This window comes from Lithobates pipiens, unplaced genomic scaffold, assembly GCF_037356315.1.
Source record: "Lithobates pipiens isolate NorthernLeopardFrog02 unplaced genomic scaffold, aLitPip1_a1.2 Scaffold_8, whole genome shotgun sequence".
In the NCBI taxonomy this organism is placed as follows: Eukaryota; Metazoa; Chordata; class Amphibia; order Anura; family Ranidae; genus Lithobates; species Lithobates pipiens.
In genome coordinates this window covers 251,270,489-251,414,667 of record NW_027507903.1, presented here as the reverse complement: position 1 = coordinate 251,414,667, position 144,179 = coordinate 251,270,489, and the positions used below count along the sequence as shown (strand labels likewise).

Sequence of the window (144,179 nt, the reverse complement as noted above, 5' to 3'; positions counted from 1 at the left end):
TCATTTTGTGAGTAGCGAACTGGCTGTGTGTTTTTATAAGATTAAATGTTATTTCTTTTATATACTACACTTAGTTTGGCGCACTTCTTGTCTTTTCTACATTACCTTCCCCAAAGCACCCACCCCCCCATGTTGAGGGCATGCGGCCTGGTACGGCTCGGGGGGGGGGGGCGTTCGCTCGTCCCCACCCCCATTTCCTGACTGACCTGGTATGGACTTTGGGGGGACCCCCACACCGTTTTTTTGGCGTAGGGGTTCTCCTTTAAATCCATACCAGGCAACGGGGCTCGTGAGGTATCAATCTCGCCGATGGAGGCGGCAACATTGACTTCCTTCGCTAGTCCCGTCTACGTAGAGTCACGTTCAAAATGAACGAACTTTACTCCGTGTGTGGGCAAGTCCGTTCATTTGAAAAGTCTGGCGGACTAGCACACAGACGGGCAGATTGTCCGCTGGACTGCCGAGTCCGGCAGACAATTTTAAGTCAAGACTTCTTTCTAAGTCCACTGGACTAAGTCCACTGGATAGTCCGATTGTGTGTACGCGCATTACACTCACTTTGCAAATTCAACAAAAACCGTAAACATAAAATGAGGTTGGGTTGTTGTGAACCCGCCTCAGCCTGTGACTGGATAGTGAAAGGAGAAGCAGCACAGTGACGAGCACATCTTTCTGGGACTCTGCTTTCTCCTCCTATCAGCAAGCTTCTTGTCACCACGAGACATTATCTGCTTCTTCCTTACATTCCAGCTCTGTTGTACAGGGATTACAAAAGGCTGGTACCAGGTCAAAATCAAGTGCATATAAAAAATTGGATTTTTATATACAGGTTACCTGTAAAATCCTTTTCTTGAGAGTACATCACGGGACACAGGAGCTTCATTACCTAGTGGGTTATATAGGCACCTCTGGTGATTGGACACTGGTTAACCCCAATTAAGGAGAATTCCTCCCCTATATAACCCCTCCCATATGGGAGGTACCTCAGTTTTGTAGCAAAGTAATAAGAAACCACGTAAAACCCAAGAGGGGCGGGAGCCCTGTGTCCCGTGATGTACTCTCAAGAAAAGGATTTTACAGGTAAGCTGTATATAAAAATCCAATTTTCTTGATCATACGTCACGGGACACAGAAGCTTCATTACATAGTGGGATGCCCCAAAGCAATGTTCAGATTGAGGGGAGGGAGACACAGATCATAATTATAGACCGCCAGGGACCGGAGGACCTAAACTGCAGCCTGCAGTACACTGCGCCCAAAGGCGATATCCTCTTGCCCTCTGACATCCACCTGATAGAATCTGGTGAATGTGTGGACTGATGACCAAGTTGCAGCCTTACAGATCTGAGCCAGGGAGGCCTGGTGATGCACTGCCCAAGAAGCACTTACAGCCCTAGTAGAGTGCGATTTCACTGGAAAAGGAGGGATTTTCCCTTTAACACTATAGGCCTGAGAAAAATCTGTCTAATCCACCTTGAGAGAGTGGATTTTGACGCCGCCTGGCCCTTCCTAGGGCCTTCCGGCAAAATAAACAAGCAATCAGTTTTCCTTATCCGAACAGTTGCTTGAAAATATATACTGATTGCCCTAACCACATCCAAAGTGTGCAAAGATTCTTCTTCTGCGGACTGTGGGTCCAGAAAAAAGGATGGTAGGATTACATCTTGATTCAAATGGAATCCCGAAACCACCTTAGGTAGAAAGGACCTGTTGGTACGCATGACCACCCGGTCCTTATGAATAATTAGATACGGCTCTTTGCTGGAAAGAGCTGCTAGCTCTGATACTCTTCTAGCCGTGGATATGGCTACCAAGAAAACCAATTATTTAGTCAGGAGAACTAATGAAGCCAGATGCAAAGGTTCAAATGGTTGCCCCTGCAAAGCCGAGAGACCCAAATTCAGATCCCATGGGCATACCGGAGGTTTGACTGGCGGTCTTATCCGCATGGCCCCCTGGATGAAAGCCCGCACCAGGGAATGCGATGCAAGTGGCTTCTGAAAAAACACTGACAGGGACGAAATCTGCACCTTGATAGTGCTTATGGCCAAATTCATTTCTAGGCCTGACTGGAGAAAGGCCAAGATCCTGCTAATGACATACTTTCTAGAATGCCATTTCCTGAGTTCACACCAGGAAACATATGCCCTCCAGATTTTGTAATAAATAAGCCTGGAGGCCGGCTTTCTGGCATTGACCAGAGTAGAAAGGACTGGCCCCGAAAGGCCACGGTCTCTCAGAATGTGGGTCTCAGCAGCCAAACCGTCAAATTCAGACTGTGTAAAGCAGGATGGTAAATTGGACCCTGTGAGAGCAGATCTGGCCGGAGAGGGAGGATCCATGGCCTGCCTACTGCCAACTTCATGATCTCTGCGTACCACGGTCGCCTGGCCCAAGCCGGGGCCACTAAAAGGACCGATTTTGTCTCCCTCTTGACTCTTCCCAGGAACCGAGACAGAAGCGGGCTCGGGGGGAAGGCATAGATCAGATTGTACTGATCCCAGGGAACTGTCAGAGCATCTGACCCGTGAGCAAGTGCATCACTTGTCCTTGACACAAAATTGTCCAGTTTCCTATAGAACCTGGATGCAAACAGATCTACGTCTGGAGTACCCCACCTGTGACATATGTTCCGAAACACGTCGGGGTGCAGAGCCCATTCTCCTGGGCACAACTGCTGGTGGCTCAGATAATCCGCCTGCCAATTTTCCACTCCTGGAATGAAGACTGCAGAAAGACACGGAACATGCTTTTCTGCCCAGACAAGTATGCGATTCACCTCTTTTTGCGCAACCAGACTCCTGGTACTGCCCTGGAGATTGATATAGGCCACTGCTGTGGCATTGTCGGACTGAACCCGAACAGGGAGACCTCGTAGTCTGTAAGACCACTTTATGAGAGCCATATAAACTGCCCGGATCTCCAAGACATTTATGGGCAATAGCCTCTCGATCGCAGACCATTTGCCCTGCGAGCACGTCTCCTCCAACACTGCTCCCCAGCCTGTCAGGCTGGCATTTGTCGTGATAATCTTCCATGGAAGAGGAAGAAAAGTTTTGCCCTTCAGCAAATTCTTGGTTTGTAACCACCAGACGAGACTCTTGCGTGTCCATGGGGATAGACGCATAGGAAGATCCAAGGATTGGGGCTTCCTGTTCCAAGCCGCAAGGATGAATCTTTGCAGAGGCATTGAGTGGAACTGGGCAAATGGGACGGCCTCGAAGGAGGCGACCATTTTCCCTAACAGTCTCATGCACAATCGAATGGGGGATGATCTCTTGCCCAGAATTAGGCGCACCAGATCCCCAATGGCCAAGGCTTTTGGCCTTGGAAGAAACACCTTGCCCTGAGCGGTGTCGATGATCATACTTAGGTATTCCAACCTGGTGGCAGGCTGTAGGGACGACTTTTCTAGGTTTATAATCCAACCTAGGCGTTCCAGGTGTTCTAGCGTTCTGGTAACGCTGTGGTTCAGGAAAGCTACTGTTTTCTCCATGAGAAGTAAATCGTCTAGATAAGCCATGATGGCTATACCCTGAGCTCTTAGGTTTACCAAGAGAGGGTCCAGAATCTTTGTGAAGACTTGAGGGGCCGTAGCAAGCCCGAACGGCAAGGCCACAAATTGAAAATGGCGCCGCTCTATCGCGAACCTTAGAAATTTTTGGTGTGCAGGAAAAATTGGCACATGGAGATATGCATCTTTGATGTCAATTGATGCCATAAACTCTCCCCCTTGCAGGGAGGAGACCACAGCGTGGATTGACTGCATTCGGAAGGACCAGATGCGTAAAAAACGGTTCAGATCCTTCAGATCTAGGATAGGTCTGACACTTCCATTTGGTTTCGGAACGGTGAAGAGATTTGAGTAAAACCCTTAACACTGTTCTTTTGGGTCCACTTCTACTATCACCCCCTGGGATAGTAAGTGATCTAAGACCAGAAATAGCGGTTTTTGCTTTACTGGATCCCTGGAGATCCTTGACCTTAGGAAACGAGAAGGTGGAATCTCCTGAAACTCTAGCCTGTAGCCCAGAGATACCGAAGAGATCACCCACTTGTCCCGGATCTCTTCCCACCAGGCTCCTGCAAACTGCAGGAGCCTTCCCCCCACTCGGCCGAGCGGGGGCGCCCCTTCACAAAGAAGCTTTTGGGCTCTGCTTGGCAGGCTTCCGCCCCCAAGTCTTTTTCTGCCCCTGGGCTCGGCCCTGAGCCTTTCCTGTAGAGGAGGGTTGAGAAGGCCGTCACCACTGCTTACAGCTTGATGCTCCGGGCAAGAGAGCACGCCTAAATGATGGACATTTGCTCCTTTTGACTGGAAGGAGAGTAGATTTACCTCCTGAAATTTTTTGGACGAATTTGTCTAATTCTTCCCCAAACAAATGTTCCCCTTTAAATGGGAACCCAATCAAATGCTTCTTGCATGACAGCTCAGCTGCCCAATTCTTTAGCCATAGGGCCCTTCGCATGTGTACCAACATGAGAGACAAACGTGATGCTTGTTGGACAGAATCCAAAATCGCATCAATCATGAAACACAGAATATGAGGTAATTCTGCATAATTTTCTACTTCCTCACTGGGAAGGAGCCCAAGCATCTGCTTAACTTGTTCCTTGAGGAACTGACACAACCCCACGGCTGCGACTGTAGGTTGCACTACAGCGCTAGTCATGGAAAAGGAGGCTTTTAATAAGGTTTCTAGCTTCTTATCAGTTGGATCTTTAAATACCTGCGCATTATCCAAGGGACAAATCAGGTTTTTATTCACGCAAGAAACAGCCGCATCAACAGATGGGACCCCCCACTTCTTGGTGAAACTTTCCTCCAGAGGATAATGCATAGAAAACCTTTTAGGAGGAGCAAACAGTTTATCGGGATGTCCCCAATCCTCATACAACAATTCATCCATTAAGGGATGAATTGGGAAGGAATAGGCAGTCTGTGGGGCTTTCCTGACTCCCAGGGAAGAAACAGAGGACGTAGCGACTTCAGCAGCAGGCATCCTGAATGTGGTACGCACCAATTCAGTATAATACTGCACCTGTTTTCTGAGCGCCTGGGAGGAGGGGACTCTCTCCTCCTCCTCTGCTTCATCTGACTGCTCATGATCCCTGTCCCAAGATAGGGATCTCTCCTCATTGTCAGAAGAATCATCTGAGAGAGGAATTTCAGCAGAGGGAGGGGATCTACTCCTTTTCCTGTTATCTTTCAGGGAAGCATTAATAAAATTCATTATTCTCCCTTCAAAACCCTCCAATGTAGCCCTAAGGGAGTCCTCAGTGACATAAACTGGGGCTGGGACATTAGGAGAGGCTGCAAAACCTGACAACCTGACAAGGGCACTGACTCGTCTTGAGAGGCTGGCTCCAGTCTTGCAGGGGGGGTGGTAACTTACAGGCACTTTTAGAACCCCTGGACCTAGGCAGTGATTTACCAGTGCTCTTGTTACCTCCCCCTGAGTCCTAAGCTACAAAGCAGAGGTACTAGTACAAAGTGCAGTCACTGTTGTGCTTAAAGTCTCACAATAAATATATATGCTTAAACTGCACAACCTGATGCTGAGTAGGTGTCTAAGGTTTGCCTGGATCCAATCCCCTCGGATGCTTACTGCCCACAGCACCTGTGTCTCCACTTACAGCCCCCTGATGCTCTGGGCTTTTTAAAACTGCCGCCTGGCGCCTGCGCAGTACAGCGCCGTGCACACTGACGTGCACACTGACGTGCCTCGTGAACGCGCCCGGCGCGCGTGCACGAGGACCGCGAAATCCAGGGGGGGGAAAGGAAAACTCCATCGGAGCTGCGTGGGACCCCCAGACTACGTGGGACCCCTGCATTACCTCTATTGTGGCAGGGACTGCAGTGGAGACGTGAGACAGCTGGAGAACCAGGCTTCACTGAGCGTGTGTACTGAAAGGCATGTAAATATGCATCAGGCTGCTCTTACTCCCTCTAGTGGTGGAAACCAGGTAAGACAACATACAACTACTCAAAATGAAGAAATCCATCATATAATTATATATATAGGATTAACTTCCCTTACCTGTCCCCACCGCAGGAATTGCTGAAACAGACAAATTCCAGCCTTCACCCATCACGGCGGGCAGTGTTAGCCAACCTTCAGGTTTATCTGGGGCTCTTTCTCGGAAGAGCCTCCTACCTGGACCATGTAAAAGACTCTGCCAGAAACTTTTGTGCGCTCTGTGTAAACAGTACACCAAGTCTGGTTTTCCCAGAGCCCAGTCTTCCAATAGGAGAGGACTTACAGGCCAAACCTCGTTTCTTCGGCTGACGAGGCCCGGGTACCATAGCATCTTGGGAGTCAAATATCGGCCCGAGATATGGATCCGGTTTGTTATAGTCCTTAGGCCCCCGCAGGGACCTGCACAGAGCTAAAGTTTTACGTGACCAACCACCATAGACACTGGCGAAAAAACTGAGGTGCCTCCCATATGGGAGGGGTTATATAGGGGAGGAATTCTCCTTAATTGGGGTTAACCAGTGTCCAATCACCAGAGGTGCCTATATAACCCACTATGTAATGAAGCTCCTGTGTCCCGTGATGTATGATCAAGAAATACATTTAATGATGTATTAATAATTACAGAGCTTTCTTAATGTGTTTCTTTTATGTCTGGCTAAAGTTCGTCTGTAATTTACTCGCATATAATAATTTCATTGTGTTATTGCTAAGAGGAAGGACAGTTTTTACTCTGCATATTCATGTGTCCATCAAGAATTTAATATTTAACTGCAAAATGTCCAAAGTTCAGTTATTAGCCTCCATATAATTCCACATAGTTTCTTTTACAGTTTAACAAGATGCTTTTCCAGCGATGTGTGGTTAAACTGATGTCTGCCAGGCTAATGTATTTTGCTTTTCTGCAGTGTCAGAAACAATCAGACTCAATATGGGACAGTTCAAGTTTAGTTGTGCCAAAACCAGATCTTCCAAATCAAAACAGATAGCACCATCTGTAATACTCCGCCTGAGGCCATCCAGCTTCTCAGAACATTAGTTCCATAAGAAATAAAGAGACAGAATTTAGAGTTAAAAAAGATCAAATCTTGATGCAATCCTCAATTAGATATTTGAATCATAAGCCAAGTGCCTTCAGCACTTCAGAAACAAAAAGCTTTTAACAGCAAAGGGTTGAGGAACATATGCACCTCTTACTTCTAGGGCAAAATAGGTTGTTTTTTTAAATATTTCAAAAGGAGACTTTACTTGTAGAAACCAGTCATGTTCATACTTTTATAATTTGTCATCTGCAGTTACAGTAGAAATAAAGACCTTATTTTTTAATTTTAAAAAAGAAGAAGGGAGGGTTATAGCCCCTGTCCATTTTGCTTGCCATTAGTGTCTTTTTTGGGGATATTCCCCTTCATTTCCTGACCCTTAGCCACAACAGGAAGTGAGAAGAAATCCCTTCAGTCAGAAATCAGGGTTACCAGAACTAGTGTCCCCATTAGAAGATTTGCCCTCTATTTCAGTTCTGTTAGAAACCCCAAATTTTGTATTTTGTTCTACTTTCATTTTTGTTGATAATGGTCTTCAGGACGAATAGAGGGTGATTCTGGACACAGACTGCAATAAAAACCTGACATGTGTGCTTATCTCTCTCCGGTCTATCCAAAACTGAAAAAAGTTTTGCCTCTAGTTATATTTTGACAACACCTACACTTTTTCTTTTCAAATCCCAACAATACATTCCCAGATTGTATATTTTAATCTTAACTTCCCCCCTTTTCAGATATACTTTTATGGTCTCGTTCTCGTGTGTTGGTTCTGAGGAATGAAGCAATGTTCATTAACGTGCCTATAAAATTTTTAACATGTTTTTGAAGCGTTAAAAAAGCATCAAGAAAGTTTGTCAAATGCCTGTAGCACCTTGATGTTTAGGCAGGGTTGCTCCTAAATTTACCTGCCAGGTATAGTTGCCTTGGCCAATTGTTAGGGATCAATTGATTTTACCCTATGTCCGCAATTGCTGCACTTCTTTCTTCTGTTGCTGTGTGGTCTGGTGACATTAGATAAGATAAGGGAGATGCAAGGACAGATTAGGAGTATATTGGGTGCCTCAGCCAATGGGCAGGAGTTTTCTTGGCCCCTTAGCCTGCTGGGAGAACCTATATATTTGGGTGGAGTCAGGTAACCACTGTCTGTGAAACCTTGACAGCTGTCTGGGTGGACATGTGTTGAGCTGTTCGGGCTGCTAGGCTGGAGTTTGGGCCTATGCCAGGTATATCTGACTGCTAGGCTATGCAAGGGCCTACCCAGAAGCAAAAGAGCAGCACAGGGTTGGGATTGTGGCTTACATTCCAACCAGAAGTGATGGTTTTGCTGGCCAGAGAACCTGTCGTGATCGGCGGTAGAGGAGAAGCTGTCACTAAGGAACCAACGACCTTATTACCAGGGACCACAGTGAGTAGCTCAAGCAAGCACCAGGGCAGTGCTCTCACCAACCAGAGATGGTGAAGAATTGGGAACCTTCAGAAGGTGCCAAGCCAGGGACCAAGCCAGTGGGGTGACACTTGAGGAGTATCTGGAGTGCCAAGCCAGGGACACAGCAAGGAAGCCGGGGTGATGCTTGAGGAAGATACTAAGTTGATGATTGGAAGAGCTCAAGGTGTTCAGGGGCAGTGAACTAGCAAGTCTAGTGAGAGAGACTGGGAGCTCAGTGGGCTGAGAATTTACAAGAAGTGATTGTAGGGGAAGTAAAGGAGTTTGTTACAACTTGTGTTAGGAACTGTTATAAGACTGTTGCCATAGGAGACAGCGATCCTACATATGCAAATGTGGTGTCTTGCTGGATGCCTTTCCCTGCATGGCTGTCTACCTGTAGAAGTCTCGGTGTCTGCCAATTAACATTGCAATTACCTAAGGGTGTCCTGGCCCTAACCCTCACTTCCATAGTTCTGTTCAAGAGAAAATAAATCTCTTTGTATTCAAGAAGTGTCTGAAAGTTTCTGGCACCTATGAATCCATCTTGCACTACACCCACCATGACTGTTTATAGAAGGATGTCAGCGGTCCCTGGCTCTGGAGGTTTTCATTAGACTAAAAGAGGCCCGGGACCTTGCTACATGCCTATGAAAGTGTCGTTTTTCCCATGGGAAGTGTTTAAAGAGGAAGACATGTAGAAGAAATTATCTGTTTTGAGGCGTATTTAGATTGTGGTGTGATAGTAGGCCTTTTTTTAATTTCTCTGCCAACGAGTGCCTGGAGCTGCTCTGTCCAAGTTCTCTGTTATTTCCCAATGCCTTCTGGGATACAGGAACCTCCACTGCCTCTCCCCCAGCACCCAGCTAACACTTTATAAATGCTTCGTTAATGCGCCAGTAAATGTTATAGGTGTGGTTATGGTGCACTGCAATTGAAAATAATGGAAGAGGCTGACAAGCAGCAATGTCTCCAGAAAGCCGCATACTGCCTAATTTTTATCACAATGCTACCGCATTTGTGTGTATTGCACTGTATGGTGCCCATTGTAATATTCATGGCAGGCATTGAATGGCGATTAAGAGTCTTTGAAAACACTGCCTAAACTCGGCTTAAACACAGAGTGAATGAGCCCTATAGGTCTTTTTCTTCATTTTGCTGTAGTGTCTAATATATGCAAACAGTAATGAGTTTTTTAATTGGTGTCCCTTGAAGCTGTGGTTCTCAACCCTGTCCTCAAGTACCACCAACAGGCCATGTTTTGGGAATTTCGCTTAGATGAAATAGCTGTTCAAAGTACCAAGCCGTTGACTCTGATTTAAAGCACCTGTAAAAGGAAAACCTGCAAAAATGGCCTGTTCAGGGTACTTGAGGACAGGGTTGAGAACCACTGCCTTAAAGGATAAGTTCACCTTTTAGAAAAAAAATAATAAATGCACATTTTTTTGCAGGTAAAAAAAAGGGGAAATTTCGTATTTTTTTCTTCTGATCGCTGCTGCCATGCAGATCTCCTTCAGATCTGTCAGTATATCTGTGTACCGTACATCTCGTACAGTCAGGCAGATTCACTGACAGGAAGACATCAATGAACTACAAGCCGACAGCTGCTAAGGATGTTGGAGTTGTAGTTCATTTACACAGCTGTGTGAATGAATGACGTGGCTGTGTGGGCGGGGGCCCACACGGCTGCGCTGATTTTAAAAAGTGACAGCTAGTGCAGGAAACTTCTTCCCATACTGCTGCCACGGAGGGGGGGGGGGAATCACAGCGCCGGAGCAGCGAGACTCGGAAGTCACTCCGGGATCCATGGCAGCGGCGGACATGAAGACGGAGAACCGCTTTGGGGGCTTCGTTCTCAGGTAAGTTATTCATAATGAGCTAGTATGCTATGCATACTAGCTCATTATGCCTTTGCCTTGCAGGTTCCTTTTTTTATTTTATTTTTTCAACTGCCTTTACTTCCTCTTTAACAAGAAGTCATTGGGCCATACAGGTACCATGACACCAGGATGTTTCAAGTGGTATCTGTGATCCGTCTGAATTCAGCTGTGTACTCAGCAACAGAGCGTTTGCCCTGCCCCAAACTATCCAACTTGTAGCAGGATACTGGGTGTAAGGCTGGAGCAAGATAAATGGCAACAGAGTCTAGGAGCAGTACAAACAATGTACAAAGCAGGAGCAGCTAAAATACTGCACATGTGTGCTAATGGGAGCAGCATTATATGTACTGCTAGCAGCTGAGACCTTAGGACTGATTATTGGGGCCTATTGTCCTCTGGGAGACACCTGCTGGTGGACTCTGGAACTGCAGCAATCAGCACAGAACACCACAGTGCCACCGGCGCTAACACTGGGACTGATCTGAGATGGGAAGGTGTAGGAATTGGGGTGATGTGTGGTGTGAAGGTGAAGAACTGGGCTGACCTGAGGTCTGATGGTGCAGAATTTGGTACTGATCAGAGGAAGGAAGGTGTAGGAATGAATGTGATCTGTGGTGTAAAGGTGCAGGAATTGGGCTTTTTTGAGATTTTAGGGTGCACAAATTGGGTCTAATCTGAGCTGTGATGGTACAGGAATTGAGGTTGCTTTAAAGTGAGAGTGTGCTGGTCTGCCAGAGATGGAGCTGATCAGAGGTGTGATGGTGCAGGAATTGGAGCTGAATTAAGGTTTGAAGAGGCAGGAATTGGTGATGATTTGCGGTGTGAATGTGCAGGAATTGAGCTTCGTTGAGTTTTTAAAGTGCAGAAATTGGGTCCAATATGAGCTGTGATGGTATCGGAACTGAGGCTGATTTGAGGTGTGAAGTTGCTGGTGTTCGGGTTGATCTGAGTTGGGATGGTATAAGAATTGGGGCTGATCTGAGGTTTAAAGGAGCGGGAATTGAGCTGACAGGAGAACCAAAGCTGCAGAAATTGAGTCTGATCTGGGATGCGAAGGTGCAGGAACTGGGCCGATATGAGCTGTGAGGGTGCAGGAATGAGGGCTAGTCTGGTGTAGGAATTGGGGTGATCTGAGGTAAGATTGCGCATTAACTGGGTGTCAGGGCTGGCTTAGCCCTTCTTTCTCTGGGCTGGCTGCTCAGCTGTCGGCTAATTGCCAGCTCTCATCTCTCTCCACAGTCACCCAGCTGTTCCTGATCCTACTCGTCTGACCTGCCTACTTAAAGCTGTCCTGCTCACTTCATCTCTGCCTTCGCCTTGGTCACATCACAAGAAACCATCTCCTGCGGTTCTGTTTAAAGACTGGCTTGCTGTCATCCCTTCTGGCTCCTTACCCTGCTTGCTGTTGCTTCACTTGGATCCCTGACTTCTGGCCTGGCTGATTACCCGATCTGGTTATTGAACTCTGGAATGGCTGACTACTCGATCCAGTTACTGGACTCTGGCTATGCTTTGACCACGCTTACTCTATTTACCTTTTTTATTAATAAACAAGTGTGATTTAATTGTACTTCTGTCTCGGTCTGGTTCATGGTTTCTGACAGTAGGCGAAGGCCATGAATTCAGGAGATACGGTCAATCCACTTGTCGGTAATATTTTTTCCAGATTGGATGAGCAAGATCACTGCATGGATCCATTTGCCATTTTGTTACAAACGCTCCTGAGTCGCACGGCTCACCTGGAATCCCCCACTGTGGCTGCTCCGGTACAACCTGAGTTGCAGGCCGTCCCTGCTGCTGTGCCAATCTCTGTGCAGGCGCTCCCCTCCAGTATTACCTCTATAATAGGTATGTCTGGTTACACTCCGCTCCGCTTCCCCAGCAATTTGGGGGCGATCCAGTTCAATGCAGAGGGTTTCTCAATCAGGTTGAGATTTACTTTGAAATGCTGCCTCAGGCGTTTCCCATGGATAGAAGCAAAGTAGGTTTCATGATATCTTTGCTTTCTGAGAGGGCCTTGGCCTGGGCAAACCCTCTATGGGAGACGCAAAGTTACCCTGACTTTGTGGCCTCCTTTAAAAGGGTATTTGACGTTCCCGCACCCTCCGCTTCTGCTGCCAAGTGCCTCATGTCCATCAAACAGAGTACGAGAACTGTTGCCGACTACGTCATTGAATTCCATATTATGGCAGCAGAGGTTGCTTGGAACAATGAGGTCCTCGTAGCTGCTTTTTCTCATGGTCTCTCGGATTCCATCAAGGATGAGATAGCAGCCCGAGATATACCCACTGAGCTGGAGAGTTTGATCTCGTTTGCCATCCTGTGCCTCCCTTACCTTTCATGCCTCCTGGTACCGAGTAGGTCAGTGAAGATGAACCCATGCACGTGGGCTTCATGCGTCTCACTGCGGATTAGAGAGCCTTTAGGAGGAGGGAGAGATTGTGCCTTTATTGTGGCCAGGCAGGTCACTTTTTGAAGTCTTGTCCTACCCCTCCAGGGAACACTCGAACCTTGAGGTCCTGTCCTGGACAGACCTTAGGTGGCGTTGTTTCGTCCCCAGTTATCCAGAAGGATAAGCCCCTGGTTTCGGTCATCCTTTCTTGGGCTGAGTCATCCATCGAGATACAGGCTCTAATTGATTCTGGGGCTGCAGGCCTGTTCATTGATGCTGCATTTGTTTCACAGCACTCGATTCCGCTGCAGCTGCATGACACTCCACTTGCCATTGAGGCTCTTGACAGGAGACCTTTACAGCCTGCCCATTTGACTCATGAGATGGTTCCGTTGTCCATGGCCGTAGGGGCTCTTCACCATGAGATAATCCAATTCCAAGTTATTTCCTCACCAAGGTTTCCGCTGGTTATTAGACATGGGCGCCGTCAATAAATTTGTTTTGTTCTGTTCCGTTTCGATTCGTATTAAAATTAATTCGTACTTCGTATTTCGTGTCCGAAATTCCGTTTAGTTTCGTATGAAATACGAATTGTCATTAGGTTCGTTAACGTGTACGAACGTTCTTTACGATGAATTTAAAGGCAAAAATATACCTCAATATGACAGTCGATGCTGATGGAAGTTTGGTTTTTATCCGAAATACGAAATTGCGTTGAAGAATTTCCTATCCGAAATACGAAGTTTCATTAGATGAGAAAGAGAGAAGCGTATTGTCTGCCATGCACCGCTGGTCCAGTTTGCGCCTGCTCCTCCTGGGTCTGCTTATTATGAGGGGCTTCCACCATCCCTGTGCTGTGCTGACTTCCTCCTGGGGCTGTACCTCTGCTGTGCATATTATGAGGGGTTCCCACCATCCCTGTGCTATCCTGACTTCCTGCTGGGGCTGCTTATTATGAGGGGCTCCCACCATCCCTGTGCTGTGCTGACTTCCTCCTGGGGCTGCTTATTATGAGGGGCTCCCACCATCCCTGTGCTATGCTGACTTCCTCCTGGGGCTGCTTATTATGAGGGGCTCCCACCATCCCTGTGCTGTGCTGACTTCCTCCTGGGGCTGCTTATTATGAGGGGCTCCCACCATCCTTGTGCTGTGCTGACTTCCTCCTGGGGCTATACCTCTGCTGTGCATATTATGAGGGGCTCCCAACATCCCTGTGCTATGCTGACTTCCTGCTGGGGCTGCTTATTATGAGGGGCTCCCACCATCCCTGTGCTGACTTCCTCCTGGGGCTGCTTATTATGAGGGGCTCCCACCATCCCTGTGCTGTGCTGACTTCCTCCTGGGGCTGCTTATTATGAGGGGCTCCCACCATCCCTGTGCTGTGCTGACTTCCTCCTGGGGCTGTACCTCTGCTGTGCATATTATGAGGGGCTCCCACCATCCCTGTGCTATGCTGACTTCCTGCTGGGGCTGCTTATTATGAGGGGCTCCCACCATCCCTGTGCTGTGCTGACTTCCTCCTGGGGCTGCTTATTATGAGGGGCTCCCACCATCCCTGTGCTATGCTGACTTCCTCCTGGGGCTGTACCTCTGCTGTGCTCAGTATGTCAGTACAGCACAGGAATGGTGGAAACCCCTCATAATGAGCACAGCAGAGGTACAGCACCCGGAAGAAATCAGCACAGCACAGGGATGGCGGGAGCCCTTCATAATAAGCAGCCCCAGGAGGAAGTCAGCATAGCACAGGGATGGTGGGAGCCCCTCATAATAAGCAGCCCCAGGAGGAAGTCAGCACAGCACAGGGATGGTGGGAGCCCCTCATAATAAGCAGCCCCAGCAGGAAGTCAGCATAGCACAGGGATGGTGGGAGCCCCTCATAATATGCACAGCAGAGGTACAGCCCCAGGAGGAAGTCAGCACAGCACAGGGATGATGGGAGCCCCTCATAATAAGCAGCCCCAGCAGGAAGTCAGCATAGCACAGGGATGGTGGGAGCCCCTCATAATATGCACAGCAGAGGTACAGCCCCAGGAGAAAGTCAGCACAGCACAGGGATGGTGGGAGCCCCTCATAATAAGCAGCCCCAGGAGGAAGTCAGCACAGCACAGGGATGGTGGGCACCCCTCATAATAAGCATAATGACTGAGTTGTCGTCAATGCGACGACAACTGATCCGAAATCCGAAATTCGTAAACAAAAATTCGTATTGTGTACAGAATTCAGATGCACGGCAATTCGTATATCGGATCCTCCCGAATGTACGAATTTTGGGAAATTCGTACGAATTTGAGATTCGTACGAAACGAATTGCACATGTCTACTGGTCATTGGTTATCCTTGGTTACAGAGGCACAACCCCTCTTTTGATTGGCTCCGTGCTGAGGTTCTCTCCTGGTCATCACAATGCAGTGAGACATGCTTCCTGAAGGTATCCAAGGTCTTCACTCTCCTCCCTGCCGGAGGAGTACCGCGATTTCAGCGATGTCTTTGACAAAGGTCAAGCCGGTCACCAGTCTTATGATTGCGCAATTGACCTTCAGCCTGGTGCCATACCTCCTCATGGCCAGGTTTACCCTTTGTCGGTCTTGGAAGATAAGGCCATGGAGGAGTATGTTACAGACGCACTTTCTCAAGGTTTCATCCACAAATCCTCGTCTCCTGCTGGTGCTGGTTTTTTCTTTGTGACGAAGAAGAGCGGTGAACTGAGACCTTGTATAGATTATAGGGGTCTCAATCGTGTCACGATTAAGAATGCCTACCCGATTCAGTTGATTACAGAGTTATTTGACCGCCTCAAGGGAGTAACGGTTTTCACAAAGCTTGACTTGAGAGGTGCATGCAATCTCGTGCGCATTAAGGAGGGTGATGAGTGGAAAACTGCGTTTAATACCAGAACAGGCCATTATGAGTACCTGGTAATGACTTTTGGCCTTTGCAACACCCCGGCAGTTTTGTAGGAATTTATTAACAATGTCCTCCGAGATTTGTTGCAGTTATGTGTGGTGGTTTATCTCGATAAGATCCTCATATTTTCCAAGTCCCTGCAGAGCCACCACACAGATGTCTGTCGTGTGCTTCAGAAACTATGAGAGAACAATCTCTATTGTAAACTGGAGAAGTACGAGTTCCATCATGAACAGGTTACATTCCTGGGCATGTAATTTCCCCTGCTGGTTTTTCGATGGACCCAGAGAAATTTTCGTCAGTCCTACAGTGGCCTCGACCCATAGGTTTACGTCCTCTGCAGCATTTCCTGGGCTTTGCCAACTACTATAGGAAGTTTATTCGTAACTTCTCATCTCTGGTCAAGCCCCTTACTGATATGACCAGAAAGGACGGTAACCCACAGAGTTGGTCTCCGGAGTCCATTAAGGCCTTTGAGACTCTCAAGGCTGCTTTTGTTTCTGCTCCTGTGTTGGCACATCCTGATCCTATGTTGCCTTTTATCCTAGAAGTTGATGCTTCTGAGACTGGAGTTGGTTCTTATTCTTACTGACCATAAGAATCTTACATTCTTGTCTGAGGCTAAGCACCTCTCTGCCAGAAGGGCATGATGGGCTCTTTTCTTGTCGAGTTTTAATTACATTGTCTCATTCTTACCTGGTACTAAGAATGTAAGGGCTGATGCCTTGTCACAACAAATTTCCTCAACTTCCAAGTCAGAATCGGTACCGGTTCCTGTGATTCCTCCTGATTGTATCTTGGCTACGGTTCGTACCAGTCTTAATTCTCCTTTGGGTGACAAAATTCTTGCTGCTCAGGTCCATGCTCCTCCTGAGAAACCTTGTCACTGCTGCTTTGTCCCAGAGAGTCTCTGTACTGCTGTGCTCTAGACTTACCATTCTCCAAAGGCAGCTGGCCATCCTGGGAAGTATCAACTCATTTGGGCCATTTCCCAACAGTTCTGGTGGCCTAGTCTACGGGCCTCCTACAACCCATACCCAATGGAGAGAGGTCCTGGACCCACCTGTCAATGGATTTCATTGTGGAGTTGCCCAACTCCCAAGGCAACACTGTTATCCATATGGTGGTTGACCGGTTCTCAAAGATGTGTCATTGTATTCCACTTAAGAAGCTGCCTACTTCTAGGAAACTGGCTTCCATTTTTGCTCGGGAGATCTTTTGCTTACATGGGCTGCCCATGGTGATTGTCTCAGACAGGGGCAGTCAGTTTGTCTCCCGGATCTGGCGAGCCTTTTGTGCACAGTTGAGAATCCAGCTTGCTTTCTCTTCTGCGTATCATCCGCAATCTAATGGGGCCCCAGAGCGAGCCAATCAGTCCTTGGAGCAATTCCTACGTTGCTATATTTCTGACCACCATAACAACTGGTCAGACCTATTACCATGGGCAGAGTTTGCTCACAACAGTGCCTTGAATTCTGCCTCCTGATTGTCTCCATTTATGGCGAATTATGCTTTCCAACCTTCCATGTTGCCTGACTCATTTGTTCCACAGAGTATTCCTGCATTAGAGGAGCATCTCCGTGGTCTTCGTTCCACTTGGGTACAAGTCCAGGAGGCTTTGCGTCATGCTAATGATAGGTACAGACTCCACAATGACCGCAGACGTCTGCCTGCGCCTTCCTACCAGGTTGGGGACAGGGTCTGGCTGTCATCTCGCAACCTCCGACTTCGTGTTCCCTCACTGAAATTTGCACCTTGGTTTATTGGGCCTTTCTGTATCCTTCACAGGATTAACCCAGTGGCTTACGCGTTGGACCTTCCTCCTAGTATGCGCATCTCTAATGTGTTTCATGTCTCCTTATTGTAACCATTGGTCTGCAACTGATTTACCACCTAGTTACCATGTCCTCACCCTATTCAGGTTGAGAACCAGGAGGAGTATGAGGTACAATCCATTGTTGACTCCCGTAGGTTCCATGGGCGCATACAGTAACTGGTGCATTGGAAGGGGTACGGTCCGGAGGAACACTCCTGGGTTTCATCCCTGCATATACATGCCCCTGTTCTCCTCTGCGAGTTCCATAGACGTTTTCCCCTTAAGCCCGGTGACCCTCCAAGGGAGAGGGGTCATTGAGGAGGGGGTACTGCCAGGGCTGGCTTAGCCCTTCCTTCTCTGGGCTGGCTGCTCAGCTGCCGGCTAATTACCAGCTCTCATCTCTCTCCACAGTCACTCACCTGTTCTTGATCCTACTCGTCTGACCTGCCTACTTAAAGCTGTCCAGCTCACTTCATCTCTGCATTTGCTTTGGTCACATCACAAGAAACCATCTCCTGCGGTTCTATTTAAAGACTGGCTTGCTGTCATCCCTTCTGGCTCCTTACCCTGCTTGCTGTTGCTCCACTGGGATCCCTGACTTCTGGCCTGGCTGGTTAACCGATCTGGTTATCGAACTCTGGACTGGCTGACTACTCGATCAAGTTACTGGACTCTGGCTATGCTTTGACTATGCTTACTCTATTTACCTTTTTATTTTTTATTAATAAACAAGTGTGATTTAATTGTACTTCTGTCTCGGTCTGGTTCATGGTTTCTGACACTGGGGTGATTTGAGGTGAGATGGTGCAGGAATTGGGGTTGATCTGAGGTGTAAAGGTGCAGGAATTGGAGTGATCTGAAATCTATTGAGCAGGAATTAGGCTGATTTGAGGTGTGAAGGTGCAGGAATTGGTCTGATCTGAGGTATGAAGGTGCAAAGTTCTAAATTAATTTCTTACTGTTATTCAAGTCATTTACAGCATTTAGTTTATAGAAATTCCTTTTCGTGATTGAGTGTGTAAAGTTGTCCTTTTTTATGTAGCTGGCACTCTCAATTTTTTTGAAAACGTTTTTCAGCATGCTATACGCAAAAGTTGCCTTACAGCATTCTGAGACCAACCTACAGGCATCTGCAAAAGGTAACTACAGTATATGTCACACTTAACCCTAGGGCAGCTGGTCAGGCTCTATAGCTAGCTTTTGTGTTCTTCATTTATAACAGCCCCTTTTCCATAAGGCAAGCAGACCTACCAGTATTTGGTTGCCCCCAGGATTATACACAATGATGCTATAGTGCCTGGCAACAAAACCGCATCAGACAAACTGAGCAAAGCAAACAGGTACTTGCAGTATAAGACAGGCAGAGTGGGTCAATGACAGTCCAGGTACATGGCAGGAAAGGTTCAGAATTGTCAGAGTCAAGTCATAGTTGAAAAGGCAGGTAGAGTTCAGAGAATAGGCTCCATTCCATTAAAAGAGGAATCCAAACAACAGAGCAGGGCAGAAAAACAGGGAGCTTGGAGCACATGTTATAGATGCAATCTGAGACTGCAGGCTTGGCTGGCTTAAATCAGGTTTGGTCTCCACCCAGAGACCAGCTACATCAAACACCTTGCAGGTGGACAATCAAAGCTGCATTCCTTACATGCCACTTTACTGCCCCTGAATTGATAGGTGTATTCTTCTGCAAAAATCCCTTTCAAGATTCCTTTAGCTAGAGTGGCAGGTCATTAGAACTTCTGTTTTTTTTTGGGGGGGGGGTTTGTCCCCATTGTCTGTGTCCCCATTACAAACCTTTCCCCTCTCTTCCTGTCCTGGAGATAGGGGTTGAATGATAGGAAATGATGGCAAATCTCTCCAATGGCAAAAAACAAAGCAACAAAGCTTTCCTTAGTAAGATGGGGAAAAATATGACCTCTGTGGGATTCTTATTGCTGTTTGTCTGTTCCTACCCCTGTGATAGCATTGTCCCTAATACTTTTCCTAGTGTTACAGGGATAAAAAAAGGGTAAGTCTATATCACGGAAAGCAATGAAAGACAGATAGTAGTTCTAATTGAACTCATGCTCTTTTTATATCCAGAACTAATCACATAAGGGATTTTTCCCAAACAGTGTTAAAAAAAACTTGAAGACGCACCTACCCTTTCACTCTGTAAAATACAAAAACATTTAAACAGAAAATGTGTAATCTTTCCAAAGAGAGATAGCAGTAAAATATCAGTTGAGGTTCTAACCCTTCCACAACCCTAATCTTCCAAATTCATATCAAGCCTTATATCTCTGGACAGGTAGTGATGAGGGAATGTTAAAATATAATTTTTTGTGTTTTAAAAGTGATAGGTCTTGATATTTGGTTATATATGTATATATATGTATATATATATATATATATATATATATATATATATATATATAAAATAGTGACTGCACGTTACTCATTTGCTGCTGGCTTTCCCTGTTCAGTGAAGAATTATTTTGTCTTGAAAAATACAAATAAAGCGACACCTAGTGGAAACTTGCAGCATATGATACTATTATTAACAATAAAACTAATTTATGTTAATCCAAGGATAAATTTACCTACAAAATAAATATTTATGATCAGGCAGGCTTCTTAAGGCAGAAAAGACACTGGGGTCTGTTTATATAAAAAAATTTATTGCATTGTGAATGTCTCAACATTCCTGCAAGGTAATGTTTGCAGTATGTATGTAATAGTTTCCTTGTTGCTTTTCACTGTGTGAATGTGAAATTCCCTATCATTTGATTCTAAGACAAAAATATCTATAAATACATTCAACCAACAGAGTTAATAGTTAGCAGAGAAAATAGCCTAATGCCTCGTACACATTGTCAGATTTTCTGACGGAAAATGATCAATGGGTGCCTTTTGTCTGAAAAGAAATGTGTAGGCTCCATCGGACAGTTTCCATCGGAATTTCCGTCGCACAAAATTTGAGATCTGGTTCTCAAATTTTCCGACAACAAAATCCGTTCGCTTTAAATTCCGATCGTGTGTATACAATTCCAACGCACAAAGTGCCACGCATGCTCAGAATAAACTACAAGATGGAAGCGCTCAGTCTGGTAAAACTAGCGTTCATAATGGAGATAGCACATTCCTCACACTGTCATTTTTTAAATAGTTTAATGTAGCGCATTCTCTTCTTCTTTAGAATGCTAGAAGAATGAAGTTGTTTTGCTGCTCATATTCACACAGAGTTCTCACAAACTGATTTCTTTATTATTTCTTGTGATCTCATGAATAATATTAATTTTGTTTTTCGTCACATCTCCATAATAATTTTTTTTTTTTTTTTTTTTTTTTTTATCAAGATCTACATTTTCTTTTTTCCTAGTGCTCTCCATAATATTATTTCTCGTTTTGTGTGTCAAGTACCACAACACCATTATTATCTTGCATTTTTTAACCTCAAGGAGGTTGTTTGGTGTCCCTTGTTAATTTGAACTTGTATTTTTGAAATGTACCTGCCTACTCACAAACAAACTGTCCTTTTTGAACTAAAACACATAGCCAAGTATTTGTGAAAAAGAAATAGCCATTTATTGTAGGTCACAACAAAATAAAGAGGAAGGCAACGCTGGAGAAACTGGTGAAATTTGCGAAGCCTTTGTAGCCCAGGGAACACATCAATTATTTTACAGTCAAAATTGGGGGCCTGAGGAGTCCTTATAATAGTGAGCACAATCTGGTCCTGGACTACAAGAGATTAGGAACAGCAGCAGATGACATCTATGTCCCCAAGCTGTGGTCATACAACAGCCTGCATCTTTTGCCAGACCAGACTGAACTCAGGCCATCACTTTCTTGTCTTCCTTACACGCTTCCTTGTGGCAGGAGGTGGAGGAGGACCATGGTTCAACTCACAAACGTGGCTTTGGCTTGTGAGTTCACCCCTCGACCCCTTATTTAGGGCTTGTAACATAACTTCCTCACATAAGAGGCATTGGCCCTCCTCCATTTCCAGCACTTTGCAGGCTGTCATGTAGACACAGTCCTCTTGAACACGGGGGGTTTCTGAGGGCCACAGTAGCATTCAGAAATATGCCAATTGCTGCCTGCTTCAGCTTACTCCTCTTCCTGGCACTTTTTTGTGTAAGGCCAAGGGGAGGGACCTGGGATTCGGGCAGGCTACTAGGCACAGCCACCTCCTGGCTGCCACTTTCCATGGCCAGGCTGAGGCTTTCCTGTGTCTGAAAAAGGGACATAGTTTTAGTTTTTGGTTCATCAATCTCACACAATTTTCAGCTCATGACTGTTGCAAACTGAATGCTATTAAATATAAAGGACTATCATTCTGACCCTAGCATTGTTCATTCTTTTCCCAATCATTTGTGGCCACTACTGTCTATTGATATGTAAAACACTTTGACCCCTTTCACACCGGGGCGTTTTTCAGGCGCTTTAGCGTTAAAAAAAGCGCCTGTAAATCGCTTGAAAGAAGCCTCATCTGCAGTCCCAATGTGAAAGCCCAAGTGCTTTAAGAATCCTTTCACAATGTCAGCGCCCGAAAAACGCTCGTAAAGCGCTGCTTAAACTAGCAGCGCTTTACCAGCGTTTTTTGAGCGTTATTGGGGCGCTTTTAACCCCTGCTAGTGGCCAAATAAAGGGTTAAAAGCGCCCACAAAACGCTGCTGCCAATAGCGTTTTTCAGGCGTTTTTCTGCCGTTTTACAGGCGCTTCCCATTGATTTCAATGGGAAGGGGCACTTTAGGAGCGTTGTATTCACCGCTCCAAAAGCACTGCAAAGAAGCTGCTTGCAGGACTTTTTTTGACGCCCTGCCAGCGCAGCGCCTTGGTGTGAAAGCACTCGGGCTTTTACATTGGGATTGCAGTTGCAGCTTCTTTCAGGCGCTTTTTTTAACGCTGAAGCGTCTGAAAAACGCCCCAGTATGAAAGGGATCTTGGTGTGAAAGCACTCGGGCTTTTACATTGGGATTGCAGTTGCGGCTTCTTTCAGGCGTATTTTTTAACGCTAAAGCGCATGAAAAACGCCTGAAAAATGCCCCAGTGTGAAAGGGGTCTTTGTGAAATCAGAAATTAGTTATCCAAACTAACATATATTTAACATCATTAATTTGACAAACAGAAATATTTTGAAGAATGCTATAATTGACTCAAGCTGGGCTCCTCCACATGTTGCTGCCTGGAAGGCCCAGGTTGGTCGTCAGAAGCCTCAGCTGGGGAGAATGGAGCCTTGAAGGAAGACTGGAGAGTGCTGGCCTAGGTTCAGTGTGGCCTGGCAGAAAATGCAGTCTGTCATAGTACCACAGCCTGGGTACATAAATGTAATCTGCTGCAGCTCCTGGTCTCTGGGAATCCTGTACCTTCTTGCGCTCCCTATTATAAGTGTTCCTCATGCCACCAATTAGGGCCTTCAAATAGGGGATGTCTGCTGTGGGGATCACCAGCTTCACAAATTCCAGCAATTGATCCAGTGCTGCCTTCCTCTTTGGTTTATTGTTATAAAAGGGGTGGTTTACCTGCCACAGACAGGGCAGCTCCCTGTACATATCAATGAATATAGGGATAAAGTCTTCATCATTGAATAGATCCATTTTCTCTGCAAGGCACAACACAAGACAAACCCTAATGTCAGGCAAAACTCTCCTAATCTTGACCCAATATAGGCCTCAATCTATAAGCAGTATAGGCCACTGATGCACCAACTTAAAATTGTACTTTCATTATTACGATCATCGCTTCCATTACTTAGTCCTCCGCTCACAGATCGTACGCATGACGCACGCGTGTTACGCTTTATATACACTGTGAATGCGTGAAACTCCGCCAGCCCATGATCTTCTTTCTAGTCTATTCCCTGCCCCTTGTCTTTAGGCGCAGTGGGAGGGCACAATGCGGAGAGACAACAAGTGCAAAGACAAAAGGCTGGAGTCCCGAACCTCCCGATCCCAGAGGAGATTGAATGCCTCAATTATGGCCTTTATAGAGATGGTGGAGAAGGTGGACATCTTCAAGAGGGCCGACTATGATGGGAAATATGGACCGTACCGAACCCAAATGTGAGAAAGACCAAGATCATGCCTAAAGTTGTGAAGAGTCTGCACTGGAATTTTGGGGTATGCCGATCCAAGGATCAACTGAGGAAACAATGGTCAGACCTCAAATTGAGGGAGCACAATCAGTAAAGAAGAATCAAGAGAGTGCTGCAAAAAAGTAAGTATTTTGTCATGTGTTCCTATTCTTCTTCTTAATGTTCATGCTGCTCCATGTGCTTTTCTTTACTGTTGTACATTTTAAAGTTACTCTACGTTGCTTAAGTCTGGTATCGCTAGTCAAATCTAATTCTCTATCTACAATCGTATTAAAATCTCCACACCAGATGACATCTCCCTTACAAACGGCATCTACTTTTTTTTTTTTTTCTTCAGACAGCTGTTTCGTGTTGGGAAGATATACGTTCACTACAGTAAATGTTTTACCCTCTAGTTCACATATAAGTATTAAGTACCTACCCAAGACATCCACACATGAATGTATATATTTAAATTGGACCGTGTCTTTAATTGCAATTGCCACCCCTCGCTTTTTAGAGGGGCCATTCGCCATGAAAACATGTGGAAAATTATGATGGTGAAAATTCGGTGGATAATGTGAAGCAAAGTGCGTTTCCTGTAAGCAAATGACGTCACTTCTAAGCCTGAGTGCCTCCTTCCACGCCATCCATCTTTTAAAAGGAGTATTGAGTCCCTTAACATTAAAGGAGGTAATTTGAAAAGGCATGGTTGAGCGTTTAGTGTCCTCCTGGATGGGATAAACTGGTGATATACAGTCAATAGATTTAAGGAGAGTAGCTGAAAAAACAGCGACTAGTAAACTCCGCGCCACTAAAAATAAAAATAAAAAATTAACCAATACTCAGTGGATCAAATATACTAAATAAAACACTGATAGCTGCTCCCTACAAAAACAGGAAAAACAACTTGTCGTGCTAAAAATATACTGATGGTAGGGGCGCTTAAGCAAATATAAGTATCAATCACAAAATGTGAAAGTTTGATAATCATATAGCATCTAAAGTGATAAACACCATATCACAAAAATACAATAAACAAAAAATTACAACCAAAATATATAATGAGAACAATAATAAATAAAGTCCCAATTGGGTAGTGACACCAAAAAGAAAAAAACTTATATAGATATAAATTCAAAGTCTAAAGCAGTGATTTTTTCAGTGAAAAACTCCTTCTGAATCCATAAATCAGAAAAAAACTGGAATCTTCTATAACGTAGTGACACGTCCCTTCACCAAAAACTTATGGACATAGAAAAAAACATCAAACTTGTGAAGATAAAGATGTCTTCTTACCAGATGCTGTTGACTACTTTATTTAAAAAGATAGTCAAATAGGCTTATGCAGGTTGATTCCCTGCTCACATGGAATAAGGTGGACCTCGTATGGACAGAAGCTTCTCCTCATAGACTCAGATAGGTCATACAAAAAAAAGCCAAACAAAAATCCATAGCGTAACACCGTTTAATAATAAAAGTTAATTAAAAAAACATAAGGCCAAATGGCTGCTTACATATGCCGATGCCCGACCTGGCACTGGGGCTGCTTGCTTAAAACAAACGTTTCGTAATGGATACGTAGTTCCTCGTGGTGTAGGGCGTGCGTTCCCCCAAGGAGCAGCCGATGACCAAAGACGACCGGAACTGTGCGTGTACGAACGTGACTGGATACCGCCTCGACGTACGTTTCGTTTGACACGTCATCAGGAAGCGTACCCAGTCACAGAGTCAGCGTTCTTTATGGTGTCTCGATCAATCCATAGACCAATCGAGAGACCCTTAATTTAATGCGCAGCCTCAGTCCCACTTAAGGCTAACAACAATACATGGTTCATTAAAACATAACTGGCAAATGAACATTAAAACATAATTATCCCAAAAACGAAGGGATGAATTCTACATACCAGAATTTTTATAGTAAAACTGGTTAGTTATAGTTTTCTTATATAAGAAAATATATATATAATCCTTTTAATATATTAATGCCATTACCAGAAAAAGTCCAGCATTTATCTCTGGCTCAAGATGTGAGGAAAAACAACAAAAAACAAAACCCCACCTCATAGGCCAGAAAAAAACGCCGAATAAATTCGAAAATAGAGGAATGGCCGAAAAATGCCTAAATCAAGAAACACGGGGAACTTTTCAATCGTTGGACAAGAAACAATTTAAATCGAGCTCTATGTTCATTCCTAGAGGCTGCATAGTTTTTAAATTATATATCCACTTCGTTTCATTCTTTGATATTTCCCTTTTCATGTGGGTTCCTCTCCAATGTTTTGAGATCTTATCGATCCCATAAAATTTACAGAGTGAAGGATCGCTATCGTGATGTGCTTTGAAATGTCTTGACACGCTATGATTGGGAAAACCTTTCCTAATATTTGTAAGATGTTCATTAATTCTAATTCTTAGCTGTCTAGTAGTTCGACCTACATACTGCATGGAGCAAGGGCATTCCAGCACATAGGTTACATGATCTGAATTACACGTAATTAGTGGTTTGATTTTATACTCCAGCTTAGTGACTTGAGATTGAAACTGAGTAATCTTCCTTGATGAACCGGGTCCTCTGGTGGTCTTGCAGGCTTTGCATCTCGTGCAATAATGGAAGCCGGAAACCATCAAGGAAGGTTACAAGTTTTTTTGGGGGGTCGGGGACATTGCGGGCTAGTTGATTTCTCAGACCCGGTGCCCTTCTGTAGATAAATTTGGGATTCTGTGGAATGATAGAGGCCAAATCTTTATCTTGTTGTAAGATAGGCCAATATTTTTTAAAGATGGTTTCTATTTGTCTATACTGCCTATTGAACCCTGTCACAAAGGCTATGGCTCCTTGGTGTTCTGGTTTGGCTTTTGATACCAGTAAAGTTTGTCTGTCCATCTGTGACACCTGTGTTACAACTTTCTCTAGAGTTTTTTGTGAATAGCCTTTTTCTAAGAACCTACTGGTTAAAACCTTAGCTTGTGAATGGAAGTCAGACTCTTCCTCACAGTTCCGTTTTAATCGCATATATTGTCCTTTCGGAACAGCTCCTATCCACTGTGGGTGATGGCAACTATGTGTGGGCACGTACCCATTTCTGTCTGTGACTTTAAAATAGGTTTTAGTAACAAACTTGTTATGCTTTTTCATAATAGTAAGGTCCAAGTAATTCACTTCCACCTTACTCAGTTCAGCTGTGAACTTCAAGCAATATTGGTTAGCATTCATATTGCTCAAGAAGTCTTTGAAACTCTCTAACGTACCTTTCCAAAAAAGAATTACATCATCTATATATCTTTTATAGAAAATAAGAGATTTGTGCATGTTTTTATAGATGGTTTCTGATTCCCATCTATTAAGAACAATATTGGCTACACTGGGAGCATAACGTGCTCCCATGGCCACTCCTGCTATTTGGTTGTAGTACTCATTATTGGCCCAAAAAAAGTTATTACTCATAGCAAGATCCAGGCCTCTAATCAAATAATTTATCTGAGCCTTCTTCAGTTTGGATTCTTTTGTTAGTGCCCACTTTATTGCTGTAAGTGCGTCCTTATGTTGGATGTTCGTATAGAGTGACTCAATGTCTACCGTAATCATGATGATATCTTCTGATGCCACCAAAACCTGTAAAAGTACTAGCAGATCTCTGCTGTCTTTTAAGTACGAGGGACTGTTTATCACTAGTGGTTTAAAAAAACCATCTAGATATTCTCCCAACCTTGCAAACAAGGACTCCATCCCGCTTATTATAGGTCGGCCTGGTGGTCTCTCGTTATTTTTGTGTATTTTTGGTAAAATGTACATAACTGGAATTTTAGGAGCGTGTGGTATAAGGTAATCAGCTTCCTTTTGATTTAAAATGTCTTTGTGTAGGCCCTCTGTTACCCAATCTATAAGTAATGTTTTTATTTTTAACGTCGGATCACTATTTAATTTTTTATAAGTATTGGTGTCATTTAGCAATCGTCCCATCTCATGGTAGTAGTAGTCTCGGGATAATATCACGAGACCTCCCCCCTTATCTGCCGCTCGTATCACTATCTGTTTGTTTTCCTCTCTCATTTTTATACCTTCCCATATAGTTTTATTTTTAGCCTGTCTTTTGATTTCTAAATTCCTCACATCATGTTGTACCATATTTTTAAAAACTTCTATGTGATGATGCGTCCCTTTATTGGGATTGAACACAGAATTGTTTTTTAACCCACTATGTCTATATAATGACTCAGTAGTAGGAATACTGGTTTTTATATTGGGGTTAGCAAAATATTTTTTAATATTAAGTTTCCTCACATATTTCTCGATGTCAACAAATAATTCAAACTTGTCCACATCTTTATTAGGTGCAAATTTTAAACCCTGATTTAATACTTCTAATTCTTTCTCAGAAAGCTTGACACCTGCTAAGTTAAAAATACCCTCATTTACTTGTCTCTCTTTCTTTTTCTTTCTCCTGCCTCCTCTCTTTCCTCGTTTTCTATAGATTCTTGTGGGGGGTAGGGGATAGGAGGGATACGATAAGGCCCTTTCCATCCTCTCCCTTCCCCCCCCTGGTGATGGTTTTGGTGAGGCCCTGGTCTCCCTCTAAAATTACCTCTAAAGGCACCTCTAGGAGTTCTCGGTGGAAAATGATTTCTTGGTGGTTCATAATAATTATAATCAGGATATCTATTGTCCAAAGGGCAATAGATTACCTTCCTGGTGCAGAGTAAGGCCGCGTACACACGGGCGGACTGTTCGCCCAACTTAGTTCGTCAAACAATCCGACAAACAGTCCGCTCAAAATTTGCATGAATGGACTTGACCACACACGATGAACGAACAGTCCGCTGAAAGCGTGCGCGATGACGTGAACGGCACGTACGACGGGACGAGAAATTCGACGTCCAATACACTGCAATGCAACCTTCGCCGTGTAAATCCTTTCTGAGCATGCGCAAAACTTAGTTTGTCGAACAAGCCTACACACGAGCGGACTGTCCGCTGAAACCAAGTTTCAGCGGACTGTCTTACGGAAATTCCGAAAAACTTTGTTCGTCAGACTGTCCGCTGAAACTTTCCGCTGAAGCCCACACACGAGCGGACTGTCCGCTGAAACACTGTTCAGCGGACTAAGTTGGGCGAACAGTCCGCCCGTGTGTACGCGGCCTAAGTCACGACTGTCCGTCCAGGCTACCGGAGTTTGGTTTGCAACCCTGTATTCACGGTGATAGCTTAAATGAGTTCCTTGGAGAGCTTAAAACAGATAAAGAGGAACAAAGTGAACAAAACACTGATAATTAGCGATTCTTAACAGAATCTGTGCGGTATAACTACCGATCGGAACAAGGAGGTGAGATAAAGTCTGTGGCATTCTCCTGAGATCCCCAGGGGAAAATGGGATATACTGCGTAGCTGTGAAAGAGCTTAGCCTGTCTCAGTATCAGATCCAAGTGCAGCGGGTACTGGGGAGCCGCTGATGCTGCCCTCACTATGGCTGGGGTCACGAATAAGCTGCCACTCCCGCAGTAACTGAAGACCGTTGTTTAAGTTGGCAATGAGGTGTGTGTTTCCATCTTTAGTGATTAATAGTTTTGCCGGGTACAGCCACCTATAGGTTATTTTGTTGTTATTCAGCGATTTGGTGATAGTAGCTAGCTGTCGCCTTTGTTGCATCGTAAATGCTGACATATCTGGGAAAAAGGATAGATTCTGCAGGTCAGGGGGCAAAGAATCCCGGTACCTAGTGGCCATCATGAATCTATCCTTTATGTGGAAGAAATGGATCCTTACAATGGTATCTCTCGGAAGATGAGAGGGGACATGCTTAGGCCTGGGCAGCCTATGGATGCGGTCAATAATCAAGTCACTTTCAGTAACATCCGGGAGTGCCAATTTCATAACATCAATAAAGTATGCTTTTAATTCAACAGGTTTAAACGTTTCTGGTATACCCTGGATTTTAATGTTGTTTCTTCTTGATCTGTCCTCCAAATTTGCCTGTTTGGATTTTAATTGAAACATCTCATCCTCCCTGTCATTATGTGCATCCACTAATTCATTAAAGGTAGAGGCAAACTTCCCCATTTTAACTTCCACATGGGAGACTCTTTTGCTAACAGCTGAAATGTCTGCTTTAAACTGTTGTGTTAATGACAGAATATCTATGTGCAGAGTAGAGCGCAAGGACACTAACATGTCTTTCAAAGTGGTATCCATCACAGGCATATTTGTAGTAGAGAAGTCTGTGAGGTAGTCTTGCAGCTCTCTAGTGTCATCCTGTAAAGCATTCAGGCTTACCTCCATAGCCTCTGTCAGGTCACCATCCAGCTTCTGTCTGCTCTTCGCTGGGCTTGAGGTTGCTGATGGCAAGGAAGAAGAAGATCTCCCCTCTGTCGCTCGTCCAGGGTAGCCCTGCGATCCACCCCACATTCCTCCATGTTGAAGAGGCTCCTCACACATGCGCCATCCCTGCTCACCTCCGCCGCCGCCATCTTGCTTCTCCGGCCGGCGGTGCTGCAAGAAGTACGCTGGCAGTTTACCCGACTGCTTTTGTTCCTTCCTTCTCCGGGAAGGCATTGTTCCCCTCCCGCTATATTCTCCCACCGCAAGCCGCTATAGTTCAGGCACTACAAGCGCTGTATTATCCCTGGAGGATCTCAGCAGATGGGAGCAGATCCACTATGCGGCCATCCGCTCTTCCGGCTAGCCACGCCCCCACTGTTGTACATTTTAAAATGGCAACTTCTTGTTCATGGGCACAGTAATCGGTTATAGGCAACATTGTTTGTTCGCCCATTTATAAGATGTTTTTGGCAGATACAGGTTAACTACATTTGTTCATGCCTATTTGTATTAAAATAAGTTTGTTGTCTAGATGGGTTTGTAACTAGAATGAAATGCAAACTTGAATCAGTGTAAGGAGAGGAAACTCAGCAGCTGTTTACACATCTGGACACAGGAGCACTAGTGTGAGACACCAGAACAAACTTTTTAGGGTGTCCCACACAGGTGCTCCAGTGGATACTATAGGGGTGTCAACATGTGTGATACTTTAACAAAAAAGGGAAGTATTCCAGCTTTAGAAAGGAAATAAAATGTTCTTCAGCTTGGAACTCTACAAAAAATAGACAGTTGTATGACATTTCCAAGCAATGTTTCATATTCTTATTTCTGCCCTCCAATATGTGTGTGCTAAGTATAACTATTTTTTATTCACATAGGGGAGAAAAGACTTGGGACATCTGAGGACAGAAATTGTCACCACAACAGGTGAGTGTCTGAGACCACAGCTCCAAGTAAGAGATCGGTTCCTGCATATTTATAATACATGGTTTGTTTTTTTATTTTAGGTGATGTGGATGTTGTGGAATAAGAATCTCATTTCACCAGTGAAAGTGCCCAGATCCTCACCGTGAAGAGATGCAATCGTGATTTAGAAAATATAAAGGAAAACATCATTGATGTTCAAAAAAAAAATTCTCGTGGATTTTTTAATTAAATTTTTTTTAAAAGTATTTTACAAGCCAAATTTGATCCCCATCTGATGAAGGCAATATCAACACAGTTTGGACATACTAATGTCCGATATTGCCTTCACTTTATCAAAGTTGAACTTTTTAAGTTCCTGAGTTGTGTATGTTATGCTTTGAAACGTGCCTGTTTAACCAAAAAAGGGATTTTTACAATATGTGAAAAAAATATATACACCGAAGATGTTGGTTTGTTCAAAAACCCTTTTCTAACGCACATGTGAAGAGATTGTCACCTCATGTATCAAATAAATTACATTTGCACTATTGAAGAAAATGTCCAAAAAGAAAAGCCCATTGGAGAACCTAGGAGACAGCTAAAAGATACCCAGGGAGTAAATCAAAGGAAATCTTATTTCAGTTTAAGTTAAAAAAAATTGGATAAAATATTTCTTAAACAGTTTCTGGCATATCAATGCCCCCCCCCCACCCGCAAAGTACTCAACATACTTCTGTCTTACTTTGCTGGCGCTTTGGGGGGGGGGGGGCAAGCCAGGACGGCCAGCTTCAAGCTCTGTCAGGGTGTGTTGTTGAAGTCCGGCCTCAGGCCCAACTGAAGCCACATAGTTCATTGAATTTCTCCTTAAATAGTTGTGTAGAATGCAGCATGCAAGGATTATATGGTTAGGTTTATATTCCGCCATGTTGATTGGCGTAAGGAATAGGCGGAACTGGCTGGCCATTATCCCAAAAGCATTCTCCACCACTCTTCTGACTCTGGTCAGACGTTAGTTATAAACGCCCTGGTCCGGGGTGAGGATACTCATGGCTTCAAAACGGTCGGAGCTGAAAATCAGATAAGAGCGGACAAGAACGCACTGAAAATCAAATACGTAATAGAAATACAAACCCACAAGCACAAACTGAACAAACTGAAGAGCAGTAATGATTGGAAGAGCAGGAAGCTGAAAAGTGCGAATCGTCTGTCACCAAACTTATACTAACACGAGATTAGCGGAAGGAGCCCAAAGGGTGGCACACTTGGTATTGAACTTCTTTCTAGTGCCGTCATACATGTTGTATGTCACTGCGTTCTTGACGTTCGCAAATTCTGACCAACTTTGTGTGTATGCAAGACAAATTTGAACCAACATCCGTCGGAAAAAAAACATGTATTTAGTTGGCGGAATGTGCAATTGTGGGTACGAGGCATAACACTATGGCTCTACTCATGCCTGAGCATATCGATTCACTGGCATTTTTGGGGCTTTTTAGCTTTTTTTGCTGCTTTTTATAAGCTTTTTTTTTTAAAAGCGTTTTAGAAGTGTATTACAGCTTCAGGCATTTTTGTTTAGCAAAAGAAAGCAATAGGGAGATGAGAGGGAGAGGAAATGAGAGATGGAGAGTTGCTATTTGAGCAATTTTATGAGCGTTTTTCTGCTCAAGTAAGGCCTTTCTATTGAAGTCTGTGGCACCAAAAAACACTTGTAATCTGCAAAAAAGAAGCTCATGTACTTTTTGGAGCTCTATGTGTTTTGCTTCAGGGGGCAAAATACTCAGATGTGAACAGGGTGCAGGCAAATTAATGGGGTTTTGCTTGTTGGAACTTTTGGAGCTTCGGAGCTCATAGTTTTCAAGCTGAAAAATGTTTAGGGCCTATAGGTTAAGAACAAGCAAAAGTGTAGTTAGTAAACAGGTCAAAATTCAGTAACAAATGGCCGCAGGTTGGGATTAAGCAGAGTCGTAGTCGAGAAATAAGCCAAAAGTTGGTAACGAGTAATAGTGAAAAAAGGGATGGCAGTATGCGTGACAAGGGCAAGATATTGACTGCAGAGAGCACAATAATCTGGCAAACAGGAAGTACAAAGGCATGGCTAAGAAAGTTCATGGGATGTGCAAATAGTTCTAGGTTTACGAGCAGCAAGATATAAGGCAAGGTTGTCTAACCAATCAGACAGGGAGCTGTCCAGAATTTCATGTGGCTCAGCAAGAAGAATTACTTCCAGACACAGCAGAGGTCCTAGGTGAGAGTCCAGGTTCTGACACAGTGTTACAAAATAATACTACACACATTTCTTCATCTTCGATGTGAAGGGCTTAAGGAGCTTCTATACTGTTCGCAAGTGCATCTCCTAGAGGTTGATTCTTCTGATGCCGCGTACACACGATCAGAATTCCGGCCAGAAAAAGACCGATGAGAGCTTTTCATCGGAAAATGCGACCGTGTGTACGCTCCATCGGAATTTAGCTGTCCGAATTTCCGCCAGCCAAAAATTGATAGCATGTTCTCAATTTTCCCGGCGGAAAAACTTTATATCGGTAATTCCGATCGTGTGTATGCAATTCCGACACGCCAAAAATCACGAATGCTCAGATTCAACTACGAGACAGAAGCTATTGGCTACTGGCTATTGAACTTCATTTTACTAGTCACGTCGTACGTGTTGTACGTCACCACGTTATAAATGATCGGAATTTGATGTGATGTGTGTAGGCAAGATAGCTTGAGCCGAATTTCGTCGGAATTCCGTTGGGAAAACCATCAGAGCTTTTTCCAATGAGAATTCCGATCGTGTGTACGTGGCATTAGAGGTTTAGATTCAGAGAGTTAGAACTCTACACTGCTGTCCTGTCTGTGTGCTCTATCTCAACTATAAAACAGGTAAGAAAGTATACCCCTTTATGAAGGACAGACAGCAGGACTTTTTTGCCTGAGTATCATCAATACAGCAAATGTATCCTTTTATCCACGATCCATAGAGAAACAGATAGATAAAGCTCAAACTGACATCTGTCAGACTACCACACCATACAAATTATGTTTTTATATATATATAATGCTGAATGTGTAAATACCATATAGTATAGTGAAATATTCACAATATATATATATAAAATATATCACAGGCTCCTGACGAGCAGGCGCTATTGTTTTTGAAAAGTTAAGTTGCCCCAGTTGGGCTTCGGGATTATTCCTCTAAATTTCTGGTTTCAGTACCAGTCCAGCTGGGTTGCACTGGGTTCTCCTTGACCACAGGTGTCGCTGTCACCACCGGCAAGAGTAAAAACGCAGTCTAGTTGGACGCATTGAATGTCACTTATCTCTCAGAACCAGCCTAGTGGGAGTGTTTTCCTGCTTTGCATTCTGGGGGGTGGTATTTAAGGTACCAATGCCAAGTTGGCGGGGAGTACTTTCTGCCTGTTTGGTTCAGGTGGTCCTCCTGACCCAGCCCCATGGCCCTCCTGGACTGGGGTGCGGAACTATGTATCTGGTGTCTCGGGGCTGGCTGGCCCGAGGCGACGCAACTAAAGGGATAGGCCTGAGCGAATTTCGGGGCCTACTGATCCAGGGATGGTCCAGTGCAATCTCATCTGAAGGGAGAGGCCCAGCAACTGAAGAACCCCAGGGGAGGACTCTTTCAGGAGGAGACTGTGCGCAAGGCTGGTTTCTCTGAAGGAGCCTGGAGGCTTAGTTGAAGGACACAACCTGGATCAACACTCATATGGTATCGCCGGATCGGCTGAGAGAAACTGGTACCGTATGTCAGTTCTTTAAATTTATCCACATCCCTCAGTAACGCTCAAGTGTATCTCACAAGTCTGTGGCAGAAACTTTTTCGAGCATCCCACCGGTGGCTAGGCCTAGTGAAAGAGGTCTATCCAGGGGCTGTTGAATCCAGTTGTGAAACAGTTTTATTCTCTGGATTCTTTCAATATTTTCACCTTGCAATTTAAGTGCCTGAACTCACTCCTAGCCCTCTACCCTCCATTAAGAGACTTTGTTTTTCTAAATGAATAACCCAAAAGAGGATTCAGTGTCAGTGTCAACATTCTTTGGGCCATTTACCACGGGATCCCCAAGACGGAGATATATATATATATATATATACACACACACGTACACACACACACACACACACACACACACACACACACACACACACACACACACACACACACACACACACACACACACACACACACACACACACACACACACACACACACACACACACACTATACTACCAAAAGTATTGGGACACCAGCCTTTACACATGAACTTTAAGGGAATCCCAGTCTTAGTCTGTAGGGCCCACCCTATGCAGCTAGAACCACTTCAACTGAACCAGACCAATTTCATGCAGTGTGCAGCATATGGTCTGAGCACTGATGGGCTGACCTCCGCACCCCTTCAACCTCTGCAGCAATGCTGGCAGCACTCATAAGTCTTTTTCCCAAAGACAACCTCTGAATATAGCGCTCAACTTCTTTGGTTGACCATGGTGAGGCCTTTTCTGAGTGTAACCTGTCCTGCTGAATCACTGTATGGTCTTGGCCACCGTGTTGCAGGTCAGTTTCAGGGTCATGGCAATCTTCATATAGCCTAGGCCATCTTTATGTAGAGCAACAATTCTTTGCCATGAGGTGCCATGTTGAACTTCCAGTGACCAGTATGAGAGAGTGATAACACCACATTTAACACACCTGCTCCACATTCACACCTGAGACCTTGTAACACTAACGAGTCACATGACACCGGGGAGGGAAAATGGCTAATTGGGTCCAATTTGGACATTTTCACTCAGGGGTGTACTCACTTTTGTTGCCAGCGGTTTAGACATTAATGGCTGTGTGTTGAGTTATTTTGAGGGGACAGCAAATTTACACTGTTATACAAGGTGTACACTCACTACTGTACATTGTAGCAAAGTGCCATTTCTTCAGTGTTTTCACATGAAAAGATATAATACAATATTTACAAAAATGTGAGGGATGTACTCACTTTTGTGAGATACTGTATATACAGTCAGGTCCATAAATATTGGGACATTGACACAATTCTAACCTTTTTGGCTCTATACACAACCACAATGGATTTGAAATGAAACGAACAAGATGTGCTTTAACTGCAGACTTTCAGCTATAATTTGAGGGTATTTACATCCAAATCGGGTGAACGGTGTAGGAATTGCAAAAGTTTGTATATGCGCCTCCCACTTTTTAAGGTACCAAAAGTAATGGAACAGATTAACAATCATCCATCAAACTTTCACTTTTTATTACTTGGTTGCAAATCCTTTGCAGTCAATTACAGCCTGAAGTCTGGAACGCATAGACATCACCAGATGCTGGGTTTCATCCCTGATGATGCTCTGCCAGGCCTCTACTGCAACTGTCTTCAGTTCCTGCTTGTTCTTGGGGCATTTTCCCTTCAGTTTTGTCTTCAGCAAATAAAATGCATGCTCAATCAAATTCAGGTCAGTTGATTGACTTGGCCATTGCATAACATTCCACACCTGGCCATGTAACAGCTGAGCAGCCAATTGTCCCATTACTGTTCGTCCCTTAAAAAGTGGGAGACACATATACAAACTGTTGTAATTCCTTCAATGTTCGCCTGATTTGTTTAATTTTAAATCCTTTGATGGTGGTGTATATAGCCAAAAAGATTAGAATTGTGTCAATGTCACAATATTTATGGACCTGATTATATATATATATATATATATATATATATATATATATATATATATATATATATATATATATATATTTACTGCCTCACAGATTTTCATCATGCCTTGTGCAGTGTGCAACCTTGGTGATGCCAAATTGGCATGTCTGTACCGTGCCTTGCTCCTATCTATTGCACCATATCATTTGTTTCTATGGTGCAGGGGGTGGACCAGGACACACCACATCATTCACTGCTTTAGTGCTGGTAGGCAGGGACCATTTAAATGGATGATGTTGATCCAGGGTCTGTTCCAGAGAGGATGGAATCCTGCTTCCATCTAGACCTTCTCTGTGTCCTTCCCCTGCCATGATGCTTCAGCTGTGGTAAAGATTTGATGGTAGAACTCTATTTGTGAAGGAAGATGACTCTGATGTGATGGGGGAATCTGATGTGAATGGGGTTTCTGTTGTGAGGGGACGCTGATGTGATGTGTTATTTGATGGGGTATTCTGATGCATTGGGAGCTTTTTGACATGGAAGGTGAACTCTAATGTGAGGGAGGGGGCTCTAATGTGATTGGGGTGACTCTGGTGCAATGGGGCAGATTCAGATGTGATGGGGGCTGACTATGATATGATGGGGAACTCTGATGTGATAGGGGCTAACTGTGATGTGATGGGACCTGATTCTGGTGAAATGGGGGGACTCTAATGTGGGGGAGGGACTCTCATGTGAAGGGGTCTCTAATGTGAGGAGGAGACTCCGATGTGATCAGGGGACTCTGGTGTGATGGGGCTGACTATGAGGTGATGGAGGACCATGGTGTTACAGAGGCTGACTCTGGTGTGATGGGGCCTGACTCTGATGTGATTGGGGCTGGATGTGATGTGGCTGACTCTGGTGTGCTGGGGGCAGCTTTAGTGTGATGGGGGGGCTCTAATGTGAGGAGGAGACTCTGATGTGATATGATGGGGACATTCTGATGATCTGGGGGGTATTTGACATGGAAGGGGAACTCTAATGTAAAGGTGGGAGGGGGGCTTTGATTTGATGGGGGCTGACTCTGATGCGATGAGTAGACTTTGATGTAAAGGGAGGGGCTCTGATGTAATGGGAGGACTCTGATGTGATGGGGGGGGGCTTTAATGTTAAGGGAGGACTCTAGTATGAAATGTGGACACTGATGTAATGGGGAAACTGTAATGTGAAGGGAGGAATGCTGATGTGAAGGAAGAGGATGTGATGGGCAAGGCTCTAATGTAAAGGAAAAGCCCTGATATAATGGACAGACTCTGATTTGATGGGGGGGGGGGGACTCTGGTATAATGAAGGGAACTATAAATCAATAGATTTATCAACTATAAATCAATGGGGAGACTTTTATGTAAAGGGTGCTGACTCTGATGTAATGGGGGGGGGCTATAATGCGAAAATGGGAGACTCTAATTTGAAACAGGGGACTATATTGTAATGAGGGGACTGTGATGTGAAGGTACTGACTCTAATGTGATGATGGAACTCTGATGTAAAGGGGGACTCTAATGTAAAAGAGGGACTCGTTGTAATGGGGGACTATAATGCAATAAAGGGATTCTGATGTGATGGAGAGACTAATGGAACCAAGGACACTGGTGTGAAAGGAGGAGTCTGATGTAATAGAGCGACTCTGATGTGAAGGGCGCTGATTATGATATAATGGGGGGATTCTGATGTAATGAAGGGACTGTTATGTGAAGGGGGCTGAAAGGGGGACTGTAAAAGGGGGTGTGATTGGGAGACTCTACTACTGTAATAGAGGAGCTCTAATGTGAGGAATGAAGGGGGCACTGATGTAGGGGGCTCTGATTTAATGGAAGGACTCTATTATGAAGATGAGGTATAGGGGGGACTCTAACATGAAATGGAGACTCTGGCCTTTTCTACATTATAAATCCTGCCTGTTTGCCTCTTTAAGTGTATCAAACAGTTCCTTTTTTTTGTGTGTGTTAACTTGTGTCAGTGAACCCTTAATTCATGCCACAGCACAGCAGTATGGCGCCTTGCGTTTGCTGTGCGGCGACCTGCAGGGGTATCCAGTCAGGTGCAATATTATGCAAACATGCGTAATATCACACAGAAACACAGCAGTCTGGTGTGAACATGATATACAGCAAAATGTTTTCTGTGTGTCATTGCAGTTACCTGTATTTATCCATGAGGAAAAAACGCAGGTGACTGCACATGGTGGAATTGGGCCCTTTAACCACTTACCAACCACGCTATAGCCGAATGACAGCTACAGCGCTGTCCAATCACAGCAGATCACGTTGTAAACACAAGCCAGTTATCGGCAGGAGAGGAGAGCTGATACCCAGCTTGTGTAAAAGGAACATCGACACTGATAATCAGGGCACTGATTATCAGTGTAGTCCCAACAGAGCTGCCAATCAGTGCACGCCAATGCTGCCAATCAGTGCCTCCTTATCAATGTCCCCTATCAGTGCTGCCTAACAGTGCCACCTATCAGTGCTCTCCAGTGTTGCCTATCAGTGCCCATCAGTGTCTCCTATCAGTGCATCCTCACCTGTGCAGCCTATCAGTACCCATCAGTGCAGACAATTAAAGTGCAGCCTATTAGTACCCATCAGTGGGGCCTCATCAGTGAAGCCTATCAGTACCTATCAGTGCAGCCTATCAGTGCTCATCAATACCCATCAGTGGGGCCTCATCAGTGCAGCCCATCAGTACCCATCAGTGCAGCCTATCAGTGCCCATCAGTGCAGCCTATCAGTACCCATCAGTGGGGCCTCATCAGTGCAGCCTATCAGTGCCCAACAGTGCAGCCTATCAGTGCAGCCTATCAGTACCCATCAGTGAGGCCTCATCAGTGCAGCCTATCAGTGCCCAAAAGTGCAGCCTATCAGTGCCCAACAGTGCAGCCTCATCAGCACACATCAGTGGAGAAAAATTGCAAAATTTGAAACTATGAAAAACATTTAGGTTTTTTTTCTCAAACTTTTTTAGTCTTTTTTGGTTTATTTAGCAAAAAATAAAAAATAAAATCCAGTGGTGATTAAATACCGCCAAAAGAAAACTCTATATGTGTAAAAAAAATTATAAAAATTGCATTTGGGTACAGTGCTGCATGACCGCGCAATTGTCATTCAAAGTGTGACAGCGCTAAAAGCTGAAAATAAGCCTGGGCAGGAAGGCAGTAAAAATGCAAAGTAGGCAAGTGGTTAAAATAAAATAAAAAAATGGCCTTTGATCACTTTCATGTTGTTCAAGTGGATCTCCACCACCTCTCAAATGATCTGATCTATGGTTATGTGCGATGTATGTGCCTGGTATTCTATTGAACTAGATGTATTATACCAAAATGGCCAGCAGAGGGTTCTAGTTCCGACATTTACGCTTACCTGCACTTCATACCTCCTATCACAAGAGGGAGCAGTTCTCCTTCTCCCTATTCCGCCCGACCATCTCGTCTTCCCTCCTCTCTGCTCTTCCTCTCGCAGCCATTTCCTGTTCTCTCCGGCGGTGTGTTCGAGCGGCATTCCGCGGGGAAATTTTTTCTGGTTTGTAGGTGAGCGCGTGGATTCAGCGTCGGCATGGTGAGTAGTGGGGAGCCGTACACGTGGTTGGTGGGGCGGTGTGGGAGCCCGTAGGCACCTGTGATTGGGTATGGAGCATGAGACCCTCCATTCTCTGCACAGTAACAAAGCACATGGCTGATCTCATCCATCTCTCACACACCTACTTTGCGACAGGCGGCTTACACCGAATCTGTACCAGAATGAAGGCTTAGCAGAGTTCCCTTTCTATATGCAGTATGCTTTACAGTGATATCACACTATGAGCGGGCTTTGTCCCCTTTGGGAAAGTTATCCTGTCTTCCTGTCCTGTACACAACACAGGAAGTAAGAGGAGATATTTCCTAAATAAGGCTAATCTCCAGGAACAAGTGTCCCCGTTAGAACATCACCCCTTCTTCTTTTGTCTGGTGACAACCTTGTATTTTCCATCACTTCCTGTCTTATACACACATCAGGAAGTAAGAGATCTTTCCTAAATCAGGATATCTCTAGCAACAGGTGTCCCCGTTAGAAGATTTCTGGTGACCGCTCAAAAACCGCAGCAGAAATTGGTCACTAAGACAAATAGTGATGTAAAGAAAGGCAACGATTTTTTTTTTTTTTTTTGATAGAATCATGTGGGCTTAGGATCTATGTGAGGCTTTTATGCTGTCTGTATCTCTAATTGTCACCAGGAATGGAAGTGATGATTTGTCCAAAAGTGGTCACAGGACCAAGAATAGAAGGAAAATCTTCCATTAAGGACAGTTGTTCCTGTGACATCTATGGATTTCCCATACATCAGAAAGATATCCTCTTGTTTCCAATGAAGTCCACAGGACTAGATGTTATGTCATATATTTTTTTTTTTTTTTTTTTAGCCCTCCCCTATAGGGCTGAGCTCCAGCGTGTTTGCACACTCCACGTGCAGAGCCCGCCAGGAAGTCGACGCTGCACTAATCACAGGCAGTGAGACATTTCCCGATGTGCGGCTGCAGAGATTGGAAAATGTCTCATTGCCTGTGATCAGCGCAGTGCCGACTTCCTGGCAGGCTGTGCGAACACGCCGGAGCTCATCCCTACTCCCCTATAGTTGAATCTTCATGGTGGGGGCACAGACAGGATTCAAAGCCTGACGGGGGAACATTTTAGGGCCTGTTTACGCCAGAATGCAGTGCAGGTCCATGTGTGTTTCCTGCACCACGCTGAAAATCCACTGCCTTTGTGATCTGCTAGTGCCAATGTAATGTTAACGGGACACCAAAGAGCTTGGTGCTGCACCCTTTGTAAAAGTAGTGCACTACTTTCTCCACATTCCAGGGCTGCAAAATTGCACCACCCAGGAATTGCACAAGAACCAGCCCTTAAAGCGGTAGTAAAGTCTGCTTGTTTGCCTCTCCCCCGCCTCCTCTTTAACAATTGGCACTTATTTTTGAAGAGGGAAGCGGGTACCTGGTTTTGACAGGTACCCGCTCCCACTTCTGCCTGGATCACCTAGGCTATCTGAGCGCACATTCACCCTTGTCTCCTTCCTCTGCAGCCTTTTGGGACACATTACAGGTCCCACGACACTGTGGGATCATTCACACAGTACAGAACGGCTCATGCATGCGGCTTCACAGCCAGTTTCCCTTAGTAAGGTGGCTTAGTGGTAAAGCACTGCTCATTTTAGCGGTTCTTTGCTGCCGTTTAAGCGTTGCTTTTGCGCTGCTTTTCGCCACTAGCGGGGAGCTTTTAACCCCAAACAAGGGGTTAAAAACTCCCATGTTGCAGTGCTTCTGGAGCGTTGCCCATTCATTGCCATGGGCAGGGGTGTTTTGGGAGCGCTGTATACAGTGTTCCCAAACCACCCCAAAGATGCTGCTTGCAGGACTTTCTAACCTCCCACAAGCACACCGCCCGGGTGTGAAAGCACCCATTGCAGAGAATGGGAGGCAGTTTTTCAGGCACTATTTCTAGCGCTAAATCGCCTGAAAACTGCCTCAGTGTGAAAGGGGTTGTAAAGTCAGAAGGTTTTTTTATCTTAATGCATTTTTTGTATTAAGATAAATGTTCAGTGTGCAGCAGTTGCCCCAGCACCCCCTAATTGCTTACCTGAGCCTCATCTCCTTCCAGCAATGTCCACGAGGACCTCAGCTGTCTGGGACTCTCCTCCTGATTATCTGAGACACAGCAGCAGAGCCATTAGCTCCCACTGCTTTCAATCAGTCAGCCAAATTACGGCTCCGTGTCTGAATGGACTGTGACTCAGCTCGGGTGCCCCCATAGCAAGCTATTTGCTGTGGGGACACTCGACAGGAGGGAGGAGCCAGAGTGGGACCTGAGAAGAAGAGGATCTGGGCTGCCCTGTGCAAAACCATTACACAGAGCAGGAGAGAGAAAAAAAACAAGACTTTACAATCACTTTAAGATGCCATTGAAAAATTGGCTCAGATGAGAACAGCGCTGGATCCCTAGACAAGTAAGTGCCCTTATATTAAAGGTCAGCACCTACAGAATTTATAGCTGCTGACTTTAAATTTTTTTTTGGGGGGTGGAGACTGAAGCTAACAAAGTATAAAAATGTGCCCCTCTGCAGGTTTTAAGTCATAATGTACCTGCATGCAGTGCAAACTAGTACACTATGGGAGACTTGCCTACAACTGAAGCCCCCCAGAGCTGGGCTGTTATTGGTCCCCCTTGTCCCAGACGCTCCGATCTTAATCTGGTCTTCCTTCCTGGTTCTGGATCTTTGGCCATTTGAATGGCAAGGCTGTGATAATGTTGCAAGTGCAGCTCTGGTTGCATTACAGCTGACAGACAGGGGGGACATTTATGACAGAGGTGACCTGTCATTCTTGAGTATACTACCACTTTAAAGGATAAGTTCAGAAAAAATGAAAAGGTAAATTAACTTTTAACATAGCAGCCTTAATGCCCTGTGTAGCTGTCTGTACACAGCCCCAGAGTGAGTATTCATCATAATGCTCACAATGACAAGTACTCATGGTAAGCAGAGCCATGTGACTGTTTTGGCAAATGAGAATCGGAGCCGTACTGATTTCAGATGTGACCGCTTATTACAGGGGGTGGGGTGTTAGAATAATATATAAATACAAGTTTAATACAAAATACATTTAATAAAGTACCTTCTTATATATGCATTAACCGTATGCAGTTATTGGAATTTTTTTTGTAATAGCTGTCCTTTTTTAAAGTTGTATTAAACCTAAAAAACAAGAACGTAATAAACAAGTACATGAGTACTTTCTATAGAGAGAAAGGAAGAAAAAGGAACATTTTGGTTTTGTCCACTGATTCTGTGATTTAGGTTATATGGTCTGCAGACAGTAGTACTCTGGAAATCACAGATGGTTACAGAATATCGGGTCCAGTTCTCAAAGTTGCATAGTGCTGCACCTAGTCAGCTCAAAGGAAGTCCCTTGTAAGCAAAGCGCCCTAATTTTTAATTACTGCAAGTTGTAAGGAAGACTTTGGCGTTTCTTTTTAATCATAAAAGGTTGGGGGTCAGTATATTTTAGGTAGGGTTAACCAAAAACAAACATTTTTAAAATATTATCAGCATCAATATTTTTTACGTATGATTTAAAAAAAAAAAGCAAAATACGCGCCATTGCTTCTGGGCCTTACTACAGGTGTAAACAACAAATAAATACTTATGTGGTATCGCTGCTATTTTGGAGCTTTTTTTTTTTTGTTTTTTTTTTTTTGTCAGTTAATACGTTTTTTCTTTAACAAATTTTGTAGGTTTTAACAAAAAAAATATAAAGATGGTACATTAAAGAGACTGCAGCATACGCTCCTGCTCAATCTATTCATGAGTAATATACACAGCTATAATGGCAGTACAATATTATAGAAATACATTCACTTCCAAGATAATACTACAGTTAGATAATACAGTTAGATAAGGTAATTCAGATAATTACTACATGTTAGACTAGCAGTCCTAATAGTATACAAAACGCCACTCACTCCCCATTATATTCAGGGGATGCCAAGTACACCAATATCTAGTTGTGTATATTTGGTGATGAACAAAAATCAGGATATATCCTTCACCATTTAACACCAAATGAAAGCCCAACTTGCCCTGAAAAAAACACAATGTATAATCTCCCCTCTGCTGCCACATTTGGCACCTTTTTGGAGGGGAGCGGGTACCTGTTTTTGACAGGTACCCATCCCCACTTCCAGGGGAACTCCCCGCGGCAAAGGCCTCCTCCCCCCTGTTGCTGGGCCATTTACAAAGTGCAGCGCGCTTCATGCATGGGCATTAGGGAACTGGCTGTGAAGCCGCAAGGCTTAACTGCTAGCTTCCCTTAGATGGAATGGCGGCAGCAGCACCCACCGAGAGCTGATTTAAAAATAAAATCAGCTGGGGTGCCGACATTGTGGGATCCCTGGACTGGTAAGTGTCCCATTTGTAGCTGCTGACTTTTAAAATATTTGTTGGGGGCTGGAGCGCCGCTTTAAGTAGTTGCAATGATATGTACCATTTTTACTAAAAATCAAAGTTGTGTTCAGGTATTAAACGTTTTTACCCTGCATCATGAAAGGGTTAATGATTAGAATGTGTTTTCAGCATAGGATAGCATAAGCCAAATGTTGTAGCTATTTGTAGAGACTTTATTAATGTGATGATGTTCTTCTTACAAGTTATTTTTGGCTTTCTAGAGTTTGCCACTCAACCCAAAACCGTTCCTTAATGGCCTTACTGGTAAGCCAGTAATGGTGAAACTGAAGTGGGGTATGGAGTACAAGGGATACCTGGTCTCTGTGGATGGCTACATGAACATGCAGGTAATACATTTTCTGTCAAACACTATACTCTAAACGCATATGGGACTTAGCAGTCTCTAAGTTTGAAATACACCCCCCCCTCAATGATTACGTCCCACTATGGTACAATAGGGCACTACAGAACTTCTTCAGGTTCCAGGATGCACAACTTTGGCTCAACAGGGTATATTTTACATGCATCATCTAATTACTAATGGAACGATTAAAACATATGACACACTCAAGGCGGAGTTTGCACTACACCACCGAATGTTCTTTAGGTACATCCAACTGAGACGCGTAACTCAGACTCAGTTCCTACACTCTTACCCCTAACCCCATCATTGCAATTATCAAAGGCACAGATCCCAAAAAGCTGATATTGTGTTTCTATAAAATGCTCGGCACGTCACTCTGATCCAAGATAGCCTAAACCCAGATGGGAGGGAGACCTGGGCCCACTGGAGGATGAGGAGTGGGAAGAGGCTATGGAAACCTGTAAAGAAGTGTCCCCCAAACTTTCAGATAGGTTGACACAAATATATATATTGCATCATGCATATCTCAACCCACTCAGAGTGGCCAAGTACAAAAGAGATCAACCTAATACCTGCCCTATGTGTAACCTAGAAATGGGCACTTTCTTCCACCTTATCTGGGCCTGCTCAAAATCACAAGGATTCTGGGAACAAGCTGAGATTCCTGCATGACAATAGGAGTTTCCCCCTGGCGCTTGAACAAAAGCAATGTCTACTGGGGATATTCCCGGTCCTATGCTAAAATATTCCTCCAAGAGACCCTCTTTTTGGGCAGGAAGGTCATGGCTAGAAAGTGAATGAGAACAATGCCCCCTGATATCTCAGAGTGGAAGGCGGACATAAACGCCAGCCTCCCATACAAAAAAAAATTCTCTATTTATAGAGGTTGCCCAGATAAATACTATAAGATATGGGACCGTTGGCTTCAAGAATCTGAAACGTTGTCCTAACTAATCCGAACACTCAGCAAAGAAAGGTCTCTACCCTTTGAGCGTGTCATGTGTTCATTTATACATCTAATGAATACAAAGTTTGCGCACTAATGTATAAATACCAACCACTCTCTAGCACTCACTGTATACTTACCCTATTTTGTAAAGATAACACGTATACACATATTGTTGTAAATATTCATGCCCGTGCTCAATAAAAACGTTTTTTGAGTGAAACACTATACTCTGTGAAATAGATTTTATACTGGTGATTGCAGAGCTGTAGTGCTTTCATATCGCATTGGGGGGGGGGGGGGGGTGTAAATGATGGAAATTCTAACATTCTAGGCATTCCTCTGGTAAATATTTTCACAGTTGTCAGTTTGCTTTTAAATAATCTCAACTGCAGAATTGGAAAATTGGATTATAATTGGCAGTTGGTATAGAGCCCCATACAATGGTTAAAAGAGCTCTGTATTTGTGTGCATGGTGTCTGAATGCTCTTCAGCACTTAGAGCAGCCTGTTGGGCTGTCTTTCCGTGTTTTACCATGCTGTTCTCCTAGTTGAGGTCTTTTCCTTTCAGATCTGACTGAGCCTTATTTCAGGGTGTTCAGACCTTTTCAATGCATGGGTTTCCTTACAAGTTCATAAACGACATTAGTTCTTTTATCTGTTTACACAGCAATGCTACATGAGTACAGTAACATTTAGTTGGACTTTACCTTGCAGCCTGTGTATTACACAAACCTAATATTGTATAAGGGTACACATTGAGGAAAGGGCATAGAGCTGTGGCATAGATCGTATAGCTTATCAGTGTTTCCCAGTTGTTGCTTTTATTCATCAAGTAAAATAAATGCGATTCCTCTGGTACCTGCTGCCAGAAGCTGTTGCATGTGCCTATTCTTTCACAAGGACCCTAAATTGTAAACGTTGCCAGGTACCAAGCATAGCGAGTACAAGTACCATCATCTTGCACCTGTTTCTATGGTTATTATTTTTTTAACAGTTAACACTTATTTCTGTTGCAGCTCGCCAATACAGAAGAGTATATTGATGGGGCATTGTCCGGACATCTTGGAGAAGTTCTAATAAGGCAAGTATCCTATTTTATCGCTGCTCTGACGAAATGTAAATACAAATGGCACATTATTTTGTATTAAAGTCCAACTCCAGTTAAAATATTAGCATTTCGGATTTGTTAAATGTAGCCTTCATTATTTAAGGTACCTGCACACCGGGCAGTTAGTCCTGGGACATGGGGCTCTGGTGTTTTAGCTGTGGATGGAGGGCACAGGTGCACCATCTAACCCCACTGCAGACAGCCTGTCGGACTCTGAGAGGCTGACAACTGCTGTGGTTGGACTCTGCATCTTGGGCTACTTCTGTTTTAGTCAGTATGTGCCCAGAGATTAACTCCCAGAACACAAGAAGTCTGCCATCAAGTGTTTGCCTTCATATTAGTATATAAACATAAGCCATTGTTGCTTATGAAATACCTGTGGGATGTGTTTTGAGAGAGTGAGTCAAGTCATGTCTGTTAACCCTTATAATGCTAGGGCTATACCATCTCACTTCTGGTTCCCTTTCCCATATTCCCCAAACTGTCTGGCTCTCGAAGCATTGAACACAGTGTGATCTGCATTAGATTAATTGGAGGGCAGGTGAAACATGGGGGTGGTCTCATTAAAGAGAACCAGTCACCAGAAATCATCACTTGAGGTACCTTTTTGTACCCTACGTGATAAAAAAAAAAAAAAAAGTTAAGCAAAAAAAGTTACACCCCAAGCATGTAGTCTCACATACATGCACATGAGGCCCCTTTCACGGGACGGATCAGTAATGATCTGCCCCTTGATGATCCGCTTGCTCAGCGCGGATCGCTCAGTTGTCCCCGCTGAGCCGGCGGATAACAGGACAGTCCCGGCACACTGTGCAGGGACCGCCCTGTCAGCTCTCCGCTCTCCTCTATGGGGGATCGGATGAGCACGGACTGTCTGTCCGTGTTCATCCGATCCGCTCTGCAGACGGATAGAAAAATAGGATTTTCCTCCCATCTGCAGAATCGGACGATAGCGGAGGCGGACGATATCGGGTGTCTGCGGATGTTCATCCGCAGACACCTGCTATCCCATAGGGATGCATATATGTCCGTATTTCAGCCACAAACGGATGGATGAAATACGGACATACGGTCTGCATGTGTGAAAGGGGCCTAAGAACGCAAATGCATGCATTGGGGCACCTATGCACAAAAAAACTGAGCTGTGTAAACTGATGACCCATAGGGGCTTCTAAAGCATAACCCATGGAAATTATAGGGTACTGAGTTTTGTTGCAATTTCTCAAGTGCACGCAATTCAAGCCTTGACATGTTGGGTATCTATTTACTCTGTGCAACCTCATCCTTTACCATTTTTCTTCTTAAAAAAAAAAATGTATTGTTTGTGTGCCCCAAAATCAGTGATGTGTGTATATGTATGTGTGTATGTGTATATATATATATATATTATATTATATTATATTATATTATATTATATTATATTATATTTTATTTTTTTTACAGACCTTTTACATTTCCTAGACTTGTGTTAAAGCTGCCGACTTTTAATATTAGGACACTTACAGTGGTTAGAAAAATGTCTACACACCCCTCTTTAAAATGTCAGGTTTCTGTGATGAGACTGAGATATATCATTTCAGAATGTTTTTCTGAAAAAATGAAATAATGTGGTTACATAAGTATGCACACCCTCTTTTATAACTGGGGATGTAGCTGTGTTCAGAATTGAGCAATCGCATTCAAATTCATGTTGAGAGAAGTATGGGTTTGGGGATTTTTTTTCCCTGCATTATATTTGGGTGGATACAGCAACAGTCCCCTGGCGCCTCTACACTGAGAACCGAGCGATCGAACATTACCAATGGCTTGGTTCTCACGGCTCCTGGAGCAGAGAGCTGCTGACTGTCAATCAGCAGCTCTCCGCTCTGCCTCTTCCTTGCTCACTGAAGCACTAAGCTGTGGAGGGGTGGGGAGCGGCCGGTACGCTCTCTGCTGACGTCAGATATCAGTCCAGACGCCGCCAGGTGCCTGGACTGACACCCATCTCAGCCTCTGAGAGCCTGAGCTGGCCGTTCCACAGCTCTCCGCTCTGGCCCATTCTTGCTCACTGGAGTGCTGAGCTGCGGAGGGGTGGGGAGCGGCCAGCTCAGGCTCTGAGGAGCTGAAATGGTTGTCAGTCTAGGCACCAGGCGGCATCTGGACTGATATTTGTGACATCTGCTCTGCCGAAAATGGGTCATAGTGCAAAACCAGTTTAGAATAGTGCCAGAAAATGTGTAGTAATTATCCCCTGCTATCCCTAACATCGGTCCAGAAAAGAGGGTGTGAACTTCTGAATCTGGATGAAATTCTGTACAACTTTGTGATCTTGTAATTACATTCTTGAATCCCTTAACAAATGGGCAATTTTTGGGGTGAGGAGATACATTTTCTGGAGTTGTCTGGTGTGAAGGTGGTATTAGGTTGCTACCATTTCTCATTTTGGTCTAAATCTGTTTTCAGCTGTTTGTGTTTTTTATTTTTTATTTTATTTTTTCCCCCTCCAGTCAAGGCACCCTATAGAACGGGGCACGCCAGTCTGAGGGCTTGCTTACACTAGGTGCGTCTAAGTGTGTTCACAAATGGGCGTGAACGTACATTTGCTAGATGCATGGGGTGTCAGAATTAATGGCACCCATGTGCAACTGCAAAAGGCCGTACATTTTTGTGTGGTATGAGAAATGTGCAATTTTGCATGTATTACCGAACTGCACCTGCTGTGAACAAGCCCTAAAATGTAGTTTGAGGCAGAGATCAGTGATCTCTGGTTGTAACTCCCCCCAAATCCCTCCCATTCTAGCATGTTGGCTCCCCCCAATAGCTCAGATCTATCTGCACCCATCCACATTTTCTGGTGCCTGCCATCAGGTGCTGTCATTCACAGTCCCTGTGAACTTTTCAACAAATTTTATGCTTGGTCACTTTCACTATCACTTTCTGTAAATGCAGCAAGGAATAGAACATTTTCTGGGTTTACTTTAAGAATAGTATTAGGGATACAAATGTGCTTGTGGTACATACTGTTTAGTCTACAAGAACAACTTTTGCTGCAAACAAAATTGTGCTTTATCTGCTTTAATCAGGAGTCATGTATTTTAACAATGTCTCTTCTTGTAGGTGTAATAATGTTTTGTATATACGTGGAGTAGAAGAGGAGGAAGAAGATGGCGAGATGAGAGAATAAAGCAATGTCCAAATTAGTTTTGTAAATTTTCTTTCTTTTTTTTTTTTTTTCCTTGAAACGTCTTTCGAGGTTATTGTTGGACTTTTGTTTTTGTATGTTTTGTTAAAAAAAATAAACAGAATTTTTTTTTTTCACACCTTTCTTTTATATGTGCGTGCTCTCAGAAATCCTCTTTCCAGAAACATTGTCTCGATGCGATAAACAATACTAAATTAAGCCGTCTTGCAAATAATTCTTTCAAAATCATTGCTTGCTATGAAAAAATTGTATATAAAATGTTTTTTTTTTGTTTTTTTCAGTTTTAGTGTGGGTTCAGGCAAAATTCTTCTCTTCTTAGTTTTTGGATAGAGAGGGGGAAAGAATCCTACTAAGGAGGTCACCACTGCAGAACGCCACGGTTGAATAAAAAAAATTTTTTTTTTAATGTATAAAAATGCACCATAATTGATCAAAAAAATACAAAAGAATTCAAGAGAAAAATATTCATCCGCAACTAAGTTAAAAAGACAACATTGTCTTAGGACAGATAGCAGCTGCATTCACATCGGTTTTTACAGCTCTGTGCTTCTGTATTCCTGGGCACCTAAGTGTAATGCCGCGTACACACAACCGGACTTTCGGGCAGACTAGGTCCTACAGACTTTTGGCGGAGATCAGATGGATTTTCCGAACGAACAGACTTGCGGCGTATTTGGTCTGTCGGACCAGCACACAGATGAGCGGTTTTCCCGATTTTTAGTTTGTCCGATAGATTTGAAACATGTTCTATTTCTAGGTCCGTCTGATTTTTTTATTTTTTTTTGGAAAAACGATCGGACTAGCCCACGCATGGTTTGATTGTCCGACGGACTAATCCCTTTGGACCTAATCTGCCAGAATGTCCTGTCGTGTGTACGCGGCATAACATAACGTGGCATAACAGTTTTGCAAAGTTCAAGATTTATTACTGATACTATAGATGAGATAGATTGTCCAATCCAAATAGATGCATAATTAGGAAGTGGTCAATGTCGGGGTTAAAGCAGTTACAAATGAGCAACCAAAGGAGGAATTTCTGACTAGGCTGTAACCTTGTAACAAAATTGTCTCACAAAGCACTGCTCCTGTTTATCATTCATTTGCCTTGTGACAAAGGATACAGCTCCCCCAAAGATCTTTATTTTAGTCATATGAATGTTATATTCTGATACCAAACTTCTTTATTGAAATAGAACTAAATGTATAAAGTGAGCACAACAGTCAGACCCCTATTTGCATATTACATCGGATTGTCTGTAGGGCCAAAATCACAAATTAAACCTTTTGTTAATACCCCCCACCGCAAAAAAAAACACAGATTCTGTTTCTTTAAAGCATTGTATACAGCACAGTGCATGGTGCTATATAATTTGGCCCCCTGTAACACCTAAAAAACCTGTCTGATCCTGCCAGTTTCTCCCTTTCCCTATGCAAACAGACCACGATGATCATGGCTGCTGAGCCCCTGACATTGTGGTCTGTTTGCGTACCTCCGTTAGCCACAGCATGTCACCCCCCCCCGCTGCAGGAATAACATGCACATTGGTATACCAATCCATTCTGTATTGTAATAGAATGTTCTGATGTCTGTTTCATTGAAAACGTACCGCCTTCACTGTATTTCACGTCAGCTCGTCACGTGACTGGTTGTGTATCCTCTACTCCTCGTGTCCCGATGAAACACGGGGGGGGGGGGGGGGCACTCTATTAGCATACAGAATGGATATTGGAAATCGGTGGTCATCAACCCTGTCCTCGGGGCCCACCAACAGGCCAGGTTTGCAAGATAATTGCAGTATTCTAGTCTGCATCTCCCCAAGGTAATGCATAAAACCTGGCCTGTTAGTGAGCCCTGAGGACAGGGTTGATGACCACTGCTGTAAATGACCAAAAGTGTGTTAGCCACTTGTACAAAAAATGTACAGTAATTGATCGTGGTATCGTAAGGGCCGGTTCACACTGCAGGCGATGCGAGGCGACACCGACTTGCCTCGCCGCGACCTCAGCGGCAACTTGCAGATGACTTCTGTATAGAAGTCAATGCAAGTCGCCCCGAGGTCGCCCGAAAGTAGTACAGGAACCTTTTTTCTGAGTCGGAGCAACTCGAGTCGCTCCTCTTAGAACGGTTCCATTGTACAGAACGGGGGCGACTTGTCAGATCGAGGCGAGGCAAGTCGTGTCGCCTCGCATCGCCCGCAGTGTGAACCGGCTCTAAGGCTAATAGAACAAGGTATCTGTAAATGTATCAAAGGCTAAGTTCACCTTTTTGGGCAAGATTTTATTTTTCATAAATAGAAGCAATTTGTAAAGTAATTTCTGCCCAAAGTATCCCAATGTGCTTATCTCTCATTTACCTCAGCTAGAGAAGCTTTGAAATGTCATCTGTTGGAGTGTGTTGAAAATGTTTTTTTTTATTTTTTTTTTAAACTTCCTGTAGATCATGTGACATCAAGGAAGCTTTAATTCCCATCATGCACTGCGGTATCACATAAATGACCATTATAGTGTGTGTTCACCACTCTGGATCATGCCACCCTTATTACTATATCACCTTCCACCCACTGTCTGTACAATCTCTTGTAGAGCCACCATCAGCTATGTAGTACAAGGGCCTGTCTGATGTGATACAAGTTGTTAGATTGCTTAGGCGTGTCCACCTATTCCATATGCCTGGTAAATCTAAAGGAAACTGAACAATCAGAATGCATTGTGTATGGCCAGCTTTATACAAGTACATAGAAATTAGTGGACAGAGACACTCAGCGGTCAGGAACTGTTTTCAATACTTTGGCTCTGATCCACATAAGCTGTTATCTGATTGCTCAGCTCCTGCACGTTCTGCAAAATAAATGATCTATGCAAGATGAAGTTAGGGTGGGAAAAAAAAAAATTGATCACTAGCTGTGTATTTAGTGAGAATGGTGATTGCTCATTGCATTAGAAAAACATGCAACCTGCAGAAATGGGTGGGAGCAATCTCCTGGAAGGGCAAGTCCAGGGTGTTATATATATATATATAGGTTAGCTGGTGAACTCCTTCCTGTGTCTTAACTGTTTTCACATCCTAAGGCCCCTTTCACACTGCGGCACTTCTAAACTGCCAGTAAAGTAAAACACAGTGCTTTTGAAGAGCTTTCAACTCATCAGAATGGAGAGGGGTGTTTTTCCACTGCCCTACGAGCGCACTGCCCGTGTGTTAAAGCATTCATTGATTTTAATGGAAATAGGTTTTCGTGAGCTTTTCAGGCACTTATTTTAGCAGGAAAGCACCCCAGTTTGAAAGGGGTCTAAGGGCCACATGACACTGAGGGCTGGTTTAGGACAAATAGAATGCTTTTTCTTTTCTGAAAAATAAGTATGTGTATATAGGTACAAAGGGGAGCTGGAATTTAGGGGAAAAGATGAACTTAGTCTTTAAGGCTATTTTCAAATATCATTGGACTCGGCTGAAAATAATTGTCACTCGCTGAAAATGAGTATTTTTATCCTGGTATGTTCATTTTGTTAAACCTAATATTAACAGAAAGTGTCTCAAAGTTTATGCCTGCTTCATTCTTCCAAGCAAATAAAATGAAGCAGAGCCTGCTTCTAATTAAGGATGAGCGCCAGTGTGTTTGCACAGCCCACACGCAGAGCGCCCAAGGAACTCATCGCTGTGCTAATTACAGGCAGTGAGACATTTCCCGATCTCTGTAGCCATGCATTGGGACAACGTCTCGCTGCCTGTGATTAGCGCAGTGCAGTGCCGACTTCCCGGTGGGCTCTGCACATAGGCTGTGCGAACATGCCGGAGCTCATACTTACTCCTAATTAACAAAAGCCCCTTTCTTAATTGAGAGGAGGAGGTCTTGAGAGGAGCGTAGAGGATGGTTTGGGTGAGGTCTAAGGAGAGGTAGGCCAATGAGAAGAGAGTTGCAGTAGTCAAGGTGAGAGATAACAAGGGAGTGAATGAGTAGATTGATGGTTTAATTTGTTAAAAAGGGGCGAATTTTAGAGATGTTTCAAAGGTGAATTCTATAAGCTTTCGACAGCATTTGGATTTGGGGCTGAAAGGCCAGGTCAGAGTCTAGGATTACACTTAGTCCCCTGGTATGAGGGGAGGGATAGATGGTTGCATTATTGATTTTGATGGAAAAGTCATGGAGGGGGGCACGGACAGGGGGTAATATTTGTAAAACGTTGAGGGGAACAACATATACTGGTGAAAATAAATTAAAATAATTTGAATTAAATTAAAAAATTAAGTGAATTTACAGTACAAAATTGCACACACCAGCCTGGTGTGTTTTTGTCTGGTGTGTGCAATTTTGTACTGTAAATTCACTTAATTTTTTTATTTAATTTATTTTCACCAGTATATGTTAACGATCCCCATCAACGTTTTCCAAATTGCACTAGTGGTTTATTCACTCAGTATAAGGGCAGCAGCTTAGTATTATGTTACACTGATTAGTAGGCGCGGGATTCACTTTTGTTATTCAGGGGGGAATATTACCAGCTTAGGGTCCTTTCACACGGGGCGGATCAGTTCTGATCCGCCCCGTGGATGTCCGTTTGCTCAGCGGGGATCACTCCGCCGATCCCCGCTGAGCAGGGAGATGACAGCTCCGTCTCTGCACACTGCGCAGGGACGGACCTGTCACAGCGCCGCTCTCCCCTATGGGAGATCGGATGACGACGGACCGCAGTGCCCGTCGTCACCCGATCCGATCCGCAGACGGATGGAAAAATAGCTTTTTCCTCCGTTACACTTTTTCGGATCGGAGCGGGTCGGATGTCAGCGGACATGTCACCGCTGACATCCGACGCTCCATAGAGCTCTATGGAGCACCCGTTCAGGTCCGCCTGAAAAACTGACAGGCGGGCCTGAACGGGACGTCAGTGTGAAAGAGGCCTTAGTTTTAGAGAGATTTAATTTAAGGAAGTGGTGCGACATCCATGCTGATATGTCAGTTAGGGCTCTTTCACATGGATGATCCTTTCAGGTCTGCTTGTCAGTTTTTTAGGCGGACCTGAACGGTTGCTCCATAGAGGTCTATGGAGCGTCGGATGTCAGTGGTGACATTTCCGCTGACATCTGACCCGCTCCGATCCGAAAAAGTGTGACTGAGGAAAAATGACTTTTCCACCCATCATCGGATCGGGTGATGATGGATCACTGCGGTCCTTCGTCATCCGATCTCCCATAGGGGAGAGCGGTGCTCTGACAGGTCCGTCCCTGCGCAGTGTGCCGAGACAGACCTGTCATCTTCCTGCTCAGCGGAGATGGACGGAGCGATTCCCGCTGAGCAAGCGGATATCCATGGGGTGGATCATCACTGATCTGCCCCGTGTGAAAGAGCCCTTACTAATGTGAGAGGAGACCGAAGGAGTTAGGTGAGTAGACAGATAGATTTGGGTGTCATCGGCATATAAATGGTATTGGAAGCCATGGGTGGTTATCAAGTGACCAAGGGAGGAGGTGTAGATCGAGAACAGAAGGGGTCCAAGAACAGAGCCTTGGTGGACCCCCACAGAAAGGAGCAACAGAGAGGAGGAGACAGAGTTGTAGGTAACACTGAAGGAGCGCTGTGATAGGTAGGAGAATGTTAAATGGCTTCTGCTAAATTGGCCCTAGTATGTCTATGAATGTGAGATAGGGACCTTAGATTGTAAGCTCCTTGAATGCAGGGACTGATGTGAATTTACAATATTGTGTAAAGCGCTACGTAAATTGATGATGCTATACAAGTACCTAAATAAATAATACATAAATAAATGTCATTTACTAACCTCTTCCTTTTCTAAATGAACACTGTGCACACTCACTGCATTCAATCACAACTGAAACATAGAAAATTGTTTACTATGCTTCTATTTGTGAATGAACAGGAAGCCGCTCAGCACATAGCACTTCCTATAAATTCACTATCCAATGCAGCTGAGGCTGCAGAGAAAGGCATGTGTGTGTTTAAGCTTTGGGGTGCACACCTATACATGGTGCACCTGTTGCTTTGTTCTGCACTGGCAAAGCACGTTCATTTGAAGATACAAGATATCGTCTAACATCTTATGTTGATAGTTTGTTTTCCCCCTTTTACAGCATTGCTTTAAAATATACAATGCCTAAACTAAAGGCTTTCCGTAAAAGGAGGAAGAATGCCCATAGCTAGCATTCCCCCGTGCTGTAATAGACATGAAAGGGAGAAGCTAGCTGTAGCTAATATGAAGCAGAAGGTTGCTGGGAAAGAGTTAATGCACGACAATCTCACCTTCTGCAGACAGCAGAGTCCAGTATCCATGGTCTTCTTGTAGCTCCCAGGAGCAGAATACCATTGGTATATTTACATTCTGAGAGACAAAAATACAGAACCAAGATTTTCAATTACATTTTAATAGGCTTGGTAGTAATAGTAGTATAATAGTAGTAGGAGCATGACCAAAAAAAGAACACCTTAGTTGGGGGAGAGGCTGTCTTTTATTTAGCTAGGAACAGGTGGTCATGTGGACCTCCAGAGGAGGTGTGCTGACGCGAGGTGGGCCAGGAAAATACATTTACGTTTTTGGCTGTAATATGGCAAAATGTGGAAAATTTTAAGGGTTATGGATACTTTTTCAAGGCACTGTATATAAATATATCGTAGTAAAGAACATGGGTTTAAACGTAGAGGCAAGCCCTAAAAAGGTTTGTATATGCACAAAATATAAATGAGTAAGCGCACTGTAAATATTGTGGCCTAATGTTGACACTGGCGTGAGGGGGAGAAAACTTACGTAGGGCTCATCCCTACATATAAGCAGGCCACCTCCCTCTGGAACACTAACAAACGTTCCTATGTTGAACCCGTACTCAAGAGTAATCATGCCTAGACAATTGTCCCAGTTAGTTGGTAAGCAAATAAGATCCGTTTAGGTCTCTGATGTAAGATGGAGTCTTCGATAGAACGTAGGGGCCTGGGAATGATGGTGACTAGTCACAGATCTGCAGTATCCAGTAAGCAGACAGCTGAGATATTTATAGTAGCGTTTCCTTTAAAGCACAAATGTTGTGGGGTCTGCATTCAGTGTCTCTAGATAGGGAAGGGACAGAATGGAAGTGTATGGGTGTCTGACCACTCACCAATCCTGGTCTGATGGCAGCCTCTGCAGAAACAGGACAGTCAGACAGGGCTTTACAGGCACACCCAAATAATAGTAGAACACGTGGTCAGCTGGCCTGGTTGAGGGATTAGCGAACGTAAGGAGTGTCTCTCTGACTGAGGAAATGCTTTAAACACCTGACATTCGCAGGCTGCACTCAGCAGTGTGAATCCTCCTGCTGACTATAGACTAGATCCAGTTAGGCTGCACTGGCATCCATGAAGTGCAGAATGGCGGCTCTTCTGCTCTGTGAGGATTCCTGAGGCCAAGAGAGCGAGCAAATCGATTTCAATTGACTATATAGTGTCTCCCATTGACCCATTCTGTGGTGGAGCCACTCGGGAAATGTAGTTCAAGAAAAGTTGTGGAAACCTAATGTCCAAAGGCATCCAGACTACATGTCCCAAGATTTTGTGCTTTAATCCAGAACAATCATTCTACTCTCTGCTTACAGAAAGTAAGGTAGAATTTGGTATCACTGGCACTAGAGGGAAATGTTAGGTTAGCTGTCCCCAAGTAATGGTATACTCCATGATGGCATAGCCGCCACACGGCTACAGTACCATGGGATATGTAGTTCTTAGAAATTAAAAGAAAACTAGGAAGGTAAGAGCAGATAAGAAGGTGCAACTAAAGCTGGTCGAGATGGAAAATTCGGATGGTTGAGCAGGGACTGGCTAATTTGCAGTCAGTATGTGGCTGTCCTCATTAGACAAAAGTTCATCATTAGATTGACAGCTGGATGACTTTTGGTGCTCAGCGAGTGCAGTTGCTGATCTGTGTATTCTGACAGGCACACTGTCAAAATACGATGTCTCGTTGTGGGGGATTCCTTCATTCACCTCATTTGTGTGGATGGAGGAATCTATTCTGAGCTAAACAAATTAACCACCTGCAGCCACTGAAAGTGTAAATCTGTCGGCTATCAGATGGGAGCAATATGGTGGCTGTGCAACCGCCTGATTGTTTCCACACATCCCTGTTATTGTGCCCTACGCATGCCCTCACCATGTTTCCTGTGCTCCGCACCTCCATCGTGGGTGAGTGCCTCTGGCTAGAGGGATCACTCGTTTACTGGTCTCCCCTTCCTGTTACTGACCTGGAAGCTTACGTCTAAGTCCCTCTGCCATTTTTACCAGCCAGTATCGGAAGAAACTATTGCCGTGCAGAGTTTCACTGGAGAACAGGTGAGACATCAGGGGTCTTTAAGACCCCTAATTTTTCATTAAAGAGAACCAGTCATTAACAATCATCACATAGATGACTTTTTGTCCTCTATTTGATGAAAGAAAAGAGAAAAAGTTTTGTAACAAAATTTTACAATTCCCCCAAAAATATGAAGCTCCCCTACACGCAAATACTGATCCACTTCCTGTTGATTCACAAACTGAAGCATAGTAAGCACAATTTAATATTATTTTATATTATTCAGTTATGAATGAACATATTGAGTGATTGGTATTAAAAAAAATTAAGAGGAACAGGGACAGTAGGGGCTGCAGGGGTGGCATATACTAGTACCGATCCCCTGTATTTACCTCCTCCAGCTGCTAAATGCTAGTGGGAGGGAGAGGAGGAGAATCAAACTCTTAATGACTGCAGGAGGAAAATACAGATCAGATCCAGTTAACGTAGGGTTGCCACCTTTTCTTCAATTCAAACCCAAACTAGGGTTGCCACCTTTTATTCAAGACAAACCCGAACACTAGCAGCACACAGCAATTGTTTTTATAGTATAAACCAGGGGTCTTAAACAGGTACCAACATGTAATAAACCTTTGTTTTTCAGTTCTCAGTGCTGTGATACCTTGTCTGACAATTACTCTGTCATGAAACACTGAACTAGCGTTGCCACCTTTTTTTCAAGTCTAATGCCCCATACACACGGTCGGACATTCTGATGGATTTTGGCCCAAACTTGTCTTGCATACAAACGATCGCACAAAGTTGTTGGAAATTTTTCGTGATTTATTCTGAGCATGCATGGCACTTTGTCCGTCTGAATTGTCTACACAGGATCAGAATTTAAATTTTAGAGCCTGCTCTCAAACTTTGTGTGTCGGAAATTACGACGGAAAAAGTCGAGAGCCCACACACGATCGGATTTTCCGACACCAAGATCCGATCGCACATTTTCCGTGGGAAAGTCCGACTGTGTGTACAGGGTAAAACCTGAACACTAGCGGCACAAGGGAATTTTTTTTTTATAGTATATAAACTAGACAAATATTTTATTATTAAATAAGATTTCTAATCATATGGATTTCAAGAGTCCCCCTTTACATCAAAGTCCACAGAGTTCCCCTTTTACATCTGAATTTGCAGAATTGCCTTTCACTGTTAGGGGGAACTCTGCAGACTCTGATGTAAGGGAGAGCTCTGGGGCCTCTAACATAAGCGATGCTCTAGGAACCCTGATTTAAGGGGGAGGGGGGCACTGAGAACCCTGATGTATGGAGAGAACTGTGATGTAAGGTGAAACACTGTGACCTCTGGTGTAAATGGGAACTCTGATGTAAGGGGTGCTCTGAGAACCCTGATTTGCCTTAGTGTACTTACTTGGATGCGGGAGAGAGAAGGGGGGAGACCTCAGTCACAGACAGGGATGGATGGTGAGCTCACTCACCCCTTGGCACCTCTCATCCAGATGTATCTGAGTCTGCTGGACTTCAAATTTCCGGCCCCAACTTCCCTTTTTCTGAGGCACAGCGCCAGGGATTGGAGTGTGGGCAAACACAGAGGGGGAGGGGTGGGGGGAAGAGGTGCAGGTCGAGCCCTCTCTCCTCTCCCGTCTGTGTGTGTGTGGGGGGGGGGGGGATTTGTTAGTGCTGGCTTTGGGCAGTGTGAAAGAGAGTGTAAAGCCTCATACACACGATCGAACTTAAAACAAAATTTTCCGTGGATTTCTGTACAAAGGGCGTTGGCAGTGGACTTGTATTGCATACACACAATCTGACTTTTTCAGCCAACTTTCACGAAATCACGTGGTTTTTCTGCTCTCTACCGCCACCCTTTGGTCAACTTCTGTATTGTTGTCTGATCTTTTGCATTGGTTCTGAGCATGTGTGTTTGTAAAGTCCGATGGTTTTCTGTACACACGACCGGACTTTGCTCCATCAGACTTATGTTGTCGAAAAGTTTGTCTGTTTGCACAGCCAACATTTGTCCGATGAAAACCGAAAAAGTTTGTCCGATGGAGCATACACACGGTCGGATGTTGCCTTAAAACAGCTAATTTGTATGTTTGTTGTCAAAAAGTCTGATCGTGTGTACAGGCCTTAATCACTTAAGGACTGCCTGCTGCACATATACATCGGCAGAATGGCATGGCTGAGCACAATCACGTACCTGTACGTGGCTCTTTAAGTGCCAAACTGTGGGTCGGGAGCGCGCCGCTGGAGGCGCGCTCCCGACCCGGTCCTGAGGTCCGTGACCGTGGCTGAAGAACGAGGATAGGTCTGTTCCTAGTGTGGCTGTCACCGATCGTCTGTTCCCTTTTATAGGGAAAGACAATCAGTGACGTCACATGCCAGGCCATGCCCCCCTAAATAAAAAAAACACATAAAGTCACACATAACACCTACACTGCCCCCTAGTGGTTAACTCCTTCACTGCCAGTGTCATTTACACAAGAATCGGTGCATTTAAATAGCACTGATTGCTATATAAATGACAACGTGTCAAATATGTCCGATGTGTGCCATAATGTTGCAGTCACAATAAAAAATCGCTGATCGCCGCCATTACTAGTAAAAAAAAAATATTAATAAAAATGCTAAAAACTATCCCCTATTTTGTAAACGCTATACACGCTTTTGCGCAAACCAATCAATAATCGTTAATTGGGATTTTTTTTAACCAAAATATGTAGAAGAATACGTATCGGCCTAAACTGAGGGAAAAAAATATTTTTTTTTATATATTTTTGGGGGATATTTATTATAGCAAAAAGTAAAAATCTTGAATTTTTTTCAAAATTGTCGCTCTATTTTTGTTTATAGTGCAAAAAATAAAAACTGCAGAGGTGATCAAATACCACCAAAAGAAAGCTCTACATCAATTTTGTTTGGGAGCCACATTGCACGACCACGCAAATGTCAGTTAAAGTGACGCAGTGCCGAATCACAAAAAGGGGCCTGGTCCTTTGGCTGCAAATTGGTCCGGGCCTTAAGTGGTTAACAGACACTCTAAGCTTAGACAACTGCATCCAGCAACCCTCCTGGGAAGCCATAGTCCGGTCTAAATAAAGTGTCTGGGTTTCAGGCAGTCTGAAACCCGGACACATGATTCCGAACCCGAACTGTCCAGGTGAAACCTGGACAGGTGGCAACCATAACCCGAACACTTTAGCTGCACATGGCAATTTTTTTTAATTGTATAAACTATACATATAATTTTCTATTAAATAACATTTCTAATTAGGAACGAGCCACATAAAACATTTACACATAAAAGTTCATTGATAAAAATGGCATGGGGATTTCCCCACAGGGGAACCCCGAACCCCAAAAAAAAAATGCGCGAGGGTCCCCCTAAATTCCATACCAAGCCCTTCAAGTCTGGTATGGATATTAAGGGGAACCCCGTGCCAAAATAAAAAAAATGGCGTGGAGGTCCTCCTCAAAATCTATACCTGACCCTTCAGGTCTGGTATGAATTTTAAGGGGAACCCCGCACCAATTTTTTTTTAAAAATGGCGTGGGGTCCCCCCAAAAATCCATACCAGACCCTTATCCGTGCACGCAACCTGGCAGGCCACAGGAAAAGAGGGGGGGACAAGAGAGCGCCCCCCGCATGAACCGTACCAGGCCACATGCCCTCAACATTGGGAAGGTGCTTTGAGGTAGCCCCTCAAAGCACCTTGTCCCCATGTTGATGGGGAGAAGGGCCTCATCCCCACAACCCTTGCCCGGTGGTTGTGGGGGTCTGCGGGCGGGGGGCTTATCGGAATCTAGAAGCCCCCTTTAACAAGGGGACCCCCAGATCTCTGCCCCCCTGTGTGAATTGGTAATGGGGTACAAATGTACCCCTACCATTTCACAAAAAAAAGCAACAAAAAAGTTAAGACAAAAGACAGTTTTTGACAAGTCCTTTATTAAATACTTCTTTGCACTTCTTCTTTCCACTTCTTTCAGTATTGTTCTTCTCCATTTTCTTCTTGTCCATCTTCTTCATCTTCTTCCTCCACTGTTCTCGTCCCGCATCTTGCTTCGGCTTTTTATCCACACGATCCGCCTCTGTGGGAGTCTTCAGAAGTGTGACGCTCCGCTTCTTCTGACCGTTCTTAAATAACGGAGAGTGGGGCCACCCAGTGACCCCGCCCTCCTCTGACGCACAGGGACTTCCCTATGGCTTTCCCCGTGTTGTCAGGTGGGGGCGGGGTCACCTGTTTACGTAAGCATAAATTTAGCATAAATCTTCTTCTTCCAAAATGCGGCACACATGTCATTGAGAGAAGACTTTGCATTTAGATTTAGATAAAGGAATCAAGTCTATTGTATCAATATTCACAAGAAATTTAAAATTTTGTTCAAATGTACTTAAAAATATACTTAAAAAAAGTTTGCTTTTACAATTGGTTTTAAAATAAACTTTCTTGAACAAAAACACTTGTAGCACTATCCCTGTGAGGGCTGCTGATTGACTCTGTACCCCACTGGCTACCCCGACTCCCGATACTCTCTTACCTCTGACACCTTGGGTTTCATTCTGCAATGTGACGTTAGTAATAAGAAATTCATACGATATGACTGAACCATTTAGAAAGGTTTACTGAGATAAGTAATGGAACACATTAAAGAGCATGAATGAACACAAATTATGATTGACAACTGTTATCACTTAATGCACATATACAGAACATATAACCTTATATTCACCTTAAGCGATATATGTGAACAGGTGCACAGAAGGATAGGTACTCAATATCTTCAAGACATATATTAAATACCTTCCCACTGAGGCCTCAACACACAGACCAAAATGCAGTCTATTAACGTTGCATTCAGTAACACAATGCAAAATTGGGTATACACACATATGGCTCCCCTAGGCTATAATTCAGAGTTCAACTAGCGAGTAGAGCAGCAATGCTTAGTAAAAGAAGAAGATGGTGACAGTTCTTTAAACTCCAGATGTCTTCAGCTAGCCGTCAGAATGCAAGTTAAGGGATTGTTGTCAGTCTTGACAATGAACTCAGCTCCATACAGATAGTCTCTCAACTAATCCACCACAGTCCACTTGAGTACCAAAAATTACAATTTATGGACGGGGTAAGGCTCCTGCTCACATAGGCCATGGGTCTCAATCTTTCATTTTGTTCCTGTTACAGTACTCCTCCCAATCCTTCTCTACTGGCATCCATGTGCAGCTCATAGGGCAGGCCAGGGTCAGCGTAGGCCAAAACTGGGGCCTCTGTGAGACTCTTCAACTGCCCAAACGCTTTTTCACATGGGGGGGTCTTTTGGCTTTGGACGGACTCTCCTTTCTTGCGTACACCACTCTTCTTGGCTCTGGCTCCCTCTTCTCCTTTTCCCGTGACCAGTTGCAACAGCTCATTAAGGGGCTGAGCAATCTTGGCGAAGTTGGCCACAAATTGTCAGTAATAGGAGCAGAATCCCAGGAAAGATCTCAACTCAGTTACAGTTCTTGGTCTGGGCCAGGTGGTGATGGCCTCCAGCTTCTGTGGATCTGTGGCGACCCCTCCTGCAGAGACAACATGGCCCAAATAGATGACAGAGGTTCTATAGAACTGGCATTTTTCCAGTGAAAACTTCAGTCCTTCTTCATGGAGGTGGGAGAATACCTTTTCTAGACGAATTTCGTGTTCTTCAAGTGTCCTTCCAAACTCGATGATGTCATCCAAATACACCAGTAATTCTACAAGATTCATGTCTCTTACTGTCCTTTCCATCAAACGGTGGAAGGTTACAGGAGCCCCCGACAGGCCCTGAGGCATCCGACTAAACTCATAGAATCCTAAAGGGCAAATGAATGCCGTCGTCTCCTTATCTTCCGGGTGCATGGGAATCTGATATTACCTGCTTTTCAAGTCAAGCACACTAAACCACTTAGCTCTAGTGATGCACTGCAAAGCATCTTCGATATGGGGTGTGGTGTACTGGTCTCGAATGGTGCGCCAATTCAAGGTCCGGTAATCGATGCGTAACATGCGTAACGACCCATTTTTCCTCCTTATTACCACAATGGGGGATGCATAAGGACTCCGAGACTCCTGAATGACTCCTGACCTTTTTAACTACGCCAGCTGCTCTCTTAAATCTTCCAGGTCACTGAGAGGTATTCTCCTGGTCCACTCTTGGAAGGGTTTGTCTTCCTGAAACTGAATTCTATGTTAGGCACTTCTTGCACATCCCACATCGAAATCGTCTTAAAAAAACAGCTTCTCACATGTCATCAGTTGAGACTTCACTCTTTTCTGCCAGGCAGGGGACAAGACTTCCGTACATCGCTGAAACTCCATCTGTAACTTCTGGCCATTCTTCAAATCCTTGGCCTCTTTGGGGAGTACAGGGGTGGCGGCACTCACCTGCCCCACCAGCATACGGGCTCCCAACGTAATAGGCTGATCAGTCACGTTCTTCAAACTGATGGGCACTTTTTTTCCTGTTCTGGACACGGGGGGCTATTTCCAGTCCGGCCGCCCTGGCTTGCTCATCCGTCTCTAGCACCACAAAAGGGCCTGATTGGTAGTCAAGTCAACTCGATGGTGGACTTCACATGAGCAACTTCCCCTGTCTGTAGTACCCTCTCTTTGGTCTCCAACTTCCACAGCCTCCCCACTCCTCCTTCAGGCTCTCTTGGCACTTGCCGACAAGCCTTCAGTAACTGCAGGTGAATTTTATTCATGGTGGATCCATCTTCGCACAATACTGATGATAACAGTCTTCTCACTAAGTCTGTATTTGTTCCTACTAGTATTGAATTTCGCCCAGCCCCAGGTGGTCTGGGACATACAACAGCCATGGTTTTGAAAGCCTCTTCTTTCCCTACAACTGCTGGTCCAAAGGATATCCAGATAGGGATGTAGCCATCATATGGGCATCTAGCAGTTCCAATTCCCCAGATCTCGAGTTCTTCCAACTTGCATAGGGGAATGTGGCTCAGGTGGTTGTTGTAGAAATCCCGGTATAGTAGCGAGACCTGGGCCCAAGTGTCTAGTAAAGCTCTGGTGTATGCGCCTTCTATTTGCACAGGCATGATCAGGGACGGCCCCACTAAATTTTTTCCAGGAAACTGGCAGCATCATCCTGAGTGCGGTTAAGATTACAGTTCCTTCCCTTTAATGCACTCTGTGGGGACCTAACAGTGACCCTGGGTGGTGTCGCCAGGCCACCTAGACTGACAAACTTTCTTAGGGGTGTTCTGATAGGACCTAACTGTGGCCCTTGGTGATGGTAAAACATTGACCCTCTGCGCCTGGCTGCCTGACCCAGAGGCCGGGTTACTTGACTGTGGGGATGACCAGGGTGATCGTGCCACTCTTTTCTTCTGCGACCTTGCTCTGGCCCTTCTCTTCTTTTGTTTTCTGGAGCTCTGTTTCTCATCGGGGTTCTCAGTTGGCTCCCTTACTGAGACCCCCTGGAGTTTTCTGCCAGCTGGTCTTTCAGCAATGTCTTTAATATCTTCACCAACGCCACAAACAGTTCAGCATTCACTTCCTTCTGTGGACACTGGACCTTGAAATGCCTTGGATCGCCACACTTTTAGCACTTCCGAATGCCTGTCCGTTCAGCCTGAGCTTTGGCCTGAGCTTCCATTACATGTAACAAAGCTTGTTGTACCTGCTCTTGAACTTGAACTCCACCTTCTGGTGACTCGACAGGAGTAACTGTTAGAGTGGACTGCACTACAGGGGTCTTGGTCACTCCCCCCACTCAAACTCTTCATCACTCTCCACCTGAACTGATTGTACAGCTACCTTCTCACTCTTCTGGGGCATCTTTACTACGAGTTGAGCCTCCTGATTCTTTTCATCCAGGAGAACCTCCTTCTCTCTCACCAACCCCATTAACTCTGGGTAAGAAGGGGCCTCTCGGGTGCCATTCAAGAGTAATTGGAGCACAACAGGATGGTTTGGCCTGGCTCCTTGTATGGTCCGATTCAACCTGACTCTGTCCGCCTCCCCTCCTATATTCAGGCAACTTCTCTCCCCTCCACTGGTGGGTATGCTCAAACTTGTACACAAGGTCTGGTAGCTTCTCTACCCTTCCACAAACTGCATACAGAGCCTCGATATAGTCCATGGCCTAACAATCCGGTTTCCCCCTCTTTTAGTTCCTGATGACATCTGCTGCTGGATTGTGGAGACTCTCGCTGATTTTCTGTCTTTTCACTGTATCCGATACATTCCACTCCTCTATTGCTTGCATGGCCTGATCCATCCAGCTATCAAATCTTCTCCCCCCTCCGGTCTGGGCACATGGCCTGAGAAGGTCGTAGCCTGCAATATCCCTGATTGATGGACTTGTTGTGACTCTGTATCAGGCTGTCAACTAGGCGACTCATGTCTAGATAGAATGAGGTGGGAGGCATCTCCACCATTGGGCTTCCTACTGCTGAGCTGGTTGTAATTAGACTACCGGCAGTTGGGCTGCCTGCAACAGGGCTCCCTGGTGGTGACCCAGGTGACTTCTCACCAGTCTCCTCCGGCAACTGTACTGGGATCACCTGGCCATTCAGGTCTTCTGCTAGGCTCACAACCCTCTTCGGGAATTCTGCCGGAATACTCTCTTTCCATTCTAGAAGGATATAGGTACAATCTTCCTCCAATTCATGTTTCAGGTCCAAGAGGTAGGTGCAGTCTATTAACTTCAGTAACACAATGCAAAATTGGGTATACACACAAATGGCTCCCCTAGGCTATAATTCAGAGTTCAACTAGTGAGTGGAGCATCAATGCTTAGTAAAAGAAGAAGAAGGTGACAGTTCTTTTAACTCCAGATGTCTTTAGCTAGCCTGATAATTAAACTGCAGCATATTGTTGTAATTTGTAATCCACAAGAACAAAGGGAAAGAAATGACTGTAGAACAAAAGGTGTGCTGATGGTTGCTTAACTGAAGAAAGATCACCAATTGTAGATTCCTCTTTACATGTGAGTGTGAGTGCAATACAGTACTGACCTTACAGGGCAGGGGTAAAAGTCAGGGCCCCAAAGTTCAACTGTATGATGCCTGTGGAAAAGTAGATTCACCTAAATGGAACAACAAGTCTCACCAGCAGTCTGTAGAAAGAACTCACTCAGCAATACTGTAATCTCTCCTGAAATGGACAGGTGCCCTCTCACCACAATAGACTACAATGACTGTGAGGCTCGGTCCAGAATCCCCTCCTGAGGTCTCCGTCTGGTGAAGATGCACGCCACGCCATGCTGCAACTCCCGATGGATTGAAGTGCAGGTGGCTTCCAGTTGCTCTGAAGCGCAGACCAGTCCACTTGCTAGAATAGCAGGGCTGTCCTCCAAGATCCCTCAGAGGCGGGCGATCTGGCTCTCCGCTGTATAGGCCGCAGTCTCTCACTCCTGAGCACACACAGACCTCCTGCTGGCAGGTGTTGAATGGCGTCCAGAGAGGCTGAAAGCAGGCTGTGCCTGTCCTTTTATCACTCCTCCCAGCAGGCAGCTCTGCGCGCTTTTCATTGTCTGTCATGTAGTTCAGAGCTGATCCAGCTAACTCACTTCCTCCTCCAAATTAAATCTCCCACAATACTTTGCTGCATTCCTTCTCAAAGAGTGAGGAAAAATCCTAACAGTCCAGCAGTCACTAGGGGGAGCCAAACTCATTTGCAAACAACAACAAACTGTTCAACTATAATGACTATAGTAGCAAACCCTTGGCTACACACTGTTATTAATTTGTTTGTTAGCAAAAAAATTTCAATTAATTTGTACTATTGTATCACCAGCTCAAATCTTGGAGAAATCTAACTTTTGACAGTATCTCCAGAACAGGTTTCCCCATTGCAAGATATAACTTTGACTCCTGTGCATACCACTTTGAATTTAGAAACTATTTATTTTGCAGCAGAGGGCGCACCATGCTAACCATTTCAAAGTACTGTCAAAAATAAGGCAAATATTTACATAGGGTTACACATCACCTACTCAGATACCTGTAATATAAACCATAGGCCTTTGCCAAAAACAACGTAAGCACTAAACGTAGAGAGCAGTGAGCCTTGAACAGGTACTTTTGACAGGTTTTGGTTCTAAGAATATTAACAAGAGGGAGGTTACAAAACCCACCTGGTCCTTGTTGTCTCTGTGATTGCTGTAGCCTTTGTGCATTCTCTGCTGTGGTCAGTGGGAGTCTAACATAGATTGGTGTTCTAGAAGAAAGCACCTTGGAAGCTTGCCGTTAATAAAATGTCCTGCAAATTTAGGCTTTTGTTGGAAAATGCAGAGCAAATGGTCCTTGTCTGCAGGAATGAAGAACAATTCCTGCTCCAGGAGGGAATGCAGCATTTGGCAGTACTGGAGAAAGCCAGCCTGGTGATTGGCAAGTAAGTTGGCGTGTTTTTGTACCTTTCTGAAAGCAGACGTTTCCGCACATAAAGGACTATATAGAATATTCTAATGCACAAGGACATGTTAAATATAAGGTTTCTGCTGTGCATAGATGTTTATGTGCATTTAGAGACATTTGGTTGCAGTGAAAAAGTATTTTGTGTATGTATCTGGCTATAGTGTAATAATAATAATAATACAGGATGTATACAGTCATTATTTTGTATAGATGATTTATATACAGGCAGTCCCTGGGTAACAAAGAAGATAGGGTCTGTAGGTTTGTTCTTAAGTTGAATTTGTATGTAAGTCGGAGCATGTAAAATTTTTAAATGGTAGCTCCAGCCAAAACAATTTTTTCTACCCCCCCTTCCCCCCCCCTTTTTTTTGTTTGATAGCATAGGGAAGGGTTAACACCCCTGTAAAATTTGTTTTGCAGTCTGTGCCCCTGTTCATAAAATTTTGCCTCACTTTCTGTCCCTATGACAATTGGATTTTTTGGTTGTTGTGAAACCAACATTTTTGGTTGTTGTGAAAACAAGGATTGGTGATAAATGGAGACACCTTTTCTCCATAACTCTTACAGGAATGCATTTCCCTTCCTAGGGGTAGATTTCCTCTCACTTCCTGTTTTCTCCCTCTGTTTTATAAGTTGGATGCTTGTAATCCTGGGACCCCCTGTAGTACCAACAGTATGCACATCGCTTTAGAGTGGAAGCAGGGGCGGACTGACAACACACAGCCCTGGCCCCGCCCCTACATTTTGCACAAAGTTCAATATCTGCCTTTTTTTATGAGACCTGGAGGGGGATCTCTCTCTCGGTGGTCTCTCTCTCTCTCTCTAACAGTGTCCATTAGAGACTACAAAGGAGTCTAATGGGACCTGGAGGGGGGTCTCTAACAGAGGCCCTTTCCATGTCCATTATAGAATCTATTAGCCCTCTAGGTCCCCATTAGCAACTACAAAGGAATTTCTTTCTAACAGTGTGTATAGTGAACACCTTCATTCACTGTGGTCCACATGGGACACCCTCCTTGTGCCATGACTCTCACCCCTGCCCCAACCTCTAGCAAAGCAGAAATAAAATTTGGCACTGCATAGCACTCTTATCTTTTAACTATGGGTACTGTGGCTGGCTCGCTGGTGTGGGTGGGTCACCATGAGTGGCTGGCTGGCACCCCTGGCCCTGGTGTGGGTGGGTCACCGTGGGTGGCTGGCTGGTGCCCTGGTTGTGGGTGGGTCACTATGGGTGGCTGGAACCCTTGGCCTGTGTGGGTGGTAGGCTGGCACCCTGGCCCTGCGTGGGTGGGTCACTGTGGGTGGCTGTCTGGCATCCTGGTGTGGGTGTCACTGTGGTGGGCTGGCACCGTGGCCCTGCGTGGGTGGTGGGCTGACACCGTGGCCCTGCATGGGTGGTGGGCTGGCACCGTGGCCCTGCTGGGGGTGGGTCGCCATGGGTGGCTGGCTGACTGGCACCTTGGCCTTGTTGTGGCTGGGTTGGTGTGTCCTCTACTCTTCCACTGTTCCGGGCACTGTTTGCTGAGGCGAGTGAGGGACTTAGAGGGAGGTGGCAGCCTTTGCCCTATCCGGGACGGTAGAACTAGAAGGTTTGCAGAAGGCCCAGTGCGTGGAGGTGCCACACGTAATAATGTTGCATGCGTATAGGTGGGTGCTAATAGGTAGGAGTCAGGTAAAGTTGCCAGTGCCTTACCCCTTTTTTTTTTTTTTTTTCTTTCTTTCTTTTTTTTTTTTTGTTTAGGCCTGGCTTTTAATTGGGTTTGGAAGGAGTAGTAGAATAGAGGGGGGTGTGACCATCTGTACTCTGCCCTGGAAAAACCTCCCTTGCTTTCCCTAAGAAAAGTGTTGGAAAGAAGGCAGGTTGGGGACTGGCGTGCAGGCAGTGTATATGGTCATTAATTTTTGTATGGGCAGGGGTGGGATCAGTGGCGTAACTAGAACCTTCAGGGCCCCGATGCAGGAAACCTTGGAGGGCCCCCCCCCCGACCTCCGGACAGGGCTCTTTTCTCTGAGCCCGATGGTGGAACACCAGGGCCCAGTCCCAAGTGGGTGGCCGCATATAAAGGAACCGATTTAAAAAACATCAATTAAAGCCGCTGTGCCCATCAAACTCTGCCGCTGTGCCCATCAAACTCTGCCGCTGTGCCCATCATCAAATGCTGCCACTGTGCCCATCAAATGCCGCCACTGTGCACATCAAATGCTGCCACTGTGCCCATCAAATGCTGCCACTGTAAATCCCCACCACCCGCTCGCTGTCTGCCCGCCACTTACCCTGTCTGGGTGGAGCAGCAGGTAACGGCCATGAGCGGGGTCCTCCATGCATCTCCTGCCATCCTCATCTCCTGTCCTCTCCTCCTGATAGGCGTCCAATAGCTGCGCCTATCGTTTCAGCCAATCAGGTGATGGGTAACAGACCCGCACACCTGATTGGTGGAGAGGCGGTTCAGTGTTAGGAAAGTGAATATTAATTCACTTTTCTAACACACCTGGGCAGACTGCGAGCGTCAAGCATGGCGCTCGCAGTTCACCTATTTTGAAGCCTATTAGAGCCCATGGCTCTAATCAGGTGCTGCAAAAACACCCCCCGCCCCTGTAATTCAGGCACCCGACACCCCAAAAGGGACCAGACACCTAAATATGGGGGTGCCAGCGGTGGCTATGGATAGATTCATGCTATGCTATGCATGAATCTATCCATTGGTCATAGAGGGTGTGGCTGGAGAGAGGGGGTGGCACCTGTGCACCCTTTTGGATGCACCGCCACTGATAAACACATGCACATTCACATACATACATATGTATACATGCGCACACAAACATGCATACATACACATACACATACATATATGAACACACACACACACACATACATGCATGCTCACACACATGCATGCACACACATACACACACACACACATACATACATGCATGCTCACACACACACATACACACACATACAAGCATGCTCACACACACACACACACACACACACACACACACACACACACATACATGCATGCTCACACACACACACACACACGCACATACAAGCATGCACATACAAGCATGCTCACACGCACACATACAAGCATGCTCACACACATACATACAAGCATGCTTGCTCACACGCACATACAAGCATGCTCACACACGCACATACAAGCATGCTCACACACGCACATACAAGCATGCGCACACACACACACACACACACACACACACACACACACACACACACACACTAGCTAGTCTTATAAAAAAAAAAAACGGCAGACATTTACAGTACCTTGGCTCTTCCTGCCGGGTACTGCACTGTAGGGGGAGACAAAGAGCACACACTTTACCCTAATGTGAGGAGCTCCCGCACAGAGCCGATTTCAGTTCGGCTGATGATAGAGGAGCTCCTCTCAGCCTCCCCTCCTACGGAAGAGTACAGGGGGCCTGAGGGCCCCCTGCAGCAAGGGGCCCGGTCGCCATGGCGATCTTGGCGACCCCTATAATTCCGCCACTGGGTGGGATATATATATATATATATATATATATATATATATATTACTGAGGTCACATGCTTCCTGGGGAGGAAGGGAAGAAACTGAGTCCAGAGAAGCAGCCAAAATGTGACTCTAAGGAGCAGGCTTGAAGGCCTGGGGTTTCAGAGGCCCCAGCGCTGGAGAGCAGGAACCAAAATCTGAAGGCCTGAGGGTTCAGAGACCTCAGTGCTAGATGGTTCAAGCACACCAAGTCATCCAAGAAACCCTGGGGAAGTGAACCAGGCATCCCAGCTGGGATGGTTCTATCTACAAGAAACGGGAAGTAGCTGCAAAGAGGACGGAGTAGACCGGGATGTTATCCGGATTTTCCTGAACTGGCCTGGGGAGGATCGCAGGAGGCAAGAAAGGCAGGTGAGGCCTGGGACTTCCAACATCCATTTACCAAGGTGCTTTTCAGAGGGCAAACGGTCAGTTCATTAAGGGAAAGGGACTTGGCTGCTCAAAATGGAACCAGAAGGAGAAGGCAGCTCTTATTTCCCACTATCACCATTACACCTGGACTGCAACAAGAAGAATAAAAGTTATTTGTTCAACCTTTATTGACTGTTCTGTTGTGAAGCATGCAGGGTGGAAGAACGGAGGTATGTTAGCAGTACTGTATGAACTACCCAGCAGCTCCCAAGGGAGTAGTGCGCTACACTAGCGCCTAGTGTTTCTGGTGCTCGCAGTCGCACAAAGTCCCACACACTGGTCCATCGGACCAGCGTACTGTCTATCAAAGGGGCTGATCCTGGAGGCAGGCCTTTGTGTGACTGTCTGTTGGCGCCCGCTCATTCTATTAAAGTTGTCGCAGCAGGCGGCCCTGCTTCTTCTACCCGGGCTGGGCACTCCTCCCTTTGATCATCATTAGTGCACGTTGAGCACCGGCCGGGCTCAAAAAAGATCGCTGCTGGCCCATGGCCACAAGTATTTTATCCAGAACATAAAAAAAGTCCCAGCAGGCGGCGCCAGTGAGCCCCCTCCCTCGACCGGGCCCTCCGCCCTGAGTGGTAATAAAGCCCACTTTTGTTATTTTTTACCTACAGGAAAGCCTATAATAAAGCTTACCTTTAGGTAAAATTTATATCTCCTAAACCTGCACTGTTTAGGAGATATTCACCCTGCATGCAGCCAGTGACATTACTGGCGCATGTGCTCTGAAGGTCCAGCCAATGACACAGCGCGCAAACCCAAAAGAAAGACTGAGGGAAGATGTCAGCCCTCTCAGCGGTGACAAAACACTACGGGAGGGCTCCGTTCTAAGGTAAGTATTCCATAATGTGCTAGTATGCGATGCATAGTAGCACATTATGAAATTGCCTTACAGGTGTTTTTTTTCTACCAGTCGCAACAAATGATACAGTACAGTTGCAATGTAAAAAAAAGAGGTTTAAGCTGGCCATACACGGAGAAAAATGCAATCTGTCTATGGCCATTCCTGTTCATAAGTCAATCTATCTTTTGACTTCTCATGGATGGTCCTGCTGAAAAATTTCCATCTGATTAGCACATGCAGTGCTGATCAGTGTATTCCAACAGCAGGGGAACCCAAAGTCAGAACACTATGACACAGCAGGAAGGATTCCTGTGTCCACGTTGAATGTGTGGATAGGGGAATTGGGACAGTTTTTTCGGTCAACCTGTTTGCTAAACAAAAAAAAAACTGACCAATATGTGGTCTGCTTTAGGAGGGCTCTGTTTGTGGAAGCTCACAATCTAAAGCTAGCTACACATTATACAATCATCTTGTGCAATTTTCCTTTAGATTTACCAAAACCATATAATATGATGTCAAACCTCAACACTTTCAATGTGTATGCAATCAGGCAGGCCCTTGCATTACAAAGCTAAAGGTAAGACCTCTTTCGCACTGGGGCGCTGGCCGCGTTAGCAGTAAAGCTAGGGTTGCTACCCTTTTCTTCAAGCCAAACACTTTAGCAGCGCACGCAGCATGGCAATTTTTTATTTTTTTTGTAGCACATTCAATTCATTACCTCTGTACAATGCAAAGAATGGTAATTTTTTATGTAGTATACGCAATACATATAGTTTCAAGATTAAATTTCATATAGTTTTGTGAACATTTCTGGAGGGTATAATGGGGGGCAGTATGTACGGGAGAGGAGTTTGGAGGGTATGATGGGCGTAGCTCCCAACTGTCCCCGATTTCAAGGGACTGTCCCTGATTTGGAGCAATGTTCCGTTGTCCCTCATCTTGGTCTGATCTATATAGTTTATCAATGGAAAAAAAGCGTTTCCCAGTGCTAAACCTTTCTGATTTCCAAATTGCTGCATTTGTAAATTCAAAAAAGCCAATATAAATATAGCGATTCCTTTACTTAAGAGGGCCGCAAGTTTGGTTTGGGCCCTGAGCACAGCTCCGCCAACCCCCCCGGCAATCTGCTCTACCCACTCTGGCACAGTTAGTATCTAGCAATACACATTAAATCGCTTATACTCTAAATATGTGTGTGCGTGGGTGGATAACTCAAGCTCATAGACAATCTTTGAAAGTATATAACTGACTTTACTTGTTGTTTTATAAAAGGAATAACATGAATCGAACATTTGGTTTGCAACACATAAGCAGGTCCCTGCAGTAACCAGTAATAAAGATAAACAGAGTAATCAGCATAATAAAGTATTGCTATGCATCTCTAGCGCTGCCCTTTTTCAGCTACTTCCCCGCATGGGTAAACTAACACCCAGCACTATCTACCTATGCAGTCAGGCCTGACTGATCTAGATGGAAGTCCAGTGAAACAATATTCGCTAGCAATCTTTTGATGGTGCACTTGAAGAACAACTTTGCAATCCAAACGAATAATAAAGATAAAGTATCTGTCTTTAAACAGCTCTCACCACCCGGACAAGTCCAAGTCCGTTTCCTCCGCCGATTCGTCTAGGAACAGGAATCCACGACCTCCGAGTCTTCAATCCTTCTGGTGTACTGCAGCAAGGATGAGAAAATGTCTCTCAGGTGCAGCTAGGCTGGCAGAGGGCTCTTTGGAAAAGAGCACAAGGCCCAGGCTTCAGGCCTTGTGCCTCCAGCAGTTCAGCACAGACCTCCTCTTGCTAGGAGGGGGGGGGTGTCCAAAAGAAAAAAAGAGCGAACCAGGCCTCTCCCCCTCCTTATATGCCCTCCCCCATGAGTCTCTGGGGCATAACTCCAAACATCCTGGGAACCAGCGGGGTTCTGGAAACAGTAGTTTTATAGTCCTTAAAAAGACCCCGCTACACACTCCCCCCACTTAAACTCTTTGGTCCCCAAAGATAAACTTTTAACACATATCCTGTACCAATTTTGAAAGTGCTGGGTATGATGTTGGTACAGGGAATTTCCACCAGAACTCAGAGGTGGGATTCCCTGTCCCACAGGTCACACTGGCATGAGTGGCCTGCCTAACTGTGCCAGAGAGTGAGCTGGGGTTGCCCTCCACCAAATGGTCAGTGGAGAGATTAGAGCGTTCAGCACTTCTTCTAGCAGTCACAACAGAGTCCTCAGAGCTCTCCCCCATTTGAGAGTAGGTTAGCTTCTTGGGGGGGGTCTCACAACTCGGCGAGCGCTCTGTTCTCTTGGGACTTCAGGCTCTGGTGCCACAGGCTCTACTTCAGGAACACACTCTGACAGCATCACTGGTTCTGGAACATCGGTCCTTTCCTCTTCTGAGTAAATGCTAGGGATATCTTCCCAGCCTTCAGGCACACCACTAGATGGAATGAACTCTGTAGCTTCTGGGTTCAGTGTCCCATCCTGTGTATCCTCAGTAGGTGGGAGATCTATGGCAGAACTTCCTGGAGTTGATGAAGGCCACAGCCACTCAAGCTCTCCTCTTCCACCTTCACCTCGTTGGGAATCTTGTCCATCTCTAACCCGGGAGGTCTGAGACCGAGTGCTAGGTCCCGGGGTATCCAGAATGAAAACAGATTCTGGTGGATTTCTCACTGGAGGTATTCTGACTGCTTCAGTAAGCGGGAGCAAATGATTCCTGTGCCAAGTCTTCAAGGGCCCCACTTTCCCCTCTGGTTTTAACTTATACACAGGCAATCCAGGTAGCTTTCTGCAAATGACATAGGGCTCCGATCTCCATCTATCAGCAAGCTTGTGCTTCCCGGGGATCCCCAGGTTGCTTAGCAGTACACGGTCCCCAGGCTGCAGGTCTTGCACTCGAACCTTCAGATCGAAGTTCCTCTTGTTGCGGGCTCCCCTTTGGTCCGAGGCCGCCTGAGCTCGTTCATGGGCCACTTTCAAATTGTGTCTAAGTCGGTCCACATATCCCTTGTGAGAGGTAGCAGAGGCATGGTCTAGGGAAATGCCAAAGGCCAGATCCACCGGCAATCTTGCTTCTCTCCCAAACATGAGCCGGTAGGGGGAGTAACCCGTCACATCACTTGTGGTGCAGTTGTAAGCGTGCACCAAAGCTGATATGTGTTGGCTCCAGTGTTGCTTCTTCTCTGTCTCTAGAGTTCCAAGCATGTTTACTAAGGTCCGATTAAACCTCTCAGGTTGGGCATCTCCTTGTGGATGATAAGGTGTAGTCCTGGTCTTCTCTACTCCCAATGAGTCCAGTAGGTTCCGGATCAGACGACTCTCAAAGTCCCTTCCTTGGTCTGAGTGGATTCTCTGTGGTAATCCATAGTGGACAAAGTATTTTTCCATGAGCACCTTGGCCACAGTGGAGGCCTTTTGGTCTTTGGTGGGGAAAGCCTGGGTATAACGGGTGAAATGATCGGTTACCACCAGAACATTTCCCAATCCACTCAAATCGGGTTCGAGGCAGAGAAAGTCAATGCACACCAGATCCATTGGACTCTGACTCTGTAGGTGGCCCATTGGGGCAGCTTGATGGGGTAGAGTCTTCCTCTGGATGCATCGTGCACAAGAATGGCAATATTCCTCCACTTCTGCCCTCATACAGGGCCAATAGAACCGGCTTCTGACAAGCTGGAAAGTTCTCTCCGCCCCTAGATGGGCATGCTGGTCATGTAAGGCAATTAGTACCGTCTCTCGGTGCTTCTCTGGGAGAAACAACTGCCACTTATCTTCTGAGTTATCAGAAGGGCCCCTTCGGTAGACCACTCCCTGATGTACTTGTAGCTTATCCAACTCTTTCCTCAGCAGGCGAGCCTCCTTGGAAGGGTGATGTCGAAGTCCCTCTGGATTCTCGTTCTCCAAAGCTTCAAGGACCAATCTCCCCATGGGGTCTTCCAATTGGTCATAGCTCAGCTCCTTTCTGGACAGCTTTGGCAGGCGTTCCTCTGCTAGTTGAGTTACCCCACAGTAGGGTTGAGGGACTCCCATTGCGGTGACTCCTATCTCCTCTGCTCTGGAGCCCCCTCTTGCTTGAAACTCAGCACCCTGACAGAGTGCTTGCACTCCTTCCGGTGCTACCTGGGTCCAGTCTTCCCAGTCATTGACCATGACATGAGATCTTCGGGACAGGGCATCTGCATCCCTATTTCCAGCCCCTGGTCTGTACTTTAGACTGAAGTTGAATCCGGATAATGCAGCCAACCATCTGTGTCCGGTTGCATCTAACTTTGCAGTAGTGAAGAGGTAGGTCAGAGGATTGTTATCTGTCTTTACGGTAAACTCCGCCCCATAGAGATAGTCCTTCAGTTTGTCTACTACTGCCCATTTGAGGGCCAAGAACTCCAATTTATGAGTGGGGTAGTTCTTCTCCGAGGGAGTCAGGCTCCGGCTCACATAGGCCACTGGTCGCAGCTGCTCTTCATACTCTTGATAGAGCACTCCGCCTAGGCCCTCATGACTGGCATCGACATGTAGCTCATATGGTCTGGTGGGGTCGGCATAGGCCAGGACTGGGGCCGTGGTAAGGCTCCTCTTCAAGGTTCGGAAAGCCTCTTCACACCTTGGGTTCCACTGATCTTGAACCGACTCCACGGCCCTCCTAGGTCCCAAGCCATCCTCTTCTCCTTCAGTCTTGAGTAATTTGTTTAGTGGCTTGGCAATCCGGGCAAACCCATCCACAAATCTTCTATAATAGGAGCAGAACCCCAGGAAAGATCTGAGCTCTGTGACTGTTGTCAGTCTTGGCCAAGAGGTAACTGCCTCCAACTTCTCAGGGTCTGTAGCCACTCCCTTTTCAGACACTATGTGTCCCAGATAGTTCACAGAGGATTGGTAAAACCGGCACTTCTCTTGAGAAAGCTTGAGTCCCTCTTCGCTGAGTCTTCTCAACACCTTCTCCAACCTGGCCTCATGTTCTTCCAAAGTCTTCCCGAAGACAATGACATCGTCCAAGTACACAAGGACTTCTATTAGGTTCATGTCTCCAACGGTCTTCTCCATGAGGCGTTGAAAGGTAGCAGGGGCTCCAGACAGGCCCTGAGGCATTCTGTTGAATTCAAAGAATCCCACTGGGGTTATGAAAGCTGTCTTCTCTCGGTCTTCCTGGTGCATGGGGATTTGGTAGTACCCACTCTTGAGGTCCATTACACTGAACCACTTGGCACCAGACAAACTCTGTAGGGCATCCTCTATTCTCGGTGTGGTATACTGGTCAGGGATGGTCCTCCTGTTGAGAGTCCTGTAGTCGATACAAAGCCTCAACGACCCATTCTTTTTCCTGACCACCACTATGGGGGAGGCATAGGGACTTCTAGACTCCCGAATCACACCAGTCTTCTTCAACTCCGCAAGCTGCTCCCTCAGATCCTCCAGATCAGCTAGAGGGACCCGCCTAACCCTTTCCCTGAAGGGTTTGTCTTCTTGGAGGCGGATTCGGTGGGTGGCACTCCTGGCACATCCCACATCAAACTCATCCTTTGAGAAAATCCTCTCCCATCTAGTCAGCTGGGCCTTGGCTCTCTCCTTCCAGGCTCCAGGTAGGTCCGGGTTCTCCATGGAAAGTTTTTCCCAAACATCTCCTTCACCCGTTCCTTTTACTTCTGAGCAGCTGACTGGGGCCGCAGGACTCACCTGCCCCAACAGCATCCTGCCAGGGATCTCTATGGGTCTCTCCGTAGGGTTTCTCACACTCACTGGGACTCTTCCTCGAGCCTTCTTCAGGGCCTTGATTGGAATCCCTTCCGGTATCACTTCCAGGCCTGAGTGGTCCTCCCTTGGATCGGATTCCAGCATGACGAAGGGGCCAGGCTGCTCCCAGGTAAGCTTCACCGTGGCCCTGAGGCAGGCTACCTCTCCGGGCTGCAGCACCACTCCTTCTCTCCCAAGTCTCCACACCTTCCCTATCCCCTCTCCTGGGGTCTTCTGCTCTAGGACCAACCGTTGGTAGGCTGTCTTCAGCATGGGATGGATATTGGGATCTTGATGGTTTCTCGTCTTCACTAGAGGGGTCAGAAGTCTTCGCACCAGATCCGTATTGGTCCCTATGATGAGGGACATCTTGCTGGCCCCAGGCGGTCTAGGACACACAACTGCCAGGGTGTCAAACACCTCTTTTTTCCCCGCCACAGATGGATCGAAGGTCAGCTTTATGGGCAGGTAACCATCGTAGGGGAAACTCTGAGCTTCCAGGCCCCATATCTCCAGCTCTTCTATCTTCTGTATAGGCAAATGGCTCAAGTGCCTATCATAGAAGTCTCTGTACAACAAAGTCACTTGAGCTCCAGTGTCCAGGAGGGCCTTCGTGTAGACTCCTTCCACCTGGATGGAGACAGTGGGGGACGGGCCGACCAATTCTTCTGGGTAGGGCCGGGTTGAGGCCACCCTCTTCTGGGGACCCGTCTTCATCCAGTTGGTTTTTGACTTTATTCTTTTTCGAGCCTGGTATGCATTGACCCTCCCCACAGTAATGGGAGTACAAACCCGCTGAGGGATGTTATTGTTTCTTATTTGTAGACATTCCTTCTGAGGGGTCTGGTTTTCTCTTTCTCTTCCTTCTATTCAGTTTGGAGTTCACTGAAAGGCATGGGCACCCGGTTGACTCCCTCACCGGGGCCCTCTGGAGTTTCCCGCCGGCTGGCGGTTATCTATCTTCTTCTTCTTGGGACTGGAACATCTACTGGCGAAGTGGCCACTGCCCCCGCAATTGTAGCATAGCATCTCTTCTCGGTCTCGAGTGGGGCTTGGTGTTGGTGTATCTGGAAACAACTCCTTCCTAGGACTTGGTTTCTCGGCTCCCCCTTGACCTTTCGCCATCATAGCAGTCAACATCTCCATCACCTGGGACATCTGTAACTTCAAAGTGTCCACCTCCTTATCTCTAGCGGGAGTCATGGCCGGTGTAACTATTGCTACCGGTTGTTCGACGGGCTCGATGAGATGTTCTTCCCCTTTCTCTTCCAGTAGGGCCTCTTCCTCTCTGATCATTCGGATGAGGTCAGTGTACTCCAGATTCTTCCCATCCTGTCGGGCACGCAGTGTCCATGCAATAGGATCCATGGGTTGAGCTCCCCTCAGTACCTGTTGAGCACGGGCCTCATATACTTTCCCTGGGCTGATCCCCTTCCTTAGGATCATCCTATGCAGGATTTTATCTAAACGTCCCATGTAGTCTGATAGTTTTCTACCTTTCTTCTGGTAGCAATGCTCTAACTGATAAGCAAGTTCAGAGATTTTCTCTGTCCCACCAAACACATTCTGTAATACATCTAGGTACTCCTGCGCATTACAGTCTGTCCTGCTCATCTTCAGGTTGCGTATGGCCTCTAGAGCAGGCCCCTTTAGACTTTCCACAATCCTCTGCTTCTTTCTGCGCTCTGGAACTTCCCATTCCTCTAGTGCCTGAGTTGCGCTATCTAACCACTCTTCAAATCCCTCTTCTTCCGAAGGTACAGGTTTCCTCCCTGAAAACATCCAGAGTTTTCTGTACCCCGACATCGGGTAATCTGTGGGATCCTTCTTGCACTGGGCCACAATCTCCCCCAGGACAGCACACAGTTCTGCGCTAAGGGTGGCCGGTGCTGGTCTGAGACTCTCGGGTGAGGTACGGGCCGCAGCCTGCGGTGATCCCGTTGGCGATGGCTCCTCCTTTGTTGCGTGTGCCAACCTATAGGATCTGTTGTCTTGTGTCCGTTAACAGTTGCGCTTGCAAGCCTCCGGCATCCCATCCCAGTATTCCACTAGCGCGTACTGATATGAGATGTCTGGGTCTGATTTTTATCTCCATCACCCATGGTTCATGGTCTGGGGACACTGACTTCATTAACTCCTCTACGGTCTCAGTCGACCATTTCTCCCCTGGGAGGCTAATGACCACTGACTGACTTGGGTCGGCCTTAGCCGCTTCACACCACGCTCTGACTCCTTGTGGGTCCATGCCGGTACCTCTGGCGTGTTCACCGCTGTCTCAGAAATCCCGGATTTACGAGCCCCCACGTATAGCCATACCCTCACTTAAGAGGGCCGCAAGTTTGGATTGGGCCCTGAGCACAGCTCCGCCAACCCCCCCGGCAATCTGCTCTACCCACTCTGGCACAGTTAGTATCTAGCAATACACATTAAATCGCTTATACTCTAAATATGTGTGTGCGTGGGTGGATAACTCAAGCTCATAGACAATCTTTGAAAGTATATAACTGACTTTACTTGTTGTTTTATAAAAGGAATAACATGAATCGAACATTTGGTTTGCAACACATAAGCAGGTCCCTGCAGTAACCAGTAATAAAGATAAACAGAGTAATCAGCATAATAAAGTATTGCTATGCATCTCTAGCGCTGCCTTTTTTCAGCTACTTCCCCGCATGGGTAAACTAACACCCAGCACTATCTACCTATGCAGTCAGGCCTGACTGATCTAGATGGAAGTCCAGTGAAACAATATTCGCTAGCAATCTTTCGATGGTGCACTTGAAGAACAACTTTGTAATCCAAACGAATAATAAAGATAAAGTATCTGTCTTTAAACAGCTCTCACCACCCGGACAAGTCCAAGTCCGTTTCCTCCGCCAATTCGTCTAGGAACAGGAATCCACTGACCTCAGAGTCTTCAATCCTTCTGGTGTACTGCAGCAAGGATGAGAAAATGTCTCTCTGGTGCAGCTAGGCTGGCAGAGGGCTCTTTGGAAAAGAGCACAAGGCCCAGGCTTCGGGCCTTGTGCCTCCAGCAGTTCAGCACAGACCTCCTCTTGCTAGGAGAGGGGGGGTGTCCAAAAGAAAAAAGAGCGAACTAGGCCTCTCCCCCTCCTTATATGCCCTCCCCCATGAGTCTCTGGTTCATAACTCCAAACATCCTGGGAACCAGCGGGGTTCTGGGAACAGTAGTTTTATAGTCCTTAAAGAGACCCCGCTACATAAAGTAATAGTAGTGGTAAAAAAAAAAGCACTTTTGGGTTTAACCAATTTTGTTTGTTTTTTTTGTTTTTTTTTGTACAATTTTTCTTTAAGGCTGGATTCACATCTATGCAGTTTTAGTGCTTTTTGCATTTTGCAGATTTGCACTACAGTCCATTTAACTATGGAACACGTTCTGTAGTGTAAATCTGCAAAATGCATAAAGCACTAAAACTGCATAGGTGTGAATCCAGCCTAAGGGGGCGTGTCCTATACCTGCATACTTTTGCTGATAGGTCTACCTCATTCCTATCTCAAATTTTGGAAGGTATGATGATGGGAGCAGTATGTACGGGAGAGGAGTGTGGAGGAGTATGATGGGGGTAGTATGGGAAGGGATTTCTTGCAGTGTCTGTGGGGTGACCATGGAATGATGTCCCTCAGCTGGGGGGTAGGAAGCAGCTTTGGATGATGTAAGCTGCGGTAATTTGGGGGCTGAGAAGTGGTCAGATAGTGATGTGTGTCTATAATAAAAAAAAAAAAGCTATTGTGCTCATCTACTAATGTATACAACAATACTACAATGAGAACAATTCCTGTTATAAGATGCCAGCTCCTAGCACTCCGTATGTACAGATGATGTGAAAATAATGTATGACCATTCATGTAACCAGTGGTGGCTGGTGAAGTTTTAGGATGGGGGGGCGCAAGACCCCACCCCTCCACGTTTGGCCCTCCCACTTCTCATTAGGCCCACTCATTATAGAATCCACATCATATAACAGGCTGTACATTATACAGAGGGCTCTACTAAAGCAACCTGTAAATCACACATATCTGCATTCTGCAACCTGTAACTCATACATTTCTGCAACCTGTAAATCGCACATAACTGCATTCTGCAACCTGTAAATCACACATATAATCTGCATTCTACGGGGGGGGGGGGGGGGGAGGGTGTTGCTGCCGACCACCAAAAACATAATGAAGTTGATAAGCGGGGGGCTGCCTCTGACCACTGAAAACTTAATGTAATAGATAAGCGGGGGGGGGACTTTATGTAGTTGATAAGCGGGGTGAACACCGATAATGTAATTGATAAGCGGGGGGCTGCCGCTGCTGACCAGCGGTATCTTTATGTAGTTGATAAGCAAGGTGAAGTGCCGCTCAGGCGCCAAACTGAAGTCTATGCACTCGCCTGGCCGGATCAACCGCGCCACAGACCGAGTTTTATGGGACACAGTGCATATAAGGACCTTTTTTATTTTTTTTCATAAAGGGTCATGTTTTAATAATTAATACATAATATGGACGGGCTGCCACTGCATGTATTATCCAAGCTCTAAGTCTGGGGTTAATTGAATGGTCATAAATTAACTTCACATAATCTGGACAGAGGATCATGGATGTTTGTATAGATAGCTAAGTGTGCTGCTTGGGAGATACTGTGAGTGGGCTGTGATTAGGCTGCAGACTCTCCCCTCCCCCCCATACGCTCACTTGCTGTCTCTTCTGATTCTCCTTATCTTAACCCTCAATGCAATAGATGCAAAAGAAATCCTGCTGAACCTTTCTTTGGAAAAAATAAAAGAAAATGCTCCCCTCCTCCCTGCATGTAGTGAGCAGCAGGCCAGCCCGACAGGAGCTACAGTGATCTCCTCAGTTCCACCTCCCTGTTCTCTCAGAACATGACACTAATCATTGGAGAGGGGTCAGAGATAAAAGAGAGAAGCCTGGGGGGGGCAGACAGAAGGGAGCTTCAGCCCCAACACACACACCAGCATGGTGTGTGTATTGAGAAACAATGACACTGCTGCTGTGACTGTCTCCACAGTGGCAAGTATGCTAATGAAGCTCGTCCTGCCCGAATGGTTTGTCCGGGTTTCAGGCAGTCTGAAAACGGGCAGATGATTCAGACTATGCAAAAATAGCCACACAATACTATTGGGCTGTAAATGTGTATTTAAGACTGGCGAAGATCTCATTCACACTAATGACTGGGGGGCATTAAAATGCTGCAGTGGAGCTGCAATTTTACCGCCCCCCCCCCCAACTGCTACCCCCTTTAGCTGCAGAAGCAGCGGTGGGGTGTGTACACATGTTGAGGTCATGATGCTTTGCTATGTGAAGGAATTATACCCTCTGTCACTTTTGGCAGGCTCTGACAAATGTGACCCATTAAAGTGAATGGAGGCGCTCTGCAAGCATCTTGCAACCAGGTGTAATGCATGTGGTTGTGGTGCGCCAGTGCGGGATTCAAGGGGTTAAAGCAGGCACTAAGGACGTGATGCAATGCCTCCTCACCACCTGTCAAAGGCTTTCTGAAGAGCAATCTGAACACTGATCGCTTTTCAGAGACCAACACTATTGTGGGAACGAGTCCTAAGGGTATTTTATACTATTGCAGTACTACTGTTAACCAGGGGAGGGCAGAATTACATGAAGGAAACAAAGATCTCCTAGGAAATATGTCTGAAATTAGATATAATTACTTCTCTTCTGCACAACACTCACTGTCCATACAACCCTGATGCAGTTCATTTTTTTTTTTTATATTCATGGTTTAAAAAAAAAATCCTCCCATATGTGCATATATTTACATTACATACCAGTACAAAACTGATTGTGTAACACTTTGTCAATGTGATTTGCAGTGACGGATTCATAAAGGCTGTAGGAACCACACAGGCCATACGTAATCAGTTTTCTCAAGCAGAGTTTGAAACAGTCATTGACTGTTCTGGAAAATGTGTTCTGCCAGGTAAGTGGTTATATGCTCCATAATTGCAAAATGTAAATCAGAAAAAAAGTAGAAACTGCACTACTCGGTCGGTCCTTAAAGTGGTATTAAAGGCTAAGTTCACTTTTTTTTTTTTTTTTTTTCGTTTTTCTAAAATCTAGCTCCCCTTTGTAATGTACCTAGGTTGCAAAAAAATACCAGATTTCTTTGATTTTCAGAACAAGGCCTTACCCTTGCTATATTTCTTTGAAAGCTTTGGAGAATCCCTGGTATAGATTTAAGACAGAGAAACCAGTAAGACACAGCAAGGAGTTTATCAGCTGAACTCATTAGCACACACCCTTCACCCATTAACTACGTTTTCACAGCATCCCTGGCATCTCACCACGCCAAAATATACCATGAGCTACTTTGCCATGTGTAGCACAGCCCATTGAAATTAATGGGCTGCCCTATGTGTGCACTGGAAAAACAAGCCAAAACATATGCACTCCCACTACTCTAGGTGTGAATGGTGCCTGAAAGAGAAATTGGTGCGTTTACGCAAGAACAATGAGGCTCTATTCACATCTGTGTGTTTCCAAACGCATGGCAAACTGCATAGAAAATGTGCACTTTGCCATGTGTTTCAAAAACACTGCAAATGTGCATCATTCTTTTGCATTTATTAAATGTTAAAGGCACACCAAAACCTGCAGTAACGCACCATGCTCCGCTTCAAAAAAAGTTCTGGGGCGATTGTTGCATGTAGGGCAGCCCGTTCAAGTGACGCGTGAAAACACTCCCAAACATCCAAAACAAACGTGTATATCTGAACGGGGCCTGACAACTGAGTGTCTCTGTCCACTCCTTCCTATGAGTTTTTATAAAGATGGCCATACATTATGCAAGCTGTACAATTCCTTTAGATTTGCCAGAACTATGGACTAGGAGTACCACCCTGACCAATCCAATTTTTATCAAATCAGACAGGCCTTTGTACTACTTAGCTGATGGTAGTGCTAAAAGAGATTGTACAATCAGATTGTGTCGAAAGTGGGTGGAAGGTAGTATTGTAATGAGGTGTCCATAGCGGCGAACACCAGCCTATCACACCCTCTGCTGTGATGCAACAAGGAAGTGAAGACTTCTGGGAGATGGACTGCAAGAAGTGAATGCTAAGAGAATCTACAGGACATGATTGAATCTGAAAATCATTTTAAAAATTCAAGTAAACTGACAAGATTTTAAACCTTCTGTGGATAAGGTAAGTGAGAGAAAAGCACATTGGGGTAGCTGGGCCAGAAATGGCATTGGAAAACGCTTCCATTTATTATGCAAAGTGAAATTCTGCCCGAAAAGGTGAACTTATCCTCAAAACTAAAAATGTAATATATTGCAGGTTACCAATCCTTAGATGTGGTGGCTGCATTAGTTTTATATATATATATATATATATATATATATATATATATATATATATATATATATATATATATATATATAAATAATTTTTTTGCCTTTCTTGCCTGTTTTCACCTGGTGATCTGGCCAGTAACACGCCTTCTGTATTAGAGCCCTTTCACACTGAAAGCACCTGGATGTCGGCGGTAAAGCGCCACTATTTTTTTTATTTTTTTTCCATTGTTTTAGGGGTGCTATTCGCCTGCTAGAGGGGCAGTTTTAACCTCCACTAGCGGCCGAAAAAGGGTAAAAAAAACACCCTCAAAATGCCGCTGCAGCTTTGCTGGTGGTTCAGCGGCACTGCCCATTGTTTTAGGAGCAGTGTATTCACCGCTCCTACATCGCTTCAAAGAAGCTGCTTGCAGGACTTTGTGACTCCCTGCCAGAGCAGCGCCCCAGTGTGAAAGCACTCGGGCTTTCACACTGGGATTGCAGCTGAGACATTTTTCAGGTGCTTTACAGGTGCACCTGAAAAACACCTCCAGTGTAAAAAGGGGTCTTGGTTAATCCGCTGCATTGTGTAAAAAGGCTGTTGGACCCTGTCTTCTCTGATTCTCCCCTTCTTCCACTGTCTCCACCCCATCTCGTGATAGAACAGAGGCTAAGGGACAAGCTGCACATGCTCAGTTTGGTGTGTATTGGTAGAGAGTTTTATTAAAAAAAAAAAAAAAAAAACCTTGGGAGAGTGGCCCTGTGCTGATCACGTACAATCAGCACTGTCCAGACAGAGGGTAAGTGGTCCTGCATCCTAAAAAGGACCATCGGAGAAGGATGAAAACACCTCCTCCTCCTACAAACTTTAACCGGACACTAGAAGTCATAAAGCTGCTCTAACTGCTAATGAGAAAAGATATTTAACAGTTTATATTTAGGCCCCTTTCACACTTGTGCGACTTGTCCTGCGATTTGCGACCGCAAAGTCACATGACAAGAAACATTGTAATACAAGTCCTTTAGGCAAGTACTGTGGCCAGTAGATAGCTTTTTGGAGAGAAGCTTTGGGTCAAGACTAATGCCGCGTACACATGATCAAACAATCGGGTGGAAAAGTCCGGCAAACTCAAGTCCGCCGGACAATCCCCCCGCGTGTAGCCTCCGGCGTACTTTTTTTACCCGAAAGTACGGCGGACTTAGAAAGTAGTTTTGCACTCCAATTTTCCCGCCGGACTTGCATTTCGGCGGACAATCCGGCCGTGTGTATGCCAGTCCGCCGTACTTTTGAAATGAATGGACTTTTCCCGCCCGGAGAAAAGTCAGCTCAGTCTGAGCATGTCTCCAGGTAGGCGGGGCCCGCGAAGGATGAATCGCTGGCCCCGCCACCTAGTATGGACTTAAAAGGGAAACCCCCCAGGTCCACATCAGACCCTTGTCCGAGCACGCTACCCGGCTGGCCAGGAAAGGGGGGACAAGCGAGCGACCCCCCCCCCCCTCCTGAGCCGTACCAGGCCGCATTCCCTCAACATGGGGGGGTGCCTTGGGGAAGAGGTGGCCGCGCCCCCCCCCCCCCCACCCCAAAGCACCTTGTCCCCATGTTGATGAGGACAAGGGCCTCTTCCAGACAACCCTGGCCGTTGGTTGTCGGGGTCTATGGGCGGGGGGCTTATCGGAATCTGGGAGCCCCCTTTAATAAGGGGGCCCCCGGATACCGGCCCCCCACCCTATGTGAATGAGTATGGGGTACAATGTACCCCTACTTATTCACCTGTAAAATAAAGTACAAAAAAACACAACACACAAGGGTTAAAATAGTTTATTGCACAGCTCCGGGGGTCTTCCGTCTTCGGGGGTCTTCTCGCCGGACTCCTCTATCTTCTGCTAGCTCTTTTGCTAGTGAAGGAGCCCGGCTTTCTTCCTCGCCGCCGCCCTCTTCTTCTGACTTCGGGGGTCTTGTCCCCTCTTCGGTTCTTCTGCTGGGCCACCGCGCCTTCTACTAGCTCTTTTACAGGCAGTGGCCCGGTCTTCTGTCGCCGCTGTCGTCGTCACCGCCTTCTGTTCTTCTCTTCTTCTCTTCAGATGTTGCCTCGTCGCTCCCTCCGCTCACAATGACGGGGACCGGGCGCGCGGCGACTTATATAGGGACATCGCCGGATGATGTCCCCGCCTATTATGATGTCACAGTCTCAGCATCCTCTGGGACTGTGACACCATACTGGGCGGGGACATCATCCGGCGATGTCCCTATATAAGTCGCCGCGCGCCCGGTCCCCATCATTGTGAGCGGAGGGAGCGACGAGGCAACATCTGAAGAGAAGAACAGAAGGCGTCGGCAACGACAGCGGCGACAGAAGACCGGGCCACCGCCTGTAAAAGAGCTAGAAGAAGGCGCAGAAGAACCAAAGAGGGGGACAAGACCCCCGAAGTCGGAAGAAGAGGGTGGCGGCGAGGAAGAAAGCCGGGTTCCTCCACTAGCAAAAGAGCTAGCAGAAGATAGCGGAGGAGTCCGGCGAGAAGACCCCCGAAGACGGAAGACCCCCGGAGCTGTGCAATAAACTATTTTAACCCTTGTGTGTTGTGGTTTTTTTTTTTGTACTTTATTTTACAGGTGAATGGGTAGGGGTACATAGGGTGGGGGGGCCGGTATCCGGGGGCCCCCTTATTAAAGGGGGCTCCCGGATTCCGATAAGCCCCCTGCCCGCAAACCCCGACAACCAACGGCCAGGGTTGTCGGGAAGAGGCCCTTGTCGTCATCAACATGGGGACAAGGTGCTTTGGGGTGGGGCCGATTTTTATCGGCATTGGGGTTCCCCTTTAAGTTCATACCAGGTGGTGGGGCCAGCAAGGTCTCCTTCGCGGGCCCCGCCTACCTGGAGATGCGCTCAAAATGAGCAGACTTTCCTCCGCGTGTGTGGGCGAGTCCGTTCATTTAAAAAGTACGGCGGACTTAGTACGGCGTATTAGTCGCTGAAAAAGTGCCGTGTGTGGGCAAGTAGCCAGTTCGGAAAGTCCGACGGACTAAGTCCGCCGGATAGTCGGCTACGTGTGTATGCGGCATTACACTACCTGGCTATAGCCCCCACAGTCCTTTGTATTTTGGAAATTTTTCTTCCAGAACTGGCACTGATAGAATAGTCACTGTGATCAATCGCCAATAAAAACGGGTATCAGGCAAAGTCATAGCTTTCCCCTTGGCATCTATGATTGTGATGGAATATACAATGTTATCTTTTTCCAGCCTACAAATGATCACTTTGTCTGCATAAATGTGTCTCCCGTAGCTCCAATGCAGAAGACATCCGGTGAACCGATCATCCATGCTGGGAGAACATCCTGGCTTCCTGAAGGGCTTTGGTACTTTTAAATGGTTCCAAACATAGTCAGCGTACTAGCTTTCTCCGTTCCTCTCAATCTCCTGCATGACTTCTTTAGGAACCTAGGGAAACTCCAGGCCATACTCTGTGGCCACCCGCTTGTTCAGCAACTGTTGTGATCTCGGCAGAGATCGGGCGCTTCCCAATCCAGGAGGCACACATGAATTAGGCGACTTTTGCACCATGGCATAAATGGGTAATTTCTTTGACCCGAACAAACTGTCATCCTTGGGTAAAGTCTCGCTAACAGCAACAGGGGTTTCCGCCAGAGGCGATGTACTCCCCAAATTTTTGGCTAGCCAGCCATATCCATTACACGTTGAGGCAATATCCTCAGCATTCGCACACAGCATTTCCTGGGACATGGTTTCAAAGAGGTCATCATACCCAGATATGTCAGACAGAGAGTTTATTTCAGCGTCCCGTAACTCTTCTGCAGGTACATGTTTATTATACACAGTCCTGCTATGTACATTTTCCTCAGATCTCTCACCCGTTCCTGTTGTGGATTCCTTTGGAGTGATCTCTTTCTCCGGTCCAGGCAATCTGAGGTAAATCCCAAAAAAGGTTGCACTCATAAAAAAATTAAAATATTGCACTAATCTGAAATAACTCAATTCATACCTAAAATAAATCTTAAATCTTGTGAGAGCATTATCAATAACAATTCATACAGATATAAATAATATATGAATATCAATTAATATAGACAATCATAAAGAATTAGTTTGCGTGTATGATTATGAAATTCATATGGATATGTTCATAAGCATCCCAAGAGACTAGAAGCTCAGAAGCAAAAATTCGTATAAAAAATACACAATTCCAAATACGAAAAAGAAATGAAAAATAAAAAAAATGAAAAAAACGCATATATAAATCGGTCCACAGTCCGTGAAAAACTTTGAGTGACGACTGGGATATTTTCCTCAATTAAGTGACTTGTGCTGAAAAAATCCCACTACCGGATGCAGTGCACACTTACCAGCTGTGAAAGGTTTAAGCGCATATGGCCATAACCCGGCCGGGTCCTTTCTCCTCAAAGCGGTCTCCACACACAGTCCAATCGTCGGGACGATCTGATCGGTGAGATCCTCTGACAAGGTCACCCAGCTCCACTTAGTCAGCTCTTTACTGATACCAATTGGTATGGCGTAGGGTAGATCATCATTTGCACGAAAGAAGAGAAGGTGGAGCAAATATAGGTAAAACCAGTAGGGGACTTTTATTAAAAAATAAGGTATCAACAGAAAAAACGTGTGTGTGTGTGTGTGTGTGTGTGTATATACAAAAAAAAAACGTAAAATTTGCATAGAATTGTGGCCAGCCGGCTACAGAACACACGCCCGTGCTTGTATACGAACGGACGTAGTGCGCAGTGATGTCAGCACATCGCTCCTCCCGACGCATTTCGTCACAGATTTGACGTCTTCATGGGGCACAGGCGGCGTGCTGATGCACTGCTATATATACAGAAACCAAGCCTTGATCTGAGTGGCAAAATGGCTACAAATCCTGAAGCGCCATTTTAAATCAGGGAAACAGGATATCTTTACAAGAAGATACATCCTCCCTCACAAAATCATCTAAATAAGTTATCTCTACCTCCAAAAAAAATAATGATAAAATATATGCCCATAAAAAGTCCCCCCCCATAAATAATTAATGAATGACCAACATACTACTACTTAGGGAAACAAATGTTCGTCTTGCAGCTTGCACCTTGCAAACAAACCCACTATGAGCAATACACCGTCAACGCGTGGTGATGCAGATGGCTCACATAAACCGGGTCAGATAAATAGCACCTGACAAGCAGAAACTTCAGTAAACAATTTCCCCTTCTCCTATACCGGTTTGTTTTTACATACTACTTATACCGTTAACAAATTAGCATTTTAAACTGACGCTCAATCAGCCAACAATTACATTAGCATAAAAGGAAGCCATAGACAAATCGATATCGGTTATCCTAACGACTCTTTTTTTCTTTAATAAAAAATATTTTTACAAATAGGAAAAAAGAAAAAATATATGTAAAATATACTAAATATATCCAATATGTAGTATATAATATATTCCACATTAGATCTATCATCTCAATCAGATGAGCGAATACAACAAAAAAAACACATCTAGGCAGATTTAACTACCCATTAATAGATATTTTCCTGGTAATATATGCCATACCCTAACCCATATATCAGTTGGTATCAGTAAAGAGCTGACTAAGTGGAGCTGGGTGACCCTGTCAGAGGATCTCGCCGATCGGATCGTCCCGACGATTGGACTGTGTGTGGAGACCTCTTTGACGAGAAAGGCCCCGGCCGGGTTATGGCCATATGCACTTGAACCTTTCACAGCTGGTAAGCGTGCCCTACATCTGGTGGTGGGATTTTTTTCAGCACAAGTCACTTTATTGTGAAAAAAAATTTCTTCAGCACAAGTCACTTTATTGAGGAAAATATCCCAGTCGTCACTCAAAGTTTTTCACGGACTGTGGACTGATTTATATATGTGTGTGTGTTTTTTTTTTTTTTTCCCCCATTTCTTTTTCATATTTGGATTTGAGTATTTTTATAAGAATTTTTGATTTTTAGCTTCTAGTCTCTTGGGATGCTTATGAACATATCCATATGAATTTCATGATCATACACGCAAACTAATTCTTTATGATTTTGTATATTGATATTCATATATTATTTATATATGTATGGAATGTTTTCTAAGGATCTAAGATTTATTTATTTAGATATGAATTGAGTAATTTCAGATTAGTGTAATTTTATTTTTTATGAGCGCAACCTTTTTTGGGATTTTCATAGTTATTGGTGTGTATCTCACGTGGTGTTGCTGCTATAGCAGGTGAATTTTTGGTCCAGTGCAACATTATTTCTATTACAATCTCTAAGGTAAGCCTCGACCGTGGCCACGGGAGGCTTTCACATATCCCACCTTCTTTTTAACAGGTGCAGGAAAGTGAGTAGCGGTAGAAGAAGCAGCTTCCATGATGTCCACGGTTGTTCCTCTGATGGCAGTAACGGCACCATCTCCCTCAGGAACACTTGTTGTAGCAAGCTTTTAGGATGTATTCACTGCCATAGCAGTAAACGTAGCGTTCTCCTCAGTGGCAATGCCCATGGCCCAATACATCCTATAAGCGCGAGGTGGCACGTGGGTTGCTCCACTGTAAACAGGTACTCCCCACAATGCAAGCATCGGACAAATGGACAGGGGGTTTTGACCAGTCCCTCGCACCTGTTACACAGCACGCCCAAGGCCTTGACATCTCCTGTTGTATACAGTTCGAAACGCCCCTGCGGTTTCAGGAAAATCCCTGTGTCCGTCAACAAAGTTCCAGGTAATCTGACACTTGTAGTGGTACCCCCAAAGAACATCCTGGGTCCCATAGCAGACTGCACTCCTGGCATTCGGAAAATTTTTGCGACAGACTCTTCCTCTCAATGTTTCGATACAGACATGCGGTGCCTCGTGCAGACAGACTCCTCCTACTGGCTAGTCTGGTCACGTAACTCGCGGGCTTGCTTGACTCCGCCCACAGCTCACGCGCCAGGTAGTGACCCGCAATTAACCCCCTGTAAAAGCATGGCACAGTCCAATACCCTCTATTGCATAGACTTCCAGTAGATAGTTCCTTGAGTCACGAGAGGTAATGGCAAATCCCGGATGTACGAGCCCCCACATGTAGCACTGACCCCTGAACGAGCTACTGGTTTTTATTGGGCTTACCGTTACCTCACCTGCTCGCTTCTCCGTCTCAGGGGTCCCATTGGAAAATTAACCCAAAGAATGTTAACTCTGAGACTTAGTCCTTTTTTCAAGATTTATTTGGGATAAACAGTCTTTCAATAGAGGGTTAAGGGGCGTTCAGGTACCTGGTAATTGTGGCTTAGAGGTATTTTCCTGATCCAGAGGACAAACAGGTTCCATCGGATAGGCCCCTCTCACTGACCTAGCAGCCGGTGGGATGCTCAAACAAAGTCTCTGCCACAGACTTGTCAGTTTAAATGAAACTTCTTGAGAAATTAAAGAACTGTCACACAGACCCAGTTTCCTTCAGCCGACCCGGCGATACTGTATGGTTAGTGACCCGGGTAGCGTCCTCCAACTGGGTTTCCAGGCCCCTCCCAGAGATACCAGCCTTAACACTCGGTCCTCTCTTGGAAAAGCCCTCCCCTGGATCCTCCAGTCGCTTGGCTTCTCCCCGCAGGCAAGACGGCACAGGACCACCCCTGGATCAGTAGGCCCCAAGACTTTTGGGCCTACACTCTCAGTTGCAAAGCCTCGGGCCAGCCGGCCCCCAGGCACAAGAACACGCAGCTCACACCCCAGGCTAGGAGGGCCAAGAGGTCGGGATAGTGAACCCCGGAAAAGAGACTCCTCAAAATGGCGTCAGTACCTTAAATACACCCATACACTTTGGAATAATTAGCCTGAGCCAAACTGCAGCTCAGACAATTTAAATTTGAGAAAAAACAATAGCGTCTGCTCATTAGGAGCAGGGCGCTACATCAGTAACTGATACATTCTGCTGGAGAGCTTTATTTAAAAAAAAGACTTGCACTCTGGCTCACCAGATGAAAATAGAATGCTTAAAAAAGAAAACAAATGCAGCCATCACATCTAAAAAATAGTAAACTGCAATATGTATATTTGTTTTTGAGTTTAATAATGCCACTTTGAAGCTGAAATTCAGCTAAAACATTTTTTTTTCTCCACTGGTTTAGTTATATTACTTTTCTGTAATAAAGTGTGTCCAATGATGTTTCGGCTGCTAAATTCTGTAGAAATCTTCACTGCAGGGTTGCCCTGTCTTCCTCCTGCCAAGGTTGCCATCCTCCTGCAGCATTTTTTACTGACAAAACATGGAAAATTTACTGGCGGAGCACATTTTTTACTGGCAGCCTGAGAAATTACAGAACTTCTATTAAAAACTAACACAGTGAATATTTAAACAGTATAAACATGATATGGAAAACACTGACAATACCTATAACCAAGTAATTTGCTTGATTTACACTTAAAAATTCAACGCGGCATGAAATTATCAGCCCCTGATAACAAAGGGTTACCAGCTTTGGGTCTCGAGGCTCAGCTGCAATAAAGACATGCCCCCTCCTACCATCTTTGGCAGAGAAATTTTCTTCCATTACATGCCCTCACACTCTGTAATTGAGGGAGAGAATCTTGTGACTGATTGATCAAACACTCCCATTCACAGATTGTGTTACAAGTAGAATAATCAATCAATTCTTCTCAATACACCTGCTTTTGAATCAGAGCCATGCTGTCCATGGGGCTAATTGAGGAGTCTGCCTCAGGTGCCACTCATGGAGGCACAGTAGGGGGCAGCACTGGACACTTCACCCTCATTGCTTGTTCTGCTTTGGATAGGTTCAGCCCCCAGGCCTCACTACATCGTTGGTAGATATGGTGCAGGTGGCTGCATGCAATATAGAACATCCAATAATGTTGTGTGCCTGGCTGCCAGCACCCTAGTAACCAATAATGTTGTGTGTCCACCAACGTCCTATCCTCCTCCCCCAGCACGACTCTGAATGGACACTTTTATAGACAATTTACACTATGGACCCCATAGGACTTGTAACATACAAATGAAAATCCTGTTCTTATTACACCTTGCTTTTCAGGATTTGTGGACGCACATACTCATCCTGTGTGGGCTGGTGACAGAGTACATGAGTTTGCAATGAAAGTAAGTTTTATATATATATATATATATTTTTTTATTATTATACAGTATCTCACAAAAGTGAGTACACCCCTGACATTTTTGGAAATATTTTATTATGTCTTTTCATGTGACAACACTGAAGAAATTACACTTTGCAACAATGTAAAGTAGTGCGTGTACAGTTTGTATGTAAGTGTACATTTGCTGTCCCTTCAAAATAACTCAATACACAGCCATTAATGTCTGAACCGCTGGCAATAAAAGTGAGTACACCCCTAAGTGAAAATGTCCAAATTGGGCCCAATTAGCCAGTTTCCCTCCCCGGTGTCATGTGACTCCTTAGTGTTACAAGGTCTCAGAAGTGAATGGGGATCAGGTGTTAAATTTGGTGTCATCGCTCTCACTCACTCTCTCATACTGGTCACTGGAAGTCAACATGGCACCTCATGGCAAAGAACTCTCTGAGGAACTGAAATTTTTTTTTTTGCTCTGCATAAAGATTGCCTAGGCTATAAAAAGATTGCCAAGACCCTGACACTGAGCTGCAGCACAATGACCATACAGCGGTTTAAAAGGACAGGTTCCACTCAGAACAGACCTCGCCATGGTCTACCAAAGAAGTTGAATGCACGTGCCCGGCGTCATATATCCAGAGGTTATCTTTGGGAAATAGACATATGAGTGTTGCCAGAATTGCTGCAGAGGTTGAAGGGGTGAGGGGTCAGCCTGTCAGTGCTCAGACCATACTCTGCATACTGCATCAAATGGATCTGCATGGCTGTCCCAGAAGGAAGCCTCTTTTAAAGATGCAAGAAAGCCCGTAAACAGTTTACTGAAGACAAGCAGACTAAGGACATGGGTTACTGAAACCATGTCCTGTGGTCTGATGAGACCAAGATAAACTTATTTGGTTGAGATGTCAAGTGTGTGGCGGCAACCAGGTGAAGAGTCCAAAGACAAGTTGTCTTGCCTGCAGTCAAGCATGGTGGTGGGAGTGTCATGGTCAGGGGCTTAATGAGTGCTGCCGGTGTTCTGTCAAAAAGTGTCCAGCCATCGGATAGTGTCCGCCCCGTACTGCGCAGTGCTTGCGCAGTGCGGAGGAGAAGGAGACTCCGAAAGTCTCTGAAGAAGAACGGCGCCTGGGCACTGAGTCCAGGTGCAAGCCCCACCATCCAAGTGGACATACGGTTGCACATAGTAACAGGGCCCCTCGCAGGCTCTCTTCGCTCGCCACGCTTCGGGCATGGCCTCGCTTGGCTCGGCTATTTTTTTATTCTGACTCTATGTCCACTTGGATGGTGGGGCTTGAACCTGGACTCACGGCGCAGGCGCCGTTCATCTTCGGAGACTTTCGGAATCTCCTTGTCATCTGTACTGCGCAAGAGCAGTACAGGGCGGACACTATATGATGGGGGACACTATTCGACACATCACTGGCACTGGGGAGCTACAGTTTGAGGGAACCATGAATGGGAACATGTACTGTCCCATACTGAAGCAGAGCATGGTTCCCCCCCCCCCCCCTTCCAACATTATAGTGACCCCCCAAACACACCTCCAAGGCTACCACTGCCTTTCTAAAGAAGCTGAGGGTAAGGGTGTTGGACTGGCCAAGCATGTCTCCAGACTGAAACCCTACTGAGCATCCATGGGGCATCCTCAAACAAAAGGTGGAGGAGCGCAAGGTCTCTAACATCCACCATCTCTGTGATGTCATCATGGAGGAATGGAAGAGGACTCCAGTGGCAACCTATGAATCTCTGGTGAACTCCATGCCCAAGAGCGTTAAGGCAGTGCTGGAAAATGATGGTCACACAAAATATTGACACTTTGAGCCCAATTTGGACATTTTCACTTAGGGGTGTACTCACTCACCTTTTTGTTGCTAGCTGTTTAGACATTAATGGCTGTGGGAGTTATTTGGGGGGGCAGAAAATTTACACTGTTATACAAGCTGTACACTCACTACATTACATTGCAGCAAAGTGCAATTTCTTCAGTGTTGTCACATGAAAAGATATAATAAAATATTTACAGAATATTCATATTATTCAATTATTCGTATGGGGGCAGTACCTTCTTATTTTTAAACAGGGCTTCCAGATTTCAATAAAGATCCCCACAACCACCAGGATACGTTTGTGGGGAAGAGGACCTTGTCCCTATCGACATTGGAACAGGGTGCTTTGCCAGAGGATCCCTCCTGGCAAAGTATCCTCCATGTTGAGGGCACATGTCCTGGTATGGTTCTGAGAGTGAAAGAGGCGCACTCTTGGCTTTCCCTTTCCTGGCCACCCAGGCTGCATGCTCAGATATGGATCTGGTATGACTTTTTTATGGGGGTGGGGGTGACCTCACGCTTTTTATTTTTTTTTCTTATTTGAGGTTACCCCTTAAAATCCATACCAAGAAACAGCTCTCAATATACCAATATACATTTAATCTCTAAGTGCTGGAAAATTCAATATTATCTTGTGTGTATAAAGCGATTGTTGAAAAAAAAATGTTATACTGTATATTATTATTATACAGGATTTTTATAGCGCCAACAGTTTACGCTGCGCTTTACAACATTAGGACAGACATTACAATACAATTCAATACAGGGGGAATTAGAGAGCCCTGCTCGTTAGAGCTTACAATCTATAACTTTTTGTCATTTTAAGATTAATCAAAAAAAAATAATCTTGTAGCCAGTTATAATTTTCTGATGATGAAAAAAAAAATCAATGTTTCTTGTAAATATGGTAGCTGGGAAGTCATGTACCATGTCTGGATATGGAATGCTCAAAACATTGTCATTTCCTGATAATTTTTAGAGTTGCTCTTCAATAAAATATATATGATCGGTGATGACATTGTTATCATTCATCTTTATTTGTTCAATTTTGCTTTTAGCTTGCAGGTGCTACGTACATGGATATTCACCAGGCTGGAGGAGGAATCCATTTTACAGTGGATCATACAGAAGCTGCTTCAGAGGAAGATCTGTACTGCAGCTTTAAACAGCGCCTACAGCGAATGCTCAGGGCAGGAACTACATTAGTAGAGTGTAAAAGTGGATATGGCTTGAAGCTGGAGACAGAAATGAAGATGCTAAGAGTGATTGAGCGTGCTCACAGGGAATTAGACATTGGCATTTCCTCTACATACTGTGGTGCCCATTCAGTGCCAAAGTAAGATACATGTTATTTGTGTTGAAAGAATTTTAAGAATAACATTCCCATTACACACATTTTACTTTAAAATAGAAACTCCTTTAATCTTAGAGCAAACCAAAAGCGACAAAGAAAAAAAAAAACTTGCCTAAACCCAGGGGCATTGCTAGGTCTGCAAAAGATCTGGAACTAGAGCCCATAGCAGTGGTCACCAACCTTTTTGCAGGTCTGCGGGGGGGGGGAATGGGGCACACTGGTGGTAAGCAAGTGGTTCAACTCGCCATAATGCAGAATCAGTGGGAGCCCTGGGTGTGTCACTTGCCACAGTCAACTGTCACCAGATGTAGCGTGTCACTTGCCACCATTGCGTGTCACCAGATGCAGCTTGTTACTTGTCACCCTCACCTGCCACTAGATGTGTCACCTGCCACACATTTGCAGATTGTCACTTGCCATGTCTCCTGGCACCATTTGCAGATTGCCACGTCACCTGCCACCATTCGCAGATTGTCACTTGCCACGTCACCTGGCACTAGATGTGGATTGTAACGTGCCATGCCAGCCAGTGTCACCAAATGTGCATTGTCACTGCATTGGTGGCAGGCTGGCAGCACCGGTACATTTAGTGAGGGCAGGAGAGCGGTGATGCAGGGCAGGCAGTGAGAGATGATGTCATCTCGCTGATTACCGCTGCACCTCCGACATTGAAGCAAGGGGGTCTGGCTGCAGAGTGGAGCTCCACCGATGACAGGAAGCATGTGACTTCCACTCCACCGCACTGAGGGCGGAAGAGCACTGATGTGTGGTGGGCAGTGAGAGATGTCATCTCTCTGCACCTTGCTCCCACATTGAAGAGACCTGGCTGGTTGATGTGGAGCAGTTGGAGAGAGATGTCATCTCTGCTCGTCTGCCCGCTTTCTTCTCTCCTCTCCTCTACCTCTCTCATGCAGCCAGCCTGCCCGCCACAGCCGTGTCCGCGGCCCTCCTGTTGGGCAGGGACCCTGTGTCAAGAGACTGGGGCTATGGGCCCCAGATTCGGGGCTATAGCCCCAATAGCCACCCCCTAGCGACGCCTCTGCCTAAACCTATGTTGACACTACATACTCTAGATGCCTGCATGTCAAGTCAGTACTCTTGTTCAGTGCCCTTAATTTGTGGGCTCCCTAGTTTTCAAAAATAAAGAAATTATTATTCTAGAGCCAGGTCTTCACCCTCTTACCTCCAAGGCCTTACCATCGGCTTATCACTGTTGGCTTATAATTGGCTGGAACATCCCAATAAGTATGCCCCATTGAGTGACATTGGGGAAACCAGTCAGGGGCCAGCACTGCTGGAGCTGAGGGACTGCCCTAGCTGCCAGTGGAAGAACTCCTCTAGTGAAAGTGGGGGGGGGGGGGGGAAGCCAAGGGAAAGGAAAGACAGATTCTGGTGGTAGGGGACTCAATTCTTAGGACAGAGAGGGCAATCTGTGACAAAGACCTGAAGCACCCAACTGTATGCTGTCTACCGGGTGCTCGGGTTCAGCACATCACAGATCTGGTGAGCAGATTACTTTGGGGGGCTGGGGAAGACCCGGCTGTCATGGTGCATGTTGGCACCAATGACAGTCAGAGGCAGATAAAGTGTCCTTAAGAACGATTTTAGGGACTTTGGAGAAAAATTTAGGAAAAGGATCATCGAGGTAGCATTCTCAGAAATACTACCGGTACCCCGAGCCACACCAGAAAGGCAGAATGAGATCAGGGATGTAAACAAGTGACTGAGGAGCTGATGTAGTAAGCAGAGGTTTGGATTCCTGGAGAAATGGGCTGACTTCTCAGTCGGTCACCAGTTCTATAGAAGGGACAGACTGCACCTAAATGAGGAGGGTGCATATCTGCCGGGAATGAAGATGGTCGAAAAGTTAGAGGGGCTTTTAAACTAGGCGACGGGGGGGTCCAGCGGTAGAGATAGTCAGCGCTGAACATATTCCAGGAGGTAGTATTGGGGGCATTAATGGTAGGTTGACTAAAGCACATAAACCCGGGTTAAGTATAGTAACAAATCCTATTTGCAACCTCGGAACACCCAATAAGAAGACAGTATGCGACCGGCCTAAACTACATGGCATGTTTACCAATTCCAGGAGCCTGGTGGACAAGATGGGAGAACTAGAGATAACTGTTGTACGAGGAGGATTTTGATTTTTGTGGGAATTTGCAGGTGGAATCCTTATGGTTAGAGCTCCATAGGGATGAATCTAAGGCGAAAATAATACTGGGCGTATGCTATAGGTCCCCTAACCTGAGGGAGGAGGGGGAGACGGACCTCCTATTACAAATTGGATTAGAGGCAAGGATGGCAGGTGTCGTCATAGTGGGGGATTTTAATTATCCAGACATAGACTGCATTCGCCTAAGGCTCGCCAATCCCTAAATGTCTTGCAGGAAAATTTCATGGGTCAGATGGTAGATGCACCAACTAGAAACAAAATGTTACTAGACCTACTGATTACCAAAAATACAGACCTGGTCACGAATTTGGAAATAAGGGGCAATTTAGGAAACAGTGATTACAGGTCTATTCGCTTCAGTATAAATTTAAAATAGGAAACATAAGGGGAATACAAAGACGCTGAACGAACGTCCCTAAACTACGAACCTTGCTACAAGATATAAATTGGGATAAAATCTTAGGAACCAGCTACAAGGGGCGAGTTCAGAGGGTAGTGATAAATGGGGAGTACTCTGAATGGTCAGGAGTGGAAAGTGGGGTCCCCTGGGGTTCTGTTCTGGGACCAATCCTATTAATTTATTCATGAACGACCTGAAGGAAATATTTGCAGACAATACAAAGCTGGGCAGGGCAATAACTTCTCCGCAAGATGTGGAAACCTTGCAAGTAGATCTGAACAAATTAATGGGGTGGTCAACTGCATGGCAAATGAGGTTTAATGTGAAAAAATGTAAAATAATGCATTTGGGAGGCAAAAATATGAATGCAATCTACTCAATGGGTGAATCAAGGATGGAAAAGGACCTGGGGGTCCTAGTAGATGACAGGCTCAGCAATGGCATGCAATGCCAAGCTGATGCTAGCAAAGCACACAGAATATTGACATGCATTAAAAAGGGGATTAACTCAAGAGATAAAGCAGTAATTCTCCCACTCTAGAAGACTCTGGTCCAGCCGCACCTGGAGTATGCTGTCCAGTTCTGGGCACCAGTCCTCAGGCAGAATGTGCTGGAAATGGAGCAAGTACAGGCAACAAAACTAATAAAGCGACTGGAGGATATCGGTTATGTAGACAGGCTACGAGCACTGAACGTATTCTCTCTGGAGAAGAGGCGCTTGAAAGGGGATATGATTTCAATTTACAAATACTGTACTGGTGACCCCACAAAAGGGTTAAAACTTTTCTGTGGAAGGGAGTTTAATAAGACATGTGGCCACTCATTAAAATGTGAAGAAAGGAGGTTTAACCTTGAACTGCGTAGAGGGTTCTTTACTGTAAGAGCGGCAAGGATGTGGAATTCCCTTCCACAGGCGGTGGTTTCAGCGGGGAGTATCAGTAGTTTCAAGAAACCATTAGATAAGCACCTGAACGACCACAACATACAAGGATATACAATGTAATACTGACATAAAATCACACACATAGGTTGGAATTGTGTCTTTTTTCAACCTCACCTACTCTGTAACTGTAGTGGGCACTCTCTCCAGTGTTGCCAACCTACCAGATTGAAATTTGCTGATACTACATCCAAAATTTACAGGCACAGCCATGTTTTTACTAGCATTTCCAAAGGTTACATTATTCAATTTAAGTGCAAACTAATTAATTGGGCTACAATCAAGTACAGTATGCAATTAGCAATGTGAGGTAGATATTAAAGCAAAAATCATATTTCTTATTTTATTTTCAATATAGTAACTAAGTAGCTCAGGAACATGACTCGGAGCAAGAAATTCGAATGACACCTCACCAACACTACACGTCCCTGTCCTGAGTCAGTGACCGTCTTTCTCCACGACAGGTGGTCCCTTCCATCCACTCCAGTTCAAACAGCACTGACCAGCTTGCCTTGCTTTTGTCCCACAGACCCACACATGAGGCTCCCTTGTACCATGACATCACACAACACGTTTAGGTGCCGCCTCCACCAGACCTGCCAGCGCCACCCTAACACATTGTATCAGGCTCTTGGATGGTCTCAGCCAGCTCTCTGCTGGAACACAGCTATATATTTTATTGGCGACCTTTTCCTATCCTTGGCATTTAGTGGTAGTAGAAATGTGCCCATTTTTTACTGGCTGTCAGTAAAAATACTGATGGTTGGCAACACCTGACTCTCACTGGTTTACGAGGAAAGCGAGCGCAAGTATCCAACCAGCAAAACTGGTTAATAATGTGCATGTTAGACCATCCAGAGTGCCTTGAACCCTGGGTTCTGAATACGAGATTTTCCTGTATGTGCAGGCTACTAGCAGTGGCCTTCATATTATATAGAATAAATTGATTGTTTACATTTGCATTTTTCTAGAGGTAAAACTGCAGAAACGGCAGCCAAGGACATAATTGAAAATCATCTCCCTGCCCTCAAGCAATTGGCTCTAAATGCAGAAATTCACGTGGACAACATTGATGTCTTCTGTGAAAAAGGTGTGTTTGACCTTGAATCAACAAGGAGAATCCTTCAGGCTGGGAAAGCTGTAGGACTACATTTGAATTTTCATGGGGATGAACTCAACCCTATGAATTCTGCAGAGGTATACATCTATTAATATTTCTATTATCCCTTAGGTGTGTGTTTTTATTTTTTATTTTTTTTATTTTATTTTTTCTTCTGCTATTTTAATCTTCATATTCACACTTTTATTATAGTTTCCAATATGTCACTGATGAGGTCAATTATGTACAGTTTTTACTGTAGTTCACTTGTTAGTCAAATTAGTTGTTCAGCCTGCATTATTAAGCAGGCCACAGACTGTTCAAACCTTGGCCAATTCAGCAGAGATTCGAACCATGTATGGGCAAGCTGAATGTACTCAAGTTGATCAACTTGGGTACAACCAGCCTGTCAGGATTTTACATGCTGTTATAGCCATTAGCAATATATATTTAGTTCTCCTGGGGGGAGAAAATTGCTTTGTCTATGGCCCGCTTTTGTTTCACTGTGGGCTTGAGCACAGAAAACAAGCTAGCATTAAAGACAACTGTACCATTGGTTGTCCCCTATGGCATGGCTCCATCTCTCTCTGAGTACAACCTACCTCAAGAAATATGCTTGTACTAGATCCAGCCATCATCACTTTGCGGCCCTGGAACTGCACAGGCTTGCTTCATCAAACGTTCTTACCAGGCTATCGTGATACTGCACATGCATGCTGCCATTCATTCCTATGAGGAGGGACTTGCTCTGCAGGAAAGCTAGAGGCCACCATAAGTACAGCTCCCTATAGGAATAACCGGGCCCTCAAACCTTAAAGCTGACCTTTTGCCCCAAATGGCATGTTGTGCTGCCCTGCCTCCTCCTCCAGTATCCAATTCGCAATAGTGTGATCCCAGCCTTAATGCAATTCTCTCTTTCTGTTTTTTTCTTTCTTTTTTCCCTGCCCTCTGTGGGGTGTTCAGATATGCCGCGGGGCTTGGTTACTGAAATAGCCCCATAGCATACCTGCACATGTGCTTGCTTCCCCAGGCATCTGCGCACACACAGGTTTTCACGTATTTAGCGCTACCCCCGCAGGAGCCCCTGCATAGCCAGGCACATGAATTTTCCATTCACTCTGGAGTCAATAAGCTTGCAGCTTTGTTTTTGTTTTTTAATTTAGGGGAATTAAACTTGGATGAAGAAGGGTTTTTATGGGATGCCCATGTGACCAGTAGAAACTTTTCAGGGACACAAACTATACATACATCTGGTACATACACACTCTTCTTCTACCTCCAGCACAGACTTTCTTGTAGAACTACAACTCCCAGGACCAGCTAGCACTGACAGGATGGTCTGACATGGATTCAATCAGATCCAACTGAATGCCCTTTGCAGGCAGAGACTGCAGACCCCTTTAGTATTGTAGCATAAATTGAGGTCTTTGATGCTAGCTGTCCTTTCCTGTGGCTACTGCTCAGAGTACACTTCAGGCACTGCTAGCCCATATGGCTACAGCTACCCTTTCACTAGTCCTCCTGGCTACTTCTCCACAGTCCTCCCAGATTGACTCTGCATCCATCCCAGACTGCTTGCACTCAGTCACTTCAAGCATGCCTCTCATTCCTCTGACGGCAACACTCACCAGCCCACGTGGCTGTCTTTCTCCCTGGAGATTTACCTGGCAGTATTCTCCTGCTGTCCTTTTTTCTCACGTGCCTCCTGGTCAGGATTCCCCCGTGTGTCATGACAAGGGGTCCCTTCCGTACGCGAACCCAGGCCTGAGTTCACCCCACCCCCCAGACTGGGGAGCTACTCTCAAAGGCCTTCGACAGCTTAATGCTCCATCTCCACCTGCTCGGTCCCTGGCTTGACTCACAAGGCTGCTCTGTAAGCATCACCTCTGCTGGCTGGGTCCCTGGCATGATACCCACTGAAGTTTCCAGATTCTTCACTGTCCCAAGTTGGTAAGAATGCTGCTTCGGTACTTGCTTCAGTTACTCACTGTGGTCCCTGGTAATTAGGCGGATAGTCCCTTACTGGCGACAGCTTCCCCTCTACGTCTGACCATGACAGGTTCTACGGACAGGAGAACCATCGCTTCTGGTTGGACTGCAAGCCGCAGTCCCAACCCTGCTCTGCTCTTGCTTCTGGATAGGCCCTCAGACAGCCTAGCAGCCAGATGTGCCCGGGATAGGCCACATCTCTGGTCCAGCAGCCCAGGCAGGACAACGGATGTCCACCCAGAAAGCCGTCCAAGTGGCACAGAACATGGATCACCTGACTCCACCCAAATAGGCCAGGCCAAGAGATTCAAGAAAACCCCTGCCCATTGGCTGAGATACCCCATATACTCATAACCCGACCTTGCGTTGCCCATCTCATATCTAGTACTACCAAGTACCCAGCCACCTAGTGTTAGAAAAGTGCATCAAGGCCAAACTTGGGGAGAAATGTAATAGATCTCTAACAAAAAATAGAGAAAATAAAATGTAACGGTCACAATTGGCATATGCAATCAGCATTCTATACAAAGGCAGAACATTAGATGAATACTAATAAATCATCATGGATCTTTATTAGTTTGACCTTCTCTCTTCTTTTCTTTTTTTTTTTTTTTTTCCCCCATTTAAGCTGGGTGCAGAATTGGGAGCACATGCTGTGAGTCACCTAGAAGAAATAAGTGATACAGGAATCACTGCAATGGCTGCAGCCAAGTGTTCTGCCATTTTGTTGCCAACAACTGCCTACATTCTAAGGTAATATATTGTTTTAGTTTTCTCTACCAGATTTGACATAAAAATGTCAGAATGTGTGACACTTATTGGCAAATTGACTGCATAAAGCAGATTTATAAAGAATTATTTTAGGTTGACAAGTCAAGAATCGGCTATACCTCGTCAAGCTAAACCATTGTCCTATACATGACCTGATGCATGGTTCTCTGCTAACAGAGTATTGGGTAGGTCAACAGTTTGGATGCATATATATCTAATACTAGTATTCTGCTAGTAGATTTCTTATAGCCCTCTAAGCTAAGAACATTTGGGCCCAACTAAATCTCTCAGCAATTTCATAACTAAAGTGCATAAGGGCAAGTGTCAATGTGTTTTGGGCCTGTGTCAATTAGATAGTATAGTATGCTTCTGAGATTATCCAAAATTGAACTCATATATTTGGCCTACTGGTGACGTGCCATATATATACCTGTGTGTTAATGTGCTGTGGCAATACTGGAGCAGTCCGAATATTTCTTCTGGCAGAACAGATCCTCTGGCAGCAGCACATGGTCAGTACCTCCCAATAACAAACCATTTAGCCCCTCATTCTGCCTGGGCTCTAGGTAGCAAGTCCTCTTGCAGCTTTCCACCTTTAGCACAGTTCAGTAACAGTCTACTGTACATGTGTATTCCTGAGCTCACTAGCACATAGCCCAGGCAAAAGCCCACTCCAGCTCTTTGCTCTCATAAACCAAAAGGAAACTCTAACCAGGATCTGTACAGCAATAGTCTGTGAGCCCTCAGTCCTGTTCTCCACTTACAACGCACTATGTTCGCTTGTCCTGGGTCCCAGGCAGTGTTAATTTCGTCAATGAAAATATATTCGTCGCAGTTATCATCAGCTGCATGTTTTCAGTGACAAATTAAACAAAAATAAAATTAGTTTTCTTCAATTGACTTAATTCTATGATGAAAATCAATTCAAATTTTAATTTAGTCAACCAAAATCTCCATTACATTTTAGGAAAATAAAATCGAATTGGTTTAGTTAAATTGTAATGCATTATTTAAAGAGGAACTGCAGTCTGCTCGCATAATGTGTAATAACATCTTTGCCATTCTGCAACCACTTTGTATATTTTTTTTAATATATACAGTATGTCACAAAAGTGAGTACACCCCTCGTATTTTTTGTAAATATTTTATTATATCTTTTCATGTGACAACACTGAAGTAATGACACTTTGCTACAATGTAAAGTAGTGCATGTACAGCTTGTATAACAGTGTAAATGTGCTGTCCCCTAAAAATAACTCAACACACAGCCATTAATGTCTAAACCGCTGACAATAAAAGTGAGTACACCCTTAAGTGAAAATGTCCAAATTTGACCCAATTAGCCAGTTTCCCTCCCCGGAGTCATGTGACTCGTTTGTGTTACAAGGTCTCAGGTATGAATGGAGAGCAGGTGTTAAATTTTGGTGTTATCGCTCTCATTCTCTCACACTGGTCACTGGAAGTTCAACATTGCTCCTCATGGCAAAGAACTCTCTGAGGATCTGAAAAAAAAAACTGTTGCTCTACATAAAGATGGCCTAGGCAAAAAGAAAATTGCCAAGACTCTGAAATCGAGCTGCAGCATGGTGGCCAAGACCATACAGCAGTTTAACAGGACAGGTTACACTCAGAACAGACCTCTCCATGGTTGACCAAAGAAGTGGAAAATAGACTTATAAGTGCTGCCAGCATTGCTGCAGAGATCAGCCTGTCAGTGCTCAGACTATACACCGCACACTGCATCAAATTGGTCTGCATGGCTGTCGTCCCTGAAGGAAGCCTCTTCTAAAGATGATGCCCAAAGACCGCAAACAGTTTGCTGAAGACAAGCAGACTAAGGACATGGGATTACTGGAACCATGTCCTGTGGTCTGATGAGACCAAGATAAACTTATTTGGTTCAGATGGTGTCAAGCGTGTATGGCGGCAACCAGGTGAGGAGCACAAAGAAAAATGTGCCTACAGTTGAGCACGGTGGTGGGTGTGTCATGGTCTGGGGCTGCATGAGTGCTGCCGGAACTGGGGAGAGGGAACCATGAATGGCAACATGTACTGTGACATACTGAAGCAGAGCATGATCCCCTCCCTTTGGAGACTGGGCCACAAGGCAGTATTCCAACATAACAACCCCAAATACACCTCCAAGATGACCACTGCCATGCTAAAGAAGCTGAGGGTAAAGGCGATGGACTAGCCAAGCATGTCTCCTGACCTAAACCCTATTGAGCATCCTCAAATGGAAGGTGGTGGAGCGCAAGGTCTCTAACCTCCACCAGCTCTGTGATGTTGTTATGGAGAAGTGGAAGAGGACTCCAGTGGCAACCTGTGAAGCTCTGGTGAACTCCATGCTCAACAGGGTTAAGGCAGTGCTGGAAAATAATGGTGGCCACATAAAATATTGACGTTTTGGGCCCAATTTGGACATTTTCACTTAGGGGTGTACTCACTTTTGTTGCCCGTGGTTTAGACATTAATGGCTGTGTATTGAATTATTTTGAGGGGGCAGTACATTTGCACTGTTATACATGTTTATTGCATTTTTATACATAAATGCATACATAGAACAAAAACAAAGTCCTTAACAAAAGATTAGCAACTGCTTGAGGGCAAGAAAATACATCAGGATGTTTGTATGAAAACAGTGGATGTACCCTATATTAAAGTGATGCCGCTCACTTGTACAGCACATAATGCCCTCTAACAATCATATATTGGTAAAGATTTGACCACATAGAGCAGGGGTGCCCTACCAGTGGCCCGCGGAACCCTCTGATGTGGCCCGCGACCTCCTTCTGTGGGATGGCAGATTGGCAAGCCCAGATCATGGGTTGCAGACCCGCCATCCCAGAGCATCTGTGTTGTTAATGAAGCCGGCAAAGCAAGCAGCTGTGGAGCAGAGCTGTATAAGCTTCCTGTATAGCGCCGTCTCTTGCCACAGGCGAAGTGATGCCAAATGCACTCTGCCAGGGACAGCAACAGCAGGCGATACCTGAATGGAAGACTGTTATTAAAGGTCAGTTTATTACTAAAATTGCAGTGTATATATGGGCATATCTGCGCAGTGGTTACTGGGCTGCTTTCAAACTGATCAGCATGTACAGTGCACCTTCAGGTTACCTGCACTGAGGAATAGACTTCTGTTATTACCTGTGGGTTTGGTGTGCTTTCAGAAAGTGCACCACACCTGCAGGATATAATAGAAGTCTATGGCAAAATGTAGCTAACCCGCAGGAAAGACACAGGTGCACTGCACTGCATTAGTGTGAAAGGCCCCTTTCACACAATCGGTCCAACTCAATCGGATCCTCCATTCACCTCTATGAAACGGCAGATGTAAACAGATTTGTGTCACACCTGCCTACCTCCAATCTGATCAATCCCCTTCCATCAGGGTGGATAGGAGGAACCATAGAGTAGAGTGGGCTGTGTCTGCACTGCACAGGCTTGTCTTCCGCCTGCTCTGCTCATTGTGGCCCGCGACCGGTTACCAAGTCGCTTAAGTGGCCCTCGCTCTTCAAAAGGTTGGGCACCCCGACATACAGTATTAATTTCGGTATATATGAGCCTTAGAGAAACTTTAGCAGTTAGGCTGTCAAGGGTTTAGCCAGCCATGTATGTCATACCTTGTCATATTTCGTGGGACAGCCCCTGTTCATGTATGTATCTTTGTACAAGGGAAGACTATTATTTACTAGTTGTTTCCACTGTGACAAAGACAGGGAGGAGGGTTTCCTCCATTACATGGCTATATTTTTCCTGACATAAAAGAATAGCAGCTCTATTGGTGTTTTCTCAACAACAGTTGGTACTAATAGTTTCTACCAGCCCCAATAGACATACTTCCATTGAGGTATGGTTGAAGTACAGGCGACCAGATCTATCGGAGCCAGAACCTCTTTCTAATATTTCCCAACCCGGGGACAGTGCCAAAAGATGTGTGAAAAATCTGGTGAGCTACCACACCACTAGCATTCCAGTGACATATCTGCGTTCATCATGAGGTGTGAAATATGCTCTATTTACAATTTGAAATTTCACAAGACGCTCGCGTATTGAGACCAAATATCTGAAAGGGAAATCCCAAACATCCCAGTCATCCTTATCCAGTGCAGGAATGTCACATTGCCAGCGAGCCCAGAGCTCCGCTAGACGAAGTGACGCAAATATTACATGTGAATATAGGTGTGCGATGGTCTTCTCACTACACTCTGTTCAGAGTGTTCGTTCCACCCCCGACTGGACAACCATGCAGGAGGATCATAGAAATTGTGCTGAAAAGGCATGAGAAAGTTGTAGATAACAAAAACTATAATAGTTAGGCATATTATATGCAGAGGAAAGTTGCAATAAGGGGATTAAGGACTGTGTGATACTACTTGTGAGATTAGTTGAATACCCTACTTGGCCCAAGCATAAGGGTCAGATATCTTGTAGATGTGCGACAGGTTAGGATTCACCCAAATGGCTGCATTAGGAGAAATAGCTGTGTTTTGATAGCCCTCACCAGCCAGTCCCACCCTCCAAGCCCGTAGAGTAGTAAGCATATACGGGGTCAGGTCATAGGGAACTTGTGGTCCTCTGTAGACCAAGAAATGAAGTGACTCCAAGGACCCAAACACTCCAGCTCCTTTCTCTTCAGTGACTCAGCTGTTGATGATCTGCTCGTCAGTCCTGCCTACTTAAAGCCGTCCAGCTCACTTCATCTCTCCCTTCACCTTTGGTCACATCTCTGAGACTTTCTCCGGCGTTCCTGTTGAAGACTTGCTTGGCTGATGTCCCTTCTGGCTCCTGATCCTGCTTGCTGTACTACTACGTTGATCTTTGGCTCTCTGACATTGGCATTGGCTGACTACCCGATCTGGTTACTGAACCCTGGCTATGTATTGACTACGCTTACTCTGTTTACCCTTTTATTATTATTAAACAAGTGTGATTAACTGTACTTCTGTCTCGGTCTGATTCATGGTTTCTGACAAACGCCTAGATATTTAAAGGTATCCACCCACTGTAAAGGAGTATCCGGGGGGCTGTTGTCTTAGCTGTTGTCAATCAAAAACACTAGAGACTTGGAACAGTTAACCTTGAGTCCTGTGAATGCGATGAAGGCAGAGTGGTTAAAGGAAGCAGAGATGAGACACATCTACCTGTCCTGGCACACTCATCCTTTTGATCCACCTCTCGCATCCAGCACACATGTTTGTATGTGATGTCACATACAAGTATCTGGAATGGATGAGCTCAGGTCAGGGGCATTTTCTGAGGATGGGTTCCCCGCATCCAATTCGCAATAGCAGGAGATTTGATCGGCTTTCTGTAGAGCCAGTTCACATATTCGCACAGGAGTCTTGTGCATCTTTTGGTCCGTTTCAGGTCCGAATTCAGCCCAAAATTTTGGGCTAAAATCGGACCAGAAATAGTGAACGGGGACGCACCGGACCCCTGCAGTGAGCCGCATGCAAAGATAGTATGGACCCAGCCAAAAACAGTGGGCGTGTGTGCAGGATCATAAGTTGGGCCCCGCAGCTGAGGAAAAGTGTGCCGCTCTGCGCCACAGGAAAAGTTAGGTGTGATTTTCATTGTGCTGAATACTGGCTGTGGCTTAAAGTGGAGGGCCACCCTGAAAACCAAAAAATGTTAAAAATGACAAAAAAATCTAAAAAAAATAAAATGAGAAAATTTTTTTTTTTTTTTACTTACCAGAAATGCCTGTTGCTAGGCACTTTATCCTAATCTTCCTCTTCCTCCTCTGCGGAGATCTTCTGTCTTCTGTCTTCGTCGCGGCGTCTTCTGGGTAATGGGTCGCGCTGTGTTCTGGGAACTGTGTGTTCCAGAACACAGCGCGTCCCATTCAGAAAGCGCTGCGGGACTCGCGCATGCGCAGTAGTTCCGGGACTCACGCATGCGCAGTAGGAAATGGGCAGTGAAGCCGTAAGGCTCCGCTGCCTGTTTCCCTTACAGGGAATGGCGGCGCCGGGACCCGAGGGACAGCTCGGCCTCGGGCGGCCGACATCGCGGGCGCCCTGGACAGGTAAGTGATTTTATTAAGTCAGCAGCTGCAGTGTTTGCAGCTGCTGACTTTTTTTTTTTTTTTTTTTTTTTTTTTAAACTGGCCCTCCTCTTTAAAGTGGTAGTAAACCCACTGAAATTTTTTTTTTTCTGACCTGCAAGGGAAAAGGCATTATGAAATACTTACCTTAGAATAAGGCCCCGATATCTCAGACGATCCATGCCGAGGGAGCTGACATGTTGCCTTGGCGTGTGTCTTCCGGGTATGGCGGCTCCGGCGCTGTGAGTGGCCGGAGCCGCGACATTGTCACTCCCGCGCGTGTGCGTGGGAGATTTCTGTCAGGCTTTCAGCCGAAAATCCCCTGTGCGCATGCGCCGCTGCAGTCGGCGGCGCATTGCGATGGGAATATCTCCTAAACCATACAGGTTTAGGAGATATTTTATTTACCTACAGGTAAGCCTTATTATAGGTTATAATATAATTTATACGTTTAAAAAAAAAAACTGTATACAAATGCTTTAAAGGGACACAGAGTGCCGGGGTTTAGTGGTAAGTGACACAATGGTTCAGGAATCGTTTCAACACAGTTACCAGAAACTCAGCGGTAATTCCACAAACTGTCACCTGATTATGGTTTTCTTAATCACAGTTCTTTGAGATTGGTAGTGGCAACCAAGCAAGCCATCTCCCTCCAGATGGTGGGCGGGGCTAGCAGGACTGTGATTGGCTTTAGCATTGGCCAATGTCGGTCGACCTGGAAACAGGGGCCACTCCACTGCACTGCTTTGCCGATGGGGAGGGAGTCAAGTGTCGGGAAAAGAGGCTTTGTGTGCCGCGGGTTGCCTACCCCAGTTTACACTATATATTGAATAATGCAATGTACACACGACCGGACTTTCTGGCAGACTAGGTCAGACAGAATCGGTCCATTTAACAATCCGATCGTGTGTGGGCTAATCCAATCGTTTTTCATCTTAAAAATCCAATGGACCTAGTAATAGAACTTGTTAGGAATTGAGTCCCTCGGACAAATTTAAATCGGGAAAACCGTTCGTCTGTATGCTGGTCCGACGGACCAAATACGACGCAAGGGAAGCTATTGGCTACTGGCTATTGAACTTCCTTTTTTTAGTCCTGTCTTACATCATCACGTTCAAAACGTACAGACTTTCTGACTATGTCCGTTTGTGTGTGGTCAAGTCCCTCCTTTTTGGAAAGTCTGTCGGAACTCTGGCGAAAGTCCGTCGGGAACACCGTTGGACCTAGTCTGCCGGAAAGTCCGGTCATGTGTACGCGGCATTAGGTTTTCCTGACAGTGCAACACAAATTTTTTTATTTATTTATTTTTTAAGTTGCCTTTCTATATTCATGTGTGAATATTGATGAGTGCTGCAGTCAGGTTTTCTACTACCTCATATTTCATTTTGATTAATTTGCCAAGTGTGGGTTAAGCGCGACATAAGGCACTGTCCATCCTTCCCTGCCCAGCCCAGTGCTACATTCATTTGTATTTTGTATAGTCTAAATATTAATAAAAAAACTCTATTTCTCCTTTCTAAGACTCAAACAACCTCGAGCTAGAGACATGCTCAGTGCTGGGGTCATTGTATCTCTTGGAAGCGACTTTAATCCCAATGCATACTGTTACTCCATGGTAAGTGCTCTTGTGAAATGGCAACGGTTTAGAGTGCAAGTTTCTTATGTATGAATAGTTACATATTGTTTTTATACCAATATTATAGCCATTGCCCACCAATGTGACATGCTTAGTGCTTCAGACATTAACAGATTCTGAAGTGCAATGTGTTTGCACATTTGCTGCTGTAAACTGTCAATAAAATGCTGAAACCAGGTTGTTCAAGTGCCAGCCAGTGCCGTGTCTTGGCCTAGGCGGACAGCTGCTGTAGCGTGGCACTTGATAATATTGTGGGCAGTATTTGGCGTACCTCACCAGGGAGGGGGCGCGACCTGCTCCCCCATAAATGAAAGGTGCCACTGACGAGGCTGCACTGACGGCCACTGATGAGGCTGCACTGACGGCTCCTGATGAGTGACTGATGTAAGTATTGAGAGAACGGTGTGTGATTGTGTGTGCTAATGTACAGAGATGAAGAGGTTGAGCTCTAAGAGAAAAAGGTGGAGCCTAAAGATGAAGCAGGTCTTAAACAGGCAGGGGTGTGGCCTTGACAGGAAGGGGTGGGTTGTATTTAGATTAGAGGGTGCATGAGTTTAGTCAGCCCTAGGGTAGCACAAAACCTAAATGCACCACTGGTGCCAGCAACTTTATTACTGTACATGCAAAATGAAAAACCAAGTAAAATTTGAATAGATAAAGCATTTAGTGACTTCATGGCGATGTATCCGTATGTCGCTGGACTTTCTGTGGTTAGTACGGGAATGATGCCTGCATCATCCTGGTATGTTTGTTTTTTGTTTTTGTTTTTTTTCTAGAGCCAGTGTTCTGCCGATAAAGGTCCCCCGTCGGATAGTGTCCGCCCTGTACTGCGCAGGCGCAGCACTTGCGCAGTACAGCGGACAAAGGAGACACCGAAATCTCCGAACATAAACAGCTGTTCATTAGCTGTACAGGGTGTCACACGCTCCCGATGCTCGTGTAACTCTGCAAGGGGCGGGTGTAAGGGCAGAAGACAGAAGACGCCGCATGATGGGCAGAGCTCATACGATGGGGGTGGATTTCTCAAAGGGGCGGCTGTATTATTGAGAAGCATGTAAGGGGCGATTACCTACATACAGAAGAGGTCGTATTTTACAATGATGGGCAGAGCTGATAAGTTGGGGCTGGTTTTTAGAGTGGCTTTATGAATAAACTACACGTCAAAACCCGCTCTTCAGTTGTGTAAAGATGCCCCGCAAAGATCCGCCCCTTTGAGAAATCCACCCCCATCAAGGCCATATGATCGCTCTGCCCATCATATGGCCTCTTCTGTATTCATCCGCCCCTACTCTTGCCCCTTGCAGAGTTGCATGAGCATCAGTAGCGTGTGGCACAATGTAGTCTTAATTGCGCAGGCGCCGTGTACAGCTGATGGAAAGCTGTTCATGTTCAGAGACTTTCGGCGTCTCCTTTGTCTTCCGTACTGCGCAAGCCAGGGCAGACGCTATCCAACGGGGGAACCTTTCTCGACAGGACACCGGCAGTCAGCTCTCTTGTAATGGCAATCGGAGTGGCTAATTAGCCGCATGATTGCCATCACAAGCAGAGGGAGGGGCTGTGTTATAGCTGCCTTCTGTGGTTTGTTTGGGCTCTCACCTTTAAATGGGAGATCCGAGCGACCAGCTGTCTTGTCCACTGGCTGGCCGAACAAAGCCAGGATCGGCTTTGATCAGCTCTGGGCTATGGTAACCCGGAAGTGATGACCCGACATCACTTCGGTTTATCTGGATGTGAACTACGCTATTTAAAAACACTGATCTTGATGTTTTGAATGCTTTCAAGGGCAGAGGGATTTGGGGTTTTACAAACCCCATATCTTTCCATAAAGAGTACTGGTCACATTGCTGTCACAAAGGATGTTTATATTCCTTAAGACCCCTTTCACACTGGGGTGCTTTGCAGGCACTACAGTGCTAAAAATGGCGCCTGCAAAGCTCCCTAAAAGAGCTGCTCCCGTGTCTCCAATGTGAAAGCCCAGAGGGCTTCCACACTGGAGCGTTGCACTGGCAGGACGCTAAAAAAAAGTCCTGCTAGCAGCATCTTTGGAGCGGTGAAGGAGCAGTGTGTATACCGCTCATGAAATCAATGGGCAGCACAGCTATGACAGCAATAAAAGTGATACAATTTTTTTTAAAGCAAGTGTAAAAATAAATTTAAATGCATTAATAATTTAAAAAAGAAAATGCAAAGTGCCCCGTCACCTCGTGTCAGTTCCGCACTCACACAGCGTTCTTCCCACGCGTGTGAAGTATTGCCATGAACATCAAATCGTGGGAATTCCAACAAAAGACTTTTAAAGCGTTTGCCTATAGACAGTAAAATGTACGTGTTTTGTAATTTAAAGCTTGACATGTTTGGAATTTGTTTACTGGGTGTACCATCATCTTTTATATATTACAAAAAAGAGGGTTGTGTTTTTCCCAAGGCGTCTTTCAGGACAGCACCTGAGAGATAGCGACTCCTCCCTCCTCGTTAGGAAACACCTTCTTCCTCCAGACTTTAAAGGGAGGCGCCTCCCTACCACACTTCAGTTATTGTGTTTCCTCCGGCCCGGAGGGAACATCTTTTGGGTGGGAGTCAGTTTCTCTTGGGTGTTCCTGAGGGACTAGGCTTCTTTCCCTTTTTTTCCTCCTTTAGAGACCCGCTGTCCTCCCGACCTACCCAGGCCTCGGCAGCGGTAGCAAGCGGGCTCCTCTTCCCCCTCTTGTGCTCGGAGAGAGCCGAAGATTCGGTGGCCCGCACGTTCGTAGGCGCGGCGGTGCGCGTGTGCCGCCGCCATGTTTTTTTCGGCGGTCGCGCCGGAAGTGACAGAGCGGGTCATCGGGTTGGCTGAAACGTCGTTTCCGGCGTGGACGCAGGGGGGAGGAGGGAGGACAGGAGATGGTGCCTATTTCCGCTTCCGGTCCGGTGCAGCTGCATTATGGGAGTCCGGAGGCGGCGTGTAGCCACAAGTGGATTGCTGCACACCTGTTATGGAAGATTCAGCGTCTGCAGCGGTGGGGACAGGCACAGGCACCGGCACCAGCAAAGCCCAGGTAAGAGGCAGAGGTTAAAGTCTGCTTTCTTTCTCCTATTTCCTGGCGTTTGGTCTCGCTCTCTCTCTTTTTTCTTTCCCCCCTGGTGGCAAGAGGCCTGTCTGGGCACTAGAAGCTGACTGGTTTCTTCTCAGTGCACCTGTGTGGTGATCCCTATCAAGGCTGAGACTGGGTCTCACTAAGGGTTCCCTGTTTTTTTTCCCTTTTTTGTCTTTTTCTTCATAGGCTAAGAGCTCTGACCCAAAGAAAAGATGTCCTTCTTGCAGGGCCAAGCTGGGAGAAAATTGGAAGAAAACCCTATGCAGTCCCTGCATTACTTCTTTAGTTAAGGAGGAATCAGCCTCTGTATGTGAGGATCTGGTGGCCTCTGTAAAGAAGGAGCTATACGCCACGATTCCGAATTTTCGTGACTCACTAGCAAACCCGGCTGCTAGTCAGCCTTCCACTTCAGAGTCTTCCCAGGGGTCTCTCTCAATCCCGGTATTGGAATCTCTGCTGAAGACCCTTCAGATAGGGAAAAGCAGTCCACTGCTCTTTCCGTTAAAGATTCAGAAGAGGAGTTGGAGGATTCTGAGGTAGCCCCCTCTAAATTCAAACTGTCCCTGGAAGAGGTTGATGGGCTCCTTAAAGCCATTCATGCTACGCTTGGTTTAAGTGAGGAGAGAAAGGAATTATCACTCCATGACCGCATGAATGCTGGGTTGGATGAGCCTAAGGGCCGAACGTTCCCAGTTCATCCGGTCATCTCTGAGGCCATTAGGAAAGAATGGCAGGATCCAGAGAAAAATCCCTTTTTCTCCAAAGCCCACAAAAGGCGTTTTCCTTTTGAGGAGGACCCTGCAGCAGTGTAGAACAAGGTGCCCAGACTGGATGCCGCCTTCTCCCAGGTTTCAAGGTCCACGGATCTGTCCTTTGAGGACATGGGAGTTTTGAAGGATCCGATGGACAAACGCATGTATCTTTTGCTCAAGAGATCATGGCAATCAGTTATGAGCAATTTAAAACCAGCAATGGCCACAACGTGTGTAGCCAAAAATTTAGAATACTGGATTAACCAGTTAGTCACATATAGCTGCAGATTCCCCCAAACAGGAAATCTTAGATTCTTTTCCCACCCTGATTACGGCAGTGGCTTATGTTGCAGATGCCTCAGCTGAGGCAATTAAGATATCAGCCAGGTCAGCAGCTCTAACTAATGCTGCAAGAAGAGCCTTATGGCTTAAAACCTGGCCTGGTGACTCGGCATTAAAGAATAAGCTGTGTGGGTTACCCTTTTCAGGGGACCTGCTCTTCGGCCCTGACCTCGATAATATTCTTGACAGGACAGCCGATAAAGAGATCCTTCCCGGTCAAAAAGAAAAAGCAGGTACCAAAACGTCTTTTTCAACCTCAAAAAACTCAGGATCAGGACAGCAAGTTGCAGGGGGGAAGGAAAAATTGGTCCGCCCCGAAGCCGAAGGGTAGAGGCGGAATTCTCTTCCGTCCTCCTACACAGGCCGAAAAATCGCAATGACTCGTCTCTACGGGTGGGCGGAAGACTACAAGAATTTCTTCCGCAGTGGTCAGGGATAACTTCAAATCAGTTTATCCTGACCACTCTCGCGCAGGGTTACTCACTCGAGTTTGCCAACAACCCCCCAAAAAGGTTCCTGATTACCAACACCCCGCGGGACTCAGTAAGGGCCCTGGCCATGAAGTCCTCTCTAGAGGAACTGATGCAACAGGGTGTAGTAGTACAGGTGCCCCTGCAAGAACAGCAGGAAGGGTTTTACTCCCATGTTTTCCTAGTAAAGAAACCGACAGGAAAATTTCGGTTGATTCTCAACCTGAAACCGTTAAACAAGTCCATAAGGTACAGGAAGTTCAAAATGGACTCAATTTTTTCAGTCAGAAATCTGTTGACGCCAGGATGTTTTATGGCGTCAGTGGACTTAAAAGATGCATACCTACATGTTCCGATCTCTCTCCAGTCTCAGAAGTTCCTCAGGCTGGCGGTGAGGTTGGGGGGTGTGGTTCATCATCTCCAGTTCAGGGCCTTACCCTTCGGCCTGTCATCATCTCCCCGAATTTTTACCAAAGTAATGGCAGAAGCTTTAGCGTCGCTGCGACTTCAGGGAATCGCAGTTATTCCTTATTTAGATGATCTGCTGTTTTTCGCCCCATCCAGCGAGGAATTGCAGATCAATCTAGGCAAGGCTCGCAGCCATCTGGAGGTGCTGGGGTGGATTTTGAACCTCCAAAAGTCGTCCCTAAACCCATCTCAGGAGATTCGGTTTTTAGGGTATCTAATAAATTCGGTGGATCAAAAAATCTTCCTTCCCTTAGACAAAAAGGACAGGATTTCCGGTGCAGTGTCTTTACTACAGACCAGCCAAAATCTGACAGTAAGACAGGTTATGTCAGCTTTGGGGGTTCTAACTTCAACAATGCCAGCAGTCCAGTGGGCAAGAATGCATTTCAGGTGTCTGCAGGCTTTCCTTCTAAAATCTTGGGATCACACAGTGGCATCCCTAGAGGCAGAGGTAAGAGTGTCAACCCAGGTAAAAAGGTCCCTATGGTGGTGGAAAAGACAGGATGTCTTATCGGAAGGGTTAGTCTGGGCTTTTCCAGTCGAGAAAAAACTAACAACCGATGCCAGTTCCTGGGGGTGGGGAGCCCATCTGGGAACATGTTTCACTCAGGGGTCCTGGGCCAAAGAGGAGGCAATAAGGTCCTCGAACTGGAGGGAGCTCAAGGCGATTGCCTTGGCTCTGGAGTTGTTTGTTCAGGAGCTTCAGTCCCATCACGTCCAGGTCCTAACAGACAATGCCACGGCGGTGGCTTATTTAAACAGACAGGGGGGTACAAGAAGCAGGTCGCTTCAGGTACTGGCCATGGAGATTCTTCGGTGGGCGGAAAAACGTTTGTTATCCTTATCAGCAGTCCACCTAAAAGGGGATCTAAACAGGTTAGCGGACTTCCTAAGCAGAAACGCTATTCAGGAAGCGGAATGGTCTCTAAACCCGGAGGTATTCGCAATGATTGCCGGGAAATGGGGTTTACCAGAGGTGGACCTGTTCGCCTCAAGGGTGAACGCCCAGGTTCCCCAGTTCTTTTCCCTGGACAGTCGCGATGGCTCGCTGGGCACAGATGCGCTAGCTTATCCATGGGAATTTCGTCTTTGCTACGCTTTTCCCCCATTTCAGTTAATCCCGTTAATTTTAAGAAAAATTCAGAAGGAGAAGGTGCCAGTTATTCTAATCACGCCCTTTTGGCCAAAAAGGGCCTGGTTTTCGACAGTTCTAGGTCTGGCAATCAAGCCTTGTTGGCATCTGCCTCTCAGGCACGATCTGTTGTTGCAGGGCCCAGTAAACCATCCAGGAGTGGCCAGCCTGGCCCTCACGGCCTGGTTTCTGAAAGGCAGCTCCTTAGGAGCAAGGGGTTTTCCAGCCGTTTGATCTCTACCCTTTTGGCAAGTAGGAAAAGGGTTACAGGGGCCATTTATTCTAAGGTTTGGAAGCGTTATAAAACTTGGTGTTTTTCAGCCGCCCAGGTGCCAGGGAGCCTTGTCTCCATCTTGGAGTTTTTACAAGATGGAGCAGACAAGGGACTAGCAGTTAGTACCCTGAAGGTGCAGGTAGCAGCTCTGACAGTGTTCTTAGAAAGATCTGTGGCCTCAGATCCGCTGGTGATCAGATTCTTTAGAGCCCTTAAAAGATCTAGGCCAGCTCCTATTAAGGTTTTTCCTAGATGGGATTTGTCGGTAGTCCTACAGTCTCTAACAAAGGGTCCTTTTGAGCCTCTTGTGGAGGCTTCCCTCAGGTTTCTCACATTAAAGACTGTTTTTCTGATTGCCATTGTCTCTGCACGCAGGATCAGTGAGATAAATGCTCTGTCAGTTAAAGAACCATATCTTTCCATTTTTCTGAGTTATTCTTAGAACAGATGCAAAATTCTTACCGAAGGTAGCTTCAGTCCAGAACCGTATACAGGACATAGTACTGCCAACCTTTTGTGTTAACCCCAAAAGAAATAAGGAGACTCTTTTCCATACATTGGACGTCAGGAGGACTCTGCTGAGTTATCTAGAAAGGACGGAGTCCTTCAGACGTTCAGATTCACTGTTTGTACTTTTCTCAGGAAGAAAAAAGGGTTTCCAAGCTTCTAAAGTTACTTTAGCTAGATGGCTGAAATTAGCTATCTCGGAGGCATATTCCCAGGCAGGATTATCCCCTCCAGCAGGAATTTGTGCACACTCAACCAGGGCTCTGGCGTCTACGTGGGCAGAGAGAGCTGGTGCCACCCCTGAGCAGATCTGCAAGGCGGCGACATGGTCGAGTTTTCACACATTTGTGAAACATTATAGACTGGACCTCACTTCTGCCAGCGATCAGGCGTTTGGCAGAAAGGTCCTGCAAGCTGTTGTCCTGCCCTAAGGGGTAAGTCTCTGTTATCCTCTCAGGTGCTGTCCTGAAAGACGCCTTGGGAAAAACCAAGTTAGACTTACCGGTAACTTGTTTTCCAGAAGTCTTTCAGGACAGCAACATCCCGCCCTATGGTATTATATTATGCTACGCTGTGACTAACGTATCTGTTTATGTGTTCCAGCCGGGGCCGGAGGTTCTCTTCTACAACTGAAGTGTGGTAGGGAGGCGCCTCCCTTTAAAGTCTGGAGGAAGAAGGTGTTTCCTAACGAGGAGGGAGGAGTCGCTATCTCTCAGGTGCTGTCCTGAAAGACTTCTGGAAAACAAGTTACCGGTAAGTCTAACTTGTTTTTTTTTTTTTTTTTTTATTGCGTTTGAAAAATTGCTGTGCAATTACCATGTGAAATAAAATGCAGAAAATCACACCACCTACCAATTTATTCTCTGCTTTTAAAAAAACATATGTTCTGGGGGTTCTAATTTGTTTACATGTAAAAAAAATCAGTGTTTTTTGCTAGAAAAAGGCCTGGAGCTGAAGTGGTTAAACTCTTCCAATAGTAAGGAAGGGAATGGGATTTTTCTATTAGCTGGCATAGTATGTAACTGTAATAAGAAAATGGTTTCCGTCATACTTTCTGTTGGGTTGTTAAAGAGGAAGTAAACCCTGATGGGTTTACTTCCTCTTTTTTTCCCTGCAAAGGTAAAGCATAATGGACTACTATGCATCGCATAGTAGCTCATTATGTGTCACTTACCTGACACAGGAGCCAGCGAAGTCGCCGCTGATCCCTGTAGTCCGCCGCATCCATGTTGCTTGTGGCGTCTCGCAGCTCCGACGAATCACAGCGGCGCAACCGCGATGACGTCACTCCCGCGCATGCGCACGGGAGTCGCGCCTCGCAGCTCCGCCGCTGTCATACGGCGAAGCCGCGATGACGTCACTCCCGCGCATGCGCACGGGAGTCGACAAATTTGGCAAATCCATTCTTGGATTTGCCGCATTTAGTGCGCCTGCGCGCCGCTGTCTACGGCGCATGCGCCGTAGACAGCGGTGCCCATTTTCGGGCAAATATCTCCTAAACCATATAGGTTTAGGAGATATTGCTTGGACCTACAGGTAAGCCTTAATCTAGGCTTACCTATAGGTCCAAGTTGTTTGGAAGGGTTTACTTCCTCTTTAATCCTTAATCAATATGGCGAGCAGCAATCTTTTTACATTTTGGATATAGTAGGTAAAATCAGAGATGGACTGACAACTCATGGGTCCCCCGGGCAATAGGAGATCATGAGGCCCCCAGGCAGTAGGAAATTATGGGGACCCCAGGCAATAGATTATGGGGCCACACAGTATATACACACATACAGTATACACACACAGAATACACATACATACACTGAAAAGGTACTGGAAAGGCGGAGCAGCTATAATCTTGGGATTAAAAAAAAAAAACACACATTTTTACTACTGTCCCTGGTTTTATTGAGGCTGGCAACCCTGATAGGGCCCCTTAGTAGCATGGGCCCCTCGGGCAGTGCCCGAGCGAATGGTCAGCCTGCCCCTGGGTAAAATACTTGTTCAGGACTTTTTGCTATCTTTGTCCTACAGGGGAGATTGCACTTACTGTAAACACAACAGGAAGTGGGAGGAAATCTCTTAAAATTTAGTATCATCTTCTCTTAGACCATTGTTACCAGCACCATAAGATTTTCCCTTTACTTTTATTATGGTGACAGTAGTCACCAGAAAGAGTATGGATGGTGATTTATTTTCCCCAGCAGAAACGGACCACAATAAAAATCTGACATAAGTTCTAACGCTTCCCTGCTGTATCCAAATCAAATACATTCTAAGCACGTGTATAATTGAATATTTACAGAAATGCCTTCTAAGGCTAGGTTCACATCTATGCAACTGCCCTTGATGTGTTTTTCAGGCATGTTTTGCAGTGTGTCTTGTATTTTTAAACACTTTTTAATACGTTTTTGCAGGTAGTTTTCATGCATTTTGCATTTTTTTCCCCTCTTTAACTACTTCAGCCCCGGAAGGATTTACCCCCTTCATCACCAGAGCACTTTTTGCAATTCGGCACTGTGTAGGTTTAACTGACAATTGCGCGGTCGTGCAACTTGGCTCCCAAACAAAATTGACGTCCTTTTTTCCCACAAATAGAGCTTTCTTTTGGTGGTATTTGATCACCTCTGCGGTTTTTAATTTTTGCTCTATAAACAGAACGACAGTTTTGAAAAGCATTACGTTTTACTTTTTGCTATAATAAATATCCCCCACAAATATATAAAAAAACTTTTTTTTTTTCCTCAGTTTAGGCCGATACGTATTCTTCTACATCTTTTTGGTAAAAAAAATGTATTAGTAATGGCGGTGATCAGCAATTTTTATCATGACTGCGACATTATGGCAGACACATCGGATAATTGCTGACAGCTGAATGAATGGGACCATTGGCATTAATACAGCAATCAATGCTATACAATTGCATTGATTACTGTAAAAATATCACTGGCAGTGAAGGGTTTAATCACTAGGGAGGGGTTAAGTGTGTCCTAGGGGAGTATTTCTAACTGTCTGGGGGATGGGCAGCGCCGTCTTTTTATTTAATTTTTTTTATTTATTTTTTTATAAAATCTTTTTTATTGAGTTTTTCATTGGCATACAGACTGCCTCATGCGGGCCAAACATTACCCACACAGGGGCACATTCCTGAGGCAACAGGGCCCAACAAGGGACATCCGTCTTTAATATTGATTGGACCCTGGGCAAGCATTTTCTTAGGGGTGCCCTCCCCATGCAATTTCGCTCTCCACCTGCTCTGAGATCTAAAATAAATAGTAGCTAGACTCAAAATCAATTTACTGAATCAGATCAGGCAGCGATTGGGATTGGTTGCCAGAGGTTGCAGTGCATCATTAATGCTTACTGACTGGTTGCTAGAAGTTACCCCCCCCCCCCACAAACACACACACACACCAATTTTGCTTACTTTTGCAGAACAGGCTGTTGTTAGGCTTAATGACCACAGTTGCAGGCAATACTTTTACGCATGCCCCTTGACCTCACCAGTGGGCAACATTCAGTGTAGGTGATGGTGGATATGGTATACATATAAATGCCTCCTTTATTTACATATAAATGCCACCCGTCCGTGTCTATTTACATATGAGTGCCACCTTTTATTTCCAGATCGATGCAGGCTATTTACATGTAAACACAGTGTCTGCAGGTGAGTCATCTGTATATGACAATAGGGCAGATCTGGGAAGCATTAGTAGCAGCACTTTACACTGATATATCGGGACACAGCATGGGACTAAAACTTCAAGGGACAAGGGAATTTAAACTGGGATAGTTGGCAAGTATGAGGCAGGCTCTTTGGGCCCCACAACAATGATGGGGGCCCAGGGCAGCTGCCCCTTTTGCCCTGCCTTAAAATTGGTCCTGGGGATGGGCTGTGTGTGACGTGACACTGATCGCTGCTCCTGATGACCGGGAGCAGACGATCAGTGTCCTGTCATGAGTTATGCCCCGTACACACGAGAGGGATTAAGTCTGACAGACCTCCAAAGGAGTTCCGCCGGAGTTCCGACGGAGTTCTGGCGGACTTTTCGACCGAACGGACTTGACCACACACCATCACACCAAACTCCGACGGAGTCGAACGTGATGACGTACGACTGGATTCGACGTAGGAAGTTCCTAGACAGTAGCCAATAGCTGCCCTAGCGTCGGTTTTAGTCCGTCGGAGTAGCACACACACGAGCGGATTTTTCAAAGGGGACCGGGTCCGGCGGAGTTCCGTCGGGAAAATTTAAAGCATGCTTCATTTCTAAAGTCCGTCAGACTTTAGCTTGGCTAAAGTCCGTTGCAGCCCACACACGATCGGATAGTCCGCCGGACTCAGTCCGTCGGAGTTTGGATGTCGAAAAGTCCGCTCGTGTGTACGGGGCATTAGAATGGGGAGATGCTGTTTACATCAGTATCACCCCGTTCTTCAGCTCCGTGACATGATCGTGGGTATCCCCGCGGCGATCGAGTCCATGGGTTCCGCGGGCATGGTCATGGAGCTTGCGGCAGGTGCACGAGCGCGCACAGTGGGAAATTCAAAGTAACGTACGGGTACGTTACTTTGCCCAGCCGTGCCATTCTGCCAATGTATATTTGGCGACAGCGGTCGGCAAGTGGTTAAACAGTAGATCTGTCATGTCTCCTGTTGGAATGGGGATCCGACTTGTTTACAAGTCGGATCCCTGTTCTGCCTCTGTACTAGGCAATTGCGGGTCACCGGCGGACATCTAGTCTGCCCGACCCATGGGCATGCTCCCACAGAGTACCGCGGGTCCGAACTTGCGCCCCATAATGAGCCGCCGTACAGCTACGACAATTTGCACACGCGAGCCGACCTGCTGCTGCATAACAACGGCGGCTCGTCAAGAAGTGGTTACACAGAAAAATAAAAATGCAAAACACAAATTGCATCACAAACGCAACACTTGTGTTTCTGGTGCGATTCCATTGAAGTCAATTACACGCAAAGCGCAGAAAAGTCTCTGACCTTTTCCAAAAATGCAAAGCACATAGATGTGGACATTTACCATAGGAAAACATGTTAAATGGACGGTAGTACATTTCTGCAAACTGCAAAACACACTAATAAATGCATAGGTGTGACTCTTGGGTAAGTCTCTTATAAGTCTCTTGTATATCTTATATTGTTTTTCTGTAGCAGTAGCAAATTTATGAGTGATGTTTTCTTGTTGCTTTCAGCCTATGGTGATGCACCTGGCTTGTGTCAATATGAGAATGTCTCTGAAAGAAGCCCTTGCTGCTTCTACAATTAATGCTGCATACTCCCTGGGAAGATCTCATACACATGGTTCTCTTGAGGTTGGAAAACAAGGCGATGTTGTTGTTATAAATGCCCCAAGGTATGTTTCAGCTGTCTACCATACAGATCGATTATCTTGCACAGGAATAATTTGAGTGTTTAATGAACTCACTGCTACATTTTAATTAGGAATTGTTCACATGGGGAGTACTAAAGCGTACACCCGTGGAAGGCCATGTTTACCTGCAGGGAGATGCTTAGGTGTTCCATGCATCCCTGTGCAGGCAGTAATTTTACTTTACTTGCTTAAATACCACTTTCAACCTGAAACTCTTCTATTGTAAAACCTTTCTTTCAGTGTGAGGTGATTGTTTCATGGGCCCCCTTAGGAGTTGCTTCTGCTGCTTTCCTTACAGGTGGCCTTCCCTGTAGCTGTATCCAAATAAACTACCCGCCTACTGGCAACAGATGTCAATATCTTAAATTTATTGGCTCAACTATCTTGGGTAGAGAGGGTTAGGGGTACAGGATACCCAAAAACAGCAGCTAAAATTCCTTTCCACTCAGACTTCTCTACTCAGTAGACCCAGATGGACAACTTGCTTCCAATATCTTTTGACCTCTGCCACAGGTTATTTGTAAGACTCTTTGTGCCTTTTATATGGGCTAATGTAGAGTCTATGGGTGGTTACCTTTCAGTTTCTTTTGTCATTGCCAAAGGACAGCTTAGAACACTCTAGGCCCAGAAGGACAGATCAGAGAACAAACACTCTTCTTGGCTCTGGCTTCCTCCACCAAGCAAGGGCTTGGGAGGAAAAGTCTGTGCTACACCTTTCCCAAGCAGTTTGCTGGTGGGGAAGGACTGGACCTTGCTGCACACGCTTCATTACCAGAGCCTAGGAAACAAGGACCCTTCTAGAACATCTCTCCAAATACTTATCCGATTCCCAGTGGCATAAACTTCCCAGTAATTGGCTAGGGCAGAATAAATATGCATTACTCTATACAGTGTATCTTCTTATTTAGTCCACTGAAGAACACTCAACAGTGGCAGGCAGAATTAAACCATGTTCTAGGAGAAACTTGTCAAATACCAAAAAACACCAACAAAACAAAGGACATGTCAGCGTAAGGCATGGTCCCTACATACTGTAATGTTTTAGAGTCAAATATGTTTTATTGTATATAAAAAGAACATAGCAGAAGGTCCATATATTAATTTCAATAAGTTGTAGACTACAAACCATGTATCAAAAATAGGTTGTAACATAAACCAAAACAATGTACCATGATAAGCAAGTACCTCACATAATTGAAGAACAGAAACCCATAACTAAGGGTAATGTGTGCTAAATCCTGAGGTTAGCACATTCAGATATGGAAAGGGGGAAACAGAATAAGAAAGAGCAGAGGGAGAAAAGCTGGAGAAAAGGGTGGAATCGAGGAGAAAAAAAATTAGAGGGTTTCAGCTAACCTTGGAGGACTAACCTGTGAAATTCGGTCAGGGAACCTTTTTATATTAATACTGTATGGAAAAACAGTGTTTAAAACATTAAAGTTTTATAAAAAATTCTCTCTCTATATCTATATCTCGCTCTATCTATATCTATATCTAAATATAGATAATCTCTCCATATTTGCTCAGCACATTGTGCAGGCTGTGCTGTCTAAGCCTTTTGCTCATAAAGCCTTCTAGATTCAGTGTGACCTCCCTGGCCATTTACCATATGCAAATGTTTGTAGTGATGCTGCATAGTGGAACCTTACTATTCTGCTCCCAAATTAAGTCTATCAGACACATTGGACTAACCTGGAAACCATATAGCCTCAGGCTGAGATTTATCATTGAAATACAGAGCCTGTCCCTAAGACAAATGGAAAATACTTAAAGCAGAGGTCCATCCTAAAGTGGACCTTCCGCTCATTGGAATCCTCCCCCCCTCGGGCGCCATAATTGACACCTTTCAGGGGGGAGGGGGGTGCAGGTACCTGTACAGTACAGGTATCTGCACCCACTTCCGGGATAGCTCTCTGCGGAAAGGGGCGTAGATCTACGCCCCTTTCCAAAAGTCCCCCGCTGCCTGCTGGGAAACACACAGATCCCAGAGGCAGCGGGTCCATCCTTATTGCGCAGCGCGACTCGCGCATGCACAGTAGGGAACCGGGAAATGAAGCCGAAAGGCTCCACTTCCTGATTCCCATACCCAAGATGGCGGCGGCAGCACCCGAGAGACGATCGAGAGATCGGCTTCAGGTGCCGACATTGCGGGCACGCTGGGCGGGTAAGTGTCCTTATTTTAAAAGTCAGCAGCTGCTGTATTTGTAGCTGCTGGCTTTTAAAAAAAAAAAACGGCGGAACTCCCGGCGGACTCCCGCTTTAATGGGAAGTTTAAAAAAAAACTGCAAGGTAAAGATTACACGCATTACTTAACCTATACACTATAGTTTTCCCTTAAAACTAAACACCGGGCTAAACAAATATTGGTGAAGTACAAAAAGCATGTGTACTATTACTTTAATCCTGGTGTCCTTTCTGTATTTCTTCCAGATCTGTGCATTAATCCAACTCTTCTGCAGTTTGCGTCTGTGCAGCAACTTCCTTTGATGACCAGCCACTGCTACACTCTATATACCCTGTTTCCCCTAAAATAAGACCTAGCGTGAGTGTCGGTGATGGCTGCAATATAAGCCCTACCCCCCAAATAAGCCCCACCCTCTTTCCCCGAAAATAAGCCCTACCCTGAGAATAAGACATAGAAGGACTTTAACTAGGGCTTATTTGGGGGGTAGGGCTTATATTGCAGCCATCGTCGACAATCACGCTAGGTCTTATTTTAGGGGAAACAGGGTAGTTGGTCTTGTATCCGCTCCCCTGTAGTTATTTGTAGGCAGCCTGTTATGAGTGGACCTACCAAATCTTGCTCACAGCTCAGGTTCCTACAGACTATGTGCAAGACAGTGAGGCTGTCACTACTACTTACATGATAATATTGGGCTTTTATAACAAAATAATAATTACAGTGCTGATGCAATAATATAAATGTAGCACTGACCCCCGAAGGAGCTGCTGGTTACTTTTAAGCTTACCGCTACCTTCCGTTCTCCTTGTGGCACGCCTAGGGGATGTCCCGTGGAAAATAGCCCAGTAACTTGAGACTGACAACCGATCCACTTGAATGGATTTTATTTGCAAAACTCAGACAATTGAACAGTCTTTCAACTTGGGATCAGAGGGTTGGGAGGGAAGTTCAGGTACTCTTAGGCCTCGTACACACGGGCGGATTGTCTGCCCAACTAAGTTCGTCAGACAATCCGACAGACAGTCCGTTCAACTTTTGAATAAACGGACTTGACCACACACGATGAACAGACAGTCCGCTGAAAGCTTGCGCGATGACGTGTACAGCACGTACAACGGGACTAGAAATACGACGTCCAATACACTGCAATGCAACCTTCGGCGTGTAAATCCTTTCTGAGCATGCGCCATACTTAGTCCGTCCAACTTGCCTACACACGAGCGGACTGTCCGCTGAAACCAAGTTTGGACGGACAAAATTACGGAAATTCCGAAAGACTTAGTCCGTCAGACTGTCCGCTGAAAAAGTCCGCTGAAGCCCACACACGAGCGGATTGTCCGCTGAAACACGGTTCAGCGGACTAAGTTGGGCAGACAATCCGCCCGTGTGTACGCGGCCTTAGTGTCAAAGTCAAAAAAACGTTGAACTTGCTTACTTTGACTGCATCCAGAGAATAGCCATTCGCAGCTGGATGGTCACCCAGGTTGGACAGTCCCTCTCTCAAGGCCTAGCAGCCAATAAGGTGCTTACTCAGGAACAAGTCTCTGCCACAGACGTTGTTGTAGAACATGTAGGGAAACTAAACTTGAAACACTTGTAGGATCTTTCAGTCTGCTTGGCGATATCCACAAGACCGGATTCGCTCAGTTACTTCAGCCCTTCCAGTCTCCTGTAAAGAAAACCAACCTGTACGTGGTCTTCTTCTAAAGAGTCCTCCCCTGGAATGCTCAAGTACTCTGGGCCTCTCCCGAACCCCCAACCACCTCAGAATCCTCCTTTAGTTTCCTTGCCTCAGGCTAGCCAGCCCAGAGGCATTAAGGTCAGGTGGATCCGCACCCCAGGCCATAGCCTTCCTGGGGGCTGGTCAGGAGGACCAGGACCATGAAGTCAGCACATCATACTAGACCGGAAACCCCAAACCTTGTGATGTCCGCATCTTAAATTCCCTCTCCCAGAGGGCACAGCGAGAGGGCCACTCCCACTGACCTGGCTCCGAAAGAGAGTAACTTAAGCACCTAAACAGACCATAGGTCCACACCTGCCACAAGAGACAGTGCCCCCTGTGGCCAGGCTGAACATCTCACAGTCCAGTCAGACTGATGCAGAGGTCCAATTTAGACAAATAAACCCAAACCAAGCTGCAGTTTAGGCAAAGTTAAAAAATAAAATGTTCATAAGTGTCAACATTTGTGCACAAGAAATACAGAGGGTATGGATTTTGAGGAGAAACCCACGCCAAAAAACGGGATGGGGCCCCCCAAATTTCACACCAAGCCCGGCAGGTCAAAAAAAAGGGGGGGCAGATTACCATATGCTCATTCGCCCAAAAAAGTGTCTGAAAAAATGTCGCACCCACCCTAGTTCAAGTGTGTCTTCTTCCTCCAGTTCTTCTTCCTCCAGTTCTTCTCCCGCCAGTGATGTCTTCTTCCTCTTTCTGCCAGTTCTTCTCCCTCTGCTAGCTCCCACCACTGTTCCAGATTCTGATAAGCCCCCCACCCCCAGACCCTCACAACCACTGCCCAGGGTTGTCGGGAAAAGGCCCTTGTCCCCATCAAAATGGGAACAAGGTCTTTGGGGGGGGGCTGAGCCCTCTTGCCCCAAAGCACCCCCCATGTTGAGGGCATGTGACCTGGTATGGTCTGGGTGGGGGGGACACCACGCCATTTTCTTTTTGTTTTGCCATTGGGATTCCCTTCAAAGTCCCATCCCATACCAGACTGGAGGGTTTGGCATGGTCTTAGGGGGGCCTACACCAGTGTGTTTCAATATTGGCGTGGGGTTCCCCCTCAAGATTCATAACAGACTCAAAAGGCCTGGTATGGTCAGATCGAAGTTAGATCTCGTTCATTGAAGTCGCATGGAAGTCAGACATGAAGTCGTAGGGTAAAGCCAGACCGAATGTCGTCTACCTTCTATGTCTGAGTAATTTGAACCTGCCCTTATATCTTTTGTGGCTATTGAGGAATATATTTTATTTCCCGTTTTTATGCCTGGATTTCAGCTTTTCAACAAGCGTGAAAGCTCACGCTCATAGTATAAAACTCAAAATTATTTATTTTTAAAGTGTTTTATTGAAGCCAAACTTTGTTTTCCCATTTTTTTTTAAAAAGATCTGACAATCTTTTTCTTAAACAAAGCTCCAGATAAAAAGAAAAATGAATATTAAAATAAGAAAACCAGCTTCTGCTGTAATATTCGGCTTTTACTCCAGAGATTTCCCCATGCAATGCTTTTTTCTGCCACTAGATGTCCTTGGTGTGATGCCCAGCATCCACTTTATTTGAGCCCCTCCAACAGCCTGTAACTGGACAGTGAAAAGAGAAGCAGCACAGCAATGAGCTCATCTCTTACTTATGTTACTCCACTTCCTCCTCCTATTTACATTCTCCTTGCCAGCATTTGAACTGAATGGTTCTTTGTGCTTCATCTTGCTTTCAAACTCTAGCTGGCTGTACAGGGACTGCAAGCAGCTGATACTGCTTGGATTTAAAATTATATTGAATAATGTGTACAGAGCCGCAAAAATTAATGTCTTTATATCTCTATAGAGTTCACTTTGAAATAGATGATTTATATAAGGTTTTCTTTTTTCTTTTCAGGTGGGAACATCTGATTTATCAGTTTGGAGGCCATCAGGAGTTGATTGAATATGTGGCCATAAAAGGCAAAATTGTCTACAAAAATGAAAGTGTTCTTGGCCTGTAAGGATTGAATCCAGAACAAAAAAAAAATATTTGGAGGGAAGAAACTTATTCAGCAGAATAGCCCAAGTTGCTAGTGGACCTATATTTGTAAAGCTGACATTATTGTCTCTTAATCTCTTCATGCTCCTTCGGTTCTCTCCATGTAGAGAAATACAACAGCTAGTAAACTTTACCTGTTTTAGGAGGTCTACTCAGAGGTGTAACTAAACAGCAAATGCTCTTCATTGCAACTTCTTTTCCTTCACTAGGGATTTGCTGTAGTAGTCAGTAATAACAAATACCTATCATTCTATTAAAGAAAACACACACAGTTCCAAAAATGTTGCGCAGTGATTTATTTCTGAATTTTTATCTAGATTTCGTGTACAAGGATGTTAAATCACTTTTAGCATACTCTAAGGCCCCTTTTCATACTGGGGGCGTCGGCGGTAAAGCGCCGCTATTTTTTAGCAGCGCTTTACCATCGGATTTGCGATGCTATTCAGTCGCTAGCGGGGCGAGATCACCTTTTGTCATTTTCATTTATAAACCTTTTCTTCCAAAAATGTTTTATTAAATAACCAGAAAATGGTTTAGTGTACAATGCATGCAGAAAGCCAATAAACCATTAAGTCCACACAAATCTTTATGTAGACAGTCACATGGTAAATTACAATCCCCATCAGTTATAGGGAGACAAACTGTAATTGGTAACAAAACCCACAAGCAAATTAATTGCATGAGATTAGTATATCTGGACCCACATTCCTAAATACTGTACAAAGAAAAAAAAAGGCATGGGAATACCTAATAGGATCTTCTGGGAAGTGGTACCAGCTACCATAGGGCTGAACCCTCACAGTAGGGTCAGATTAGGTATAATAAGCCTATCTGCCTACACTGCAAGTTAATTTTAAAATTAGATGACTAACTATAGAAAAATAAAAACATTAGAAAACCAGGATATATACTGTGAGAGAAAGAGAAAACCCATAAAAAAATGGGTGGGGTGAAGATAGGAATAGTAGGAAAGGGGGTGAGGAGAGGCCCCTTGATTGCTCTGGGTCAAATGCCCGACCCACACTGTGGCTCAAAGGGAGGGTGTTTGAGAAGAAAGGAAAAGTGGGAAGGAGGGATGAACTGTGTAATGCAGAGCAAAACTCTGCCATGTGGACTCCCGTATCCTGGCCTCTCAGGGAAAGAGCAGGTTCGTGAGGATGTGGATCTAGAATCCGATCAAATCATTCTTCAGAGTGTGGAGTCGAGTCTTGGAAATCATTTGCGCACAACAGACGGTTAAGAAGCTGGGTTAATCGGGAGCTGGAAGTGATTGGCATTATTTTTTTTTGAATGACCAACAGGGCTAGGTGTTTTCATAAATTTAGAGGGAGAGTCATGTGTAATATGGATGAGTTCTTCCACCTCTTGGATTTTACACAGGCGGGTGAGCCAATAAGGTATATCTGGAACACGTGGTGTGCCCCAGTATACCAAAATGCATAATTTCGTGGCATTGACCATGCACCCTTTGACCGCCAAAACTGGGGTGCTATGATATGCAGACAATGATTTTAACTTTTAATGTCAAAGGCTGGCCCACTTATTCGATTTCTAACAGATAGCTATTGTTTATTGAACCTACCTACCATATTTAAGAATCAGTAACAATGTGCTGGGGTTGTGAAATTACTCTTGGCAAGTAAATTGCCAAGATGATTTTTGCATGTTTAGGTCCCCAGGATTTAATGGGCCAATGCCACTTGAGGAGAAATTTTTAAATATGTACTGTAAAGTTTAGGAGAGTTCTTTACATTTATTTTTCTGTTTTAGATTGTTTGTTCTAACGAAAGGTTCTTTTAGAAATCATAAAAGCCAATTACCAATAGTAATTTTATTATGAACTCCACTGTAGCCGTATATGAATCCAGAACCTGACATTTAAAGCACTGATACAGTACATCTAAAGTAGCTCTATATATACAGTATTTGTCATGGAAGGACAGTGTTTCCCACTAATAGCTCAGGAAAACAGTTGGAGCATACCAGGCTATGCTGCACCATGGGTCATTTATGAGCACATATGTGCCTTGGATAGTAGTACGAAAGGTGAGGGACATGCATACATTCAGATATGATTTTGTATCAGAGATATGGTTTTAAGATAAAAATACAGGTAGTAAGGACAAACCAGAGAGAGGATCTGTCAGTTGATTTTAGCATGAATCACATTTTTTGTATAGTGAAAACTTTCACAAAAGACCTTGTTCCAGTGAAGCTTACAATTAGATTTTTCTGTTATAGTCCTTCAGTACACACAAAACAAATGAAACTGCATGGAAGTAAAAAAAAAATTGCATATGTTACTGCACTATTGTGGGAGGCCAACCCAGCTTAAGCAAGCCCAAAGGTATACAAACTCAATGCATACTATCCTGGTGGAAAATGAATCCAGTAGTACATGCTAAGCACTAATTCTGCCAGTCTGGGCACTGGGTGGAACTTTTAAAATGATTTTAGTTCAGGTGATTCTAGTAAAATATGCCATAAATCTTACAGAACAAAGACATTTTAGACAATTGCACACTTCCAACCTTGTGGCAACAGTTTGTGGTAGGCCCTTTTCTATATCAGCATGACTATAATCCGATCCATAAAGACATGACATGACTCAGAGCCCTGACCTTAAATGTATTAAACACATTTGGGATGAACTGGGAAGCCAATGGTGAGCCAGTACTGGACCTTACCAATGTGTTTTTAGCTGAAATGGTACACATTCCTACAAACGCATGCCAAAATGTTTGCAGAATAGATCAAACTGTTTAAACCACAAAGAAGGTTAACTCCATATAATGCTCATGGTTTTGCTATGGGATGTCCAAAAAAGCAAACGGTTTCCACAAACTTTTGGTCAGTGTGATTGTTCCCATCAGTTTCTATATTACCTTCAAATAACATCAAACCCCAAATCACCCTCCTGGTTCATCTTAGGACAACTATACTCAACTTGTATTCTAGTAAGTTAATATATTTTAATATTAGTACTTGTGGTTTAACTAGTGTTTGAGCTTTGCACCGCAACTTTGGCTTAATATGAATAAAATAATTTATTTATTGAATCTACAAGTTAATAAACACAGAACAAGCAAAACTAATAGCTTACAGTAGAACATTATTTTTAGTCTATGCATATATTTATTTTCTGGACCATAGTTTGCATTTACCATTTAAAAAAAGGGAACATCAGGGGATCCAAAGTGCTGGTAAGTGAATATAAAGCATCAGGCAACCAATATCTGGTGGCATAATTCTCTAAGATTCTCCAAGAGATTTTTTTATAAATGCACTTTGCTTCTTATTTTCTAAGAGTTTAATCAAAACTCTTAACACTTATAAAAAAAATGGGCGGGTGAGGGTAGGAATAGTAGGAAAGGGGGTGAGGAGAGGCCCCTTGATTGCTCTGGGTCAAATGCCTGACCCACGCTGTGGCCCAAAGGGAGGGTGCTTGAGAAGAAAGGAAAAGCAGGAAGGAAGGATGAACTGTGTAAAGCAGAGCAAAACTCTGCCATGTGGACTCCTGTATCCTGGCCTCTCAGGGAAAGAGCAGGTTCGTGAGGATGTGGATCCAGAATCCGATCAAATCATTCTTCAGAGTGTGGAGTCGAGTCTCAGAAATCATTTGCGCACAACAGACGGTCAAGAAGCCGGGTTAATCGGGAGTTGGAAGTGATTGGTCGTTCGAAAAAGTAATGCCAACAGGGCTAGGTGTTTTCATAAATATAGAGGGAGAGTCATGTGCAATATGCATCGGTTCTTCCATCTCTTGGATTTTACACAGGTGGGTGAGCCAATAAGGTATATCTGGAACACGTGGCATGCCCCAGTATTAGGGGACAGTCGGACAGATTGGGGTAGGGAGTTTCAAAGGATGGGAGAAGCTCTGGAGAAATCCTGGAGGCGAGCATGGAAGGAGGTGACAAGGGAGCTAGAGAGCAGGAGGTCTTGGAATGACGGAAGAGAGCGGCTTGGTTGGTATTTTGGGACTAGGTTATTGATGTAACTAGGGGCAGAGTTATGGATGGCTTTGTAAATTATTGTTAGTAATTTGAATTTTATTTGTTGGGTGAATGGAAGCCAGTGGAGGGATTGGCAGAGAGGGGTGGAGGACACTGAATGGCTGGTAAGGTGGATGAGTCTGGCAGCGGCATTCATTATGGACTGAAGGGGGGATAGTCTATGTAAAGGTAATCCAATGAGGAGGGAGTTGCAGTAGTCGAGGCGAGAGATGACCAGGTAGTGAATTAGAAGCTTGGTGGTGTCATTAGTTAAAAAGGGGCGTATTCTGGAAATGTTACAGAGGCTAAGGCGGCATTATTTGGACAGGGATTGTATGTGGGCCTGAAAGGACAGTTCAGAGTCTAAGGTTACCCCTAGCAACCTGGCATGTGGGGGCGGACTGATAGATGTGCCATTGATCTTGACACAGAAGTCCGGGGAAGGGGCACATGGGGGAGGAAATATTAAGAGCTCGGTTTTAGATTAAGTTTGAGGAAGTGGTTTGACATCCAGGCTGATATGTCTGTTAGTAGATCAGTGATGTGTGAGGAGATTGATGGGGTGAGCTGAGGGGCAGAGAGATAGATTTGGGTGTCATTAGCATATACATGGTAGTGAAAGCCATGGAAGGCTATCAGCTGACCCAGAGAGAATGTGTAGATCAAGAATAGTAGAGTTCCAAGGACAGAACCTTGGGGGACCCCAACGGAAAGGGTAGTTGGAGAAGAGGAAGTGGAGTTGTAAGTGTCACTGAAGGTGCGATGAGATAGGTAAGATTCAAACCAACGGAGAGTGCAGCCATGGAAGCCAAGAAAATTTAGTTTTTTTGAGGAGGAGGGGGGTGGTCGACTGTATCAAAGGCAGCAGAAAGGTCCAAGAGTAAGAGTATGGAATAATGACCATTGATTTTGGCTGTTAGTAAGTCGTTTGTGAGTTTTAGGAGGGCAGTTTCTGTGGAGTGCTGTGGGTGAAATCCAGACTGAAGGGGATCGAGAAGGTTATTCTCAAAGAGGTGGCCACTCAGTCGGTTGTAGACTAAACGTTCAAGGAGTTTGGAAGCAAAAGGGAGTAAAGAGATGGGTCTTAAGTTGTTAAGATTGGTGGGGTCTGAGGCCTTTTTTGGTATGGGAGTGACTAGCGCATGTTTTAGAGGGGGTGGGGAAGATGCCAGTAGAGAGTGAGAGGTTCAAGATATGAGTTAAGGGGTGTAGGATTGAGACAGATGGTGACTGTAGTAATTGAGAAGGAACAGGGTCCAGGGGGCAGAAGGTTAGCTGGGCATTAGAAAAAGTTTAGTGACTTCCTCTATAGTAGCTGGGTTAAAAGAGGGAAGTATTGATTGTGCAGGAGGACAAGGAGTGTAACGTGAGGGAGATGTCTGTAGAGCGGAGATCTCAAGACAAATTGTCTCAATCTTCTTATTTTTGAAGTGATTAGCAATCTCCTGGGCAGTGAGTAAGTTAGTGGGTGGGGGTAATGGAGGACGAAGTAGAGTGGTAAAGGTAGAAAAGTTGACAGGGACTGCGCGTGAGGGTGTTAATGTGAGTGATAAAGTAGGTCTGTTTGGCAGTGTGCAAGCAAGTATTTTTGAAGGGCAGATGTATATTGGCTGAAATCTTGCTGTGACTTAGTTTTACACCACAGACGCTCAAGAGTGCGGCTACGTTTTTTGAGGATTCTGGTATTGTCTGCCTGCCAGGGTTGTAGCGGGCGGGGCCTGATTCTGTGTGTAGAGAGTGGGGCGAAGGTATCCAGAGTGGATGACAGTGAATTGTTGTAGACAGAAGTAGCCAAGTTGGGGCAGGACAAGGATGAGATTTTGTCGTAGAGACAATCTGTAGCAGAAAAAAGAAGAGAAGGGTTAAGATGGCAAAGGGTTCCAAGAGTAATAGTTTGGTAGTTTGAAGGCAAGGAGGAGGCAGACAAGGATAGAGTGAAACTAATAAGGTGACGATCAGATAGAGGAAAAGGAATATTGGAGAGGGTGTGCGGAGTGCATAGGTAGGAGAATATGAGGTCAAGGCAGTTGCCAACAGAGTGAGTAGAAGCACTTGTCCATTGTTTTAGTTCAAAAAAGGAGGTTAGGCTCAGCAGCTTAGAAGTAGCAGAAGTGTTAAGATTAACAGGGATGTTAAAGTCGCCAAGAATGATTGTTGGATTTCAGAGGAGAGAAAGTAGGGTAGCCGGGCAGAGAAGTCGTCAAGGAAGATTGATACCGGTCCAGGGGGCCGATAGATCACAGCAATTCTCAATGAAACTGGAGAAAATAGACGAATACAGTGAGCTTCAAATAAAGAGAGAGAGAGACAGAGAGGGAGGTGGATGAAGAACCTGTTATAGTATTAACTATATACTTCACTAACAGGTGCGCATTCTGGGCATGCTGTGTTAACTGTATGTGGCCTCAGCTATATACAGTGCTGTGTTTCGGCAGTGGGATGTGAACTTCCTGTCCCACTCCTAAAACAAAATAGTCAGGCTGAGCACTGGTCAGCCATTTAAAGGAAGCTTTGTATTCTTTGAAGAAAAAAAACTTCCTCTGGCTGGTGGATGACATTATGATCTCCACTTCAGCCAAGTAGAGGAAGCTTTGTATTCATTCATAGAATACAAGCTGGCTTAAATAATCCATTTAAAGGGACAGTTAGGCTTTAAACGGTTATTTAACCCTTTTTCAGTGACTATTGTATTCCAAAAACATTTCCTTAACCACACACTGTTTTTGGTTTTATTTCATCGCCAGATCTAGGCGGATGCTGGAGTGGGCTGTGCCCCCCTAGATTTAAGTGGCACCTCTCCAACGCCACCCCCCCCCCCCAATACTGTATTGCCCATCCCTGAATGGTAGACAGCATGAGCACAGGCACTAGGGTCTCTTCTCCCACACACACACAACACACACTGTAGCTGAAATCGAATATCCTTACACACAGTTATGATCTGCATCGTGTATAGCTGGCTAGTTCAGCTAAGCAGCTGTTCCAGCTGTGGAATTTCACAGGTCAGAACTACAACACAGTAGTCTGCTATACAGTGTGCAGATCGTAGCTGTGTGTAGGGGAATCAGTTTTCAGCTACTGTGGTTTGTGTGGGGAGGAGGAGATCTAAGTGCTGTGTAGTGCTTAGGCTGTGCACTGTGCAGGGATGGGAGAAAGAGCTCTGCTTAGTGCCCTGCCAGCAGTGACCCCTTTCCTCTCTCCTGTCATCTGTAATCCTCGTCCTCTTTTCTGCCAGCAATAACTCCTGTCCTCTCTCCTCCTAGTGGTGACCTCTGTTGACCCCTGTACTATCCACCGTCCTTTTGAAATGAACGGACTCGCCCACACACGTGGAGGAAAGTCCGCTCATTTCGAGCACGTCTCCAGGTAGGCGGGGCCCGCAAAGGAGACGTCGCTGACCCGCCACCTGGTATGGACTTAAAGGGGAACCCCAAAGCTGAAAAAAAAATCGGCGTAGGGTCCCCCCAGGTCCACATCAGACCCTTGTCTGAGCACGCTACCCGGCCGGCCAGGAAAGGGGGGACGAGCGAGCGCCCCCCCCCCTCCTGAGCTGTACCAGGCCGCGTGCCCTCAACATGGGGGGTGCCTTGGGGAAGGGGGAGCCACGCACCCCCCCACCCCAAAGCACCTTGTCCCCATGTTGATGAGGACAAGGGCCTCTTCCCGACAACCCTGGCCGTTGGTTGTCGGGGTCTGCGGGCAGGGGGGCTTATCGGAATACCGGCCTTCCACCCTATGTGAATGAGTATGGGGTACAATGTACCCCTACCCATTCACCTGTAAAATAAAGTTAAAAAAAACACAACACACAAGATAAAATAGTTTATTGCACAGCTCCGGGGGACTTCCGTCTTCGGGGGTCTTCTCGCCGGACTCCTCCGCCATCTTCTGCTAGCTCTTTTACTAGCGGAGGAGCCCAGCTTGCTTCCTCGCCGCCGGCCTCTTCTTCCGACTTCAGGGGTCTTGTCCCCCTCTTCGGTTCTTCTGCCGGGCCACTGCGCCTTCTTATAGCTCTTTTACAGGCGGCGGCCCGGTCTTTTGTCGCCGCTGTAGTCAGCGGAGACAGTGGCGAGGTAACATCTCCAGAAGAGAAGAACAGAAGACGGCAGCGGCGACAGAAGACCGGGCCACCGCCTGTAAAAGAGCTAGAAGAAGGCGCGGTGGCCCGGCAAGAAGAACCGAAAAGGGGGACAAGACTCCTGAAGTCGGAAGAAGAGAGCGGCGGCGAAGAAGAATGCCCGGCTCCTCCGCTAGTAAAAGAGCTAGCAGAAGATAGCGGAGTAGTCCGGTGAGAAGACCCCCGAAGACGGAAGACCCCCAGAGCTGTGCAATAAACTATTTTAACCCTGTGTTGTGTTTTCTTTGTACTTTTTTTTTCACAGGTGAATGGGTAGGGGTACATGGTACCCCATACTCATTCCCATAGGGTGGGGGGGCCGGGATCCGGGGGTCCCCTAATTAAAGGGGGCTCCCGGATTCCGATAAGCCCCCGCCCGCAGACCCCGACAACCAACGGCCAGGGTTGTCGGGAAGAGGCCCTTGTCCTCATCAACATGGGGACAAAGTGCTTTGGGGTGGAGGGGCCGCGCGCCCCCTTCCCCAAGTCACCCCCCATGTTGAGGGTGCATGGCCTGGTACGGCTCGGGGGGGGGGGGGGGTCGCTCGCTCGTCCCCACCCCCTTTCCTGGCCGCGTGCTAGCGTGCTTGGATAAGGTTCTGGTATGGATCTGGGGGGGACGCCGTTTTTTCCGCGTAGGGGGTTCCCCTTAATATCCATACCAGACCTAAGGGCCTGGTATGCTCTTGGAGGGGGAACCCACGCCAAATTTTGTTTTCATAAATTTGGCGCAGAGTTTCCCCTTGAGAGCTCATTTTCTGATTGGCCGCGGCAAAAGTCGCCTGGCCTGGGGCGAATTAAAGTTGTGTTGTAAGTCGCCCCAAGTTGTGTTCAGGTCGTGTCCAAGTTGCCTCCAAAAGTCGTGTTGAAAGTCGTGTTGCCCCTGTGTGAACGGACCCTCATGCATTCAGGTGAGAAACCTTCTGTCACTTAGCAGTCCCCCACCCAGTGCACCCAGTATACTTACCTGAGCCCTGTGTTTCCCACAATGGGAATGAGCACACCTGGCTGGCGTCTCGTGTCCCGATTGGATAGATTGATAGCAGCGCAGCCATCGACTCCTGCTGATGTCAATCAAATCCGATGATGCAGGAGCTGGGGGGGGGGGGGCTGAATCCTGCTGTGTGAATAGACACAGAAGTAGGACACAGGAGAGCACCCACACAGGTGTCCACAAAGGAGAGCGTTTCCCCGGATGGGGCACTCGGGAATAGGAGGAGCCAGGAACGCTGCTGAAGGACCCTAGAAGAGGAGGATTGGGCCACTCTGACTTTTTTTTTGGGGGGGGGGGGGGGGGGGGTTTAAACCCTGATACTTTACAGCCCCTTTAAAAGGTCGCTAAGATGTAAATATATGTGTCATTAGATCACTTTCCACTTTTAGATTACAGTTTCTGGCACCTGGTTGGCTACAGAATGAGAAGCTCACCAAACCGATGGCTCCTAGCTTTACTTCCTTACGGGTAGAAAACCTGAGGGGGTATGTGTTTGACATAAAAACAGCTCATATTGAACATAACAAGACCCTACAATGGTTACAGATGCAGAAGTAGCATATATCTTCTCACATCTCCCTTCCTCTATCAGATACTACCTATACTGACTTATTATTGGAAGCCAGGCAACAACTGTGTTTATATGTACCAGAGCAGACAACTCTTTAAACAGGGAGATAAAAATAGAAAATTGTTAGACGTTAGCCATTAGTAACAGACTAGTGGACTCAGTCTAATATTCTGTGTATAAAGACGGTGGGGGGAGACCTTCCCACAGACACAGAGGTCATTCTCAATTCCTTCCTACTACTACAGTACGCTATATGTGCCCATCTCCCTCTAAAATAAGCAGGACCTGGTGACTCTCCTCACTCTCTATTCCTTCACTGTCTGGGGATGATGGTGCTTTATGGATGCCAAAATTTCTGTGGAGGAAATAGAAAAAGTGATTATCTCTTTTTCAGCTAATAAATCCCTGGGACCTGATGGGCTCCTGGTAGAGTGCTAATGCTGAGCTCTTGGTTATTAGGTTGCACTCTTTATATAAGGATTGTCTGGAGATGTGCTATATTCCGACTCCATGATTAATGCGCATGTTGTATTACTGCCCAAACCAGGCAAGGATCTCACAGAGTGCCCATTCTTTAGACCAGGGGTCTCCAAAGTGCCATCCATGGGCCACAACAAAAGCAATTATACTACTGCAGCGATGGCTCCTGACGAGCAGGCGCTATTTTTTTTGTAAAAGTTAAGTTGCCTGAAGCCACAATTGGGCTTCGGGATTATTTCTCTAAATTTCTGGTTTCAGTACCAGTCCAGCTGGGTTGCACTGGGTTTTCCTTGACCACAGGTGACGCCGTCACTGCCGGCCAGAGTAGAAACGCAGTCTAGCTGGATGCATTGAATGCCACTTATCTCTCGGAACCAGCCCAGTGGGAGTGTTTTCCTGCTGTGCATTCTGGGGGGTGGTATTTAAAAGGTACCAACGCCATGTTGGCGGGAGATTACTTTCTGTCCGTTTGGTTCTGGTGGTCCGCCTGACCCAGCCCCATGGCCATCCTGGCCTGGGGTGCGGAACTATGCATCCTGTGTCTCAGGGCTGGCTGGCCCGAGGTGACGCAACTGAAGGGATAGGCCCGAGTGAATTTTGGAGCCTACTGATCCAGGGATGGTCCGGTGCCGTCTCATCAGAAGAGAGAGGCCCAGCAACTGAAGAACCCCAGGGGAGGACTCTTTCAGGAGAAGACAAGGCTGGTTTCTCTGAAGGAGCCTGGAGACTTAGTGGAAGGACACAACCTGGATCAACATTCATACGGTATCGCTGGATCGACTGAGAGAAACTGGTACCGTATGCCAGTTCTTTAAATTTATCCACATCCCTCAGTAATGCTCAAATGTATCTCACAAGTCTGTGACAGAGACTTTACCGAGCCTCCCACCAGCTGCTAGGCCTAGTGAGAGAGGTCTATCTGGGGGTTGTTGAATCCAGTTGTGAAACAGTTTTATTCTCTGGATGCTCTTAATATTTTCCCCTTGCAATTTAAGTGCCTGAACTCACTCCTAACCCTCTACCCTCCATTAAGAGACTTTGTTTTTTCTAAAATAACCCAAAAGAGGATTCAGTGTCAGTTTCAATATTGTTTGGGCCATTTACCACGGAAGCCCCAAGACGGAGAAGCAAGCAGGTGAGGTAACGGTAAGCCCAAATCAAACCAGCAGCTCCTTCGGGGGTCAGTGCTACACTACACTGGAAAAAAAACCGCAGCTTCTAAGCTACAGTTCTGGAAGGGATTGATAAACTCTGCTCTACCATTTTATAAAGCCACATATATTAAACAGGGGTTATGTCAGAAACCATGAAATCAGGCCGAGACAGAAGTACAGTTAAATTGAACTTGTTTAATAATAAAAGTAAAAAAACAAACATAGTCAAAACATAGCCAAAGTTCAGTAGCCGGAACAAATAGTCAGCCAAGCCAGAAGTCTAGGATCAGTGTAGTGGAACAGCAAGCAGGATCTGGGGCCAGAAGGGATGTCAGCCAAGCAAGTTTTGAACAGGATCGCAGGAGATAGTTTCTGTGACGTGACCGGGGCAAAGGCAGAGCTCCTCTAGACTGGATAGCTTAAAGAGGAGGGCCGGTTAAAAAAAAAAAAAAAAAAGTCAGCAGCTGCAAACACTGCAGCTGCTGACTTAATAAACACACTTACCTGTCCAGGGCGCCCGCGATGTCGGCCGCCCAAGGCCGACCCGTCCCTCGGCTCTCGGGTCCCGGCGCCGCCATTCCCTCTAAGGGAAACAGGCAGTGGAGCCTTATGGCTTCACTGCCCGTTTCCTACTGCGCATGCGCGAGTCCCGCAGCTACTGCGCATGCGCGAGTCCCGCAGCGCTTTCTGA

The 144,179-nt window shown here is 45.5% G+C and overlaps 2 protein-coding genes across 2 annotated transcripts; both read left to right on the top strand.

The window, feature by feature from the left end:
• The first annotated feature begins 39,825 nt into the window (after positions 1-39,825).
• Positions 39,826-50,116, top strand: SNRPF (small nuclear ribonucleoprotein polypeptide F). The gene is made up of 4 exons (XM_077470213.1): positions 39,826-39,982; positions 44,621-44,746; positions 46,728-46,792; positions 49,916-50,116. The coding sequence occupies exons 1-4, from the start codon at positions 39,980-39,982 to the stop codon at positions 49,980-49,982; spliced, it is 261 nt and encodes an 86-aa protein (XP_077326339.1). The 5' UTR covers positions 39,826-39,979; the 3' UTR covers positions 49,983-50,116.
• An 18,167-nt stretch (positions 50,117-68,283) lies between these two features.
• Positions 68,284-132,458, top strand: AMDHD1 (amidohydrolase domain containing 1). The gene is made up of 9 exons (XM_077470211.1): positions 68,284-68,640; positions 85,052-85,158; positions 95,561-95,625; positions 98,503-98,780; positions 103,286-103,511; positions 106,031-106,155; positions 113,741-113,834; positions 126,074-126,234; positions 132,034-132,458. Exons 1-9 carry the CDS (start codon positions 68,504-68,506, stop codon positions 132,137-132,139), a joined length of 1,299 nt encoding a protein of 432 aa, XP_077326337.1. The 5' UTR covers positions 68,284-68,503; the 3' UTR covers positions 132,140-132,458.
• Positions 132,459-144,179: the final 11,721 nt, after the last annotated feature.

What these genes read in the sequence shown, in the direction of transcription:
- SNRPF (XM_077470213.1), top strand. An exon ending in ATGGCTACATGAACATGCAG is followed by an intron (nt 44,747 to 46,727) that starts GTAATACATTTT and finishes TTTCTGTTGCAG; the next exon opens with CTCGCCAATACAGAAGAGTA. An exon ending in CTTGGAGAAGTTCTAATAAG is followed by an intron (nt 46,793 to 49,915) that starts GCAAGTATCCTA and finishes CTCTTCTTGTAG; the next exon opens with GTGTAATAATGTTTTGTATA.
- AMDHD1 (XM_077470211.1), top strand. Translation starts at nt 68,504, where the DNA reads ATGTCCTGCAAATTTAGGCTTTTGTTGGAAAATGCAGAGCAAATGGTC. An exon ending in TACATGAGTTTGCAATGAAA is followed by an intron (nt 95,626 to 98,502) that starts GTAAGTTTTATA and finishes TTTTGCTTTTAG; the next exon opens with CTTGCAGGTGCTACGTACAT. An exon ending in GTTGTTATAAATGCCCCAAG is followed by an intron (nt 126,235 to 132,033) that starts GTATGTTTCAGC and finishes TTTTCTTTTCAG; the next exon opens with GTGGGAACATCTGATTTATC.